General features: G+C 32.4%; 18 protein-coding genes and 2 non-coding genes across 33 annotated transcripts; 10 read left to right on the top strand and 10 right to left on the bottom strand.

The window, feature by feature from the left end:
* Positions 1-250: 250 nt before the first annotated feature.
* Positions 251-6,709, bottom strand: PHR17 (MYB-CC domain-containing transcription factor PHR17). 11 transcript variants are annotated; one of them, XM_014762950.3, is made up of 10 exons: positions 6,424-6,699; positions 5,519-5,559; positions 5,374-5,425; positions 4,621-5,266; positions 4,312-4,522; positions 4,137-4,213; positions 4,016-4,055; positions 2,774-2,831; positions 2,215-2,284; positions 251-995 (listed from the first exon to the last, which is right to left on the bottom strand). In XM_014762950.3, exons 4-10 carry the CDS (start codon positions 5,257-5,259, stop codon positions 645-647), a joined length of 1,446 nt encoding a protein of 481 aa, XP_014618436.1. In that variant the 5' UTR covers positions 5,260-5,266; positions 5,374-5,425; positions 5,519-5,559; positions 6,424-6,699; the 3' UTR covers positions 251-644. The 11 variants fall into 11 exon arrangements, with proteins under 11 accessions (XP_014618436.1, XP_040862243.1, XP_006588696.1 ...); XM_041006309.1 differs by having other exon boundaries at positions 4,312-4,489; positions 5,355-5,425; XM_006588633.4 differs by having other exon boundaries at positions 5,355-5,425.
* Positions 6,710-14,138: 7,429 nt separating this feature from the next.
* Positions 14,139-14,827, bottom strand: LOC100305902 (uncharacterized). Its single transcript, NM_001251550.3, has one exon. It carries the CDS (start codon positions 14,742-14,744, stop codon positions 14,451-14,453), a length of 294 nt encoding a protein of 97 aa, NP_001238479.1. The 5' UTR covers positions 14,745-14,827; the 3' UTR covers positions 14,139-14,450.
* Positions 14,828-19,045: 4,218 nt separating this feature from the next.
* LOC100306699 (uncharacterized) lies at positions 19,046-20,390 on the bottom strand. The gene is made up of 3 exons (NM_001248196.2): positions 20,075-20,390; positions 19,502-19,543; positions 19,046-19,297 (listed from the first exon to the last, which is right to left on the bottom strand). Exons 1-3 carry the CDS (start codon positions 20,370-20,372, stop codon positions 19,215-19,217), a joined length of 423 nt encoding a protein of 140 aa, NP_001235125.1. The 5' UTR covers positions 20,373-20,390; the 3' UTR covers positions 19,046-19,214.
* Positions 19,837-19,984, bottom strand: LOC112998256 (small nucleolar RNA snoR137). The gene has a single exon (XR_003263292.1). It is a non-coding gene; the product is annotated as a small nucleolar RNA snoR137 (small nucleolar RNA).
* A 2,705-nt stretch (positions 20,391-23,095) lies between the features above and the next one.
* On the top strand, positions 23,096-24,829 carry LOC100812499 (glutathionyl-hydroquinone reductase YqjG). The gene is made up of 3 exons (XM_003537051.5): positions 23,096-23,940; positions 24,110-24,359; positions 24,460-24,829. The coding sequence occupies exons 1-3, from the start codon at positions 23,168-23,170 to the stop codon at positions 24,640-24,642; spliced, it is 1,206 nt and encodes a 401-aa protein (XP_003537099.2). The 5' UTR covers positions 23,096-23,167; the 3' UTR covers positions 24,643-24,829.
* Positions 24,830-25,229: 400 nt separating this feature from the next.
* Positions 25,230-32,586, bottom strand: LOC100787369 (probable inactive histone-lysine N-methyltransferase SUVR2). Of its 3 annotated transcripts, XM_006588638.3 has the most exons (10): positions 32,407-32,586; positions 32,276-32,312; positions 31,295-31,560; positions 30,623-31,184; positions 27,658-28,856; positions 27,274-27,536; positions 26,578-26,644; positions 26,437-26,487; positions 26,026-26,122; positions 25,230-25,677 (listed from the first exon to the last, which is right to left on the bottom strand). In XM_006588638.3, the coding sequence occupies exons 3-10, from the start codon at positions 31,487-31,489 to the stop codon at positions 25,646-25,648; spliced, it is 2,466 nt and encodes an 821-aa protein (XP_006588701.1). In that variant the 5' UTR covers positions 31,490-31,560; positions 32,276-32,312; positions 32,407-32,586; the 3' UTR covers positions 25,230-25,645. The 3 variants fall into 3 exon arrangements, with proteins under 3 accessions (XP_006588701.1, XP_006588700.1, XP_006588703.1); XM_006588637.3 differs by having other exon boundaries at positions 32,276-32,586; XM_006588640.4 differs by lacking the exons at positions 25,230-25,677; positions 26,026-26,122; positions 26,437-26,487; positions 26,578-26,644 and having other exon boundaries at positions 27,344-27,520; positions 32,276-32,586.
* A 5,396-nt stretch (positions 32,587-37,982) lies between these two features.
* LOC100817833 (mitochondrial import receptor subunit TOM9-2) lies at positions 37,983-38,663 on the bottom strand. Its single transcript, XM_003537057.5, has one exon. It carries the CDS (start codon positions 38,569-38,571, stop codon positions 38,278-38,280), a length of 294 nt encoding a protein of 97 aa, XP_003537105.1. The 5' UTR covers positions 38,572-38,663; the 3' UTR covers positions 37,983-38,277.
* A 722-nt stretch (positions 38,664-39,385) lies between these two features.
* LOC102667717 (uncharacterized) lies at positions 39,386-41,254 on the top strand. Of its 2 annotated transcripts, none has more exons than XM_006588642.4 (5): positions 39,386-39,683; positions 40,027-40,140; positions 40,268-40,366; positions 40,459-40,554; positions 40,805-41,254. In XM_006588642.4, coding segments are annotated over exons 1-5 (516 nt in total). In that variant the 5' UTR covers positions 39,386-39,682; the 3' UTR covers positions 41,011-41,254. The 2 variants fall into 2 exon arrangements, with proteins under 2 accessions (XP_006588705.1, XP_006588704.1); XM_006588641.4 differs by having other exon boundaries at positions 39,394-39,683; positions 40,265-40,366.
* A 6,728-nt stretch (positions 41,255-47,982) lies between these two features.
* On the top strand, positions 47,983-51,946 carry LOC100527033 (auxin-responsive protein IAA11). Its single transcript, XM_003536900.4, has 5 exons — positions 47,983-48,530; positions 49,863-50,188; positions 50,938-51,073; positions 51,442-51,503; positions 51,577-51,946. Exons 1-5 carry the CDS (start codon positions 48,238-48,240, stop codon positions 51,621-51,623), a joined length of 864 nt encoding a protein of 287 aa, XP_003536948.2. The 5' UTR covers positions 47,983-48,237; the 3' UTR covers positions 51,624-51,946.
* Positions 51,947-52,412: 466 nt separating this feature from the next.
* LOC100788430 (MDIS1-interacting receptor like kinase 1) lies at positions 52,413-56,274 on the bottom strand. The gene is made up of 2 exons (XM_006588643.4): positions 53,294-56,274; positions 52,413-53,050 (listed from the first exon to the last, which is right to left on the bottom strand). Exons 1-2 carry the CDS (start codon positions 55,935-55,937, stop codon positions 52,647-52,649), a joined length of 3,048 nt encoding a protein of 1,015 aa, XP_006588706.1. The 5' UTR covers positions 55,938-56,274; the 3' UTR covers positions 52,413-52,646.
* A 3,102-nt stretch (positions 56,275-59,376) lies between these two features.
* On the top strand, positions 59,377-61,903 carry LOC100780777 (photosystem II reaction center PSB28 protein, chloroplastic). The gene is made up of 2 exons (XM_003537062.4): positions 59,377-59,544; positions 60,531-61,903. The coding sequence occupies exons 1-2, from the start codon at positions 59,472-59,474 to the stop codon at positions 60,995-60,997; spliced, it is 540 nt and encodes a 179-aa protein (XP_003537110.1). The 5' UTR covers positions 59,377-59,471; the 3' UTR covers positions 60,998-61,903.
* A 1,997-nt stretch (positions 61,904-63,900) lies between these two features.
* Positions 63,901-66,413, bottom strand: LOC100788959 (xyloglucan galactosyltransferase MUR3). Its single transcript, XM_003536902.5, has one exon. The coding sequence runs from the start codon at positions 65,990-65,992 to the stop codon at positions 64,244-64,246; it is 1,749 nt and encodes a 582-aa protein (XP_003536950.2). The 5' UTR covers positions 65,993-66,413; the 3' UTR covers positions 63,901-64,243.
* Positions 66,414-71,187: 4,774 nt separating this feature from the next.
* On the bottom strand, positions 71,188-72,273 carry LOC102669126 (uncharacterized). Its single transcript, XM_006589756.1, has 3 exons — positions 72,109-72,273; positions 71,523-71,990; positions 71,188-71,427 (listed from the first exon to the last, which is right to left on the bottom strand). Exons 1-3 carry the CDS (start codon positions 72,271-72,273, stop codon positions 71,188-71,190), a joined length of 873 nt encoding a protein of 290 aa, XP_006589819.1.
* A 4,386-nt stretch (positions 72,274-76,659) lies between these two features.
* On the top strand, positions 76,660-80,163 carry LOC548018 (proline-rich protein precursor). The gene is made up of 7 exons (NM_001250560.2): positions 76,660-76,837; positions 76,942-77,019; positions 77,691-77,729; positions 77,813-78,370; positions 78,457-78,540; positions 79,462-79,647; positions 79,726-80,163. The coding sequence occupies exons 1-7, from the start codon at positions 76,745-76,747 to the stop codon at positions 79,849-79,851; spliced, it is 1,164 nt and encodes a 387-aa protein (NP_001237489.2). The 5' UTR covers positions 76,660-76,744; the 3' UTR covers positions 79,852-80,163.
* Positions 80,164-81,051: 888 nt separating this feature from the next.
* On the top strand, positions 81,052-81,155 carry MIR9765 (microRNA MIR9765). The gene has a single exon (NR_126819.1). It is a non-coding gene; the product is annotated as a microRNA MIR9765 (primary transcript).
* A 793-nt stretch (positions 81,156-81,948) lies between these two features.
* Positions 81,949-86,812, top strand: LOC100788789 (tetratricopeptide repeat protein 4 homolog). Its single transcript, XM_003537070.5, has 8 exons — positions 81,949-82,195; positions 82,283-82,495; positions 82,581-82,772; positions 82,875-83,075; positions 83,172-83,249; positions 83,933-84,062; positions 86,203-86,289; positions 86,365-86,812. The coding sequence occupies exons 1-8, from the start codon at positions 82,091-82,093 to the stop codon at positions 86,439-86,441; spliced, it is 1,083 nt and encodes a 360-aa protein (XP_003537118.1). The 5' UTR covers positions 81,949-82,090; the 3' UTR covers positions 86,442-86,812.
* Positions 86,813-88,193: 1,381 nt separating this feature from the next.
* On the bottom strand, positions 88,194-92,057 carry LOC100793008 (alcohol dehydrogenase class-3). Its single transcript, XM_003537075.5, has 9 exons — positions 91,881-92,057; positions 91,632-91,768; positions 91,352-91,398; positions 90,754-91,079; positions 89,976-90,058; positions 89,807-89,882; positions 89,039-89,196; positions 88,607-88,768; positions 88,194-88,504 (listed from the first exon to the last, which is right to left on the bottom strand). Exons 1-9 carry the CDS (start codon positions 91,915-91,917, stop codon positions 88,388-88,390), a joined length of 1,143 nt encoding a protein of 380 aa, XP_003537123.1. The 5' UTR covers positions 91,918-92,057; the 3' UTR covers positions 88,194-88,387.
* A 658-nt stretch (positions 92,058-92,715) lies between these two features.
* On the top strand, positions 92,716-97,671 carry LOC100790019 (3-oxoacyl-[acyl-carrier-protein] synthase, mitochondrial). Its single transcript, XM_041006312.1, has 14 exons — positions 92,716-92,988; positions 93,128-93,357; positions 93,887-93,994; positions 94,079-94,150; positions 94,309-94,395; positions 94,898-95,049; positions 95,119-95,199; positions 95,325-95,358; positions 95,473-95,539; positions 95,627-95,703; positions 96,393-96,453; positions 96,577-96,659; positions 96,825-96,896; positions 97,049-97,671. Exons 1-14 carry the CDS (start codon positions 92,880-92,882, stop codon positions 97,217-97,219), a joined length of 1,404 nt encoding a protein of 467 aa, XP_040862246.1. The 5' UTR covers positions 92,716-92,879; the 3' UTR covers positions 97,220-97,671.
* A 7,061-nt stretch (positions 97,672-104,732) lies between these two features.
* LOC100795642 (uncharacterized) lies at positions 104,733-105,715 on the top strand. Its single transcript, XM_003537076.5, has 2 exons — positions 104,733-105,001; positions 105,166-105,715. The coding sequence occupies exons 1-2, from the start codon at positions 104,904-104,906 to the stop codon at positions 105,398-105,400; spliced, it is 333 nt and encodes a 110-aa protein (XP_003537124.1). The 5' UTR covers positions 104,733-104,903; the 3' UTR covers positions 105,401-105,715.
* A 7,031-nt stretch (positions 105,716-112,746) lies between these two features.
* Positions 112,747-119,894, top strand: LOC100790546 (receptor-like serine/threonine-protein kinase ALE2). Its single transcript, XM_014762952.3, has 8 exons — positions 112,747-113,088; positions 115,311-115,424; positions 115,503-115,601; positions 116,285-116,653; positions 116,736-117,002; positions 117,865-118,254; positions 118,357-118,597; positions 119,096-119,894. The coding sequence occupies exons 1-8, from the start codon at positions 113,004-113,006 to the stop codon at positions 119,790-119,792; spliced, it is 2,262 nt and encodes a 753-aa protein (XP_014618438.1). The 5' UTR covers positions 112,747-113,003; the 3' UTR covers positions 119,793-119,894.
* The last annotated feature ends 6,438 nt before the right edge of the window (positions 119,895-126,332 follow it).

The raw sequence follows: 126,332 nt of genomic DNA on the forward strand, positions 1-126,332 counted from the left end.
ATTTTGATGGATACTTTCTACTTATTACATGATTACCTACCAAAAAATACTAGCTTCAAATGTCTATTTCATTAATATTTTTACGAAAAAATCCTTAATTAAATGTGATAAATTAATTTGCTGATCTTTCTTTCTCTCTCATGAGGATAAAAGAAGATGAGAAGCCATAGTTATCTCTTTCACATTAAAGGTGCAAGGAAAGAGAGAGAGAGAGAGAGAGAGAAAAGTGCCCAATTGAACCTCGGATATCATCAAGTTGAGCTCGTTGACTTGAATTATTATTTTTTGCTATTTTCTTTTTCTGGGGCATAAAGTATAGAGCTCAGGAAGGGTTCCGCATTCTAAGGATAGAGTGTGCACAAGTTTAGTATGGCACTTACAGTGATACTGATATTTACAAACTCTACCAAGGTGGATTTCTAACGGCAAAACTAACATCAGCCTTTCAAGTAACCGAGGCCATATCTTTTGCTAAATGTACATTGTACTCATTCATTGACCACAATTGGACAGGAGGGACTCATAAGTTACGAGCTCGACCAATCATTCAGCCTAATCTTTCTTAAAATGAAATCTTTCATGATTCAGTATTGTCTTGTAGTATCACTATTGATACTGTAATTCAGCAGATTCATATAGCTTAATTACTCAGTTCTTTGACGCTTTGGGGCTTGAGCACTATCTTCACTAGCTATAGCATGTTGAGTTTTGGGAGAATCAGGCTTCCCACACTTTTCCAATGAGCCTTCCTCAACTCTGGTACTGCCATTAACCTGATCAGGTCCTGACCTGCAATGGTCCAGTACTAGTGATGCTTCCATTTCATTTTTGGAAAGGGAATCTTTCGTAGCATTTGAAGACATCCCAAATGGAGTCTCAATGGTGGTAAATGATGGTGCCTTGAACGTTTCAGTTCCAGGTTTACATTGCTTCTCAAACATCATCTGGAGGCATCTACCTTGTTCTTCTATTCGCAACTGTAGGTTTCTTTGAATCTGACAGAAAAAAGAAGGGAAGGAGAAGAACGGTATTAGACCTATGAAAAAGATATGATCAGTATAAGAGAAACAAGTGGGATGCCTCCGACAATTAACCTCTTGCAATTTGAAATATAAACCCCTAATATTAATAACAGTATTACATAAATTAGTTTCACACTTGATTAAAGAAACAAATGTTCTCACCAATATAGCCAAAAATAAAAACCAATTGCCTACATAACAAGCATGGTAACCAACTAATCATATTCTTTTGATCCTCTTAAGATGAAAATGACATAGCACAACATTCATGAGAAAGTGCTGTAACTCTTAGAACTAAAATTTGTATCTTCAACAAGTTGAGATATATGATTGGGAAGGACCAGTAAATAAAGCTGATAATTTATTAAAAGATACAATTAATAAGTAGGAATCAAAATGCAGAGAACAAGAGGAGTGTAAGGTGGTTTGGTGGTTGGGGAAGGGGGAGGGGGAGGGGCATAAGGGTTGGAGTGATAAGGAGGTCATGGGTTAAAATCCCTACACTAACATAACATGCTAATTACTAACATTTGCCTATAAAAAAATGCAAAGAACAAGATGAGTAATAAACAATATTAAATTCTTTCTGCAGAGAAGATTTGCATCCCTTCAGTTTCTTTCACCAACTTACAAAGACACAGACTTCATTTGTAGTTGACTTCAGTTACAAGTAAAAGTTTATTCTCACCGGTGCCACTGTGCTATAAAACATGAATTTCTATAATCATGGCAATTGCAACCATGGTTGAAAAAATTAAAAACCAAACCAGCTAGTTTGATTGAAAAACCAGTGATTGATCTGATATTTTGTCCAATCAACCTACAAAACTGAAAGCCCGAAGAACCCTTTGATTACTTGTAGTTGTCCAATTTTGAAATTTTCAACACAAACAATTAAGGTATTATATAATTATAATACAATAATTAGATAGATAAAAATCTCATTCTATATAAAGTTATTAATGGTGCACAAGTAGCATCATTGTAAGGTGAGATCCACCCCCCACCCCCTCATCCACCTATCATGTGTGTGTGTGTGTGCAAGTATATTGACCACAGTTCAATCATGACTAGTGAAATACTGATTGCAATAGAATAAAAGCTTGCAAATTGATCAAACCTTTGAACCACCCTTCTAATAGAATTCATTTTATTATGATAGAAAGAAATCCTAGAGGAATGAAGTTCAAACCTCAAGCTGTTCATGCAACCGCTTCTGAACCTCCATTTGTAATCGTAGAGCTTCAGTGATCTCAATACCACTGTCAATAATGCAATAGTAAAGTCAGCATAATAATTCCTTTGTCTAAAATATTGCCAAAATCTTTACATGGAATCATATATCGCCCTTATTGTAGTCTTAATCCTGGATCACTAAAAATTCTAAACAAATCACTTGCTGATCCTTATTCTAATAATTTTTGGTCCTTGTCATAGCCTGTGATGGTACAGTAACAAAGCCTCTTTCTCTTTTATTTTAATCCTTATATTCATTCTTGAACCTCCCCTTAATTGACAGTTTATTTGTACTTTTCTCCAGTTAAGTGGTAGAAATAAACTTAACAGGGCTAAATTCCATTGTCATACATTCCATGCAATGTAATCAAATTAAATTCTTCTGAGAATGTAACATTTATACCAGAAAAGTCACATTAAAGAATGAAATGCTGTCTATCTATTTGATGTATCAACATTTATGGTAATATTACATAACTGAAATTATTTAAAATAGCAGTGAATAGTATACTTACGTTCTCAAATCTAGAGATGACATCTCTTCAACCGAACTTGTTTTTTTGTCCATAACTCCTGCCAACAGTTGTCAACAAACTGTAGATTAGCTTACAACACAGAGGAGTATGGCTCTAGGATTCAAGGAAGTGACTCAGGGTAAACCACTTCCAGACACCAATCACAGCAATCTAGATCAATTTCTCGGGCAAATTAGAAGACAATCTTTTTAGTTTCTTGAGCAAGCACAGGTTTCTGGATACAAGGCAGGTTCATGGAAAGAGAGAGAGAGAGAGAGGGAAAGATCCAAGAGATTTAGATTAGTTAAAAATTGCTACATCCCCTTATTGTCATTTACTAAAATTAATTTTAGGCTTAAATGGGCTTTTAGTCCATATAATATATACACTTTTTCATTGGTCCTCTTAATTTTTTTTAACAGTGTCCCTGTTAATTTGTTTTTCATTTTTGTCTCTAATATTATTGTTTTAGTCCCTATAAAACTGTAAAATTTTGTTATAACAAACTGTTTCATTTATATTAGAAGATTTTCATTTTAGTCCTTGTTATTAGGAAACATAAGGCTTGTTTTTCAATCTGTGTTAGCCAAATCATCACTCAATAGTGACCCCTAACTTCAGGGACTATAATGAAACAATTTTTTTTTTTAATAAGGATGCAAATAGGAAAAAAAAATTAAGAGGACCAAAACGAAAAGAATCAATTATTATAAAGACCAAAAAGTTATTTAAGCCTTAATTTTATGTGTATATTTGGATATGTGCGAAAGTTTCTACATTCTAAAAATGTTACATTTAGGCACTTCTCAACTAAATTATAAGCGCAGTATAGGAAAAGGATCCAAGTGAACTTACATCTTACTCAAAATCTTGTATACAAAGGGTTAAACCCATTAACACCAGTTTAAGAGATTAAGCACTTTACACAATTCAATAGCTTCAGATTCAAGGTGATTTGCATTAATATAACCATTGAATGCACAAAATAAAAATATTATGCATTAATAGGTATCTAATCAATTAGTAAACATTTTCTTGGATTTCAAAATCACATTAAAGAAAAACCAGTTTCCAATCGAGAATGATCTACATGATATGACCTTTTATTCCTACAGTAAACTTTGCAGTGATGGATTGGTTTTATTTTACACCAGCATCAAATACTAACTCAAACAAAACAGGTATTTATAATTCATGCATGCTGGTAAGTACTACATATTATACGAGACATGTCTTGTGTACCTTCAGATGACTCCGGTCTATATCTAGCTGTCCTGTATTTCTTCATTTCAAGCCAAATCTGTTTCAGTAAAAATGCATGCTACTGAACAAACCAAAGGAGTTAAAAGCAAAGTGCACATACCTGCAAATGGCTTTTAACATGATATATAGTTAATCCTTCAACTTTCATGAGCTTCAGCACACCCTTTGGAGTAGCTTCTGTAGAAAGAAGACAGAAAAAGGGGGGAAAATAAGGACAGAGGCTAGCAAACTAAGGCTAAGGACTTAACAAACAGAGGAAAAAAAGATGACCGCACTTTCACTCCCCCCAAGTTGGTTGACAGCCTCCACAAACGCCTCATGAAGTTCTGGTGTCCAACGCATTCGTGACTTAGCAGGAGCAGAATTTGCTGAGGAAGAGAGGGCAGCACCAGCGCAATTTTCTCCATATGAAGCAGGAAGTTGTTGATGACCTTGGGATTGATGTCCTGGAATCTGTGAAAGTGGTTTTGAAACTTGGAATGGCCCCTAAAGCAATAAAATGAGATCCTAGCACATTTCTTAAATAAATTACTAATCAGTTTCCTCTGAAAGCTAATATTGATTTGAATTATGAAAAACTTCACCTTTGGCTCAAGATCTTGAATGTTGTCAGCAAGAAGGTCATTCCAATTAGAAGTCAATGTGCCATCATCACTGATTAGCCTCTCAGCCCACTCCTGCCAATCATTTTGCTTAGAATACTCCTCAGATGCCATTATAGGGCAGGCACTACTTTCTACCGGATTATTATCAATAGAGCCATTTTCAGGAAAATCCAGAAAGCCTGGCAGGGAATCTGTATGCCAGGAAACACTGTTTTCTTTGGAATAATGACTTGGTGTTGCTGAAGCTGGTGGTCCAATATTTGAAGAATATGATAATGGAAATTGGGTGATGTTAGTTGATGATTGTGAAATCAAATGAGCATTAGTAGAATGTTTTTCAGCAGATGAAAGAGTTGAGTGATGAAGATCAGTTGAATATCCAGGGGAAGACGAAAAAATATGCCCAATTACTCCACCGGAATTCAAATAACTTGAATGAGTAAAAGGTCTTATCATAAGCTCTTGTTCTACAAAATCCAGCTGTGATTCAGGCAGCTTGGGAAACAACTCTTCTGGGGGTATTGGAAGGATTGACAAGGATGAAGAAAGTGCTCCAGACATCCCCATGTTATTGAGTTGCTTTGAACTTTCAATGGAGAAAGTAGGATGTGCTTCCATTATTTTCCTTCATTGTTGATTAAAAGGATAAAATGTCAGTTTTCAGTCAGTTTATAAAATCTTAAACCTGTATTTTCCCTTGTGATAATGCTCACCAGCAAAATACTACTCAACTTGATTTTTGTTATTGGTACAGAACCAGACTATTTGTCATCAATCTTCAGATCTGTGAAAGGAAAAAAATACTCTAGTCTGTAATATAAAAAGTTACTCAAAAAGAAAACAACTCATTATTAAGAACTTCTGAAGATTATTAAACCTCATCATCAAAGACAGACTAGATAAAAAGCATGCCCGATCCTGAAAACAAGTAAAAACAGAAACATACTAAATGTAAATTAAATCATCATTGCACTTGATCACAAACCTGAGTTTCAATGTAAGATAGATTTTCAATAATTCAATGCTTGATAATAATTCATAGTTCATAGTGATTTAGGTCCAGAATGAAGTCACAACCACTTCCTCTCTATTTCTGTCTCTCCCCTATTCAAAACCACTTGTAATCATTAGACAACCATAGCATTGTTAACTTTCTCTCAAATTACACAATACCTACTCTACAAATGACACATGGCAGTCCAATAACCCTCAAATACAGAGTGAAATTCTCAGCCCTGATTTTTCATTTTTGCAACATACCTATGACCATGACTCAAGTTTATCATAAGCTAAACTAAAGTACAGAGCATGAGCATAGCTTCCTCATATTCATAATCATTTTTCCTTCTAACACTCAGCAATTCACCTATTTGTAAAGACAAGGATGTTATAGTTCTCTCTCACACACACACACATAAAAAAAAAGGAACGCATAAACCGATGATGAAAACACATAAAGAAAAGATGAAAGCAATTCATAGTCACAGGAATAGGCATGCAAATTGATACCACATCACAAACGATGTTGCGGGGATCAAAAATCGATTGAATAAACAACAAACTTAATTTAAAAAAAAAAAAGTGAGAAATAGTAACAGAGGTGGTAGCAAAACCAGCGTAGCAAGCATCGGAGTTAGGGAAATGCAATGCGATGCGATGGGGAGTGAAGTAACGCAACAAAAATAAAAACGTGAAAATGAAGCAAAAAAAAAAAAAAAGAGAGAGACCAGATACCCCGAAATTCCACTACAGAACTACGAAAACGTTGTATCGAATTCTTACCCCCAAGCGAATTGGAATCGAAACCAGAGAAGATGAATGGAACAGATTCTGGTGACAGACAGAGAGAGAAAGAGAAAGAGGCGGGTGTTTTTGAATTCCGTCACCGGCAGGTGAAGAACGGTGATCAACGAAACAAGTGCGCTATGTTGTCGCACTGTGCTATTGCTTTGCTATGCTATGCATAAGGCTCATCCACGCGCCACCCACTCGCGTGCTCAACAATCTCTCGATAGCGTGTCGTGGACTCTCTGAGCTTCCTGCACCTGCATGCAATTTCGAAAATTTTTATATGAATTGGATCTTGCGTTTTTTATTAATAAAGCTATAAACATTCACCAGCATGTAAATCAACTTTCTAACAAAGGATTACTCCTGTTTTAATCACAGATATTAGAACATTCTAATGCTGAATATGTATTTTTTTTGTTATTAAATATTTTAATGGATAACTGTAATACTTATATTCAACTCGAATATATTTGTAATCTAAACAAAAATAAAAAGATAAAAACAATCTTTTTTTTTCTTTTCTTCAAATTAAATGATTAGTTTTTTCCCCTTACGCGGCGTCTCTAGAATTCGAATTTTGCTTCTTTTAAAGGAATATCCACTTTCAGTTATTATATCCTTTTTTCTTAATTCGAAAATAAGCTTAAATATATTTCACTTTCAGTTTATAAAATAATGATAATGATGATATTATATGTTAACTTAATTTTAAATTAATATAAAAATATAATTTTTTGTTATAATATAACAAAAAATTGTAAAATTTTAACTGAGATAACCAACTTTAGATTGAAATTAAGTTTGAATCTCTTAATATTTAGAATTTGAGCGTTATGATAAAAAAAATCTGATTGAAGAAAAAATTATTAAAATTAATTAGCCAAGTTTTCTATAAAAATTAATATTAGTAAAAAAAATTATATTTGATAAATACTCCATACTTATAATATGATAATAAAAAATAACATAAATTTATCTGTCAATATGAATTATTTTATATTATCAATCAATAAAATTATTATATATAATTTTTTAAGTTATTATTATAAAAATAAATAAACTTTTTATACGTGAAAGTGTATGATCAGATAAGATAGTGCATATGTCATTTATTTAAATTGCAATATCAAATTTATCTAAGATTTATGTAACAAAATGTTGATTTAATTGAGATTAAAATTTAAGATATGTAATCATATAAAAAAAAAAAGATATGCAACTTTTAAAATGGCATATTTTGTGTAGCTAGAAGAATTTCTATGTAATATACCACTGGACACTGGTGAGGTTGGTGATCAGTGCACTAAGAAAAATATACATTAATTGACTATTGGTGTGACAATTCTATGTAAAAAGATTTTTATTTCTTTCTTTTTTGTTCAAAGAAAACAGATGCACACAAGACACAACCACAATCCAACAAATTTTTTTATTCGAAGGGGCTCCAAGCTCGAATAAAATAAAAATTCCTAAACTAGTAACCATTTCTAGCCAGGTAAAAATTGAACTCCTTCAAGTAGAGGAAGCTCAGATTAATTTTCTTTCAATTTTCAAAGTTAATCATTGTTTTTTTTTAAGTCAAAGTTAATCATTGGTGATTAGAGACATAAGAATGCGACTTTGTATTTCATAAATTATTAAGTTGGTATCATGGCAATAAAATATGTAAACATCCGTTGTTTTCTATGTTGTCCTTCTTAGAATACTTCCAACCTCACTCCAATGTCTTTTTCTAATAAATAATTAATAATTAATAATTTTGTTTCAAAATTAAGAGGGCAAGGTTCCAGGATGATTGACAAATGGGCTTGTGAGAAAGAATTGGGCCTTTGTTTGTTAGTATTATAAGCAGGCTTTGAAAGAAATCTGAAGGAACTGTTTATATTTAAAGAAATTTAATAATAAAAAAAGAATATTTAATGTTTAAGAGATGTATCTTAATATCACTTGCTTTATTGAAATTTGTTGCTATTTAATTATGTGCATCAGTACGCATTATTGAAAATCATGTCAGCAACCACGTGACACTATAAAGTTGATTATATTCAATGCTTTCCCAGCATATCTTTAGCAGGGAAGAAGAATAAGGTGAAAATAAACATGTTGCAGAAAACGAACCTATCATTTTGATATTGATTCCTTTAAATAGCATTTTTTTTTCCAACATGAAAACAGTGGGATTATTATAAAAAAAAAAAAAAAAAAAGTGGGATTTGGCGTAGAAAGTAATACAATGATATATATGTTGCAAACTCATAAACCTTTGAAATGGATGAAAGGTTAGGTTTCTCATTTGATGCACTCATCCAAATGAAGGCAAAACTATTTTCATACATAATAAGTACTTAAAAATACAACAGAACGTAACTTAATTTTAAAATAGATAAAAAAAAATTATATGATATTCTAATTAAAAATTTGTATAATAATCTATTAAAAGCTTAAGAATATTAAAAAACCTAAATACAGAATTAAAGATTAATTTTATCTTTATTCTCACGTTGAGTTTGAATTTGGTAGATTTAACATAGGCATTCCCTTCTCTTTTCCATAATCGAGATATGACATCTCAGTTGGATTTAAAGAACAACGCCCAAAATGTTGCTATGAGCAATTTATCTGGTGTGTTGAATTTGCTGTCCAAATTTAAGCAATCCAACACTTTATTAACATATAGTTTATGGTAAGACCCTTCATTTAAAAGCAAGAACCCTAATTGATTTGGAATCTTCATCCTTGCAGTGCTAGAGCTCTTTTGTCGTCATTGCCTACCCCAAGACAAGAAATTTGCTTCCGCTTCCGTTATCTTTTGTTTTGAGATAGTTTGATAAAAGTGTGTTGTTCCTTTAGCAACTCATATTATTGATGTTCCATTAGATAATAAGTTTATATAAAGTTGATTGGTGCAAAGGTTATCAAATTTAAAAGTTTACTTAAATTGGGGAGAGTTTTATAGACTCGACTCGTTGATTCAATTCATAGACTCATAAAAATCTACTTCATATAAAAATAGTAACAAAATATTTATAATTAACATACTAATTAAACATTTCAACAATATAATAAAATAAAATAATAAAACATAAAATTCAGAATATTTAAATAACTAAGTCTAGTAATAATATGTCACTACTAGATAATAATTTGTAGATGTTACAATAGTTAGATAATTCTCATCAAGGGTTTGATATTATTAGAGAATAAGAGTTTGATATGATTAAAGGTGAGAATTTTATATTTGAGAATAACACGCTAAATGAAAGTATGTTGAATGTTAAATAAATAAATAAACAATAAAAAATTACTTGCATTTTGATCTAATTTTTTTAACTTGCTAACTCGTTAACTCGGTGGTAGACTGAGTCTGTCGAGCTTAGAGTTTATAGAGTTTACCCAAAGTCTACTAAAAAAAGAGTTTATGCAAGAGTCATCTCATAGAACAAGTGAACTGGACTGATATAAACTCATAAGAGTTATCGAGTTAACTCAATAGTTTGATAACCATAGATTAGTGGTTAAGAAAAAAGAGAATAAAAAAAAAAAGAAAAAAGTGATGAATTTAATTTCCACTCACAAATCTAACAAATTAATCATTATCAGGATAATAAAAAAATATATTGAAAGATTTGAAACATAGGAATGATATTCGTTATTATTTATACTCTTTCTGTTTTTATGTTAGTTCTTTATTTAATTTTTATTAGTTTATAATTCCTAATAAATAATTATATTTTTAATGACATGATATTTTTAAAGTTCAGTAAGTCTACAGATTACATTAGAGTGGGTTACAGATAACTAATTGCCTTTTCTCCTTTAAACTTAAAACATCAAGCCAAGCCACTACGAAGACCAGATGTTTACTAAAATTATTGAAACAACTTTCAGTTCAGATAGAAATAGAAGTTAGAATATAAATTACATGTACATCAATATCAATTAAAAGGCAGAGTGAACCAATGCACTAGAGTGGCAGATTCGAGACTCTCAATCAGATGGGACAACTTATTTTTTTTAAAAAAATTAATAATAATTAAATTAAATTGTAATTTTGATTTTCGTATAATTCTTGAAAAGAAAACAAAATGTAAAAAAGTAACTAGTCAATAATAGATAAAAATTGAAAACAACTGAAAAATTGAGGTCCGAAGGTTCAAATTATAAAAATAGAGACGGTAAAAAAAACAACAACATACAAAGTATACTTAATTCTTTTTAAAAATTGAGTGCATTTGGACCCTCAAATGTAAGTAGGTCCACTATTAAAAGATATAAAATTGTCTCAGTAATATGAAGAATGAAAGAAAAAAGGAGAGATTACATGTTCAAATTTTCCAGAGTCAAACTAATAAATCAATATTGTCGATAAAAAAAAAGAAGTAATTCCGCTATGGCACCGCTTAATGCCACATACAGTGAAGTTATAACTTATAAACACATTTGAAACGAAAATTATATTGGGACCTATCTTTTTTTATCATTGGATCTTAACCAGTCATGACATAAACCAGTTTTCCATCACTTGGCTTCAAGTTACATCCTATCAGCCTAAGAAACAAGTCATAAACATAATCGAAATAGTTGGCAAGATTTATTTGTCTCACAAGTGACTTCAATAATAATGTGGAAAAAAAAGGATAAAAAGGCAAACAGGACCATGTCTATAAACTTTGAGGCATAGGTAAATTAAATTATTCGAAAGACTTGATGATATATGAACGTCATTAAAATAAAAAGAATGAAAAAGTTATAGAAATTTGAAAGAAAGAAAAAATGATGTTAAAACAACACTGCTATTTAGTACAAATAACAGTAGCAAGAGAAGAGATGCTCGAACAACAAATATGGATCAATACAATTTTTAAAAATATATTAATTAAAAATATATAAAATAGGTTTTCGATGAAAATCACAGTTCATGCAAGTTTAACAAAAAATATGTATGCCAAATACTCTATACTTTCTGGAATATAAGAAAAGAAATTATGTTAATTAAAAAATTAATTAACATCATTTAACTTTATTGATCTTATTTAAAAACTATTTTTTCTAGATTATTCTTAATTAAAACTTGATATCAAGAATAAAAAAAATTATTAAAATTACCATCTTAGTTAAATGGAGAATATTTTGATAAAGATTAATATGGTGAAATTAGTTAAGATTTACTTTGAAGCATACATGATTTTCTTTTCTTCATATCTAAACCGGAGGAATTAATAATGTTAAAAAACAATTAAATGGTCATTTAACTATAGAAATGGGCACTAAAAGAAAAACTATAGAAATGGTCAATAATAATCAAAACTCTTAGTCCTTTTGAAATAATTTAGTTGGGCTTAATTAACCCTTAAGGGCAATTGCCTTGCTAATCTAAACTACACCTTCTTGCCTTAAGAAAATGAGCTATTTTCCAGAGAGAAATCATAATCCTGACTCCTGAGTGCATTGTTGCCTGTGGAGACAACTACACCCAATTATCATCTTAAAATAAATTAGTTAATGTATTAACGGTAATTAGTGCTTCAGAATTATTGATCATGAGCATAGTATATTATATACACACACAGTAACATCAAAAACTGACACACCCTTCTCCAAACCATGGGAGATGGGGTACTAATTGTTTAATGGCGTGCGATAAAGTTTTTATTTATAAAATTCAAACTCTTAGTCCTTTTGAAAAAATTTAGTTGACAGAATTACGAAACATGCAACAATAATTTTTTTCATTATGTTTTCTTTTCCATCATTTTCTTTATTTTTCTTGGCTGTGAAGTTTCCCGTTGACTTCTTTCATTACACAATTGCCAACTTAGCAATTTCGGAAACTAAATTTACATTCTAAACTCAAGTGCTTGTCCAAAACCACACTACTTTTAATGAATAGAGTGCAAAATAAGGTTCTCGTGAGAATATAAATTGAGTGAACTACAGTTTTAGTATTAGAAACTGAAGAATAAGATGATGTAATGTGTTTCTCCACAAACGGTGTTTTGAGTCTGTTTGGATACAAAGATAGAAATGTTTTTAAGAATTTTTTCAAGCTTATATATTGGGAAAAAAAATTATATTTTCACTCAAAAACGCTTATGATTATATTGAAACATGTCCTTTGTTTAGTTCAACATACATAATACATTGATCCTTCAACTATGTCTTTGTTTCAATAAATCTCAATCCGTACTCACTGAGCCAATGATGAAGCTTGAGATGATTCATGATCATGAGATAAATGCCAGAGCCATTTATATGCATTGTGTCAAGAAACTCAAATGCTGTGTGGTAGGACATATTGTAAATGAGTGTGTGAAGTAAATTCCACGATGGGCTTCGCACACTGAAATTGTAAATGCTAAATGGCATGGCATGTACTGTTTCTTTATGAAATACTAGTACTATGTAACAGATGACACCACACAAATGAGAGAAAATTTCAATCCTCGATTTATTCAATGACTCGATGAATGAAATTTATGATCTGACACCAATAGTAGTAGTATACTTGTTCATCATTTCAAGTTAGAAAAAATATTTCTTTCTTTATTGGATAAATTAAAAAAATAAAAAATTAACTTTACTTGTTGACAAAAATATCAATGGCGTGGATATACATAATGTGTTAAAATATTTATCATTAATTTTTTCTGTTAACGATTGCAGTTACTTAGTTTATCCATTAGCACTTCAGTGAATTCAAATAAAATAAACAAAAATGATACATCTATAATAATTTATATAACATTATATTTTATGTCTATTTTTTTATATTTCAAAATTTAAATTTATCTTCTTTTTTCTCTCTTTTTCACTCTCGTAATTGTATATTTATTGTACAATCTGTTATTCAAGTAAAATTTCTCTAAAATAAAATAAAAGTTCCTCTATTGCTTATTCAGTTATTCTATCTAATCAGAATTTAGGCCCGTCATCTGTGCCACTGATTGTGGTCTCCTAATTCTCTCCTTAATCCATGACAGCAGAGCAAACGAATCATTGTAAAAGTGTTAATTAATTTTGAGCAAACCCAAAAACTAAGCCGTGATTTTATCTTGGATTATATCATCTTTTCTTCCTTTTATTCTCTGCGTCTAATCAGTTATATGTATTAGTTTTATGGCAGAGAAGGGTTGGAATTGTTCTTAAATAGTGATTCACCCAAAAACACACAGAAAAAGTTGCAAATAGGATTAATTTAAGCAACTATTTATGCATAGTAAGATGCAAATATTTAAACAGGTTAGTGAATTTTTTTGTAGCCAATGACAATCTATTCTAACAATCCATATTCTGTTTGAAAACGATGTTAAGATTCATATTTCCCATCAAATGTCAAATGTATCATCCTAGCTATCTCAAATCTATGGAGCTCGTTTTCTTACTTTGTACCATTATTTTGTTGAGAAATAATTGAAGTGTTGATTTCAGATATTTTTTCTTTGCCTTACTAATTTCCACATCTCTACCCCTGTATGAAAGTGAAATTAAAAATGGATCATAACAGAAAGACACAGCATATGCCATGATAGAAAAGAGAATATGCACCACTGTAGCTCATTCAAATGATCATTTGGAAGGAGGTACCTATTATTAATTAAGAACTCTCTGTGGATACAATACAACAAGGAAACAACCCAGAAAAGCATGTCAACTTATATAATAAGCCATTGAAAATAGTTACATAACTTCATTCACAGTGCCAAGATTCAACCATGGCTAAAGAAAAGTAATTGGATTAGAAATATCATAAGAGTCAATTTACAATTATGCAATTTGCGGAGTATTTCACCATATGGCTATATATAGAATATCAACAAACTGTTACAGATCAATTTATTCATTACTCAGAAAAGAGAAAATTATAACAAAAAGAATGAGTGTGTTTGGATTGCCGTTTGAGATGCTTCAAACAGACATTCCCACTTCCCTAAGCACAAAATGTAGAAGGAAGTCTTTTGTCTCGTTGAGACAAAAGCTGGTTTCAATATACCTGGTACACAAACACACCCTATATATCATCAACAAAAGCGAGGTGGAATATGATCATTTGAAAGGCCATCATCAAAGTTGAGCGAATAGCTCCGAAAATCATAGCTATACTGCGGACTACTTCTCCTTTGCCAAACCAAAGCTTGCTTCAATCTACTCTTCAACTTGTAATACACTTGCCTGAAGATGCATGATGAAGGGTAACACCCTAGTGGTGCCCTTCTTTGGACACTACCAAGTGTCACTGAAGAAGTAACTCTTGTTTTCCTATGAAACTTCATGAATTGATCTCTTTGAAAGCTATACACCTTTGAGACTTTCATTCTTCAATGGCTTAAAGACGCGTGTTTTGTCAAGGGTGAGAATTTGTATTGTTAAAACAAATCAAGAGAGAATGGAGTGGGAGGAGGAATGAAGCATCATAGGTGAGCCTTTTAAGCATCCACAAAGCAATCAGTTATTGCCACTTTCTGATGTGTGGTGAATGAAAAAACATTATCATGAACTGTCCTCAAACTTTAACTTTGCTACCTTTCCACGGTCATAATGGTCCCAGCGTGATTAAAGGATTAAAGGGTGTCCTATAATAGTGATGTAACATCAATTGGATGTGTTCAAGGCTCCAATTAAGCACCTTTTAGAAGACAATCTTGTATATAGTTGTTAGGGTATATCATTGTGATTTTTCTTGTGTTTTACTCTAGTCTAGGATTTTGGCAAAGTTTCCTAGGATGGTTCTACGATGGAGTACTTGAATGAGGTCGGTTCTTAGACATAAAGGTACACGCAATTCCTACGCAACCAGATCAGAATTTCACTAGCTTTTTTCTTCCCTCTTCAAAAAGTATGACCACACTTCATATAAAATAAAGTCTCGAATGAATTCCAAGTCACATTTGAGGGACAGATCATATCATGCTGACATGCTTACACGCATCAAAAGGTATATAAGGAGAAATTGAAATATAATTTACATCAAAAGATGTACGTGTCTTGCCAAAGTAAAGCATAAAAAAAGATATTCCTACATCCATATCCTCACCACATCAATTTTATTCAGAAATTAAATCCTACTTTAACTTTTAGAATTCAAACCTTTTATTAAAGTGAAAGTTTGAAAGCAGAGAATATTAACATTCATGTGGATAATTCGTGAAAGCACCACATAGAGTACACAAATTAGTATGTTAGTCACAAGCATACATACGATAAGATACTCCAAATTTCTGCCTTCAAACAAAGAAAAACTGTGAGAGCTAACCAATATGGTACATCCATGTTCAAAAACTATAAAATATCACTAAAATCTTCCTTCCGGTCGTTGTGCCAAAGTTAAAACAAGTCACTATATGAGTGATGTAGAATGTTTGGAATCAAAAGCAGTTATGGCAGATATAACTTACTGATAGGAACAAAATGAATGCAGTTTGTTAGAAATGTTGGTTAAGCAATGCAATCAAATTGGCAGTTAGTTATAGGACATTGATGGACAGTGCTACAAAATACAAAATTTTACCCTGCCAGCTTGCCTCTTGTTGAAGTAAAGCACACCATGATGTTGATGTGAAATGGAACTGCAGAAAAATCTATCACATTGCATCCTATTTAATCAAACCTTACCAATAGGTACTTCCAATGAATTGAGGATAATAATTAAAACTTAGCATTCCTTCAATCAAATTCATCTTCTTGCTAACTAATATGTTGAACCAGATATAAGGTGGGTTGAATAGTTAAGGGAGAAGGGAAGGAGAAAAAGATTGTGGGTTCGATTTCCTACTAACAAAAAATAATTAACAACTAATATATACCTATAAAAAAAAACTAATATGGTGAAATTATTAAGGGGGAAAACACAACTTATCATGTAGTAACACAAGAATGGCCTAATGCTAAGAAGTGGAGGCATAAGGTGAAACAAATATACCTGTATGCCTAGTCAAGCTACTGAAGCAAGGTCCTCGTAATACCAATATACTCTTCGGTAAGTTGGAGCAATAGTAGTTTTCACATGTCACGGCTTAACAAACATTAAACAATTCTAGAGCGGCGAAATCCGAATTAAATCTGAAAATAAAAATTGTGTCAAACGCTTTTCCATTTTTGGATAAAAATATGAGGTAAATAGCATTTTGTTCTCATCTTTTTATACAATATATGAAATCCACTAGAATCAGCCTGACAGGAGTTTGGATAAGGTACTAAATTAAACTTTATAGCCTTCATTTTATACCCAAAAAAAAAAAACATACAATATCTGCAAAATGTTAGTCTCTTTTACTTTTTCAAAAGGAAACATGCTTTGTGGTCATTTTGTTTTTCTATCATGAATGATTTTGAGTCAATAGGGAATGCATTTCAAAGCAGATATTGCTATTAACACTATCACTTTTGCTATTAGCACTACTCACGTTGATGCCTTCTAGAAACATTCCAAATTTACCCCTTGGATGGAAACACATTCACAACAAAAATGTGTTTCCATTACATAAATGCAGATGAAAAAACCTAAATGCAATAGAAACACGATTTCATTGCATAAGTGTACAACGAAACTATGTTTCCATTGTTATTTGGAGATGCGAAAAAAATAAAGTAGCAAAAATATGATTTTATTGTACATTGTACAATGAAATCATATTTCTATTTTTTTTTTTTACAAAACAGAAATACAATTTGACTGTACACCCTTCCCCTACAAACACAACAACTCTCCCTCCCACAACAGCACAAACAACAAACACTCACAACATGTGTTGTGGATCTGGACAAGGTTGAGGTGGTGTGGTGCAGTTCTTGATGGGAGGTGCACACGACTGTGTTGAAGGACAATGTTGGGGTGTACACAATAGACAACGATGATGATGGGTGGTGTGCAACAGAGGCATGGCACACAAATTTGGGCTTGGTTGGGTGTAGGTGCATAGGTGTGGAAGGGTGTGCTCTAAAAAGTTTTTTTTATATGATTTTTGGTAAAATAGGAAAATATTAAGCATACACAACACATCCGAAAATATCCTCGGAAGTTTTAAGTAAATAAATGTTACTAACAGGTAGGAATAATAAGATTTCTGTTTTACCACCCCCCCCCCCATTTCATTAATTCATTAAGTATAAAAAAAAAAGAATCAAGACAAATTCATTTGCATCGGTGAGGAGGATGACGGCATGGTGGCACACAACATAGGCTTGGCGAGGCACGACGGTTCTCGATGAAAGATGGAAGTGGGGGAGTGCGGTGCTGGATGACGAGGTGGGGTTGGCACAAGGGAGAAGAAGTCTAAGGGGAAGGGGAAGCTATTGACACTACCAACTCAATGGGCAAAAGAGGAATTTCGTATGTGTTGCTAGTGCCAATATCAAAGCTGGTAGTGGCAATAACAACAATATCCTTTTAAAGCTCGAAGGAAAAGCCTAGCGGCCTACACCAAGCCCATAAGCAAGGGGCAAGTCTGTTGTACAGTTTAAACAATCAAAAGAACAAAATTCCTCAAAAACTCCATGTAAGCTTCACGCGCTACTAAAGGCAGGAAATGAAATTATGAAAGGATACATCTTTGCTTTAGGCCTTTAGTGTGTCTCTCACTAGAGAGAGAAAATGAGAGGAAAAAAATGAAAAAACATGAAATATGTGATAAATTATATGACAAAATAAGAAGAAAAAGACAGATAAAAAAATAAGGATAAAAGGTAAAAAGCACTCCATTGGTTATGAATATCATTCCTGTACTTTATGTTGGTGTAGTACACGTGTTAAATGGTAAAGCTGATCCAAAAATATAAAAGTTTATACTTTTTCCGGATAATATAAAGAAAAAGTTTTATTACAAAATAAATTTAATTAAAAAAACAGCATATTTCTAAGGAATAAAGCATCTATCTATAAGATTTATAAATTACTTTGAAAGTTATAGAATAAGAGTGTACAACACAATTAGTTTTTAAAAAGCATAAATATTTTATTTTATATTTTCATAAAAAAAAAAAGTTGTAATATAACTTGTAAGAGAGAGAAGGATATTGGATATTTAAGCAAAGCTATTAAAAAAAAGGATGGTGGATATACTTTCAAAAATGTTTATCAAATTTCTAAATTAGGCTGAATTTTTTTATAAAAGTGTATTTGGTTAAAAAGAAGACAAATTTTATATTAAGAGTTAAACAGCTATATACTCAATCATCTAATCATAAATCGTTTTGCATTGTTAGTGTATAACACTTATTCTCTTTGTTATTTAAAAAATCTTTCATTTATTATACTTTCTTAAACAACAATGAAAAATAACGGGAACCAAAATGATAATTAACAGGTGAAGAGGAAGAGAGAAATGCTAGTTGCTAAGAATAAAGAAATGATGATGTGCCCGTATCAACAACTATCACTCATGGCACTTGGCATCTACATCTATTTTTACCTCATCCTTTCTCTCAATATCTCCTCTTTTACTTACTCTTACTCCTACTCTTTTGTTTCTCAGCTCCTCCGACTCAAAAAAATAGAATGAATATCTACCATCTTTCTTTAATTAATACCTAAGTCAAAACACTGATAAATTCGGGAACAACAAAAAGCCATTGAAATTAACGTAAAGGATCGGGTAAAACATTAGAGAGGAACAAGAAACAAAAAACAAAATTCTTAATTAATAATTAATATCGTCTCTTCAAAAAGCAAGCTGATTATAAGTTACGAATGATTAAAAATCTGTATCACTTGTATTCCAATTTCAAGCTTAAACAAAATCTGAGACACACTTAAATCCTACAAGCTTAAACATAACAAGAAATTCCACTCAAACGATGGCGTTAGCTGCACTTGCAATCCTAGGCCACAAATCAGCACACTCTTTTCCAATGGGACCAGTGATAGCAGAACCTACATTGAAACATGTCACAACCAAGATTACTACCAGTAAATGCATAAAAGAAAGGTGAAACGGCAAAAGATGAAAGAAACGTCATATCTTTTGGTTTCTTTATGAAAGAAAGAAAAGTAACAGTGGCTAGATGCTCACAACATGTAATACATTCTGTTACCATGCAAATAAAATTATACAAGAGACATGAAGAAAAGAAATACCTTTCATTTCTCCCTTGGGATTGACAATAACACCAGCATTATCTGCAGAAAGCATACCAAGATGAAGAAAACATAAGCACAGATTATCCAGGTTAAACGGGATCAAAAAGAAAACTAGAGCTAAAATTGTCCAATAAATCCTAAAAAGCTAAGGAGTGTCATTGAATGAGCAAAAATTGTCCAATTAATCCTAAAACACTAAGAAGTATCATTGAATGGGTAATCCCTATAAGTCTAAAGGGCACAAATTACACAATAAATCTATATTAGGGATTTAGCAATGCAGGAATCAAACCAATGACAATTTTGGGAGTTTAAGTTGATCGAATAATAAGGGATTTACCAGCAGACAGGTAACACAATGCAAAGAGATAATAAACATCATGCTGTTTAAAACTGGCAATTTCACAACTATATGCTTCCCAGAGTGAATGCCCCAATCACAAAACGGGGCACTCACAATAATAGAACTATAGAAGCAACACATAACAGAATAGTGATATAGTTAAATCTAAACAAAACGAGATCAAGTTAAATCAATTAGCGAAAGGGGTAGGGTTTGTATGTATGTACCTTCGAAGTACATGTAGACGCCGTCCTTTCGGCGCCATGGCTTGCGCTGGCGAACGATGACAGCTGGCAAGACCTTCTTCCTCAGATCGGGTTTTCCCTTCTTCACGGTGGCCATCACCATGTCGCCAACGCAGGCCGAGGGAAGACGGTTCAAACGGCCTTTGATCCCTTTCACCGAAATGATGTAGAGGTTCTTCGCCCCCGTGTTGTCGGCGCAGTTCACCGTCGCCGCCACTGGAAGACCCAGCGACATGCGGAACTTGTTCCCCGCCGAACCACCACGACCACGCTTCGACATCTTTCTCTCTCTTTCTCTACCTTCCTACCCTAATGTTTCTCTCTTTATATACCCTAAACGAATAGGGTTTTAGGGTTTCCATGGGCTGGGCTTATTTTATTGGTGGGTTCAATCACACAAACACAAGTCACGTTTTTTCAGTTTTGTTTCGACAACTTTTATACCATATACTCTTTTTTTACTAATGCATTTATTTAAAAAGACCTTTAACTAAATTCCATATTTTATTTGCATAATTATATTTCTAAACATTAATTTTCATAACTATTAAATTTTTAAGAAAAAATATGAAACATTATCTTTTAAACAAAGGTGTTTGTGAGACTAATTAAGCCCAATTTTCCTACCTTTTTACTCAACCTGAAAATTTGATGGGATTGATTTTATGAACATGAATTTGAATCACTTAAGGTACTATAATATTTGAGACAAGAAGGAGTCAATTTCACTTGTTGACACAATATATTAACTTCATATTGTATGATGAACTCATAAAATTAAAGAATTATATACTATAAAATTGTTTAAACATGTCAAAAAGTCTCATCAATGAGAGTTTATGAACATCTTTGTCCATACATAATTAAGAGACAAGGATGTTTATAAATTCTTCATTGTTCTCGTATGAGATAATCATGATAATGTTAAAGAATTTAAGATCAAAACAAATATAATTAAGATATATATATCATTATAATATATCATGATACATAAAACATATTTATTAAGTCAAGAAGTTGTATTAATAATGTTTAATTGTTTGGATAAGTATACTTTTACCATAACAAATCAGATTAAATTGAGTTGGAATGACTTGAAATATAACTCTAGTTTGTCCTAAAATGCAATATGTTTAGTTTTCTTGTGCTCAAACTTGTCAAAAAAAAAAAACCTTTAGATATAAGCATTAGATCCCTCTTGATTATAATAATAATAATAATAATAAGGTAAAAAAAATATATGCAAGTTCATAATGTAAATGAATAATTAAAGCAATATTATTCAAAAGAATTTTATAACTAGTATATGTTTAAAAAATGCAAAAAAAACATTTTTATTAATAAAAAAGGTTTTAAACGGAATTATCTTAACTTTTTTTTTATAGTAAATAGTCATTTTTGTCTCTTAAATTGTGTGATGTTGACAAATTCATCCCTGAAAATTGAAAAAATAAAATTTAATTCCCAAAAGTATAAGAAGTGAAATTTGTATCACTGTTAACTTTCGTCCATTAACATTGGAAAAACTCATTTACGTGACACTTAGAATTGAAAATGTCACAAAATTGATGCTCACATGGACATATAGACTAAAATTACTAACAAACATGTCCCTAAATTTAACAATTTATTGACGTTTTCGTCATTTGATTATACAACTTGCTGACAAATATATTCACATAATATATAAATTGTACTGACCAGGGTCCACAAAATACACGTGGTACGATACCTGACACTCAAATGACACATGTCAATCCTCCATGTTAGCCTTCACATAGGAGCATGAACATCCGACCCTTAGCAACCAGACTCTCAACTAGCAGGTTATTTCTAACCTATTATTATTCGAATATACTGTCATCGTTTTATCTCTTTGGCCGGTATTCAATTATCTACAAAGCTACAACTCATCTCTAAGTAATAATTATCTACTAGCTTTTATCTTCAATCTATATATTATCTACAATATTATTTGTAAGTCATCTTTATCTACAAGTCGATAATTATTTTCAAGCGCTGCTACGTCACCGTAACAGCTCGTATCAACAAGGACCCGCAACTCCCTCTCCACACTATAAGTACAAAGTTTCCTTGTATTCTTTGATACACACCTACTCACATACGAATACATATACTCATTCATACTCTCCTAACTCAGGTACTTATTTGGATGTCGGAGTCTTTTGTTTTACAAGTTTTCCCTCTTGTCCTCCTAACAAAGGTCACTCTTAGTCTGATGTGTGAAATCCAGGAGCGCACCTTAGCCATGTCTCTATTCTGATGTGTACTAGTTATGGATTTTGATAAGTACATAAACTTAATTAGTTGACATCAGTAACAAAATACATGCACTAACAATACATTAAACTTAAAAGTTTCTAATATTGTTATTGCATAACTTGAAAGGATGATCTGCCACTTTTTTCTTTGACGTCTATTATAATTATATAGGTGGTCACCAACTGAGTAGAGAAAATATAAAGCATTGTAGTTCTAGTTGTTATACCTCTCATGTTTGTATACTTGTGAATGATCTATTTAAGATTTGACAAACTAATTTTTTTATTTGAGAACCTACCTCTGTCTTGCCTCCTCTTGAATCTTGATTCCTCTATGACAAGTTAACATTATAAATACAATTATAATTATAATACATTATAGTAAATATTTACAATAACAAAACCATAAACTTATAAATCTAATTTGTTGTTGGTACATATATCTTGTTATTGATGTCAACTACTTTTGAAGAATAAAAATATTAATAAGTTGTTAAATTATAAATATATTTTTCAGTAATTTTATTCTCTATGTTCACCTAAACATCAATTTCGTAACATTTTTTTTCATGCATACCACGTAAGTGAGTTCCCCAATGTTACTTGACAAAATTTAATCCTAGGAGAGATTGATCTCACTATTTACACTTTAGAGATTAAATTTCATTGTTTGATATTTCAAAGATAAATTTATTAGGGCCTTACACTTTCAAAATGAAAATAATTATTTATCTTTTTATTATTATTATTATTATTATTATACACAAGAAGCAAAAGAGCTTATTCGAAAACGATGGCGTCGTGCACTTGTTCTTCTTCCCTTCTCCTTGTGAATCCTCCGCCGAGCACTTCCCGCCACCACGCGATCCGCCGAAACCTGAGAATGTCCCTTAACAACAACGATTCAAAGCTGAACCCTTCTTCTCTGCTGAATTCCGTCACCAAATTACTATGGGGCCAATCGCTCCCGCCGGGGCTCCTCGTCGCCACCGTCCGCACCGCCTGGAACTCCACGTGGCACCTCATGATGTCGCAGCTCGCCCCCTCCGACTCCTCAGGCGGCTACTCCCGCCCCGCCTCCAAATTCCGCTTCTCCTCAACCACCCCTTCCCAGGGCAGCAGCCTCCACCTCTACGTGGGCCTGGCATGCCCATGGGCCCACCGCACCCTCATAGTGCGCGCGCTGAAGGGCCTGGAAGACGCCGTGCCCGTCTCGGTGGCGTCGCCGGGCCTCGACGGCTCCTGGGAGTTCAAACGGGCCGGTGGGCCCGACACAAATACAATTGCTCCGAGTTTGGATAGAGCGAATGGATGCAACACGTTGAAGGAAGTTTATAGGCTTCGGAGAGGTGGGTACGATGGAAGATCCACAGTTCCAATGCTATGGGATAAGGGTTCTAAAGACGTTGTCTGCAACGAGAGCTACGATATAATTCACTTGTTCAATTCCGAATTAAACAGCGTAGCTCAAAACCCAGGGTTGGATCTCTCACCCCCTCAATTGAAGAAACAGACTGAGGAATGGTATCAAATCATATATCCAAATGTTAACAACGGAGTTTATAGGTTAGTCAGTAGTCAACAATTAACAACAACTGAGAATTGAGAAATTCTGGCAAGACTCGCAAAACTAGTTGAAAAGTTAATCTTGAAAGCTTGAAAATGGGTGTTGAAGTAGCTGAGAATGTAAAATGATAAAAGTTGGATTTTTTTTTTTTTTTTTTTGTAATTGCAGGTGTGGATTTGCGCAGAGTCAAGAAGCTTATGATAGAGCGGTGAATGACTTGTTTTCTACATTGGACAAGTTGGAGGATCACTTGGCTAATTCCCGTTACTTATGTGGAGACACATTGACTCTTGTGGATATTTGCTTATTTACTACTCTGATTAGGTTTGATCTTGCGTATAACGTTCTTTTTAAATGCACTAAGAAGAAGCTGTGTGAGTATACCAATCTACATGCCTACATGCGTGACATTTATCAGGTAGATGAAGATTTTCAAATTATCTACCCATCAATTTTTGTGTTGTTGATTATAATTTCGTGCTGAATACTGTGTGGTACGTGGTGATGGCATTTGACAGATTCCGAAGGTGGCAGCTACTTGCAATTTTACTGAGATTATGGATGGTTACTACAAAATCCTTTTTCCTCTGAATCCAGGGAGCATTAGACCCGCTATGCCTTCTACTTCTGAGCATGAAAGCCTTTGCAGGCCTCATGGAAGGGAATCACTGTCATCAGCTACACTAGCATTTGTAAAATAGTCATAAGTGAACCACCTCACAGAACTAAAGTAAAATCCCTCGTCTGTTTGTGATAGTGAAATAATGTTTAACATGCGGTTTCTTTCAATTGTTGCAACTTGCAAATATAGCACTTCTACTTAAATGTTATCATGTACTTTATGTAACGCCTAAATTAGTTCCTAAATCAACCTACCTTTCAGTTTCATCTTGAGTTCTCCCAAGCAAGGCCTAATTCCCCTTCTATTCCTACTGTGGCTGATTACAATATGAATATCTCATACATGATACATATTACATACACCTGATACAAATGACATTGTCTAAAAATTTTAAAGAGTAAATATTAAAAAGCAGCATGATAAAAATTAATAAATTTAATTAAAACACATACTGTTTATCTTAAATTAAACTCATGGTTAATTTTTGTACCAAGAAGAAAAACTCATGGTCAATTTATTTATAAAAGTCATCAACTCATCTCTCACGTACACGTAACATTTTGCTCACTGATGCAACAAAAAATGCTAGTTCTCCATTACTGTGATATAATGTGATACAGTTATAAAAAAATAGAGTAACAATAATAACTTCAAAACAAAGGCATATGCTTCTAACAGATATTTCATAACATAATATTCCAACTCAGTGGGACGATATTAACAAAATATTTCCAAGCCCTACAAACGCTGCAGTTAAAAACTAAAATATTCACCTTCACTAGTAACAAGTATCAAAATAAATTAACCTCTATCCGTCTTTTTCTTTTTCGCAAACATCCATTTTGATCTTGTCTGAGTTAGAACCTCTAATAATAAGAATACCAAAATAAATCCCACAATGAACGCTAACTCTTTACTTTCGTAGGCCAGTCTGCCTATAATAGTTTTCAAAGATCTGTACAAAATAACGAGTCTCCCAACCTTTAACTAAAAAAAAAACACCACTTGTAGTAAACTCGGCCTCATTACATCTCATCCAGCGCACAGTGAGACAACAAAATTGGTTTCACGGAGAAAGGCTATCATCCTGCAATTGACGAAGATCTAAAAGATCCTGCGTCAATAAAGGGCAAAATTTTAACTTTATTACTGAAATTACAACTCACAATGAAAGTTATTAATAGGGTTCCATGTTACATGACATCAACCAGACACAGATGTGATGAAAATATGAATAGCATCTATCAATAAAAGCCCAGCCCAATACTGAAGTGGAGCATTATATTTCTTAATTATCATTGTGGGCTTGTGGTGTTGAAACATGAAATAAACCATACAAATCAAAGTAGTGAACAAAGCATATGAATTGACAGTGTCCAAAGAAAAGTTGAAAGAGCACATTCTTAATGATGAAAAGCAAAAAGAATTTGCAAATGACCCAACAGCTGTAGATTGAACTTACTGCTTGATCTCTTCATGTTCCTGCAGAATTTACTGCCACATCTGCACTGGAACAGCTTGACAGGATGATCATGGTCATCAAAGTCAATGCCATAATCCTGCAGAAACAAATTAGCTTTTCTAAAGAAAAATTGATTCCAAGATTAATTAAATTGAATTACAGAAAATGAGAAGACACAAGTCTGTATAACCATACTTGATTCATAAAAAAAAAAAAAAAACTCAATGGTCTGCCAACTACTCAATATTTGTTAATTCAATAGCCATAAAAAAACTACAAAATAATTTCTACCATGAATAAATCAAATTATCTTGACCTTGATAGTCGTTGCTAATTTGCTCGCTACTCAAAGAAAAAGAACAATTAATAAGCATCACAAAGAATTGAAGATATTTACATAACCAAACTTACCCATGTTAGCTCCTCCTGCGCTGCTATTTTTCTTGAAGTGAAAAAGGCAAACTGCACATGTTAACACGTTAAAAGCATCAGAAAGCAAAATATGCTAGTTTATGACCAGGATGGACCTTCAAAGATTTAATAGCTTCTCACGTGATAGTAATAATGACCAGGATCCTCAACTTCAACAGGGATCTCAATCAAGTTTGCATCAGAACATCTGGAAAAATGAAATAGAATCATTATAAATCATCTAAATATTCAATTTCCAGATAATGTGCCAAATGTCTGCCAAACCACTCTTTAATAAAAGTTCATATTAAGGAGAACACAGTGAGAACTGAGAAGTATCAAACCTTTACCATACACAATCAACCATCAGAATCTTGTTCATATAAATCATAATTCATAAATTATACCAAATTTAATGACATTTTCCCAATAATGATCTTTTTTGCTTCATAGGTTGTAAAGTTAAATACCAAATACCCATATGAAGCATCAGATTTCAAAAATGAATGCAAATATCTTTGTCCATAGAAATTATAAATCAAATAACTATTTAAATGAATATTTGTCTTCAGTTTTTCTCAGTATCAATAATCAGCACAATTAAGTAATGCATGTCAATAGAACTGTAGTAGCAAGAGGTTTTACTGAAACAAAACTGACATTTATTCAAGGATAAATTGCCAAGAAGTTATTTGTTTAAAACATGGCAACCAAAGTTAGAGCTGTAGGGTTTCAACATTTTGAGGCTCATAATTGACTCAATAAATTTGTTGTCTGCTTGCCTATTCCTGAACCTTAGAGAGCCAAATTTATAACAATAGGTGAGAAATTCATTACCTGTGATTGATAAACCTAGCAGTGTTTCCAAAAGAAGCTGCATCCAAGCATAAAGCTTCTTCGTCCTTCACATATCCTGAATCCCAATTTGCATCCAGTAGAACTGGGTATGTATATTTCCCATTTTCAGTGCATTTCATGCTCCTCTCATGCAACTCTTTAATGGATAATATTTCTCCAACAAACTCGCACACAAATGCACCTTTTGGCAGGTCCTCTAAGGTACGAAGACCCCATCCTTTTCCTTCTGAAGTAAAAAATGCCTAAGTTCCAGACATTTATTAGAGAAAACATTTTAATAACGCCCAAGATATAACTTAGGAATATAAACCGTTAATCAACATTGAAATTTGTTTACAAGTGACAGATTACTTAAACACCAACCTGCAAATTGTAAGTTATTCCTCGCTGGATAACCCGATTTCCACACTGTTTCCCACAACCACATTTGCTCCAACATTCTTTAATAAACTTCCTCTTTAAGTGTCCTTTACACGGTTCTAAACAACCATCATTCTTGGATCTTTCAAGTGGACAATTTTTGCAATAGTAGAAATGTTGTTGAGGGTTGCGACTGATTGCAATGCACTCTTCCAAGAATTCTTCCTTCAGTAGGCCCTCAGTATTGTATGCAAATTTACCACCAGTTTTATTTGCACAAGCACAGGTAGTAGACAAGACACAATTGCCCATACAAGTTGAACAACAATCCTCACCACCAATACGTGATAGAGAAATATTAACATAAGCATCTTGGAACACAAGGTTTTGGGGTATGTAGTTAAAAGATGGTGCGAAATCACTAGTAGTTTCGTTCACCCATGGAATTTCAACATTTTCTTCTCCTTTTGTAAGGTCATTAGCATCATGAAAAGACCTTATATCACCAACTGTAAGCTGATGCTGTGGAACAAACACTAAACTTTGTGAATTTGGAGACATAGGATCTTCCAGATCCTTTCTGACATTACTTTGCAAAAAATCATTTGTTCCGTCCATCTTGGAAACCAGTACAGCATCACTCAGACCATTCGGGTGGGCTAGAGGAAGGATACTTCGGGGAGAAACCAAAGCATCAGAAGACTTAACATTGATGGATCCGTTTGAAAAGTGAGAAGATCTGTCCAAATCTTTATTTCCTACCACACTCAGTGTGTCAGGTGCATGTGGTTCCTTCAACACATCAACACTGGACCTTATCGTAGAACCCTCTTGTGACTTATCATTTCTGAATTCCAACATGCAATCACATATATCTCTCAACAGATTCTTCACAGAGAAATTTGGGTCAGTGATTTTATATGATTGCAGACATTTATCCTCCATCATTTCTATAAGTTGATCTTGACTAGGCATATGAAAATCTGATCCCCAAAGAGCTGGGCTGCAGCTCAAAGAAAGTTTTACCTCTCCAAGAGTTGATGAGGCTATCTCTACATCACAAGTCCTTTCTCCATTTGAGGTACGAATAACATCTTCATCTACAACTCCATCTCTGCTTTGTGATGATGCCACAGTAGCACGACCACTGTGTTTTCCAGCTACACCATTCTTAATTGACCAGTTCCTTACACTTGATGATTCTGAGAGGAAGAGAAATCATTAAGCAACCTCTTTACAGAATGAATGTTAATTGGCAACATAATAGCTAAAAAACTGGCAACACAATAGTTAAAAGAATAACTGAGACAAAAGTAACATGTTATCTGCATTTAGACGGAGTCAGAAGAGAGAACCCTGGCTATATTTACATTAAAAAAAACAACGGAGATCATAAATCATCTTTTGAGTTATGACAGTTTCTAGAAACACATAAATTGGTAAATACTTGGATATTGTATATGCTAATTAGAGCATATAAAGTGGTCAGTGCCTGACTTCTATGAGTAGAAAACTGGGGGGTGTATTGGATTAGGATTATAAAAGACTATTTTGACATAAAAAAATCATGTGGATTTTAAAAGACTTTGTAAAAATGTAATGACTTTTAAGATTTTTTTTAAAAACTTTTATGATTAGGATTTTGTAGTTCAGATTTTTATGGATTTACAAAATATGAATTCATAAGATTTGAAAGAATATTATGAATTTTTAAGATTTTAAAGGACTCCATGAATTTTTAAAAAATTCAAAAGTATTGATAAATTTTGCCCACCTAACACTTTAAATAAAACACATCTTATACAAACAATCCTAAAGCTGTTACATTACATAACAAATTAATTTTCCTAGCATATTTACAAGCACAATAGATTCATTCCCCTTCAATCATCATGTTAATTGTATAAAAGTTATATACCACAATGTCTGCCAATAGTATGGATACTTGTGTTATTCCCACAATAACAATCTCACTGAACAAAAAACATGTCTAACAATTGTTTCAAACCTCATTCATATATTTATCCACTTGCACATGAGTTAGCTTCTCACGTTCATTAAAACTATATATTTCTCATGTTCATATATATTCACATTCATTTATATGTATAAGCACATAGTCAAGATACCCCACAAATTCAAAGAATTGGAAAAATCTCTCATATGGTCGAAAGAGTAAAAAAATTATGAATGTTTAACAAAGAGACAGGGGATTATGTGTGATGGAAAAGAAAAACATGTCAATTTGCAAGAAAAGAAAGAAAGAAAGTCCCATTAAAGCTCAAGGGTTTGGGTGAGATTTTTTAGTATATATTTTCTCATAAAAAGTCTCATGAAATCCATTAAAATGCATCATAAGAAAGAATCCATCGAAATTTGTATACTTTTGAATACCAGAAGACTTTTTTTAAGTTGTAAAAAATCTTAATTGAATACCAACGGACTTTATTGAATTTCTTAAAAAATCCTAATGGTCTTGATGGAATACCACAAGACTTATTTCTATTATTTAAAAATCTTGATTGAATACCACAAGACTTATTTCTATTATTTAAAATCCTAATTGAATACACTCCCCATAATGTGAAGCAATAATGCAAACACCATACCAAATTTGTACATTGTCTTCAATATTCTTGTGATGGATGGTAGCATTAAATATTTTCCTGTACTTTCATACAAAAGCAATTTCTCTCGAATACACAATGCTACTAAGCAAATACTGGACCATGTTTGGTTGCAGTTTGGACATCCCAAACCTCAAGGTTTGGAGAGTTTCAACCACAACTAACATGTTTCAACCACAACCACAACATCCATGGTTTGAATGAAACTGGGAAAATATTGCTTGTCTGATGGGTAAAGCAATGGGTTGAAAACTATAATCCAAACATGCCAGTTGCAAATAATATGCCATGCCGCTAAAAACAAAAGGAAAAATTCAATGAGGGAATAGTCCATTGAATACCAGGAGGAATCACTGCAATGGGCATCTCGTAATCAGGCATTTCATCAATAGGCTCGTCCTTGGGTATGATTGGTGTCTGAGTATGGGGCATTTGGTTGTTTGGCAATAGAAATCTCCCAGGTTCAACTGTTGGCTCTCTAGACGGTATAGATTGGGATACTCTTTCAGATGTAAGTCTTCTTCCTCTATGATAAACTTCGGGTGATGCAGGTTGCTTTCCCTTATCAACAATGCAATCTTGTGGTGGAAGTGAACATGCTTCAATCCTTGGATTCCCATCAGAAGACACTGGTTTGTTTTGAAGCTTCTTCCTAGAAGATGCATTATCATCTAATTTAAGTCTTTTTGATGGAGGGCTGGGGGCACTGTTAGCCAGAGGATGCAAAGGCTGACTCTCTTGGCCTTGTAATCGCAACCTTTTCAAAGGTCGGGCTGTTTCAATATGCATCTGAGCCTCTTCACACTCTGTCTCTGCTTCCTGGTTGTTTTGAAGGGAAGAAGACAAAGAATGACGAGCGTTATGTACATTGGCTGCCTGGCTTTTCTTTTTCAGTTCGGGCACCTGATAGATAAAATCCATCCATGGAAGTAAGGATGCAGAAGAAACGGAGCATGCACGCACGTGTGTGTGTGGGTATCAGAGAGAGAGAGCACATAAAGTGGGAAACACACCATTTTATCGTCATCCTCAAATATAGCATCTGCTAGAACTCTATAGTTCTCTGCCTCAATAAGTTCCCAATTTTTTTCATACACTTTGAGGAGTTTCTTTAACACTGATTTCACTCTCAAATCATCAATTCCAAGACTTGACATAGCACGACATGCCGCAAGTGCTCTTTCTTTTTGACTCGGCGTTGGCACCATTTTATAATCAGCCAACAGTTACTTTCACCACAGGTTCCCAAATGTAAAACACCCTTAAATTTCAAAGATTTCTGAGAAGAGAAATACAATATAAAATATATGAGAAATTAAGCCAGAAGACCTAAACATTCTTTAGGCAGTAACTTAGAAAGAAGAAGCTTGGAGAACACTGAAATATCAGCTATCCAGTTTTTCAAAAATCAGAAAAATTAGGTACATAAACCAAAACCCAGACAATAACTAAGAAATTCAATGATAAGAAAACTCTGTATCTTGGACATATAAATACAATATCTCATACGATCAATATTCTTTCTAATACGAAAGCCTGCCGTAAGTAGTGGAATATGACCCTTTCTATTTCTAGGTTTCTTTGTTTACAATAAAATACCCAAAAGGAATCAATGAGACAAGTGAACTTTTCAACATCCCTATCATCATAATCTTTCAATCCTAGACTTGAAATTCAAAGAGGTAAAAATAGATAAAACTACATACATTTACATATAACTTAATAAGGCAACCACTGTTCACATGATCGTAACATTTAAAGAGTTGAAAGACAATGCAGGTGCTTTGTGCTCCTCACGCAATATGTGGGGAGGAAAAGGGACAATGCTGACAAACGTAAGTGCAATAAGTCGAATGAAGTGAGTGAAATGAAAGAACACAGAAACGCACTGAAATTTTTTGAGCTAAATTTTGAAAAGGCATTTTATCACAGTCTCTGTAGTAAAAAAAAAAACATGCAATGGGAAATTGGCACACAACAAACAATGATCTTACCAGTCGAAACTTGAATACTTACTCCAACAATCAAAACCTGGAATCAACACAAAAAGAAAACATTTTTCACTGTAAAAAACGAGAAAACCAGAAGGATCGTGGAACAAGGAAAAAATGGAAGGAAGAGTAACTGAGAGAGAGAGAGAAGAGAGTGTAGTCGCTGGCGAGCAAAAGCTCTTCTTGGAAAGTGGTGAAGTCGAAGCGAAAGAGGGAAAAACAAAACAAAACAAATTAGAGAACCGAAGACGAAAAGTTTCTGAATGCTGACCAACATTTTTTGATTGTTGCGAGGAAATGGAGGGACCGAAATAAGGCTCAGTCACTGAGTTAACACTCTAGCTTTAAATTTAATTATTTCTCAGCAATTCCGTTAGCAGGAATCTTTAAACAAACTTAGTATCTAAATTCAGTAAATTGGGTTTTTTTTTTAATAAATATTTCGTATTGTTAATTTAATCATTTAAAAATATTAATAGGACTCTAATAATTGGCAAAATAAATCGGATAAGCCAGAAACCAGACTGAGCTGGAATGAACAGAATCTTTAATCAAACTTCAAAATATAAAATATAAACTAACTTGTTCCGGTCCATTTTTTACACTCTTTTTGTATGTAAGAAGGGAGAAAAAATTGGACAAGAGAGAAATGAAAAAAAAAATCTTTTTTTGGTTATTTGGTTTGAAGAAAATAAAACTGAAATTAGGAAGAAATAATATTACTAGCTTTTTTTGTGAGTTTTTTCTGTTTACCAGAAGAAAAGAAAGATGAGAGAAAAAAATTGTATATAAAATATTAGGTTTAATTATATTTGTGTCCTTATATTTTTATTAATTTTCGATTTTAATCCTTTATAACAAAATTTAGTAATATCAGTTCATAATTTTTTTCATTTTATTTTTAGGAATAAATGACTATTTTGATCTCTGTGTAAATTAATGACAATTTAATTCATAAATATGTATAAAGTGCAATAATTACATATGTTATATTACATGTCCTAAATATAAATAATATAATACAAAGAATTGATGATCACATTTAATATTATCATGAATTTAAAATTTATTCCAAAAGTGTCATTAATTTTAAATGTTGTAAGTGATGGTCTCATGTTAATACTCATAGTCCAATGAGTGAATGTCTAATAGATATAGTTAGCAATAAATTAAGGATAAAAAGACATTTAACTCTAAATAAGTTTGAAAACTAATCATTGTTGTTTATGATTAAGATCAAAGAAAAATATCATTTATTACTTATATATAGGATGGAGGTAGTATAATTTAATGATAAATTAGTTCCCTAAATTTTATAACTTAATATCAAGTTGGTTTTTGATGGTTACTTCCTTTGTTCACTCAAGTTTGAAATGATGTTTAATCCTTTTTATAAGACTCAATTTATAATGTTTCTTGCATTAATTATTGACAACGATAATTTTTTGATAAAGTTATAAATTTAAGACAAATATATTTCTATCAACTTAATTAATCTCGATGAATTAGTTACTTGAATCTTATATATAGAAACAGAGGAAGCATAATTTGATAACAAAATAGTTTCACCAATGACTTGTTATATCATTGATGAGTTTGGAAAAACAATCACATGTGTTTTCTTTAGTAATTTATGTTTTTAATCCTTAAACAACTAATTTGATGTCATCAATTAATTTAGACATATAAGAGATTGAAAACATGATTTACCGAACAAAATTATATGATTGTCTTGTCAAACTCGTGGTGATGTGACAAAATATTAGACTATTAGCATTATTGTTATGTCATTAGTTAATGTTATTACTTGGGTTATGTATGACAAAATTAACTAAAGAGTTAATTTAAAGCAAAAAAAGTTATTGATAGCTAAAAGATATTAAACTAACTTATTAAATCATAAGTGTTCCATAAGAAGTAGCTAAATAATATAAAGTGATGAAAATATAAATATTTTTATGATATTTTTATATAATTTTTAATTTTATTTTATGGACAAAAAAATATTTTGAGGACTTATAATTTTAATATTTTTTTATTAATTTTTATTTATAAACAAAATTTATAGTTTCAATTATTACATTTTTATTCATATTGTATTCCATTATTAATCTTGTATTGTATCTTAAAATATTTGTAATTAAACATAAAATAAACAAAAGCAAGCATACAAAGTAGGTATTATATTTTTATTATGTTAATCAACATGATACTTAAAATAAATTATTTAGTATAACATTATTAAAAATACTAAAACATTAACATTTATCTTGCCAATTTCGTTAAGTATAATGCTAAAACTATAAGTTTAATATTATAAATAGTACTACAATAGTAAAAACAAATGGTGGAATATAGAAAATATAAAACATAATAACAAAAATAAAATAAACTTTTCATATATCATTATTAATATCTTGACGTATAATGTTGAAATAATAAATAATTAGTGTAATTGTTAAATTAAAAAAATTTAATAAATCCTAGGAGTACTAAAAATTTGTTTTATTTAAAAAGTATAATAAGAAATTTTAATAAATATTTTAAGGAAAAATATAAAAATTTAATAGTTAAAAGTTAGAGTTTTAAAAAATATTACTTGAAATAATATTTTAAAAAACCATAAAAGCTACTAAAAAATTATTTACCAAATAAGCAAATTTTTTTCGGCTAATAAACAACTATTTCCTAAAATGATTTACCGAACAATACATTTTGTGTGCTTGGTTTACCATTGCAAAGTCAAACGGGATTTCACACATTCATAGGCACCTAATACATGAATCAGATGAAGCTTTAAAAGAATGTTGGTTAGGTTGGGTTGAAGCTAACCAAACATGCTTATAGTCTTGATAGCAAAGGTTAAAATTATTAACAATGGAAAAGTATGAGAAGAAAAATGCTAAAAATTTTGGTTGGGAATTAAAAAACAAAAATCCAAAAAAGTTTAAGAACAAAAAATATTAAACCCATTCATATTTTATATGTTTTATGAATAATGAAACCTTTTAAAAAAATTTATTACCATTGTATTTGAAGGGTTATATACAATAGTTTAAGTTTCTAGCAACTAATTAATATATCATTAATGATTTCATGGTAAAATTATATTAATTTAACAGATATATATATATATATATATATATATATATATATGCTTAATTATAGTTTTTACAATTTATCAAAAAATATATGCAATTGATAAAATAATGAAACGTCAAATAAAAATCGTAACAATTAGAAAAATGTAAATAGATAGACTTAATTGCACGTTTAATTCTTTAAGTGTCCTAATTTTATGATTTTGGTCTTTTGCCATTCTAATTGTGATAAATAGATGACTACCTTCCTCCATAAAAATACTATGAGCACTCCTCCTTCTTCCTCCTTTTCTACTCATCGTTGACTATGAGCATTGTCAGCACTCAACTGATCAACAATCATGAACATTCCAAACCTCGAAGATTCCAAAAGTTCAACCTTGCAAGCCCAAAATCGTTGATTCTTAACAATAAATCACAATCGACCAATTATGGGTTTTATTTTTTAAAGGGTCAAACCTGAAAACAAAAATTAGGGGTTTTATTATTTTGGGTCAAATAAGGAGAAACATAAATGTTTAAGCCTAAGAAAAGTCTCAAGTCTCATATAATATATATTATGGGGGAAACTGCACCATTGCCTCCCTAGCTTCTTCTCCGTTTTCTATTTTGTTTTTGCTAGTTCAAGTTTCAGATTGAATATTAAATTAATAATTGCATTTCAAACCAACTCGGGAAATCTAGAATGGAGTTCTTAAAATTGATGTTATAAAGATTGTTGCTCTCTACTGAATCTGACGCTTTGGGTGCACCTTCCAAACTATTGGAACAAAACTGGCTGGAACGAGCGAAGTACTTGGTTCAAGATTGATGAGTCAACGTTAATATTTAACACTCAATCTCTCAATTAGGATTATGGGACTAAAATTACTAACTTTTCAAAGTTAAAAAACTAAATATCTTAATTTTAAAATAAAAGGACAAAATTTACCAATTACAAAAATAGACGAACAAAAATTATATTTTAACCTTATTATTTAGAAAAACTGTTTATTTTTTTTACTGAATTTAGAAAAACTGTCAAATAATAAAGCTCATCATTCACCAATTTTTTTTATAGTGAAACTTATTAAAATAGAAAACAATCCGTATAGTTTCATAATTTTCATTAAATTCAAACAAATAACATGCATGTTTGTTTCATTGATGCATTACCTTCCACCAACTTTTTTGTGAAGGAACCCAAGTGTTAGCTATGTGGTGAGATGCATCGGAATTGATGCTGCCATAAATTGAACGGGAAAACAAACATAGCTACTAATGTTTGGAAAAATACGTTCGAGAATATAATAGCTCTCAACAAACAAACAATTTAAGAAACCAAGAGCAACAAACCCCAATTTATCAACATCGGATCGCTGATGTGTGAAAATAGACCAATGGAATGGATTATTGAAATGCAACCTCGTGAATTGAAAAACAAACAAATTTTGTTGTGGAACATCAAGCTGACCCATGTATAATTTTCATCTCTTAAATTTCCAAATTCATGATTTTGATTTCCTTAATTTTTAATTACAACATTTGATTCTTCTATTTTATAAATTGATGATTTTGATTCCCAAGTAGATTATTAACTAATAATTATAATTATTAGAAATATTAAATTAATTATAAATTAAATAAAAATTATTACTCATTAAAAAAATTAATAAAAGACTATTAACTTTAATGTAATGTTGATATCTGAGAAATCATGTGTGACAAAAGAGGTATAAGAGATGTTTGTGGAAAAGAGAAGGAACACAATGTAGTGAAAAATTAAAATTAATAATTTTTTTAATAATTAATGGTTTTAATTAATTTATAATTAATTTAATAGGACCAAAATCATGAATTTGAGAAATCAAGAGGACCCGAAATAGTAATCTAGCCTTCATTATACCATTCTGTCAAATGCTCCTCCGTAAGTTATTTTCCATACTCCAGGAATGGTTGTTTAGTGTTTTCCCCAATTGGAACAATCAGCCAATCCTAAAACTACTTCCTCTCCATTTTTTCTCTAATTCCAAAACCCATGTGAATTGACACAAGAATCAGAAACCACCAGACCCCAACGCAGCATCAGTAGCAACTGGCACTTTGATAGTGCTGGTCATAACCAACCACATAAACCACAGATCTAGTGGACAATAATATCCTCCAAGTAACAAAAATCGGTTTTGGTGGCAGTGAGCCTATATAGAGCAATGAAGTGACAGTACAGTGGAAGATAGAAGATTCTTATTAAATCAGCCAAGCAGAGGAAACGGTTTGAACTTCAACAGGAAAGGAAATCACAAGAGATGATGGATAAAATTGAAATGATACTTGAATTTGGATCATGTGACAAAAACATATCCCCACAAGAGATTATGTTTATTTGTAATAAAGTGAAAGAATTTAACAGCGCCCCACCATCAATAAAAGAATTCAAGCTCCCCATGTCTCCCCCACCTTCCCTTTCCAAATCAATCTCCAATGCCAAGCACCGTATTTGTAGCCAAAACTACTCTTGACAGTTACCAAATCATAAACTATAGAAGTGTGTCTCAAAAACAATCCCCAAAAGAAAAAAGGAACAGTTAAGCTTGATCTTCAGTATGTAACTAGTCTAAACATATGGAATATGATCATAATTGTAGCTAAATATCATTCAATTTAGGATATGAAGCCCATTTTCAAGTAACAAGTTCATCACAAAATAGAAATAACGCATACTGAAATAGAATCATTCTACTAAGCAGCAGGTAAATTACACTCAGCAACCCGCGTTTTAACAACTAATGACATATGGTAAATCGTAGGAATACACAAAACTCCTCAAAGTAAGGTTTTAATCAAAATCCAGAACAGTTAAAAAAAATTATTGCAACCGTAAACCCTAAAAGCAAGAAATCTGATCTGAGAGAAAACCTCAAATTTTCATTTGGGGGCGGGGGTGCCGAGGAGGCTGGCCTGCTGGAGCTCGAGGTCGTTGAGCTGCTGCTCGCGGTCCATCTCGACGATCAGAGGGACGACGAGGACGAGGAAGGTGGTGCCGGCGATCCACGCGGCCTTGCCGGTGCTGCGGAGGAGCTTCTTGGCGACGAATGCGGCGTCGACGGCGGCTTCCTTGCCGCGGGTGACGATGGAGGAGCGCGAGATCTTCGCCAGGACGGAGCCTGAGTTGTTGCTTGGTCTTTCTGGGAGTGAGACTCCACCTCTTCGGGACGCCATGGGAATCAATCAATCAATCAATCAATTAGGGTTCTTCGCAATTTTGTTCTCACCCTAATTCTACAGGACTCACCACTCTCTCTTCTCCTTATACCCTTCTTATACCCTATAGTGTGACGTGGATACTACTGTTACCGTGCGATTTCACGCCAATTATAATTATATTTTTTATTTTTTTTATAAAATGTATCATTGCATTATTATTATTATTATTTAAATTTATTTTTAGTATTATTTATTGATTTTTTAAAGGTGATTTTATATATTATGGAATAATTTTAAATTATTAGAATGACAGTAATTTTTTATATTGTAATTAAGAAAAAATTGTGAATAAAAAACATTACAAAAAAAGAAAATATATTCAGAATAAAAAATAAACTGATTTTTTTATTTGTAATAATTAGGATTATCTCCTCTCTTTTTTATGAGTCTTAATAATTTTAAGAGTGATTTGGAAAAATAATATGAATTATCAAATAAATTCAATTATACTAATTAAATAATTTTTTTGTGAAAGAATTAAAGGAATTTAGGATATTTTTATATATATTTGAATCATAAATTTGAAAATGTTTCATCTAGTATATGTTTTTTTTAATTATATGATTATTATTAAATTATTGCGTAATTTCTCATTTATTATTATTAACATAAAAAAATAGAATTCAAAAGTTTCAACATACAATAAATCTTAAAATAATATTTTTTCAATTAGCTAACAGTATCATGGAGTGCTCCACCTTACCTAATCGCTAATGGAACCACCAGAATCCACTTTACCTATATGTAACCGCCATTAGGTTTTTCATACATTAAGATTCTGCTTTTATAAGTAAAATGCCATAGTTCTTAGTACCAGTGTACCACTCATGTGATCTGAATTCTGAACAATTGGACCGACTTGGTGTTCAAGTAAAGAAATATAATTGCCACTTTTCAGTTTTTCTTGTTTTTTTTTTTACTTCTTCTTTACTCATTTAACAGCAACGGCTTGGTTGTTGTGCATAGAGGCTGCCCTATATAAACCACAACAAGTTTCAACTTTTGAAGGGTTCCATTTTTTCAACACCAAATCTATTCCAAACTCTGATTTTAAACAGCACATATAAGTGAGTTTCCTTCACACATCTTCTCTATTGCAATGCTTAACAGAATCGTGTCAAAGTTCCCTTGTTCTATGTTCTTTCACTTTGCTTTTAACCAATCAAACTACAAATGATATTTGACACCATGTTCATATAGTTGCAATTGGGAAACCATCCTTTGGAATTTTCAATTACAAAAATGGCAGAAGATCCCTTTTCGTTTCATCCATTTTTCAATTCTTGTTAACAACGTACAATATTTTATTTGGTTGTCATTCTGTGTATAGTTCTTGTCACTAGTATATATCATACAGTGTTAATCATTTCCCCCCACCTTTTATTTATGAACTTGTGTTGTTTTTTGAAGTGAATCCAAAGGTGAAAGTGAGAGTCCCAGAGCAAGAAGAAGAACTTGTTCATCCGGAAAACAATAGTGGAACTTGGATGTTTTCAAAGTTAATTGAGTTACTATACTTTAAAGGTAATTCCTTTGAATGTAGTTGGATTTGGTTTGTTTTAGCCACAATGTCTATCTCTTACCCTTGCAAATTTCTTTTCTTGAATTGTCTTCTAACATAACACTAAGTTCTTATCTTTGAGATCAGAAGAGAAGAATCAGAATCAGAATGAATGTCCACCCTCAATTTCCGAAAGCACAAAGGCTTGTACTCAACATGTAATAATGAGATCCACCCCTTCAACTAAAGGTTGAGATCTCCCTCACATATCTCTTTAACATTGCTTCTTTTGGTAAAGGTAGAAACTGGAGTAGATTTTGATGATGTTTCAACTTCCACAGGATTATTCAAGAGTATCAACCGAGTTGGTGAGAGTCCAAAAGTAAATGCAAGAGCTTGTTCTGTTATACGCCCACGTGCAGTCTTATCTAGTCCCGGTAATTGTTATTAGTGGGAAGAGAAAAATGCTAGTAATACACTCTCTAACACTATTTTGAACACATTATCTATCATTAGATGCGTTAGAGAATCTGTTGTTAGTACTTCTCTTGGTGGAAATTTCATGTTATGTGAAGATAGCACAAAAAGTTGGAAACATAAACTTTTATCTTTTTTTCTCCTAAGATACATGTTTTCACATCCAGCCAATATTCTAATAAATGGTACGAACTATCATTTTGCTTTCAGAAAATGATGGATTAATTGGAAGCATAAATGACTTGAACCACAGTGTATCTTCAGCTCACAGAAAGAACAATGCAAAAGTGAAGATAGAAGGCCAAGCTAAAGTTTTGTCTATTCAGGTGAAGGAAGGAAAATATTCGGACAAGGAGGAATGTGAGGCATTCAACAAAGGCAGAACTCCTTCCAAAGTGCATGTTAGAAACTTTTAATATTTAAGAGGCCATGCTTGAAAGAAGAGACATCAAAGAAGGTTCATTGAGTTGGGCTTTTATGATTACAATTTGAAATAGGAAATTCTTATGAGAGTGAAGTTTTGGCCGATCATACATGCCAGTGCTTCTTTAGAGTGTTCTGTATTTTTTAAAAATCTGACCATTTGTAATTTTGTGTGAATTGACAATATCTTAACGAGTTTAATTATTTTCAACAGGAAACACTAGTTGTTTCTCTTTCTATTACGAGCTCAGATATCCATCTTTTGTTTTTTTATTTTATATTTAGTATTATTTTTTTTGTCTCTATGTTTCACTTTTCATGGTCAAGTAACACTATTATGGAAGGGAAAGTTAAAAAATTATAACTAAAATCTACTTCAGCTGGCGGATAAATTTGTTTATGATATCCAGAAGAAATTGTTTTCTTAGGTAGTCTGGTAAAGTAAACACTGGAATCTTAACATTTTCTTAAGTTATATACAGTAGACATAGCACATGATGCAGAAAGATCCAGAAAACCCCAGCACTAGATGCCTGCTAGCATAGTTGAATCATATTAGCTGCCTCTTCAATCATATTGAAATGTGTTGTCTATCCTTTCTATCTATTCACAACTTTCTTGAGCGCCCCTTAAAATTTACTTCATTATTTGTGTGCATGGACAAAAAATAAGTTGATAAAACAAAGAAAAATCTTCCTTTTGTAATTAATGTCATGACTCTGTTATTATATTCTAAGGATATGAGAAAAACGAGAAAAAACTAAAAAGGTTAATTAAAAAAGAGTAATTCACAATTAATTGAAGCAGGTGCTCCCACTGAAATTGTAGGATTGCACCCAACATCCTCCGTGCAGAAAGTTTGCGATTTGAATTTTGAAGTCTCAGAACTTCAGTGCTATCAAGCAAATAATGGGAAAAAAATCAATATAACATAATCACAAACCTTGAGTAACTTTGATATTTTTAATTTGGTTGCTGTGTGACAAGGTAAATATACAGTACCTACAAAAGGTCACAGCCAATATGGATCATAAAGTTGGAAAATAGAAATAAATGCCACAGATAGGGTACAACACACACACAAACAGAAATCAACTTGTGGCATTACAACGTAGAACTTTCTGAAGTAGAGGAGATATTACAAGCAGGTTCTAGTGTAGGGGAAATGGTGTTTCCATTTCTGGTTAATTAAAAAAAAAAATCTGTGTATATACTTTCTGCACTTAAAGAGGTTCCAATGTCCTAAAGACCAGCCATTGTTTCCAATCACAAACACCATGAACCATGAGAAAAACAACTACTCAAACTCCCTAATTGTAGCAATTTTAGGCTTCAAATTTCAAATTTGAATACGGTTCACAGCAGATGTACCTTACAGAATTCCAACTACCCAATTTGACTTAGTAAAATGTGAATCTTAGAAAAATATAGATCATCCTTTAAGTGCTTGAGGTCATCAGCTTCGATTTTTACCAAGCACGGTATGCTAATTTTCAATATTCTAATTCCAGCAATATGCCTTTCAACCTTCAAAATTCAAATCTACAGAAAAATCATATTCAATTATCTTGGACAGTTGTGGCCAATAATTAAATAATTAAAACGATCCCACACACTATTTTTGCCAGCCATTCTTCCAACTTCGTCCTGTTTTCTCCTTCCATTCCAGATACTATCCACTATGAATTGCTCCTAGCAGCTAGGATGCCTATATTTAGAGTTTAGGGTGAATAAATTATATTGTTATATCAAATCAAATATGTACAGAGAAGGTAAAAATATTTATTTACATCAGACCTTCCAACTTTTTTATATAGGGTTTGGTGTGAATAATAATTATACGAACGTAAAAGATAAAGTGATTTAAATTTAAAAGAGATATATGAATCACAATATGATTATCATTTTGCTAATGTATACACTCTTAGCATGTAATTAAAACTTTTTCAAATAAATTATCCACACCCACAAACGAGGATCGTGAGAATACACACAAATATTATACCGTACAAACATAATAATAAATATAAAAATTTAACATGAGTTAACACCTTTTGTTTACGTCCATCAAATCGTCTTTTAAAAAGTATTTCACTACAAGTGTATCATTTTATAAACCTGAGTACTTCACTCACAAGAAATGATAATACTCTCACACAAAGATATTTTTCTCTCAACAAAGTGATTTTGTTTCACAATTTTTCTTCTCATACACTCTTTCTTCATGTGTTATGTTTCTCCATTAATTCTCTTCTTTATTTATATAGTGAAAATTGTTATCAACTATAATAAGAAATTGAAATAAAAATAACTCCATTCAACTAAGGTTCATCTAGTAAAATACAATCTTTTACTTTACATTTAAACTATCTAAATTTTAATGATAAAAATTCAATTCACAGTATACATACACCTTATTTTTTAACTTAAAACTCTACCTAATAAGCTACATCTCTTGATATATTTTGTTAAGATAATTTTCAGTCATAATCAGAGTTGGGTATGCTGGTAACCTGACTCCGCAAAGCCGCAACTTGCAAAGTCCCACTGAATTCAAAAAATGAAAAATTAACTTGTGTTTGCCTGGGAGAGAAAAATGAGAATTGGTAAAAATAAAAAGACTTAATTGTATTTTTTTCTCTATCACAATTGCGTAATTTTTATCTTTTATATCTCAATTTGGTCTCTGAGTTACCAAAGTTGTAACATTTTTAGTTTCTTAAATTTCATAATATTGCGATTGAAACTAATTTTTTTGGGACAAATGATGCAACTGAACTTTGGAAACTGAAATTTTACCATTACAAAACTTAAGGGATCAAAAGTACAACTAAATAAAAGAAAAAAATTTAAAAAAAAAACTATTATTTGTTATTATCTTAAAAAAAATAGAGCAGAAATCTATTACGAAAAGAATTTGTTATTGTTGTTACCATTTATTTGTCAATAAAGATTTTTCTTATTTTATTAGGAAGAAATAATCACCTTTCTTTGTTTTGGTTTATAAAGCAGTAAATTGTTTGGAAGCTAAAAGCAAAAATCAAAAGCAGCAAGCACGAACCAAAAGTTGTTATCAAAGAAAGAAACAGAGGTAAGGTCGCACTCATACATTTACGTGTGATAACACAACTAACAAGATTGGGCAAATTTATCGTGGAAACAGAAGAAATACATATAAATTGGTTTACAATTAAGTGCATGTTTTGACTTATAGTTAGAAATGTTACAATGTTCATTTTAATATAAAATAAAATAAAAAACACAAAAGTAAAATTTTTGATCCGACCATAAAATAATTTTTGCCTCAAACTTAGTTCTACAAAAACATGTTCATGTCAGCATTGGTAAAATTAATTTTAAATATAATTGATTTTATAAAATTAATTTTAAAATGATGTAATTTATATTTAAATATTTTTTATTATAAAATCAAGTATTTTTTTAAATGAGAAAAGAAATGATATTAACCCAACTCCAAGCAATTACAGAAGCACAAGATGTGCCAAAATAATAGAAATTAAGAGTTAACAGTAATATTGAATATAAAATTTTAGATCCCAACATAAAATTTATTCAAAATTACTTGAATTTACAATCAATTTAAAATTATTCATCAATGAAATCAAACAACCTCAAAATCAAATTTTTAACTTGAAACCTAATTCTCAAAATCCCTGTGTCCACACATAGGCACTGAACCGAAAGGGTTGTAAGGATGAGTGGGTCACGGTCTTGTGTGGTGGTCTTCAATTTTACTTTTCCCGAGTCGTGTGATGTCTGGTCCCACCTTTGTCCCCTTGTCGTTTGGAATGCATACCACACTCCCCCATTCTTTCAGTTTTATATATTTTTATTTCTAACGCCCCGTTTTTGCAAATATCGATCTCTTCTCTTCTCACGTCTTCGCTCGCGCTGCTTGTAAAATCTAAAAAATAATACCATTAAATTACTTGCTCAGAAACATATTATATTACTACCAAAAACTTAATTCTTATCGTACCAAATAGACTTTGACCATTTGTTAATTGTTATCTCCTCGTGAGTCATTGCCTTTGATTTTTAATGGGGAAGACTAATGATGACACACCCCAACTCATTTCTTCACCAGTATATAATAATTTTATGAATTTTGCTTCAAATCATTGGCTTTTTAGATGGTTAAGATAAATTAAGAAAATAAAACAGGAAGTTTTATTATATCCATTTTAATTTATTATTTAGTAAATTATGGATGAAAAATTATTTTTTATCCTATCCTATTTATTAATTAGTTCAAAAGTTAAGAATAATAATATTAACGATGAGATTGACAATAATGATGACATTAATAATAATAGCCATGATTAATAATATGAGGTGATGATTAATAATATGAGGTGATGGAGATGATAATTGTAATAAATTTGATGATAATAATCAAGTAGTCTCATAAAAAATATTTATAATTAAATTTTAATTTAATCATCTATTATGTTTTAATTTTTATTTAATTGTCATTGTTAGTTGTTGTTGCTGCATGTTTCTGTATAATCACACAAGCAATTCTCTCTCTCTATATATACAACTTTGAGTAAATCTTATGTTTCACATTTTTTAAGTAACTCAAACTGATTTTTTTTTATCAAACAAAAGAGATTTGGTTGATTTGTGAGTTTTTAAAACTTATTTGGTCAAAGAAACTACCTAAACTGTGTCTAATTCCAGTTCGTGTAGTTGTTTATTCGAAAATCATTATAATTTTAAAGGTACAGCTAATCAGGTATTTTCCTGGAAAAAAAAAGCTAACCATGTATTTTCCTAAAAAAAAAAGCGAGCTAATCATGTAGTATTGAATTTGAGATTCAAATTTCTTACTAGAAGCATTTAAATTTATTTTATAAATATTAAAAAGAGACAGCAGAAAATTGTATTTTTTTTTCTTGTTCTTTGAATTGTTTACTTTAAAATTTGTGTACATAGAACAAAATAAAAAAAAAAAGTAGATATAATTATATATGTGTAGGTGTGACATTGTGACTAATTAGTCATGAAATATGATTAATTATCAACGGGTTAATTCTTTTTAGAACGACTGATTCAAGAAAGAAATTGTGTTATTGATCCACTCCAAAAAAACATTTTAGCAATCATTGAACCAAAAATTTTATGCAACATTACTCCTACAAAATTGAGGTAAAGGAAAATAACAAGACAATCTATAAATAAATATAAATAAAAGAAAAATGTCTTGAAAAGATAAATTTCGTTGTTTTGGCAGAGAACCTAGTTTACACCATATTTTATGATATTTATAATGTTCTTTGAAGTGTTACAAACATCTGCCATTTTCGATAACTACATGAGCCGTTATCAAAGAATCTGAACATTTTTCCACATTTTTCATGAGTCGTTAACTTTCACTACTTATTTCTCTCTCTCTCTCTTTTTTAGCAAACCATGATTTCATATACATTTATCCTTTGAAAAACTAACTGCAACTCTTTTTCACAGTTAAGGTTTGATTATGACACTTCTCGGTCTAATTTAATTGTGTTAGCCGTCATAATGTCAAAAATGATAATTTTAATTATTAGACATCAGAAACAATTATTTTAATAGTTAAAAGATGATTATTTTAATAATCATCTTTAGTACTAAGTCAAGTTAAAATTCATTTAGATTGAGACCGAACCAATCAATGACCATTAACCGAATTAACCGACTCAATTAGAATTAGGCAATTAGCTGTTAGCTGATCATAAATAACTGTTCTCTATTGCAAATATTTTTAGACAACAAGATCATGTGAATTTACAAAATTGAAAACCGCTCTAACATGCATAAATATCAGACAAATAAAAGTAAATTTGTTTTAGTACATAATGTTTATAAATGACAAAAAAAAAATGTACAATGTAGCCTTTGGTTTGCGTTGCAACCTTTCCTTTCCTCCTAATAATCCCACAGTACAGGACCGAGTCATTTACAGTTGCCTTAGCCCCCAAATTATTTAAGGCTTAAAATTTTGTATATTTTTTTTAAAAAATATATATTAATTATTAATTTGAATTATTATATGTGAAAAAAACATTATATTTAAATTTTACGTAATTATTTAATCACAATTTATCATGTATGATAAATTTATTAATTTTTAAAATAATTATCCTAAAGTAATTTAAACGGTAATATATGATTGAATGATAGTGTAAAATTATTTTACATTCTCAATACATATGCATTAAATTTATTACATGTTATTATTTTTATTAGTAAGACTACAATTTTAAAATTACATTAATTGAACAATTGAAAGCTTCGAACCAATATGAATTATGAAGAATGTTGTATTATTTATGAAAATATTTTAAGTTGTACCAAATATTATAATATCAAAGATTTAGATTTATTTTTAAAAATAAAAATATTGCATGAAGTATAGAGAAAATAAATTTGTATTTCACTAAAAAAATATTAGTTATTTTAAAAAAATGATTATTTTTCAAATGTGTAAATTGTTTTTACAATGTTATTTGGTAATACCTATAATTATTGTTATTGTTGAAAGTTGTTTTTCAAAATTAAAACTATTAAAAATTTCTTTATATTAACTATGTTAAAAGATAAATTAAATGTTTTGTATGGTTTTATAAATTGATAGTAAAAATTTAGAAACACTTCATTATATAATTTTGAATAGTAATTTTGTAATTGATAAAAAAAATGAGATTGAACAAATTATATTCAATTAATCTTTAAATATATCATGCCACGGTATGTGTGTAATAGTGCATCTCACGATAGGAGGACGATAAATTGGGGACTGATGATGAATGTATTGTGTAGTGTCCAATTGCAATTCAGCAATTGTGCTTGACTCGAGCGAGCCAGAGTGTAGACAAAGAAAAGGACGAGAGAGAATCTAGGAGCAGAAGAAAATATAGTAATAATAAAAGTACAATCAAGTTAAAGTGAAAACATCAATGAAGGAACCGCACGAACCAGACCAGACATGTGGACCCACACTGCCTAATGCCCTTTCCCCTTCTCTCTCACACTTCCATCAGCATTCCCACCTAACCGTCCCGCTTATCATACTCTTCTTCTTTTTCTGCCCTCAAAACTATTCAATTCAATTCAATTCCCTTCTAATTCTTCCACTACCCCTTTTCGTTATTCTTCTTCAATTCTCCCAAAAATCATATTTTTACACTCTGAGTGGTTTTTCAGCTTGTGGGTCGATGTCAACTGTGTCAAAAGATGACAACTTGGCGCTTTCTTCGGAGGACTCTTCATGCCCAGAAGAGTCTGAGCTTGAATTGGGTCTTGGGTTGAGCCTCTCCTCTGGCTCTTCATCAAAATCTCATCACCACCATCATGCTAGAATTTACACTGCTAAGGATTTTCCTTCTTCTGCAGCAGCAGCAGCAGCAGCAGCATCATCACCTTCCTCTTCTTCTTCCTCTCCCAACAACATCACTGCTGGCACCAAGAGAGCTGCTGCCGATTCTCTTGTTGCCAATAACCGTCCCAGGTATCTATCATCTTTTTCTTATCTTAATTTACTCTTTTTTTTTTACCTATGTGGTTATGTTGTCTTGCTTTGAAATTGAATAGGTTACCTTAGTTCTTTGTTAGTACAATAGTTTTATGATTTGATCTTGTTGAATTTTTTATCTGATGTGGAATTATGCATTTTGGGTTTTGTGCTGCTGTCTAAAATTCGTTCCTTTTAATTTGTGAGTTTGTGAATCACATGGTGGTACTTACCCGATGGAATTCAATTTGCTTGACTGAGTTTGGAAAGCTCAATGACTAAACGAGTTAATAGAATATAACCTAACTAGATGTTGTATTTTTCTAATATTAGTATCTTATTATGAGGTTACCTTTTAAAACAATTTTGCCCTTTGAGAATTCGATTTGTATTGCTACAATCCGTAGGGGGGGGTTGGTAATAGTTACGGTGAAGAGGAATGGTTGTGGTATTTAAAAGTGAGTATTTGTGTGTTTATGATGATCTAGATTCACTTGGTTTCATACATGTTGGAGAATTTTATATCATAATTCTCAACGTTGGAGTCTTTCATTCTTGTGACTCTGAAGAGAAAGATTGCTATGATCTTCCTTGAACGTAACTGAAACTAAACATATTGACTTTTATATTGAATTCCATTGATGAATGTACAATCTAAAAAATGTAATCTAATGCATGCTTAAGAGATTCCTGAGTTTCCTTATAGTTAGCAACTTTAAAAGAATAAGGCAATTTATATAGTCAGGATCAGAATTAGAATCAGCAGTGGAAGATGAAAGAGGGCTAAACTTCTATTTTCTTAGAGAATGTTTTTAACATCATGAAAATTGAATGTGTGATTTTGAAGAGGATTTGGTATGATCCCTGCCCCGAACTGCAGTACATAGTTCAGCTTGTGTAAAAAACTATGCCCTAACTGCAATACATAATTCAGCTTGTGTAAAAACCTATGGTATGTTTTGTCTGTTCTGTGGGTCATGTCAATATCCTAATAGATTTGTTGGACAAAAATAAAGCAGCTGGCTGGATCTTATTATGGAGTTGGAATTACCCGTAGATGTGAAAGTATACAGAACTATCATCAATTGGCACCAGTAGATTGAGTTGCAGAATGATTTTCTTGCTTTTAATTTGTCACCTTCTTTTACTATTTCCAAAAGAATTGGTTTCCATTTAACTATTTCTCAACAAGTGGTTTGCCATCCAACCAGTAGTCTATGGTGTTGCTTTACCTTTCTTGAAACAAAGCAAATCAAATAATTACCATTTTTTTCTCGTTTCTTCACTGATGGGGTTGTCATTTCTGTTGTGATTGAATTTACCAAACAGTCAAGTAGTTGGATGGCCTCCACTTCGAACATATAGAGTGAATAGCTTCAATAGCCATGCAAAATCAACTGAAGTATTCAACTCTGTGGCTGAGAAAAGTAAGACCGATAATACTGTGGCCAGGAAGACTAATGACAATGGCAATGATAATAACATAAATGCCAAAGAGAAAAGACACCTCAGGAGTTCCCTGTTTGTCAAGGTAAATATGGATGGGATACCAATTGGAAGGAAGGTTGATTTGAGTGCTCATAGTTCCTATGAAACCTTAGCGCAAACATTAGAGGATATGTTTAATGAATCAACTACAGTCACCACTTGCAAAGGTGAGTTTCCTTGTTGGTCTTTATACTCATAATAAAGAGAATGCATCTCCTTCAGGGAATTCTGATATATTTCATGATCACTGAGATTTTACCGCTTGATGAATATTTTGTTGACTTTGTATCATTTCTTTTGTGTCTGCTTTAAATATGGCTTAACAGTAACTTAATGCTTCCTCTCTTCTCAACTTTGTAAATTCTAGCCATATCATGTGAATAACTCAAAATTGTTTATTCTTAAGTTTGGTGAAAACTTAAAAACTGAGAAGCATACGTGGAATACTTTATGCAGGTTGTATTTAATGATAGGGGTTTAAACTTCTATTCTCCCTTTCTCATCTTCCCCTTGCCATGTTAAGAATAGATTTTTCTTTGTACTCTTTTTCTTCAGGCATATCTATTATGGTTCTTTGACCTATGAGCTTTCAAAATATAACAAAACTTTAAAGATAAGAAACCACCAAGCAACAACCTACTTAAGATTCTCTTCAACTGCAGTTTGCAAGAGTGTTTTTAGGAGTTTTTTTTTATGAAGCTACTATTTTTTACTTTCCAAACGCAGTGACAATGGACAAAATGTAAACAAACATACCACACCTTGATGCTATGTTTTCATCATTAAAATAATTATTGCATGTCATTTTTTCTACTTCTCTCTTTAGGATTTTGTTTTGAGATGGATTATTCCATTTAATTGTGTTTTCATTGTGTTCTATTCTTTCCCCCAATGGTATTGACATCATTGTTTATAGGATCAAATGGTGAGGATTATGGCTTTATTATCGGAGGAGAAAGGCATTCAAAATTATTAGATGGATCTTCCAAGTTTGTGCTCACTTATGAAGACAAGGAAGGAGATTGGATGCTTGTTGGGGATGTTCCCTGGGGGTAAGTAATTGGTCCACAAACATCAATTTTATTTTAGCATCAAATATGCGATGTTAAAACTGATACTGCAGTACAAAAATGTGTTGCCAATTAATTGTCAAATAGTACATGTAATGTTTTCATCAGGCAATAAAGAGATTGGTAAAAATATTTGGTGCTATACTCTAAAAGCTACATGTCAAATATTGGTGCTATACTCTATCCTATTAAGAGATTGATAGGGTCATGTCTTTTTTCTTGGACAAGGAAAAAGATTTCATATTTGTAGTTTCATTTAGCTTGTCTTTTTATGATTTAACACTGGTTATGAGGATCTTTGTTCCTCTGCTTTGATATTCATCTATCTTGCTCTTTCAAATTGCTATCAGGATGTTCTTTAGCTCAGTGAGGAGGCTAAGAATCATGAGGACATCTGAGGCTAATGGACTTGGTAAGCAAATGCTTTATTTTTCCAAACACAACTTACCCATGTTTTTCTTTTGCTAATGCATACTTGTTTGCAGCACCGAGATTGGAAGAAAACATAAAAAAGAGATGCAAGCCCATATAGATTCCGTTTTCATGGCTAAGGACATGAAAAACCTGTCAAATAGATGAAGAGGAAAAACCGAAACAGAAAAGTATAGGAATACTGCAAATGTATGAAGTTTTGAGATTTGAATGATAAAATCTCACACTTTTGCTTAATTAATTCAGTTTGTTTGTTTAATTTGGTATCTTTGTTGCGGCCTCTCTATTCATCTCACTTGGAGGGTGCAGGCATCATAGATTTTCATGCAATACAACTAATCATACAAGTCAGACTGCTTGTTAGTGTTGTAAATGTGGAATGTTTGCTAACTATTTCAGCTATAAAGTTTTGTTTGAACTTTAGTTCCCTGCTACGGTAATTCAAATTTCCCTTGAATGAATACCTATTTTAAAAAATGACCAGTCTGATCATATTGATTGTTGGTACCATAATTTTAAAATAGCACTCATTGAAAATTGTGAGAAAAATGCTTTTAGTGCAAGCCCTCACCCATGTGATCCATGGTTGTAGCTTTTAGACAAAGCTAAAATGTGTGCAAGATCTGTTTTGTCATCAATCTTGTGGTCAAGAACTTGAATCACAAGCAATCTCTTGGGTTTGAAAAGAATAATTGCTGGAACTTTGATCTAAAGTCATCACTTTCGGGTATTTGTGGCCCTCATTTTGATGCAGATAGCGTTTGATTTCGACAAAGCACAAACGATTCGTAAATAAGAATTCCATTGACTTGAGGAATGAAAAAGTACTTTATGTACATACATAAACCATGCACATGCTAAAAAATTATATAAAAAAATATATCAGTGCTATTCAAATGAAAGTAGGTACAATTGCTTTATTTGGTTCTGACTGAAATATATGCTTCATCACCAAAACCACAGTACATAGAAAATTCCTTGCAAAAGTTAATTCATCTTGATGTACATATTTTAACAACAAATGTGAACCACTGAATTGATTAAAAAATTACAAGAAATTAACAAAACTACTGTTCTAAGTACAATGAAAATTTCTGGCCTGGGAAAACTTCAATTTTGATTCCTACAGAAGGCCATTAACTGGTGATGAGCTAATAGCTGGCATCTCCTTGTTTGCTGAAAATGTCTCACTGCTCCTACCACTCTTTCTCCGAGGCTTTGCCTCTCCGAGCATCATCATAACATCCCTCATGGAGGGTCTATCCTTGGGGAACTTGGCAGTGCAAAGAAGTGCAATTCTGAGAACTAATAGCATCTCTTCTTGAACATGCTTGCAGTTTCCTACACTGGGGTCTAATGCTTCTTCTGGAGATTTGTTGTCTATCTTCCTTCTAATCCACCCTACTAGGTCTATAGATTCTCCAAACTCCGAATTTAAAGGCCGCTTTCCAGTGAGAAGCTCCAACAAAACCACTCCATAACTGTAAATGTCAATCTTTTCATCCACTTTCAAGGAGTATCCATATTCTGCCAAGTAATAAAGTACTGAAATGGTTAGAAATTTAAATCTTGCACATTAAGCAGGAAGAAACATCTCTTCACAGATATGAATATAGACAGTCTCTCTTGTATCTTAATCTGCTGATAGAAAATTATGATTTTTGAGCCTCTAAGTTTAACTAACAAACTCAGTCTTAAGTATTCTGAAAAGTGAAAAGCATAATAGTAATGTGATTAACCTGCAAAAGTATGTATGAACTAGTAACTCACCAGGGGCAATGTATCCATAGGATCCAGCAATCATGGAAACTGTTTCATTCTTTTGGAACATCATCTTGGCCAATCCGAAATCCGCTATCCTTGCCTCGAGATTTGCATCTAGGAGTATATTATTAGACTTGATGTCTCTATGGATAACAGGTGGATGACAGTCATGGTGAAGATAAGCAAGTCCTTGTGCTATTCCTAGAGCTATGTTATATCGGGAAACCCAGTCTACAAGCAATCTCCCTGCTTGTTTACCATGCAGGGCCTCTCCAAGGTTTCCATTGTGCATAAATTCATAAACTATCATAACATCGGCGTCATTGTAAAGAAATCCTAGTAGTCTAACAATGTTCCTATGCCTTAGCCTCCCTAAAAGATTCACCTCTCCAACAAGGTCATCGCTGCTTCCTACTTCAATATCAGATCCTGATCTCCACAACTTTTTTACTGCCACAATTGTACTTGATTGTGGTATCTCAGCCTTGTAAACAACCCCAGTTGCTCCCATCCCAATCATATTTGTATCCTTAATGCAAGATAAAATGTCGCTACTCGTAAAATCTAGCCTCTGAAAGGCCATCAATCTCCAAGGCCACCCCTTCCTACCCTTATAAAATCTTTCTCGAAAGCACAATCCATCGGTGTACCACTTCATGTATAAAGATCTTGCTACCAAAGTTGCAACCCCTATTGCTAGTATTGATGATACTCCAATGATCCATCCTACAAGAATGTGCTTTGCACGTGAGCTCCCATGACTTAATGGATATGCTGAGGTTTGGCCACATGGAGGGAGAACGCCACCACATAAGCCAGCATTTCCCACAAGATCATTCGGGTTTATTGTTCTTAGCACGCCATTTTCTGGGACAGGACCTTCTAGCTTGTTGTGTGAGACATTGAATGTTTCTAGAGCTGGAGACATACCAAAGCTTTCAGGTATATGACCACTCAGAGTGTTGTTGGCAAGATCAAGAATGGCCAATGTAGGCATGCTTGCTAATGATTTTGGGATTCCACCAGTCAATTGGTTATTCTGTAGGTTCAAGTTTACCAATTTCTGACATGATGCAATGCTAGATGGAATGCTTCCAGAGAATCGATTTGATGAGAGATCAAGGACACCAAGTGAGGGACAATCCTGGAATTGGTCAGGGATTTCACCTCCCAAGTTGTTGTTGGAGACAATTAAAGTTTGCAGATTTGGAATGGAAATAATGGTTGAAGGAAGAGAAGAGTGGAGGTTGTTTCTGGAAAAATCAATGAAAGAAAGGGATGTAGAAGAACCAATGTCATCAGGAATTCCACCAGTGAGACTATTGTTAGCCCATTCTAACCTCTGAAGCTTCCCAAGCTTACCCAGACCCACAGGAATTGTCCCATTAAGAAAATTGTTCTGAATTCGAACACGAACAAGTGAAGGACATGTTGATAGGCTTGCGGGAATTGGACCCAAGAAGGCATTATTGAAAAGTATGAGCTTGGTGAGATAGCCCTTGGTGCAAAGAGTTTCTGGAATCTCACCAGAGAGTGAATTGGATGATACATCCAACCACTGCAATGGTGAATTCTTGCCAAGGTTTCTAGGCAATGTCCCTGACAAGGAATTGTTCCATAGCTCAAGCACCTCAAGTTGAGGTAAATCACCAAGGCCAGAAGGCACAGGACCCGATAGCCAGTTCCGCATGAAGTTCAGAAGCTGCAAATTCTTCAGCTTACTTATTTCACCTGGAATATTTCCTGATAACATGTTGTCTGAGAGATCCAGCTGCACCAATGAAGTCATGTTGCCAATTGCTGGTGGAATCTTGCCTTCAAATTTGTTTTTATACAAGAAAACTGTATTCAACAATTTGAGCCTTCCCAACTCAGCTGGAATTTCACCACCAAGATTACCTTCTGCTAAATCAAGATACTTCAGCTTGGTGAGATTTCCAAACTCGGGTGGAATCCCTCCTTCAAATTCATTGTATCCAATGATCATGCATTCCAGTGATGAAAGCTGTCCCAGCCCTCCCGGGATTTCCCCGGTGAGATTATTCCCAGATAAACCAAGGAACTTCAATTTGTGCAAGTTACTGAAGGATTTTGGAATTGACCCTTCAAAGAAGCTGCCTCTGAGATCCAAAGTCTCCAAAGAAGAGACATTTCCAAAATCCTCAGGAAGAAAGCCAGAGAAATTGTTGCTGGATGCATTTAAAGTTATTAGTCCTGATGCCTTTCCAAGACCTAATGGAAAGTCACCAGTGAAGAAATTCTGGCTCACATCAAGACTCTTCAGTGTGGTGAGATTGGCTATGGATGACAATGATGAGGCAAATTCATTGCAACACAAGTTTAGAGAAGTGAGACTCTTTAGCCTTTGTATCTCATTGGACACAATGCCACTCAGATTCATGCGGGAGAGATCGAGCTTCTCCACGGCTCCAATGGAGTTGCACCGGACACCAGTCCAGTTACAATGAGCTGCATTCTTCCCTTCTGCTTTGTCCACCAATTTCCAATCATGCAGGCTATTCAGTGGATCAGTGAGTCCTTCTTTTATAGAAAGTAAAGCAGCTACTTCATCATTTGCTGCAGCTGCATAGCCATAAGAGAAACAGCAAATGCAACAGAAGTAGAAGAAAAACTGAGTTTTCATCTGCATCTTTCTTATTGTTGTTCTTCTTTTGCTTGATCAGTGTCTCAGTTGTTGTGCACCATTTGCATGCACTCTCTACTGGAGTAGAAGGGTGATCATGTGGGGGGTGGACAGAACACTGACAGAGAGTGACATCTCAGGTTTGTGTGGAAAGGACAAAGGAGGATGGTTAAGTAGTTGATTCGATATATAATACTGTAGGCTAATAATAAACCATTGATTAGATGTGTTCAATTTTTAAGGGCTTTTCAGGTTAGTGGATTGGTATTTCAAAGCAGATAGTAATGTTCATGCAAGGACAGTGAAGCTTTGGAATTATTTGAAGCTCCTCCGACATAAAACATGGGAGAGAATGTGGCCCTTCTTACTAGTTTAGTTTCTAATTCTTCCCTTTATCTGTAATCATCTGATCATTGTCAACTTGAAGGAGGAATAATGATGCAGTTATTGTATTTTTTTATACATAAAAAAACAACTATTGTTTCTCTCTTATTTGTTTATTATGAATCCCTTTTACGGCAATTACATTCTTGCTTAAAAGATTGTGAAATGTGAATAAAGGAATGAAAGAATTTAGATCTTCTGCATTTAATGGACAGATCGAGGTGAAGTATGTATTTAGTTTCTCTCTTAAGTGTTTTGTCTAGCTTCTCTAGGTAGGTAATAAATAAATGTACATGCAACAAATATTTCACTCCATCTGAGTTTCATTTCCAATCAGTCCACAAAAATGATATGAATTTAGCAATTTATGATTGAGATTCAATCAGCAACCAGAAATGAGAAAAAAGATAATTAAGAAGTTAAAAAAAAAAAATAGAACTCCCACAGTACATAGTGAAGGTAAACTTTATAACCTCGTTTCATCTTTTACGATAGCAGCTTTCAGAACCTTGGGGTTGTTAATAAACAGTATCTAGCAGAAAGCATCTTGCCTTGCCAGTACATTTAATAAATAAATTCATTAAGCTACTTTAAGTTTGTTCCATGATTGTAAAAGTTGAATTTCAAGAGGATTTAAGGGGTAACTTCTAACCATGACAAAGATTCAGAAATGATGCATAAATGGCCCTACTAACATACGGCTAAAGTTAGGATCCACCAGAACATTGGTGTACTCATTAATTTTTTTCTTCAAAATTCAAACCTAAATCTGAAAACCATGTGATAATGGGAGTCTTTTAAGAAAAAAGAGTGAAGAAACTGTGTACCCCTCTCCCCCACTTATTTTGTAATCCAATAGGAAGAGGAAGGGAGGAAGAAAAGAAGAGACATTAGAGAGAAAAAGGGAAAATATAATAAAGGAAATGTGAGAACCATTATCCATTGCCCATTTCATGGTTTTAGCCTTAGATGTTAATTATTGGTTATGATTTAGAGAAGGGAATCTTTCCATGTAACAGGGAGAAGGAAACATGAAAATAAGACAAATTCTACCCTCCATAAAAATAAAAAGGGCTACAAAAATGATAATGAGGTATTCTTAAAACTAGAGCATCAGTTATTTTAAGAACTAGAGTGACATTCACTTAATTGATCATTTGTGACATACTAGAAGCAAAGAAGCAAATGCAAATAAACCAGCCAAGAGAGGAACCCAAGTAATGTATCAAAAAATTTCATTGTTTTACTACAATTTGATAGTACAAAACCAAAAGTCCTCAAATGAATCTGGGAGTTATTTTTGTTAATGCTGAAGGAAATTTTCTTTTCAGAAGCATGCGAAACTATTGTAGATGATATTAATTTGATGGCCTTGAGAAAAGAAAATAAAGTATTAGAGAAGTTAGAAAGCAGAAGGAAATGGGAGCAAGGTGCTAGCTGCGCTAAATCAATCATGGTCTGAGCCCACCAACTGTGACACTTCTTTCAGATCAATTTTTTTTTATTATTTTTTTTTGTTTTTGCACTTTTATCTTTTCCAATATTCACATGCATGCATGTGGAGTGTTGGGTTTAAGAAAGTAATCATTATATATCACTGCCCTTTTAATTGTTCGGAAATTGGAACACATTTGGCACCTGTTGATGTACCAAAACAGATGGATGCCACGTGAATATAGCAGCATCCTGGTGAAGTACATTTTTTTCCTTATTATTGGAGAGAGACTAACAGAGAGTGAGGATTTCAAATAATCAATTAGTCATATTTTGAATTATTTGATTTGATTTCTTTCTTATACCCTTTAGTTTTTTAATCGTGGGAAATGGGAATCCAAGGGGGGGTGCTAGTGCTACAATGGAGAGGATGTTAAATTGAGAACATTGCTTACATGTGTCCACGTGCCTTTATGCCAAGGAAAACCAGAACCAGCCTTTTCACCATTTTAAAAATGAAAAGAAAAAGAAAAGTCCATATTTACACACAGCAAAGAGATGCTAAAACGGGATCATAGTGCTCCTAATTGCACATGTACATGCTAGTTGATGGAACAAACAAACATTTTCGATTTTTTTTAATCTTTTCTGTGTGTGTTTGCTCTATTATTTTCCTTTCCTCCTTTTTTTCCCCTTTACACAGAAATGCCACAAGAATTTTGGGCGCTCTTTAATTGAAACTTTGACTGTTTGACATGCAAGTCAGGTAACACATACCATGAATTTTAGGCCCAACACATATTGGGCTTCAGTTTTGTTTACAACGTGGTTTTGTAAAGGCAATTGTTTCATTCTGTACTTCTCATATTGCTTCCGGAATGACAACATGGGAAGTGCATATGAAGCAATTTCGAAAGTGAAGAAAAAAATACCCTTTTGTAAAATAATATACTTCAATCAAAACATTAAAAAAAAAAACACAGATGAAGATGAATTATCCTCATGGTATTGAATACGCTAATTTGTAATCAAGGTATGCTATATGGCTTACGGCTTACCCTTAGGAATTTTGAAAAGGGTGCTTGTGGATACGGAAAAGAGAGAGAAAAAAAAAGAAAACATAAGATGCAGTCTTATGGTTCTCTATATAGCCTTTCATCTCAATCCTTAATGTCACTTTTGGGAGGATTTTCATTAATTATCACCTCACTATCATGCTTACGATAGTATCTGCCCCCCCAAAAAAAAATTCATTGTCATCTTTTTCCACGAGAACAAAACTGTGTCATAATAGATCAAGAAAGCTAAACAAGCCCATATGGGGTGGCCATTTTTGAGTTGGTGAAACACTATACGGGCTAGAGTTTTATTTTTTTTTCAGATACCAACCATGTGCGACACATGTGAGTGGTGCATAGATTTACCCACACACACAAAAAAAAACACAACACTTAGTTTAGCCGAAACAACGAAAAAATAACAAATATCATAATTGGTGTAACGTGTATCATTAGTGAGATGCCATGTCAGCATCCTCAATCGATTATGACAAATCAGATCACTGTCTCTCACACAATCCTTTGCAAAATGCAAAAGTATTATCATAAGTGAATGGCTAAGTTTGTTACACACCAAGCACTTTTTTTGGACCACAATTTTGCACTCCTTTATGCTACAGAGAGAGAGGTGCTGTGAACTTCATTTCTTTCTCTCCTTCTGGAAATGGCAACCCTCCACTCTCTTGCATTGTCCTCTCCACTCTCCAACTCACTTCAGAAGCCGCACTCATATGCAGGTAACATAACACTCTTCAAAATTATCTTCTCTAACATTATTTTTTTTTTCTATTTTTCTATGAAATGTGCAAAGACTTAGTCTGAGATGATTTTACTAGTTTACAAGGGTGATGAGATTAAGTTGGACAATGTATGTTCTCCTATTGAATTTGATCATATTTGCGTTAAGTTAGGAAAAAAAATGTTCATTTTTCTTCTCTTAGGCATTCTTGGGGACTCAACTTAAATGGTTCATCTAAAGTTCTACACCTGAAATTCCATAATTGCATTCGAATTAATTTTTTTTGTGTTGTTAAGGTCCTTGAATCATTTTCAATTCAATATGGTTTGCCTCTGTTACGAGACACTTTGCATTCAAGGAGGCCAAATAAGAAAATAGGATAAACTAAATGAGGTGGCATTGTTTTCTTTTCCTTTGTTTTTGCCCTCTTTTTTTTTCTTGACAACATAAAATTATTGATATGGTGCTTCATTTTTCATTATATGCCATACTCATTACATTAAAGTTTAGATTTTAAGTGTTCAAACTTCCATCAATTTGATACAATTTCCAACTTGAACATAAAAACATTGATGGACCAAAAATGTGTCATGTTCTTGAAGACATGCAAAGAGGTGATATGTTGCTTTGATGGTATGTTTTGATTGATGACATCCCATGTTGTAGAGAAAAGTGACTGGACAACCGAGAATCTACAATTTTCTTAAAAGAATATACAATTTTCTAATGTTGTCAAGTATATGAAGTAATCTTAGAAGCCCCTTTAGTTCCAAGCTACATTGCGCCATTCTATATGTGTAGAGCAGTTTGTTGTATCATCTTCTTTGACCCTTACCCTTGATCCAAAAGTGTAGAAGTTCTTTGAACTTTGGATATATATGCATATTTTGTTTCTTTGATGATATTTATCACTAGCAAAATATGAAATAATGCTTATGAGTTATGATGTTCATGGTGAACATAACAGCCTCTTTGTTTATGCAGTCCCATCTTCAATTGTTCATCAAAGTACAAACTCTTCATTCAATGGTCAAACTTTACGCATGCCATGTTTGAGGTTACCTGTGCTAAGACAAAGTACTCCCATGCACATGCCAGTTATCATGATGGCCAAACCAAAAATACAGTTCATCCAGGGAACTGATGAACAAACAATACCCGATGTGAGGCTGACCAAATCAAGGGATGGAACAAATGGCATGGCTATCTTCACATTTGATCAACCCTCGGTATTCGATTCTTCCGGTGAAATAGGTGATATCACCGGGTTTTACATGATTGATGAGGAAGGAGTCCTTCAGTCGGTTGATGTAAGTGCTAAATTTGTCAATGGGAAGCCCTCAATAATTGAAGCCAAGTATGTAATGCGGAGTCCAAGGGAGTGGGATAGATTCATGAGATTCATGGAGCGATACTCAAATGCAAATGGTTTGCAATTTGTCAAAAAATGAGTCAATGTGCTAACTCTGCCCTTCTATTCTTTTGCCCTTTTTCAGGAAGTTTGTGTTCTACAATATAGTCATATAAAACCCGAGTGAAATGATATATTGGCGTGCATGTAACTTCAATTCACATACTAATGTCTTTTCTGACACCCCCAAAATTTTATGAAATTTTGCTTGTCCTGCAGCTGTTTGGCTATCATGTATCTGTTTTCTATAGACAAGTTGGATGGAAAGCTCATCACTCAATGACTTCCTTCTATTATGTTTTGAATAAGCAAAAAACTGTCAGGAAATATAGTACCCCCAACATGCTGCATATTAATATCTTAGTATGTTTTGTTTCCTTTTGGATTGTTTCGAGAGAGATATTCATCAGTTTTGATTCTTCTTCGATCAAGATGTATGGATTCATGGGTCTATGTGTCTAACTGTCTATATAGAACCTGTTCATGGATTAAACATAGAAGGATCATCAAGGATTGTTAAACCACCTTTTTTAAACAAATATCTTAAGTGAGTTATATTCTCAAGGTTTAGGAGTGCAAATTTTAGATCATATATGTTATGAACAGAGAAGCTTCAATCAGGGACAACAGAGACATAGCAGCAAACACGGAAGGTGAACTTACAGAAAATGGGGTGCAGAAGGAACCAATAGTCAAAAGAAAGGTCAAAAAGCCCACCTATTTGAAAGATTTCATCTGAAGGTATCCAATGGAAATTGCCAGCTCACAAGATCCTCCACAATCCTCCTGCGGATGCTGCGTACCTGAGAGAAAAAGCATCCATAACAGAAATTAGTTAGATTCCTAGGATTATACCAATTCTAGAAGAAACTATTCCTTCCTAGGATCTATAAATATTATGTAAATAACAGAAGGATGAATAAGAAAAAGCTGGAATTTCTCCTTATCTCTGAAACCTCTAGAATTTCCTTCTATTCTCTGGAGGAGCTGAACCTCTAAATCAGCCACGTTCATAACATTATAGAAGTGTAACATGAGTTTCGATTAAGGAATAAGTACAAGGAAAAAACTTACAGTTCAATAGGTGTTGTACTGCATGTGTTGTTCTTCAATTAAAATTGGAGTTTCACTGAAAAAAAGTTTTCATTAAAGAATTATACATGTTACCAATGTGAAACTCTAACTCTAATCGGACACCAGCTCCTATAGAACTATATGCAAGTTTTGTCCATAATAAGTCATCATAACCCTACCACTACTAATGCTGGACTAACAGTAACAAAGAGAAACTGGCGTCAGTCACTCATGGAATGCCATGTTCTGTTGCCATGATTCTGATACATAGCAGTAACAAAGAGAAACTGGCGTCAGTCACTCATGGAATGCCATGTTCTGTTGCCATGATTCTGATACATAGCTGAGGTCCAACATAAAAAGATTTTATAAAAAATAATATAACATTTAAATATTATTAATATACTCTTATAAATTGTAATTTCTCATAGCAATCTTAAACTTATTTCTTAATTAATGTACTTAAATACTCTAACGTTACATGTGCACTGGCCTTGGTCTAGTTCAGCAATGAAAGCTGTGTGGGCTCTGGCTCTCCCAGAGACAGTATTGGGTCCCGGTATGTCAACAATGTGAGCACTTCAAAATTCTGAAGAGGTTACAGATTGAAAAAAGGTGTCATCTATTATGATTTACAACAAAATTGTAAAAAATAAAATATACGAGTATAAATTTGTAGAAGTATCATCAATCATTGACAAAACAAAACGCCAAGTTTTATTTGTTTCCCACTGGTTTTCTAAGAAGAATTGTTTTGTTCATATAATATCTGTTTACAACTCTTTTTTTTTTGTCTCTAATATATTAAACATGTTATTTCACATGTCTCATTCTTCTCTTCCCATCCCTCCTAGTAGTAGAAGAAATTGAAAAAAATTAAAACATGAAAAAGAGTCAAACTTGTACTGGATTTTCCTTTTCATTGATCATTTTCCGCGTGACATAAGACAGACAAATCAAAACCTTGTGCAAATTGTTGGTCTGGGCCTGGTCCAATCTGAATTGGTTTTCTTCGCATCAGGATTATGGTGCCAAATGCCAATGGTTTCAATTATAAACAGCTGTATTTTTTTAATTAATTATAGTTATGTGTTGCATCACACTATTGGGGAACAGTACTTTAACGAGAAAATTGCTCTATAAAATAATCATGGTGGACAGATGGAAGATGACAAAAACAGGAGAAAATTACACGCAGATGGGGAAAACAGAATGCTAAAAACAATGACAATTGCTCAGCACTTCCATCTAACCATTTTCATTAAGGACAAAAATACCATTTACCACACTGTCTTTGCTAAAAACAATGTTAAAAAAACTGTATGGAAAGAAACTTCTGGTATTTTTCTCAAAATATGATGAATTATTTCATCAAAGCGAATCTACACGTCAATACTCAATAGAGTTTAATTTCATTCATATCAAAGAAATAAATGAATCGTTACGTACTTCGAGAATTTTACAGTGACTTCTTTACTACCACCGACTGTTTAAAGGTCTTTTAACAAAATAAATTGATATCAATTGGACACAGTATTGTGCAATACCATAGAATTTCATATTTTAATTGCGCCTACAATTTTTTTAACCCAGAATGTAGAAACGTGAATTATATAAACCAGAAAGCAGCTGGCGTGGAAAGAAAACAGCTCATACATTTTCTCTAGTTGCTTCCATTACAGGTAGTTAAACAAGACAAGCCATTCACACAGGTGCATTCAGCAAAATGAAATAACCCAATATACTAAAATGAAAACAGCTCATACATTTTCTCAACGCATTTTCGTGTATGGCAGGCTGATGTATCGGAGAAATGAAACTTCAACTGATCTATCCATGACTTCAATGGTTAAACTTGTTCTGGTGCCATTAACTGTAATAATTTTGTTTATATTTCCTATATGAATCAAATGAATAAAACTATTACATGAAAGGAATTATTAAACCTCCCAAATCATTCTTGGAACCACTAAGTAGTGAGGAGAAATACATGAAGCAGAAATCAGAAAAACCTATAACACAAAAATGTGTATAGCAAACAATATGTCTCCATGTCGAGGGTTTCCATGAGGGAAGCTCGCTCAATATAAGCAAGACATGTTAGTGCACTGCAAGACCCAACAATAATTTGTAATTCTTCTCCAATTCAAGCAAAGCATTGTTAAGTCAGGATTAAGCCTTAAGCGCCCTGTAGATTTTCCCCCCCTTCCTTTCATGATTGATTTCTTCGCTCATTCTTCCAAGAGTTTTTTGCAACTTCAGCAGATGAATCATTGGAATCTCCATTACCATCCTTTGGTTTGGAGAAGAAAGGATCCCATTCATGAGGTCCTACCTCGTGCTCTCCCTCAGGCAGCAAAGCATATTTCCAACTGTTCTCCTCAATGAAGTTGTCATCTGTACGGCCTTCAATAATATCCTTCCTCAAATTTGTAACCTTGTCAATTACTGCTTGCACCGCAACATCAAATGCATCTTTAAGAGTTTCTAATTTGGAGCGAGGATCAGCATACACTAGTCTTGGAATGAGACTAATGACCTCTTCTCTCATGATCTTCACTTGCTCAGGGGGTATCTGACTAAGCCTTTCCTCTATACTGATATTCCTCTTACGAATATCATCCTCGGGAATGAAGACAGAATACTTTGTGAAATTCTTGGGAAGATGCCAAGTATACTGTGTATATGCTGAGCCTGGATGGAAGAAGACAGGTATACAACCAGCCAGCATTGAATCAAAAGCAGATCTTCGCGTGTATGAATCACCCTGGGGTTGCAAGCAGAAAAGCGAGCTTTGAAACATCTGCATTATGCTGCTGGGAGAATGACATTTGCTTTCGCCAAAGTCACATTCCAACAGTTTACAAACATTTGACCGTCTGCATTGATCAATTAACTGACCCCTGATTGATTTGGGGTTGCCAGGACGGGGAGCACCGGCAAAGGAGAAAAGCCACTTCCTCTCTAGTTGCCTCATTCGATCTTGCCACATGAACACATCAGCATCCTTTGCAGGGTGGAAGTATGTAGGATATGGAATTCCAAAATCATTTGCATTCCAAGGGCTGGATTCAACCACAAGCATGGACATATTCTTCGCCGCTGGTAAAAACAAAAGCTTATTGCCCCAATCTGATTCTTCCTCAGACAGTCTCCTGAAATCCCAGGTTATCCTTCCTGCAACAAGAAAATGGTCTCTTCCATTCATTGTGCTCCACTCCGGCCTCTTCATGAGCCAGTCAACCAGAGCAAGTGAAGCTGCATCCCTCGTTGAAATATTATAACCCCAAAGGTAACGCGCTATGTCAAATCCAGCATAAAAGGGCACGAAAACCGCAGCAGCAATGGAGGAATCATTTGTCAAGCACTCATACTGCTTCATCCGGTTGCCAAATATCACATCAACCGCAAACTGATTGGTAGCATACCAGCCAGTATTCGAGAACACCCCTTCAGCATTCTCAAGGGGTGGACCAAGACCGGCATTGGTTGTGAACTTACACATATTAGTCCAAAGACTCAAACTCCGGCACTCCTTCAACATATCCTCATTAAACCTGGAGGGAAGGTCATGCACATAAATGTACCTCCCCCCACAGGGATCACTCTTGTTCTCAGAAGCTCTCATTGCTCTCATGAAAGGGAAACTCTTCTTGGTGGCGTGTAGGGTGTCAGTGTCGGTGTCAGGGAAGCCAATCTTTCTAGGAGGGGCTTGCACTTGATGGGTTGGGGGAGGTTCATAACTAACAGAAACAGGTGTTGTTGATAGGGTTGAGTGATCAAGATCAACTTGATTATTATAACTAATCTTTCTATTGCTATTATCTCCTGCAAGGACCACAAAATGGAAGTAAAGGAGCAAAAACCAGAAGAAGGCAGAAAGGGATGCCAAAAAGCAAATGCGGGAATTCTGGTTCTTTGCTGCTGCCCCTTTTTCCATTTGGTCGGGGCGCTTCCTCATTGCATTTCAATTTAAACAAACAAACAAACACCGATTCATAGGTCACAGAGCCAAATCAGAAAAAACCTAAAGCTAACAACAAAGATTTTGATTACTGAGTAGTGAGTAATCTGAGAGCTCAAACCAAAGGGGGAGACATAAGAACCTTCTGCAGGTATGCTAAATACTAGAGAATGATCACAAGACAAGGCAATATGAAATTGGCGTTGTTGGAAATGAAATCAAAAACGAGTGATGGCACTTAGCAGAGCAAAAAGAAAACATGAATGAATGATTGAATGGGAATTGAGGAGTAACCGTGTTTGTTTGAATTCGATGCTCAGATTTGACAAAACGAAATCATATGATGAGCAGAATAAAGAACAGAGAGAGAGAGAGAGAGAGAGAGAGAGAGAGAGAGAGAGAGAGGAATCGAGCATATGAAGGAGTGAACTTTGCAGAGAGATTGATATATGAAGGAGAGAGAGGGAGGGCAGCGCATGTTAGCAACGTGCGCGGGGGTTGTGTTACATGTCGGTGTCGTGTGAGATTGCAACGCGTGTAACATTTTTTGTTCCCATTAAATAAATATTTTTATTTGGTTTTTCATCTATCTTCTCTTCTCCTTTAAAAATAATCATCTTCACGATATTAAATATAAACATTTTTCTCAACCTTTTTCATCAACGATTTGCATGAAATATAAATTTTGTAATAACTCAGCGTCAATAACACTTGAGGCTGCCAGAACCAACAAATCAAGGACCGGAAGGGAAATCCCCACGTTTTATGTCCTCCACTCATCATTTTTTATATTTTATTTTTAAAACTTTCAATAATTTCTTATTCTTTTAAAGTACTAAGCAATATTAGGTGTATATAAAGTGCAGTCTATTACGGACATTGTCAATGTGTAATCCCCTTTTTGGGTTTCCTTTGAATAGAAAAGGTAAAACAAATCGTTTTTCTCAACAAATCATCATTAGGGGGTTTAGCAAAGCGCAACCTTTTCCACTTTAAAAACCCTACTTTTGCTCAAGACTGCTTTCTTCCCCTTTTAATATTTATTGGTATAAAATATTTTTTAATCATATTAATTTTATCAATGATTAATTGATTGATTATTTTAGGGGATTTTTTCCTTTGAATTATACTTTTTTTATTCATAAGTTTAAATTTAAGATTTTATTTTAAAAAATCAAGTTTAATATTAATCGAACAAGAAATTTTTTGGTTATTAATATGAATTTATTATTTTTTGGATTTATATAGTAAAAAGTTCTTTCCATTTTCAAAGTTGTTGAACTACGTTAAAAAAGATTAATTCTAAAGTTTATAAAAAATATTATTTTAATGTTATAAAAACGCATAATGTTCCGTAAAAAAAAACGCATAATGAAATGAAATAATTTATCCAGTAATAAAAAATGAATAGAATAAATTAGATTGGTAGGCGGCTACGGTCCACGAGAAGGGGCTAGAGATCCAAAAAGAAAAGGCGTCACGCCACTATTCATGCCCGCAGAACAGGTCCCTAACATACGGGTCAAAGTCCAGCCGACACCTAAAATTGTTAGGATAGAATGGGGAAAAAAAGTGACAACACTAACACTTATTTTAAAAACTTTTGTTATATTATTTTCTCTTCTAATAAAAAATCTCTAAGTGTTCTTAAATATTTTTTTTAAGGTCTAATTTAGTTATTTAAGCAGAATGTATAAATATTATAAATTTTTTATACCATATTTAATTTTTATAGATAAAAAAAACATTCTTTTATTTTATCTAAAAATACTTTTATAATGTAATTAGGTTAAAAAAGAAAAAAAATTGACGGATAAGAAGAAAGGAAAAGATTGAGTCCCTCATTTAATTTGATTTGAGAGTGAAGGGAGAAAGAAAAGGTCTTCCTAATTTGATTTGCAAAAAAAAAAAATTATCATATTATTATAATCTTCTAAAATTAATGAAAATATAGATAAAATAAAATATTAAGGCATTTTAGTTTTTATAATTTAAAAAACATAAAAAATTTCATTCGTCTACCCTTCAACATATCAATCAAAAATAAATTTTTATAATGTATGTTAAAACACTCACTTACTCTTAGAGATAGAGAAAAAGATAGAAAAAGGAAATTTATTATTCCCACTTTGACTACACACCGCTTCTTAAAACCTCTCTTGTATATGAAAGTCTCTATCGGTAACTAATAATATAACAAACTAACTAACCAACTTACAATTAGCACACCCATATCCAGATTAACTAGAGAAAACATTCCTAATTTATCTCTCAACTCATGAAACTTGACCAACTTCAAAGGCTTGGTTAAACTATCAGCAACTTACTCCTTTAATTTGCAATCTCTAATTCAAGCTTCTCTTTAGTCACTTGATCACTCAGGAAGTGGAATTGTGTCTCAATGTGCTTGCTCCTACCATGTGCAATAGGATGCTTAACCAAGTCAATTGCTGACTTGTTGTCAACCAACAGCCTCATTGGTTTAACGTCTTTTTAGATTTAACTCCTCTAATAAGGTTTCCAGCCATACAACTTGACAAGCTGCCATAGATGTAGCAATATATCCTACATAACATGAAGACAAATGCTACCACACCTTGCTTCTTTGAACACCAAGAGATTAGTGCTTTACCAAACATAAAAACATACCATGTTGTGCTCTTTTGATCATATTTATCACCACACCAATCAGAGTCTGAGTAGCCAAACATTTCTGCTTCTACACTCATTTTATCGTTAGGAAACAATATGCCAGAATCTAATGTTCCTTTGGCATACCTCCGAATTCTTTTGGTTGCCAAGAGTTGAGGTGTTCTCGGCTCCTTCATAAATCTTCTTATCAGATCGACACTGTAGGCCAAGTCAGGTTTAGAGTTGCATAGGCATTTCAATAATCTTACAATCTGTTTATACAATATAGCATCAACCAGTTGCTCACTTCCTTCCTTTTCAAGTTTGAGATCTGTTTCAGTTGGAGTAGTGGTTGAATTACAATTAGTCATGTTGAATCTCTTCAAGATATCAGTCGCATACTTCTTTTGATCTATGAAAATTCCCTTCTTGGTGGCCGCAAACTTTATCCCATGGAAGTAGGATAACACCCTCAAATATGTCATTTCAAATTCTTCCATTATCCTCTTCTTGAACTCAACTATTTCTACTTTATTACTACCAGTCACTAACAGATCATCCACATAGAGACACAAAATCAATGGATGCAAAGCAGTTGAGTTTCTAATATAAACACCATGTTTAGTAGTGCATTTCCCATAATTTTGTTGCATAAGAAAGCTATATATTCTCTAGTTCCAGGCTCAACGGGTTTGTTTCAAGCCATATAGAGCCTTCCTGAGCTTGTACACTTTGTCCTCTTGTCCTTTCACTTCAAATCCAGGTGGCTGACTTACATAGACTTCTTCTAGGGGGCCATTTAAAAAGGTTGACTTCACCTCTAATTGATACAACAACCACAGAAGAGAGAGACAATTGCAACCACAAGTCTAATTGTTTCAATCCTTGCAACTAGAGCAAAAACTTCATGGTAATCCAAGCCAGGTTTTTGCAAAAACCTTTGGCCACAAATCTAACCTTGTATTTAGCAATTTCTCCAGTTGGCTTCACTTTAGCCTTGTAGACCCACCTTACAGCTATAGGTCTCTTCTTGATGAGGCAAAGAGACCAATTCCCAACTCTAATTTTTCTCGATTGACTTCAATTCTTCTTGCATTGCAACCAACAAATTAGAGTCTTGTAGAGCTTGCTCAAAACTCACAAGTTTTGTCTTAGCACACAAAGCAAACTACACTAAGTCTCCTTCTGTAGTAATTGTTGTATCAGGAAACATTTCATAATTATTCAATGTTTGTGGTGTATGTCTCTCCCTTTGAGATCTTCTAGGCTGATTTCTAGCTACTACACTGCTCTTTTTATGTTGATCATCTTCAAGGTTCATAACCAGTCTTTTCAATGCTTCTGTAGAATTTGTTTCCCAATTCCAACACCTTGTTTCATCCACTACAACATCTCTATTGATGACAACCTTTCTCATTTTTGGATCATACAACTTGTACGCATAGCGAAGAGCCTCTGGGCAATGGGGTACGAAGTTTTTTTTACAACTTGTAAGCACTTGTTGGATAATATCCAAGAAGCACCATTTGTATAGCACGATCATCTAATTTCCTTCTAGTTGGTTCAGCTACATGCTCGAAGCATAGAGCCAAATATTCAAAAATTACTAACATCAAGCATGTTCCCTGACCAAGCTTCTTCAGGTGTAATTCCTTTCAGTCTCTTAGTTGGACTTCTGTTCAAGATATAGGTAGTAGTAGATACTGCCTCCCCCCAGAAGTGATGAGACATCTTTTTCCCGTTCATTATACTTATGACCATGTCCAGAATTGTCTTATTTCTTCTCTTAGCAACACCATTATGCTGAGGTGTGTAAGGAGATGTCACCTCATGAATTATACCATCTTTATCACAAAATTTCTGAAATTCATGTGAGTTGTATTCACCCCCTCCATTTGTTCTAAGTACCTTGATTACTTTCTCACTTTGTTATTCAGCAAGTAATTTAAACTTTTTGAATATATCAAACACTTCACTCTTTCTCTTTGAGATAAATCCATATTTTTCTAGTAAATTCATAAATAAAAGACACAAAGTAGTTGTTACCTCCCAATGTTTTAACTTCAAAGGGGTCACACGTATATGAAAATATCACCTTAAGCTTCTCTTTGGATCTTATTTGTAATTCTGACTTGAAGGAGTTTCTTGGTTGCTTGGACTCACAACATTCAGCAATCAGCACACAATTGCTTTTGCATTCCAATTGAAGGAAGACCCTACACTACACTCGTTTCTTAATAGATTTAAGCTCCTGAAATTCAGATGCCCAAACCTATGATGGACACCCAACTCCCATCATTGATTGTTGTGGCTAAGCATTGGTGCTCCATAATTTGAATCTCAATCTTGAAGGTTCTATTATTTGAAAGAGGAGACTTCAAGATCAGTCTTCCTATGTTGTCAAACACCTATAATTGGTTATGCTCCATGTTCATTGAGTAGCCTTTCTCCAATAGTTGTCCAAGGCTGAGAAGATTATTCTTCATGTTGGGAACATACAACACATCACTAATGAAGGATCGTTGTTCATCTCTTCTCTAGATCATCACCTTGCCAATACCTTATGCAATCAGAGTACTATTGTCAGCAAATTTGGTCTTGCTCTTCACCTTTTCATCAAGATTCACAAACCACTCTCTATAGCCAATCATGTGATTGGAACATCCTGTGTCTAAATACCAGAGATTAGAATTATCATCTTCTGAATTGGTAGTCACCATTAGCAATACATTATCATCAGAATCAGAACCCTCATCATATGCCAATTGAGCTTCATCTTCCTTTCTTGGCACTTTCTTGCCCTAACATTCATCAGCAAAATGATCCCATTTTTTACAATTATAGCACTGGATCCCTTTCTTGTTGAATTTCTTCTTGCCACCCTTATTTTTTCCACCATTCTTCTTGTTGTTTTCTTCATTATGACTCTGGTTCCAATTGCTTGGATCTTCACCAGAGTTCTTCCCTTTGTTCTTCCATTTTCCTTTCCTTTCTTGTTCTTGCCACCATTGTTAGAATTTCCTTTATATGTCTGAGCTTGAAGGGCTTGATCAGAGGATCTCATTGAGTTTCTTTCATTGAGCCTCAACTCTTGTGCCTCAAGTATCCCTGTCGGCTCTTCCACCTTCATCCCTTCAAGATCTGTGCCTTGTTCTATTGCAACCACTATATAATCAAACCTTGGAGTTAAGGTTCTCATGATCTTGCCAATGACCATCACATCTTCGAGCTTCTCGCCGTAATTCTTCATTTGATTTCTAAGGGTCAGAATCTGAGTGAAATACTCAACCACACTCTCTTGATCATTCATCTGCAGAAGCTCATTTAATTTGCCAACACCCCCGTAGGACTTAACAAGAATGTCCTATGCCTCATTTGCAGTATTAGCAAACATTATTTTCTCAAAGATATCTACATCTACACTTTGATGAATGATGAACAACGCCTTACCATCTTTCTTGTTTTGCATCATGATAAGCTGCCATTTGCGCCTCATTGAGATTTGTCCCAAGTTCTTGAAGACCTTGTACAATTTTTGTGACATCTTGAAAGCAAAAGATTGCTCTCATTTGGACACACCACCTATCATAATTCTTGTTGTTGAGAATGGGTAGAGAAGCGGGGAGATTTCCATTAGAGGATGCCATCTTTGTGCATGAAAGCATGTGATTCCAGGAAAACAAACACAGCTCTGAATACCAATTTGTTGAAACACACACTCACAAAGATAGAGAAAGAGATAGGAAGAGGAATTTTATCATTCACACCTTGACTACATGCACCACTTCTTAATGACTCTCTTATATATGAAAGTCTTTAACCGTAACTAGCAATATAATAAACAAACTAACTAACTAAATTACAACAAATAATATATATATGATGTGGTTTCATTCTAGTGGCTACAACCTATCAATTTATTTTGGTTCCCTTAAAATGTATAAGTTGGTTTTTTCTTAAGTTATCGAAGACGGTTAAGGGAGGTTGATTGGAAGTTCGAAAAAGAAGAAAAAAACACATCATTAGAAATATGACCTTTTTTTATACCATATAGAAATGACTTTTTGATCCAAAAGAGTTTACGTTCGGAAATCAAAGTATCTGGATTTTATTATCATCATCAACCATGATCACATATTCTATAGACTATGAAAGGAAGATACAAAAGCATTTCAGATCTTTTTTAAATAGTGAAATGAAATGGTGGTAGTACAAGCAAGACAGAAAAATGATTCAGGATCAAACATCCAAAGAATCTTACGGCCGAGAATCTGGAGTGAGCCTTTCACTGATTGTAGAACCAAATTGTCCCAATAGTTAGAATCAGAACCACAAGATCATGGGCTTATGTTTCAGTTTTAAAATAGATAAATCAGAACCACAAGAATAATTAGGTCCTTGTTTTAGTTGTTTTGTTTGTAATTGATACACATCTTTCATATTTGATTATTATCATATGTTGTACATTGTATTGACCGTGCTACTGCATATCTCATGCATGAATAACATGCCTATAATTTGGTTAAATATCATAATTGATTGATTAATCTCATACTTCCTTACAAGAGGTATGTAATAATAGCATTTTGCCACCAAGAAAATTTGCTTCAACATCAACAAATTATGAATGCACGATTATATGTTTTAACAATATATTTTTAGGTACATGAAAATTAAGAGACCAGGGAGATGATACCCTAGTCTAAGGCAGGGAGTCTCTAAACACAAAACACATACAAAAGTACTTACATTTACCTCACCTTATAGAGATGAGTGTTTAACTCTATAACAAAAAATGCAAAATATCCTTGGATGTGTGCTACGACTGTCATTTGGTTTACGAATAATGTTATTTAAGTAAAAGTCAAGAAAATTGTTACTGATTTCAAAACTATAATTGTTAATGCTAATTAAAAGGATTGAAGAAGTGGATCGTGCAAATTGAGTCTGTTAGCTTTGAATTTAACTCAAATTGCTGGAACATGGAGTAGTAGATGAAAATGATATGGTTTTGCAATTAAGACTTATGAAAGACATTGTTGTGGCACTGACAACTTTCAAGGTATACTTATATACTATTTTGATAAATGTAAGTAATGAATTATGAGTTTCTCATTCTTTTCTCTGTTGAGCTACTAGTTTCTTAATTAAGAACACATGATGTTGATTAAAATGTGCCCCAACAGTCCATGGAGATGCTGTTAAAATACCCACCTTAGAATACCATTGACTCCATATAAGGGAAGAACATGGGCACTGAAAGAGTAAGTGGCTAATGGATAGTGCAGGTCCAAGTTTTGCCCAAAGTCTTATGCAACTCATTACCACTGATAGAATAATAAAATGGCATAAAAAACTATTAAGAGTAAGTGGCTAATATTGTGATGAAATTGTGTGATTTACTGATGGAAATAATGCAGATCATGGTTAAGACTAGAGGATCAGGCCGTACCTTAAGTAGTGTTGTTGGCAGAGGTCTGGGGAGAGGGGATGGTCATGATTCTGACGGTGCTCCCCAACGTCGAAGGCCGACCGCATCGGCGCGCAGGCAACGGGTACCTGTTACTATTGCCAATGATGTGCCTGCGGTACTTGCAGACTCGCCTACGATACCTGCAGACTCGCCTGCGGTACCTGCGGCTGAGCCTCCTGTTGTTGGTGATGAGGTGATGATTGATGCTGACGCACAAGACACCGGTGCAGAGGATGACGCACACGATACCGATGCAGACGATGCTACGGATGATGATGAGGGGTTTCCTGGTGGACCTAAGGACCCATCTGTGCTTACGGGCTATGCTGACCATGTTGCAGCGAGCGTATGGTTCGGAGAGGTATTTATAGTATTCAATTTAAGTTAGCTAAGTATTCTTTTTTATTGAGTTTTTTTGGTTGCTTTAAACAAATTGTTTGTTCCTGTATACTTCAATTCAGGAACGTCATGAGTTAAGGTTGTCCTCCCATGGGAGAAAGGTGCGTAAATTAGGCAAGCCTATTCCTGCAATTGAGGAGCTCGTTGCTGGGACAGGATTAAGTCCCTTGATCGCGTGTTCAGTAGACACCGGCGATCAGGGACTTATATCCTCGTTTGTTGAGAGGTGGCACCGGGAGACTTCTAGTTTCCATCTTCTTGTGGGGGAGGTTTCGATCACGTTGGACGACACCGCCTGTCTTCTTCATCTTTCGATCATTGGCAACCTCCATGCCTTCTAGCCTCTACACATCGACGAGGTGGTGTTGATGCTGGTTGAGTTACTGATGGTTTCACTAGAGGTAGCCGTCGCCGAGATAGGACAGTGTTGTGGACCATTCTTAGACGCCCTGCGTGACCTCACTCAGACTAGGAGGTATGCATGGGGAGCTGTTGGCCTCGTCCATATGTACGATCATCTTAATGATGCCAGTATCAGCACTAGCCGACAGGTTGTTGGTTACATCACGTTGTTACAGGTAATTAACATGTTTTTCATAAGTTAATTACAATAATGGTTTAATGAGTGTATTTTATTTTAGACGTTCATTTGAAATTTGTATGATGTTCTTGTAAACTCTGTAGTGTTGGATATACGAGCACTTTCCGTCAGTTGCAGAGTGCAACGTTGATCCTGACTACGGCGAGGTGTCACCATGTGTTTGTCGTTGAATTGCCACAAAGAAGACCGTCAAGAAGATATCTACAACGACGTACATGCAGCGTCTGGATCGTCTGAGGATTCCAGATGTCTGTTGGATGCCATATGCCGAGCATCGACCGGTCCAGGCGTTTCAGCTGATTTCATGATATTCCGATCAACTCTGTTGGGGGCATGTTGCTGTCAGGTACCGACCAGAGAGGGGTCATGTGACAGTTTGGATACGTGCAGGCCATTCCTGCTCCGCCTGTCGATTCATGGGTGTCACTTGATGACATAGACGATAGGTGGATGCATTACCCTGACCATCTTGCGCCAACATGTGAGATGTGCGTTGTGCCAGGTCAGTGTGCGCTGGACTACATTGACTGTTTCTTCTGCATTTCTCATCCACTCATGATCGCGACACAACCATCAAATCCTCTGCCAAATGCACATGCTGCGCAGCCCAGACATGTCCCTCAGGTCCCAGATGATCTTGCCAGGTCTAATGTCGACGAGCCCATACATGTAGTGGTAAGTGTTACTATATGGTTAGATGTATGAAATGTCATTTACTTCAAATTTTTAATACTAATTTGTCTAATTTGTTTATTTTCTATTTAATAGGAGGCTTGCGATGTGATCGCCAAGAGGTTGGAGCGTCATCTCAGCCTAGGGGTAGTCACGCCAGACACATCAACACATGAGGTAATCGAAGAATGCCTCAGGATTGTCAGGAGTGTCACGGAAGACCGCATTGTGTACGTGAGGTCACGATGTAGGCGCCGCATGGATCAATCGTAGTTTCTTTACACATTTCATATTGATATTCGATGTATATACATTTCTTGTACTTGACAACATTTTTGTTTTTTACTGAACATTTTGTATATTTAAAGTTATTTTTGTTTTTAATATTAGTGAAAACGTTTAAGTGTTATTTTTAAATTACTTGATTCCAAATTCATTTCAATTTCGTTGAAATAGTATGAATGTTACGTTTAACTAAACATTCATTAGACTTAATTTTATAATGGTAACACATAACAAAAAAGATAACCATTAGGATAATATTTTATTTACATAAACAAATGAGACATAAAATAAATTTAATTATTTTAATCTATTTACATTATTAAAATAATATAAAAATAACAATTAGCTTTTAAGTGTTTAATTTTTTTCAAATGGATTTTAATTTGTAAATATTTTTTTGATTGGTCATGACCCAAATAAATAAAGCTTCAAATTTTAAAAAAATAGCCTTCAATTTTTAAAAAATTATCTTCTGCACACATACGGATCAACTTGATCCGCAGAAGCTGTAAGTCATTTACGAGGAACAGGGGCATTTTTGGCTTTTTCTTGGAATGCTGGGTGCACCAGCAATACTGCTAGGTGCACCTAGCAACTCCCAATGAATAATCAATAAGCACAAAGTGAGCAAACTATTTCCCATTCAATCTTCTTTGGCCCGGTGGTTGGTGGCATTGTGGGCGGAGCAATGGCCGGAAAACAGGTCGGCGGCGAGGGCCTATCGGTTAACCTGGCTGGAATGTCGAAGAACCAGCTCTACGATATCATGTCTCAGATGAAGGTACACACATTTCTTCTTCTTCTTCTTCTTCTTCTTCTTCTTATTTTTCACTCTTCAATCTCACGAAGAACAACATGCTAACCATTTCGTTTGTTGTCCCTCAGAGTTTGATCGAACAGAACCAGCAACAGGCCAAGCAGATCCTAATCCAAAACCCCATGTTAACCAAAGCGCTTTTCCAGGTTCTTAGGGTTTTCAATTCTTTTTTCTCTTTTTGTCGCTTCACTCAATGCTTCCAATTTCGCTCATGCAACTTCTAAATTTCACTTAAATATTACATTTACAGTCATTTAGTTATTTTCTGGTGATTACATTTAAAGGAGCTATTTTCCCTAATGCTTTGTCATAAGATAAAACCCTAAACCTTATTGAGTTATTGTCTTGTTTGAGGAAACAGTTCTCACTCTTCACTCGTGGTTAGTGGGCCCCTTGGCAAACTACTAGTGTTTCAATTGTTGATGCCCTTTACAATATTAGTTTCAGATTTTGAGTTTGAGGTGATGGGGATTTATTTGCTTCTTTGAATACTTTAAGATTCATGTGTATGAGTGTATGCATTTCTTGAACTTCCTTTGAATTATATTCAGAACAATGGGATTCATGTTTGTTTGTCTTAGCACTATTCTAGTAGTAGTCTTACTAAAGCATTAATATCTTCAAGTGTATGAGAATAAACTTATTTATTTTTGGTGCAGTCCAGAATTTTTTTTAATGAATACAGTAGTGTGTGTGTGTGTGTGTGTGTGCGTGCTTTGATTTGGTTTTATTGTTCAGAAACTGAAGTATTCATTTGAGGGTCTTCAGCCTCATCACGCTCTTTGACATTTTTGTCAATTTTGTGTTGTTTAATCAGGCACAAATTATGCTTGGAATGGTGCAAGCACCTCAAACGGTATGCATTTGACTTTCTTTTGATGTCTTCTTCACTACCATCCCGTGGTAGAAATTTGGATGATAAAAATTGTTTGCTTCTAGGTTCCAAAAGTTCAGCCAATGGTTCCGCAGAACAATCTGCAGTCAGTACAACCAACACAAAAACCAAATATTCAGCCTGCTCCATTATTGCCTGGGCTTGGTGGTGCACAGGATCAAGCAGGTGTATCTCAAACCCAGATTCCTCTGAGGAAACACCAGAACCAACCTTCAGTGCCAGTTTCATCTGCTGTTCCTGCATTGAGTCATCAATCTCAGCCCATGGCTGCACAATCTTTGACAATGCCACAACAGCCTAAAGGACATCTGGCTCCCCAAGTGGCTCTAGCGTCTCTTCCACAATCATCACAACTTCCAAACATACCTTCGCCTTCTCTTCATTCATTGTCACAACCTCTTCATCCAACTCAAATGTCAACTGCTTCCAGTCACTTACAGCATCCATTGCTGACACCTGGATTTCCACATATGCCTCTGCCACCACAGATTAGACAACCTGCAATGCCAACCTTCCATCCTCAATATCCCCCTCAAATGGGTGCAAACTTAGGTTTTCAACATGCTGGTGCTTCTCACAATCTTTCGCAGTCCATGTTTCATGTAAGATGGATTTTTCAGTTTGCAATTCATAATCTAATGGCATGTTTCATGTAAGTTGAATATTGTGTTATTGATGAAATTTTCAGCCAGGCACAAAACCTCCTGCTAGTGTTGGATCCACATTCCCACAGGGGCTTCCAAGTCAAAAATCATCTCAGCCACCTTATCAGGTACGTTGAGCAGTAACTGATGGTTAAGACTTAAAGACTGTGTGTTGGTACCATGAATTCTGAGAGAGCAATTAGGCTCTATGGCACCTGCATTATTGGTTTTTACAAGGCCTTATTGTTACCATTATGAATTTATGATTGTCTGCATTAAAGCTCAGTCTTTTGTTTTAAATATAGGGCTTACCCCCTAAGTTATGAGTCACTAAGCTATCTGCGATTGGTAATTGCACTGTTATTGATGATGCTGGCTTATAAAGCTTTTACAACAAAAGAATTATATTTGTTTAGGAGTATATTTTGGAGTTGGGTTATTGAAGGGAAGTGGGAGGGGGAATTTTTCATTTCTAATAAATATTCTTTAAGTTAATAATATTTTGAAATAAAAGAAATAAAATAATATATTAGAATAAACTTAGTTTCCTATTTTTTTTTTGTTTATTTTTTAACTCTTTTAATTTAAAAATAAAAAATTTGTCATCCCTTTCTTTTCTCTTCAAAATTCAACTTCTAAACATACCCTTAAAAAGAACATATTTGACATGATCAAATTATGGAAAGCCGATTAATAATAGTAATGGCATAACAGGAAAACAGTATGTTTTCTATCCTAGTTTTGCCAGATTTTTTTTTAAAATTATTTTTACATTTATAGTTAGCAGTTTTTCCCACACTTGAAACATGAATTTTTCAGATATCATTTAATTTTCCTGCCACTTATGTGAATCTTCTCTGTACCTAACTGAATTTATTCCTAACAAATTTATCATTGCTCCGTTTGAATTTTGAAATTGGGGTACGCAAGTTGATTTTGCTGATTAAGAAAGTAAATCTAAATAGCAGGACTTAAAGAGCAGTATCCATCGTGATAACGTGCTTTGTAGTAATGGGTTATTCAGGTGCTAAGTGATGCTTGCTTGTTAGGTTGGAAATGTTCCTTCAGGGCCCGAGTTTGGCAATCAAGCTGGAAATGCTATGCAAGTGGACAGAGGGGCTTCTTTGATGCCCGGTCCCTCAGATAACCTAGCACATCTTTCTGGTCCTCCTGGACCTCCATATGTAGTTTCTGGTCAGATGGGTGCTGCTAATCAGCCTCTTCGGCCTCCTGCGGTAGTTATTTTGAATTACCATTTAGTTTTTGTAAATAGTTCTGCAGTTTATTGATATTCTTTTCTTGCATACATGCAGTTGACACCAGATATGGAGAAGGCACTGCTTCAACAGGTCATGAGCCTCACACCGGAGCAGATAAATCTCCTTCCTCCAGAACAACGAAATCAAGTGCTGCAGCTACAACAGATGTTGCGTCAATGATGCAATACGCATACACACCATGGAAGTTAGGCAATCTTTAATCCTTCCAGTTTGGCAGAGATTGTTGTGCATATATATCCAAATTATTGGCCTGCCAAGTTCTGGAGAAATTAATACAAGTTCGTGTAACAAATTGTAGACAATAGCATTATTTTCTTCTGGAATTTGGCTCCAATTAAATATCAGCCTTTAGTTGTTGGAGCTATTTGCAAAACTTCTCACCATATTCCATATTTTATTGTTAATTGGTTATCCATATCTACAATGCTTGTCTATCTTTATATACTATGGCATGATGGAAGGATTCTTATTTTTCCTGGTGGCCCTTGCTTAAGTCATATTTAGAGAATATTTCCCGTCGCTTAAGTAAAAAATAGTAGGCAACCATGAATCAATTTTAACCAACGAAACCAATTAAAAATGGAATAGCTTAATTTGATTACAAGACTTAGGAAAGTTATTTTTTTTTACCATTTCTAGTGTTCTTAAGAGACTAATTTGATTTCTCTCAAAAAGAGACTAATTTGATCACGAAACTCTCTTTTTTATAAGCCAATAACTTCTATTAATGCAGAACATGTCTAGCACAAGTTGTGCTAATGTGAACAACAAAAGCTCATTCACTACAGCCACCATATGTACTGCCCCACGCTAACAGCATGCTTACCATTGTCCTGTAGATACAAACAAAACGTTCTACAGTCACAATTGATCCCTCCCCACCTCTTTATACACAAGCCTTATTAAAAATTATAAGGACAATAAATATAAAACAAAAGAACTCCTTTGACAGGCGATTTTCATCAACAAATTTATAGTAGCGTCCCCTGCAGACCACATACCATGCTTGGTTGCCTTCTTTTCGTCCATTTTTTCTCTGGCATTCTTCTTCAATCATGTGTTCATCTTCATTCTTCTTTAAGGCAAGTTCAACATCTCTTGACTTATTTAAGCCTTTATCTTTCATCCTTTTGGGCTTCTTCATCTACCACTTTCCCAGTGAAATCGATAAATGCCAAAACAGCAGGTGTGCACTCCATAAATATCAAGCACCATCTCTCAAGTGGGGCACATCATTGTCATGCAATTGATAAAACTGAGTTGTGGAAAATTCAGAGAAAAAAATTTCAAGCTGGGCTAGAGTTCCCCATTACCAGCTTCAACTAATTTTGGTACTTCACTCAGACCAGGACATCTCCTTCCAGGTGTTATTAACTTGTCTTCAAATTCTGTATTACCTTGCAGCGGATTGAGATGCTGGATTCGGTAATACAGAATTCGGAGACAACTTAATAACAACTGGATGAAGTACCAAGAAATTGCAATGGGTCATATGATGTTTACTCACAGCCGAGCTCTCAACTGGGCAGCAAAAGTTGTATCACCAATCTGTTTGGTTGCAGTTAGAATTGTTACGGCACACATTCTAATGCAAATTCAACATATAAAAGTAAAAGGAAAGGAAAATAATGATTCTGATCCTTTGACAAAATTACTTATATCTCAAAAGTACTTTTGCACTGCAAATTCAAACATGCTCTTAGCCAATACTCTGGCTTCTTCTGAAACATTAGTCCCTAGTTTTGGGTTGATTTAACATCTTGTTTTGTTTCCCAATTTTGTTTTTTTAGAATTCTAATACATAATTGTGCATTTTTCAGCAATTATATATTGTTATTGTTGAAGTTTTCTTCAATTATATAATATCTTTAGATACAGTGGAGTAATTAAGAATATTTCTCAATATAATATTAATAATTTTTTTTAGACAATACTTATAATTGAGAACATTAATGCTATTTTTTTAGTAGAATTTGCTTTGAAAAAATATAGTCATCTCTTCAAAGAGCTGCATAAAATGATCATTTGTCAAAAGTTGTAAAATAATAAATGAGGATATTTAAATATAAATTTATATAGATTAATAAATATTTTTCAATATATGTGTAAAAATATTAAGAATGGAGGGAGTAGTCAAACAAAAACTTACTAGATTACAAAGGTTTCTCCATCACCTCTCTCTCTCTCTCTCTCTCTCTCTCTCTCTCTCTCTCTCTCTATATATATATATATATATATATATATATATATATATATGATATTTTGACTACATACTACATAGTCCATGGTAACATAGTAACACATAGTTTCAGGTGGGTTCTAAAACAAAAGAAAAACCGAGAAAGAGTTCTAAGCTTTGTCTGTGACTGGTGAGAGCCAGTAGCGAAAGAAAGTGAAGATGGCGCTATGGATGGAAAAGGGTTCAGAGCCATTAACCGAAAGCGAAAAAGCAGACCTTGAAGCCATTGCTGCACTCAAAGAGTCTGCTGCTTTTGAATTCAAGGTATATTAATGCTCTGTGAATACTAAAAAAAACAATCTTTTTCTCTCTTTGGCTTTTGATTTCACTTCACCCACCCTTCAAATTCAGGAAAAGGGTAACCAATATGTGAAGATGGGTAAGAAGCATTACTCTGATGCCATTGATTGCTACACAAGGGCAATTGATCAGAAAGCCTTGAGTGACTCTGAGACCTCTATTCTTTTTGCAAATAGAGCACATGTGAATTTGCTTCTAGGGAATCTTAGACGTGCTCTCACAGATTCTAATGAGGCCCTCAAGTTGTGCCCTTCAAATATTAAGGTATTTGTGTTTGAGGTTTTTTGGTTGTTTATTGTAATTATAATTGCTTGGTTTGATGTTTAAAAGTGATGCCAACTGTGATTAGGCAATTTATAGAGCTTCCAAGGCTTCTCTTTCGCTAGATATGTTGGCTGAAGCTAGAGAGTATTGCTTGAAGGGTCTTCAGTTTGATCCCAATAATGAGGACTTGAAGAAGCTTGACCGGCTGATAGGTCTCAAGATATCAGAGAAGGAGAAGCACGAGGCTGAATTCTCCAAGGCCGTTGCGGAGACAAAGGTATGGAGTTTTGTTTGAACTGTTTTGTTATGTGTTTGATTTGATATCTGTTTTGGTTGTATGGTGGTTGATGTCCTTGTTTATTAAACGAAAACTATGCAGGAACTTGCGTCTGTGATAGAACATAGAGGCTTGAAGATTGGAAAGGCAATGTATCGGGAACTTATTGGATTACGGAAACCTGTGTTGGATAAAAGTAATATCCTTCACTGGCCCGTTGTTCTTCTGTATGCAGAGGTTATGTCCAGCGACTTCATTGAGGATTTCTGTGAGACTGACATGTTTTCGGTTCACCTTGATATGATATCCTTTTCTGTGAAGTGGTTTATGGTATATGGGTTGTATGTAAGTTAGTTTTTATGAATATGAATGTGTTATGTACAGCCTTAGCTATCAAACGTATTTGCAGAAGATCAGCCGTTGTCATGGGATGTTGAAACCAACTACAAACGTGAATTTGTTGAATTATACTATGAGGTAAGCTATCTTTGAAATACCTTTGTAGTTTGACACTTTGACTTTGCTTGCTTTCCTGAAATGTAATGTGATCACATTTTGTTATTGAAAGACATGTAAATGGTAATGTTGAGTTTCACACGGGGCAAGGCAATATCAGTTGTATACTTCAACTGTGTACAGTTCATCTTTAGTTTCTCTTACTTGAGGATGTGGTACTGTCCAGCTGAGCATGCCAAGAGTTATGGTGTCAGCAATTGGGGATTTTTGGCAGACAAAAGAAATTGTGATTATTTACGTAAATGCTCAAAGTTTGTGTGCTGGATCTAAAATCATATCAAATGTTGCTTCAGTTTGCACATATTGATCTCAAAATTATCTACTGGTTTGATTGGTGATCAAAATTGAATGGGAAAATTGTAAATGAAAGCAAAAATCGGCTTCAGATACCACTTAAGTAGATAATTGGAGTTGTCATAATCCTAATCTTTTAATTCATTTTGACTCTTTGCTGAGTAGTTATCACCACATTCCACTTTTTCTTTTATAAACATTTTATGTATTACTAACTTGGACTGCTTAGATGATATTTACAACATCAATTTTTGGCAGCATAGTTCTTATTGACGTATTTTGTATCAAATGTATGGCTATTTATTCTTTAAAAGCATTTTTTTTCTCACCCTTGGTCTTTGTTTTATCAGGCTGGTTCTGGAGTTAGTCTATCAAAGGAAAAACTTATTCATTGTCTATTAGAGGGAACTGCAGCTGCTCACAGGGAAGGTGTTGGTGATGAAGAGAAAGACACAATTGAGGATTATAAGCAACACACGGGTTAGTTACTTCTGAAGTTTAAGTATTATAACCTGAGCAATCAGGAGGATATAAACAATGGGGAAAGCATGTGTTGCTCTAATTTATGGTGAACCATTTTTTATGACGTAAGATAAAACTTTTCGAACTTGTCTAATCCTTACAATTAAACCTCATAAGGTGTTAGTTTTGGATAATAAAGAAATATTTCATAGTTGTTTTGAGTTCAAACTGGTTTTTAGATTATTTGAATTTGATACTTGGCTTGTCTTAAATTTGATTTTGTGTAGTTTAATATCTTTGGTAAATTGCAGTAAATCCCTTTTAAAGTTCAGATAAATTACAGAAAAGAAAAGGCAACAATGAAGAAACTTCCATTTCAAATAAAACTAGTTAGTTTAAGACCAATGTTTTAATGGATTTTTTTTAAAAATTGTTTCTATTAAGATATTGATCAAATAAGAACTTGTTCAATTTTAAGTGATTATAAAACTCATAACATTTTAAAAAATAGCCCCATCATACTTGCAAGGCAAATGCCTCCATAATGTACTTCATAAACTTCTTTTGTTTTGCCAAATTTATGTCTTGTATTTGACTTATCTAGAGTAAGGATTCATTTTTCCGAGTAAAGCGAGGTGTTCTAACTATTGATTAAAAAATCAACTATTTAAATTATGATTAAATATATGCACATGTATAATGAATTATGTACATGTTTAAATCTTAACCATTGATTTTTCAATCAACGACTATAATTCCTCACTTTACTCTCTAAAGTGAATCTCTCATTAGCTAAATCCTTTGGTCTTGTAGCCAACCATGTAACTTGGGTAGGAGCTGTATTCTTGGATTGATTAAATAATTCTTGAATGATATTGTCATGATACAACCATCCTAAAAGCATGAAGATGCGTGAATGATTTTTATATTACTTTGGTCACACTCCCTCACATAAGGGTCCTTTAGGATTGAAGTGTGGATAATGCACAGACCCATCTACCTTGTGCTGAAATTCAACCTTCTGTTAGAAGAATGAGGATATCAAGGATAAACAAACTCTAAATTGCTAGTGCTTGGTCATAAATGCTTAGATATCATGCTACAAACCAACTATTCCAAAAACTTAAGCTGTTAGGTGAAGTCAATGGTTTTATATGACTTCTCTAATAGATATCTCAAACCATGTTGATGTTAAGTAATTAGTTCTATTTTCCAGTAATAGCAGTTTTTTCTGAAAAATGATGCAGTGCTTCTGTGCTTGTATGAAGTCATTTATGTTGAAATGATGAATCTTAGTGCTTAAAGAAAGTTATATTAGTTTTGAATTAATATCATGTCTTACATGTATTCATACTACATATTCATGGTTTTTGTTTACACTTTACACGTACTCCCTTTCTTTGCTATTGGTTTATATGAAAATATGTCAGTGCAGATACATTCCTGATTTATGCTTGTCTCCCTCATGTGAATTCAGCCATTTAGTTTCTCCTTTCTAGTTATGGGATCAAGTAAAAGAGAATCTATACATTGTCATTCTGATTTTTCTAACAAAATAGAATAAGGGATTGATAATGCTTGGATTTGAGTTTGAAATTTTTAGTGAAAAGCTGTGAACATAATTATGCTCTTTCCCTCTAATATAGGCCATACTCAAAGTTTTATGTTGATCCAAAATTATTTATTATACTCCATTGGCACATGAGTTTAACAGAATATATAATCAATTATAAGAAAATATAAACTATTTGATTACATCGTTTTTGTTGTTTGGTTTTTTCAAAATTTAACATGCAAGATCAACATGATAAATAGCTGCAAAGCTGTAATTTAATAGTTGGATCGATAAAATTACAATTTATAAAATGTTAATGGATGGTTACTGTCAAGTATGTGAAGTCTTAAACCAGTATGTCTGGCTTTTGCGTGTACTTTGTCTAAGGAATAGAGACTTCTAATCTGAAGGTTTCTTCTCTAGTCTATATCCTTTGATCATGTGTGGGTTTTGCTGTAGCTAGGATGTTCTTACACTGGTAGTGCACCCTTTGAACTTGCATTTGTTTGGAGGTTTTTGACAAGTTCAAGTGATGCTGCTATGTCTTGGTCTCTCTGTGCCTTAACACAAAAACTTATATGATGTGGTTGTCTATGTTCACAGGTCCCCCTAAATGGATCAAAGTGAACGAAAGGAGAACACTCCACGATGTTCTCAAAGAGCCTAATTTCATCATTCCTGGGATCCCAGGTAAAATATAGTCCTGAAAATATACTGGCTTTTTTGGTTTGTTTAGAATTTCCTTTGATTATGATGTCTTTGCAGTCTTCTATGTTGTTTCAAAGCAATCCAGCTTTTATGGCAAGTTCAAAGCTGGGAAGTGGGCACCTCCAAGTATATGAGGGAAGCAACATGTAGCTGATGTCCAAACAGACATGTTTTGCAATAACTAGATTCAAGAGTTAATGTCTCAACCTGGAAGTCTTGAAGATTGCCCTGAGTTCTTCCAACTTTTTGCACTTCCTTTTAAATTAGAGTTACCTGCTAATTGCAGTTGTTTGGTGAGTGAAAGATTTCAGGCAGCTCCTAGTGTGTGCCAATGATAGTGTTAGAATACGAGGAACCTCCTTTCAATGGGTCTAATTCTTTTGCTCTCTTGTAACCTAGTGAACAAAGTCTAATTTGATTTAGCTTGTGATTTTTTGGTACATGTATAATTTGATAGGTTTTGTTCTAGACTTTTATCAAGCTCTAGGTGCATAATGTTTTTCAATCTTCAATACGTAGAATGTCCTATTTACTTTTTCACGTAGACACACCCTTGGCAAGGGATAATTGGTGCATTCTAGTTTCCAAACGTTTTCTTTATAAATATACCTTGTTACAATCATTTGCACGCTACCTCTTTTCAGTCTTATGATTTTTTGTACAGGGAATAAATTAAAAATGAAAAAAAACAATAATAGGGGTTAATTTAGCAGCAAGAGATGGATTATATGTAGGAGTTATTCAGGTCAGAATAATTAATTAAAAAATGATAACAGCTATAAATGATTAAATCTTATTTGAATAATTGAAAATAAAAAAACAAATGTAAGGATCTTTTTAAGCAATCGTGTGATTACTAAGTTTTAATTGTTATATTTCGAACTGTAAAAAAAAATGGTATATTTCGGAATCAAACTTTTAGAAGTCTAATTACATATTGTAAAATTAAACTTCCGGAAGTGTATTTGTATGTATTCTGGAATTAAACTTTCAAAATTTTAATTTATGAATATACAAATAAATTTAGTTCCAAAAATATGGGCGATGGATTGCTGTTGGAAGGACTTCAGTGACCACAATTCTTGCTGGTTGCTTTGCTGCTCTGACACCACACTTTGGGAGATGTTTTGGTGCTAACACTGCAGTAAGGTGGACCCTAAGGGGTGTGCAAAACACCTGCTTTGAACTGAACCTGAATCGAACCAGTTTGGAGTTGAACTGGTCACATTGAAACAAACTGAATTGGTTTTCAAAACAAGTTCGGTTTGAACCAATTTTTTTTCTAAACGAATTCGATTAACCAAGCTGATTTTCTTCTAACTCAGTTTTTCTCTCTAAAAGAAGTAGTTTGAAAACCAATTCAGAATTGGTTCGGTTCTTAGGCTTATTTGAAATCAGTTCAGAACTAGTTCAACTCATTTGATTATGAACTAATTCTTTAAAATTAGTTTGGTTTCGAATCGGCTTTTGCACATCCTTAGTGCCTTGGGCTGCAATTGTATAGTGTGTGGATTTTGTGTTCTTTGGGGGCTCATTGGATGTAATATGCTAGTTGAGATTCCAGAAGTTCAACAATGATGATCCTTAGGACTTTGGAGGCTGCACAACTTAACGTGCTCAATTGCTCATGTTATTCATATTTTAGTGATTATCACAAATCATCGCGTTAGTATGATTTTTGAGGTAGTTCTATAATTATTATAAAAATTAATGAAGTTATCATATATATAATAGTTTAGAATTAGTTAATAGTGTAAAATTATTTTAAAGTGTGAAATACATAATATATTTTCTCTTATTATACTGTTAATCAAGACAGCTGGAGTGGTGCGCAATTGATGGAGAGCAAATGGTTATTCAGTATTGACATTTGACAAGTAAAAGGATAACAAAAGTCAAAACTCAAATCGATTGCAAAAGGCATTCTCATCACTTGTTTCATGCTAAAGTAACTTAGGAATACAACGTTCATATTATTATAAAGGCATGACGTGATGAATTATAGACACTAACGATTTATTTTACTTCAACCACTACCATAAGAGGGAAAAGCAAAGGCTAAACTAACTAGACTACCACCTCATACATTCATTGCAAGCACACAACGGAGACATCCTCCTTCATGCATGAGGTCAAATGCCTTATTGATCTCCGCAAGACTCAAACTGTGGGTAATGTACTCATCAACCTTGATTTCCTGCAAAATCAGTGAACCATATATATTCATATAATGCTCATAACTATTCATAACCATGCATTTCCACTTTCCAACTACAACATTCAAGTTCAAAACTTTTACCTTCTTCAAGTACTTGTCTACAAGCCAAGGCACCTGAGAGCGGCTCTTGAAGCCACCAAAGGCTGTTCCTTTCCATACACGCCCGGTCACCAATTGGAAAGGTCGAGTACATATTTCCTGCCCTGATGCTGCAACACCCACAATAACTGATGTCCCCCAGCCCTGCAATTTTTTGAAACAAAAAAATATATTATTTATTTTGTTTTTGTCTAGACGGTTGGAATCGGATAGGATCACTATGGATTGCAAAACTCTTCCTGTGAGTATTTAAAGCAGTTGCAAACTTAGGACTCCAACTCAAGACCTCTAGTTATACTAAAACAAACCCATATTAGTTGATCTACGGGCTCAGTGATACCATGGTATAGTGTATGATATGAGAAGTTGAGCCAACAATGAGGTAGGCATTAGCAGGCAAGCAGCAACACTCACCTTATGGCAGCACTCCAAGGCAGACCTCATCACCAAGACATTTCCAATGCACTCAAAACTATAATCAACCCCACCATCTGTGAGTTCAACTATGACCTGCTGAACTGGTTTCTCATGTTCATTTGGATTAATGAACTCGGTGACTCCAAAGTTCTTTGCTGAAAAGTAAAGTAAGACCAGTAAATAAAAGAAATGTACTAATTACATGAAGGCTTTAGCATTTTATGTCCATCCCTAAATCAAAAAAACTGAATAAAACCAAAGCTGAAAGCAAACAGCAACAAAAAGTAGCACATAATATAAATAGACCGAGTTCTTAGGCCTATAGCAGTTAAAACTAACGAACCCTAGGCTATCTGAAGGTATGGAGGAGGGTCATTTTACACAGCCTTATCCTTGCATATGCAAAGGGGCCATTTTCGGATTTGAACCCATGACCAACTGGTCACCAAGGCACGATTTTACTGCTGTGTCAGGACCGAAACAACAAATCGATAAAATACAAATACAAACCGAAAGAGCAAAGATATTGGGATCATATTATAGCTATATTATTCCACTTGTGAATGAAATTATTCAAAAATGGAATCATCTTTATCAGATAGCATAGTAAAAATTTTGGTTATTGTATGGTGCACTGTAGCTGATAGTCAATACACTGAATTTGGAAAAGCATTCGTCAAAACATAGTACAGATACATGACAGCAGATCACTACACAGCATTAAAGGCATACTGTCAAAGTTCTGTCAACAAGCTTATGGTGTACCTCTTTCAAACCTATTGCTATCAATATCTATGCCAATAATCCGTGATGCACCAACAGCTTTTGCACCCTCTGCAACCTGTAAGTGTAAATTTTGAGTCATAACTCATATTGGAAGCCACAAGACCAGGCAAAAATGCAAAAGTTTACTACTGTCATTTTAGAAACTCACAGCAAGCCCAACAGTTCCAAGGCCAAAAATAGCAACAATTGACCCGGGTTCCACTTTTGCTGTGTTCCAGACAGCTCCAAGGCCTAAAAAGACAGTTAAAACAGTAATTGAATTGGGCATAAGATATTAACAAAATAACTGCCATAAAAATACACCATCCAATTCTTGTACACCATATTGCTTAGATAGAAGAAAGAAAAAAGAGTAAGAAATAAAAATGAAAACCACATTGTCTTCAATTTGTTTCATTCATTAACAAACTGAAAATAGGGGGATAGAGAATAAGGATAGAAACATTGTTTTGAGAACTCAAACAAAATGGATGCATCATACATGGTTAACCGAAACTTATATATTCATCCCATAATCTCTCTCCTCAAAATTTTTATTCAACAATACAACAAATACCCTCCATTACCTAGCTAAACCACTTAAATACATCCAAAGTTCATATTTAGAAAATTAAGCGAGAAGAAGTATTTCATAGCACGGTTTCGTCAAAAGGTATATAAGGGGCTATTCTATTTCTAGCCAGCAAGTTGAGTTAAATTTGTCACCCTGGTAAGAAAAAAATATTTAATCAGCAGCATTTAAGAAGTTTCTCATGACCACACTATGCTTTCCCACAGGCAAATGGAACACCATTGTCCACTGGCATTTCATGACTTGCTTACAGGCTATGAACAGTGACAAAATGATGCAAAGAAGGGATAAGCACTTTATACTTAACATGCAATGTCTCAATACAATTTTCATATTACAAAAGGACATAACTTACCAGTTGGAACACCACATCCAAGGAGACAAACTTTGTCCAAAGGAGCTTTGGGATCGATCTTAGCTACACTAACATCATGAACGACAGTGTATTGACTAAATGTGGAGGTTCCCATAAAATGATAGAGGGGTTTTCCATTAACAGAGAAACGACTCTTGCGGTCACTCAGCATGACCCCTACTCCAGTGGCGGCTCGAACTTTGCCACACAGATTGGTTTTGCCTGATTTGCAAAACTTGCACTCTCCACACTCAGCCTGGTAACAAGGGATGACATGATCACCTGGCTGAACTGCAGTAACTCCTTCTCCTACACTTTCCACAATCCTGTTCCAAAAACATAAACTCACATCAACAATCAAGTGTGCCAAAGTAAATGCTTTTATCATATACTTCAAAACTCATTCTATTTTTTTAATGTCAAATGTTGGTGGTTGGTTTGTTAGTGGAAGATTTAGTCTAACAAAAGTAATTAGTCTCTCATAATGTGACAAATCTCCTTCCACGTTTAATATCTGGAACAAGTTTAACTTCCAAGGAGAATACACGTGGAAAACAAAAAAAAAACGTATTTTTTTTAATCCATATATTATACGCACCCCGCAGCCTCATGACCAAGTATACATGGGAAAAGACCTTCTGGATCCTGCAAAAGCAATTCAAGATAAATTCATATTAGAAAAGCCTCCATGCATGAATCAAACATATCTTGCAGTGCATAAACCAACGTAGATACCCAAAAGAAAAAAGATCATTTTTTTATCCTAAATTGTCGACCTAGTATTATACCCAGAAACAGAAAACACTAATCAAATCAAAAGAGAAAAAACTCTGATATGAAATCAAAAGATGGGTAGGTATGAATGTAATGTAATGTACCTTGCCGCTCCAAGTGTAAGCATCGGTGTGACAGAGAGCAGTGTAGAGAATTTGGATACGGACCTCTCCATTCTGCGGCGGCGCCACCTGAACGTCCTCGATGGACAATGGCTTGTTGGGTTCCCAGGCCACCGCGGCTTCACCATGAAAACGGTACGTTTCAGTGATTCACGTGTAAATGATAATAACAAAGAGAGAGAGAGAGAAGATAGGCTTTGATAGTGAATAGAGAGAAGAGAGAAAGAGAACCTTTGCATGTAATGACTTGTCCTTGAGTAGTAGCCATCGAGAAGGAATGAAATGGAATAATGGTTACAGCAGTGAAACCAGAATACCAACAAAATGGAATTCAGATTCAATGAAACACACAAGCCATCGTGACTATCGCCGTCTTTGGTACGAGGTATCAGATTGTGTGGTCATATTATACGAGGTATATATCAGAATTTTGCTTAAGATTTTTGTTTTTTTGCTGAATTAGAATTTTGCTTTTAGATTATCATAAAAAAAGAATTTTGCTTATAAGATACACTTTTTTGTTGACTTTTATATATATATATATTTTAAAATCATATAATCATAATTTGTAATTAAATTATAATTATATTAAGTACGTTAAACTCTTATTATTTTTTAGTTGTCGAATATTTTCAATTTTTTATTCACTAAACTTTTTATATTGATCAACGTTCCTATTTTTTTGTTCTTACTTTTTGACCGTCAACTTCCTTAATTTTTTCTTAACTATTTTTTTTTCTAGTATTAAAATATAATATATACTAATCGGTGTATTAAGAATACTAGTTAAAGAAAAAAAATATTAAAATACATACAAATACGTTTTTCTATGATTTTTAAATGTAGTTCCCATGATTTTCAATAAAAGAATTTTCTTTTAATTTTTTAACCAGTAACCTAAACTCTTAAAATATTTATTTTATATAATTAAAAAAATTAAAAATTAAATATAACTTTGGTGACTTTATTTTGTCAAATACGTAATTTTGAAATTCGCAAAAAGTTTAAGAAAAAAAACACAATTAATAAAAAAAGAGAGAGAAGTTAGCCACTGCAGGGGTCGTAGGTTAAAGATACTGAACATCACCAACCAAACCGGAAGAAAACAAAGGGACCCTTAATACGCACCGTTTTGTTCATATTCCTCTCAGCCCCATTGAAAGTAGAAAGGAATCAAGGATTGGGGAATTCTACTTTCAGATTCTTCTTCTTACTTCTTAGTATATATCTATGCCAACAATGCGCGCCAGAAAACTCTTCAATTCCTTTTACCGAACCATTTCCTCTTCAACTTTCCCACCTCCTCCCGTTGTTTCTTCCCGAAGAGTAGTTGTCACTGGTAACTGCTTACTCCTAACTAATTCTCTTTCTCTTACTTCACTGCACATATATCTATTATTCATTTTGAAAATATAAGGTGGGTTGGATGGGTAAGCGAAAAGGAAATGTATTATTCATTTCATTTGATGGTCTTTTAGGGTTAGGCATGGTGACGCCACTTGGTTGTGGAGTGGACACAACCTGGAAGCGCCTCGTCGATGGGGAATGTGGGGTGAGGGCTTTGTCTCTGGAAGACCTCAAGATGAATTCTTTTGACAAGGAAACTCAGTTGAGTACGTTTGATCAGTTGACATCCAAGGTTGCTGCTCTTGTTCCTACAGGAACCCATCTCGGCGAATTCGACGACCAAATCTGGCTTAATTCTAAGGTATTTTAACTACTATTGTTGTTGTTGTTGTTTGCTACATTGGCACATGACATTTACATTTTTATATTCTTGCAACGCAGCAGCAATTGGTGTTATGTTAAATAAGTTAAGTGAAATAGAATTATAAATTGTCAAGAGCTCATGAAGGCTGTCGTGCATCACTGTCAAAAAAATTCAAGGGCTAATATCAACTATTATATATTCTAGATAACTTGAAGCAACTGTAATGTTAGTGCTGGAGTTTTAATATAAATTTGTGTGTTGAAGATACAACTGTATATATGTACACAGTCAAAGAAAACTTGCTAACATGAAAAGTAACCCATGGTTGCTTGCTCTCTTTAAATGAGAAGGAGAAAACTTGCTAACATGAAATCAGTAACCCACTAACCTTTAGCTAAGTGTTGTGTAGTTTCTTCTGCTTTTTAATGTTGTCTTCTGGCATTGCTTTGCTTTTACTTGCATATGTTGGATCTGGATTTCTATTATGCTTATTGATGTCATTGTAGTTTTGTGACATTTCCCTTAGGACCATCGATCAATAGCAAGGTTTATAGCATATGCACTATGTGCTGTTGATGAAGCTCTCAAGGATTCTAATTGGTTTCCCATTGAACAAGAAGATAAGGAAAGAACGGTATGCATTTTTTTTAATGGGTAATAAGTCATTTTTTGACAACTATTCCCTTGTGACTTGTATTATAACTTCAAAAACTATCAGGGGGTGTCTATTGGTGGGGGAACTGGAAGCGTTAGTGACATCTTAGATTCTGCACAACTGATCTGTGAGAAGGTCAGTTTGTTGAAACTCACTGGTATTGAAGAACTTTGATGATCTTTCCCTGTTTAAGATTTTTTCCCAAGTGCTTTTAGTTATGACAGAAAAATGATTTGGTAATTTAAATAAACTATACTGTATTTGATGTTTAATTTTTTCTTCCCTGAATACAGCGCCTTCGTCGCCTTAGTCCATTTTTTATCCCGCGGATATTGATCAACATGGCATCAGGTCATGTGAGCATAAAATATGGGTTCCAGGTGAAGACACGACTTTCAACTGGCTGATATTTTATACTACAAATATGAATGAGCTCCTAGCGTCCTTCAGCTGCTGTAGTGCTAGACAGGCAACTGCATTTTCATTTACTAATATATAAATATATATATAAACATGGATTTCAAGATGAAAATTATTTTTTTATTGCAGAATGAATTGGCCTCCCATAGAACAGATGTAGGGAATATATCTTCTTGCTTCCTTGTTTCTTTAACTTATAATAATTTCCAACATCATAATCCAATGAGAAATAACAACCTTCTGAAACAGAGCTTTCCTTCATGTTAATTTGGATACGAGTAATTATATGTCCTGGTAGAAAAATTATAAGTTTATAACATATATCAACAAAATTATCAGAAAAATAATATAGTATAGCTATTGTTGTTGCAGAGCTATTAGAATATCACTTTATGCTATGATCTTTGTAATCATTAATAATCCTGAGCATGTCAAGCACGTGTTTCCTATTCTGGAATATAGGGACCAAATCATGCTGCAGTCACTGCCTGTGCCACTGGTTCACATTCTATTGGTGATGCAATGAGAATGATTCAATTTGGGGATGCAGATGTTATGGTAGCTGGAGGCACAGAGTCCAGCATTGATGCATTATCAATTGCAGGATTCTGCAGGTAAATTATGACCAATGCCTTGCATCCTTTTTCCCTCTGATATTTATATCTGATACTGGAGACTTGCAGGTCTCGAGCTTTGACAACAAAATATAATTCAAGCCCACAGGAAGCATCACGGCCATTTGATAGTGGTCGAGATGGGTTTGTGTGAGTATAATAACATTGTAGATTTGTCTCTCATTATAATAATGTGTTTGTTGTCTGACCACAAATTATTGGTTTTCATGGTTTGTTTGTCTTGCTGCTTACATCAAAGTTATACTTTTACTCAGGATAGGTGAAGGTTCTGGAGTCTTGGTCTTGGAGGTTGGTTGTTAAGAAATTTATTGTGCATCTATCATCTATCCCTACAATTCCTCTTGACCTACTTTATTTATAATATTTGATCTTTGTTATTTATTTGTTTCTCCTATCTTTTAGGAATTTGAGCATGCAAAAAACCGAGGAGCCAAAATCTATGCAGAGGTCCGTGGCTATGGGATGTCAGGTAGTTTGTCTAATTGCAGGATATGTAGGATTTTCTTCTAGCCTTAGTTTATATTTGGTTGACTTATTTCATGTGGATTTTGACTAGGTGATGCATATCATATTACTCAACCTCCTAGTGATGGGAGAGGAGCCATTTTGGCCATGACTCGTGCTTTAAGACAGGTGTCCTATATCTTCCTGTAATGATTTGTATTTTTCATGCATCATTAACGGTTTTCTGTTGGCTGAGCTGCCTACTTTTGGTTTGAGCATGACCTGATGGTGTGACCTGCCATTCTTTGTCTATTTTTTTTCTCTCTCCAATGTTTTTTTTACATATTATATCATATAAATGTACAGACATATGTATGAGTAATTACCCACAGTTTAGGTCAAGTATGAGTAATTACCCGTAAAAAATTGCAGGTATGGGTACATGTATGGGTCTTAAGAACGAGTAATTTTTTTAAATGAAGTTTGGGGATGGATACTATAGTAGTACCCTTACCTTGCCCAAATCCAAACCCAAACTCTACCAATTGCCCTCCCTAAATGAGATCTATCAAGTTCGGGGAATGGAAGCTTCTGCTATGTTACAGTGATAAGATGGCCAAGCCATTATTAGTATCAGTGTTGATTAGATGTTAGCTAAGCTTGAAAGTGAAATGAGATTATCCTGTTAAAGGGTAGATACTTCAGTGCTTTTAGCATTTATTATTTGAGACTGTTCTAGATGCTTATTTAGCAGAAATTAAGTCTTAATAATTATAAGTTAAATTCTTGTGCCATATTGTATTTTTTTTTACTCTTGCATTAGGCTTTGCCATAGTCTAGATGATCATTTTAAATGATTGCTTTTTCATGACATGCAGTCAGGTTTTCATCCTTCTGAAGTGGATTACATAAATGCACATGCTACATCTACACCTTTGGGCAAGTGAAGTGGACCTTTACTGATTCCAGCAATTTAAGCTTGAATATTATTATTTTTGAATATTTCATCTCTGCGAGTTTGTGCTATTGTCATAAATTGTCTCACCCGTATCCTTTATATAGGCGATGCAATAGAAGCTAATGCTATCAAAACCATGTTCTCTGACCGTGCAAGCTCGTCTGCTTTAGCCCTCTCCTCCACAAAGGTAAAGCAAGCTTTATGACCAACAAATTATATACTTATCTGATTGAGCATATAATCCAAGTGTTGGTTGCTTCTTAGATGTTAGCTCTCACCTATGTTAGATGCCATTTAGTTTTGATTTTATTTGGATGGGGAGAACAGTGATTAACTGTAGCAATTTTTTCAGGGTGCTATTGGTCATCTCCTAGGCGCTGCTGGAGCTGTTGAAGCAATTTTTGCAGTTTTGGCAATACGGCATGTAAGCAGTTTTTATTTATATATTTTGCCCACTTGCTTCAACTTGTAGGGAAGCATTTTTGCACATAATACTGTAGCTTTTGTGCTTAATCTAAGAGCCAGGCCTGTATGCTTAATATAATAAAATGGTTTCTGTGATGCTTGTTGTAACAGGGTATTGCTCCATTAACTCTTAATTTAACTAAGCCAGATCCTGTGTTCGGTGATGGTTTCATGCCATTGTCTGCTTCAGAAGAAATGCCAATTAGAGTTGCCATGTCAAACTCTTTTGGTTTCGGAGGCACAAATGCGTCCCTACTTTTTGCTCAAACAGGTTCGGACTGAATTGACTGTTGCATCTCATTCTATTGGCATTATTTAACAAGAGCTGATTGTGCCATGGTGAGGAGAGTTTATTTCATGCCATTGTCTGCTTCAGAAGAAATGCCAATTAGAGTTGCCATGTCAAACTCTTTTGGTTTCGGAGGCACAAATGCGTCCCTACTTTTTTGCTCAAACAGGTTCGGACTGAATTGACTGTTGCATCTCATTCTATTGGCATTATTTAACAAGAGCTGATTGTGCCATGGTGAGGAGAGTTTAATTGCCTGAAGTTCTTGGCAGCGTACATGTGCTTGAAGTTTATGCTTTGCCATGTACATTTTGATGCTGCTGTTACTTTTGCTCATTAGTTTTTGAATGCTATTAGCTCTTAACTATTTGGAACACAACGTTGTTAAAAACTTTGAATGCCATTCATAAAACGTTGAATCCAACTTCAAACTTATGTTTAAAAACTTTTATCTTGAAAACAAAATTTATAGTAAAACTTGGAATGCAATTTTTAATCCAATATAAGTAATTATTAGATTATTTTCATTTTTATGTTTTTAATATGATATTTGATACTCTTGGTGGATCACTAGTGAATTTGGTTTGCGGTGGACCAGTTTTTTTAATTGTTTTAATAATAACTTTTGCTGTTTTTTATTTTTAATTTTACACGTAAGCACAATTAAAATTTAAAAATATGAAATGATGTCATTGTCCTCCCTAAAAGATAAAAAATAATCGAAACTCCCTAAAAGCAAATTACGTTTCTTGTGTCATTGGAAAACAAAACCACCAAAAATCCCTAAATAGGAAATCGTGATTCTCGCATGATTTGATTTTTGTGATGGCCATTGCGATTAACGTGTTTTTCAAGGGAGGAACGTTTTAGATGCTGTGGATTTGTTCTACAAAATAGAGGGGCTTGATGTTTCGTATGTGATTTATTGGTTATTGGAAAAGTCTAGGTTTGGTTTAGCTTTAAAAATTGTTTAAGAGTTATTGGTGGTGTTGGCGGCGACGATCTTTGCCTTCTTTGATTTGTACTTGTTAACTATGTTGTTATGGTTTTTGCACTGAATATTAGTCTTAGATGATCTTCGCCTTCGTGTAATCCTTTTTTTGCTCACCACCTCCTTCCTTCCAATGCTTCTGCTTCAAATATCCCCTGCTCAGCTCTAAATACATTGCCCCCCATGCGTTAATCAACACCACCGTTGCAGAGAAAGAGAGAGAGAATCGTAAAAAAGTTGACAAAGTGCTTACATTTAGGGAAAGAAGTACAAAAAGTAAAATTCACATGATTTAGAAAGTTGTTTGATTTCATTGAGAGAAAGAAAAAATAATTTTTTTTTTTCATCTATGCGAATCAATGACAAATATTAGGAGGTTTATAACAATTCATATGTTTTATTCAATTAATTGAATTAGATTCTTCGGTAATTTTTTTAATATAATAGAAAAATTAAAGGAAAGGAAGAAATAAAATAGTTATACCACTCACCTAATATGATATTCTAAAATAGAAAAACAAAAATGTATAATCCTCATCTAATAAAACGGACAAGGAAAATAAAATAAAAAATAATTTCTAGTTTACTTTCAATCCTTCCAAAGGGAAGAATAGAGTAATGTGAAGAAGAAAAAAAAAACTCTTCCTTTCCACTCATAAGTTCATACCCGTAAAAGGGAAGGATAATTTCTTTTCTTTGTGGAGAAATTACCAGTCAAATAAAAGCTGATGGGAGTTGTAAAATAATGTTCCCAAAATATTCTTCCTTGTATAATAAAAAATATGTTTTTATTGAGTGAGAGGAGTGTGAAAAAATACACAACAAAAACCGTTGAGTACTCTATACAACACAAATGAATTTTCATTGTATATTTTTTGCACCCTCTCTTACTCAATGAAAATATGTTTTGATTTTGTTATTTTTTTTCTAAAAAAGATGTTATTAATTGTAAAAAGGTTAACTTTTTTTATTATTCTTGAATTAATTATGATATAAATCATGTTAATAACGACACTCATTATCTCATTATCTTTTTTAGCAGTAATAAAATTAATTACAATATAATAACTTTTTAATTTAAATATAAATTAATAATGACATAGATTACTCTTTTTAATTATAATTGAATTAATTATGATACAAATTAGTATAAAAAATTATTTGGATATAAAATTAATAAGAGTAATTCATATGATAATTACTTCGATTACTTTTGAAATGGTTACTTTTATCTAATTAATTAAAAAATATAATCTATACGATACCAACTCCTATTAAAAAATAATAATTTATATCATAATTAATTTAATTACTTAAAAATAACATATTTAATTAATTAAAAAAATTATAAAAAATTAGCACAAAAAATGATTTTTCATTGAGCAAGTTATCTAATGGAATCACATTTCCATTATATATTTAACCATGAAATCATATTATCGTTATACAAGAGATGTAACAAAATTATACAACAAAAGGTAATTCCATTATGAACAAAATCACATTCTAGTTGTATATTATAAGAGAGGTAAAAAAATTACACAACAAAAATATATTTTCCTTAATAATGGAATAACGTTCTTTCACCCCTCCTGCACAACATCTTTGTACCTTTTCTCACTCAGGTTGATTGGGAGTGACTCATTTATGCTCTGAATGGTGGGAACACCCTGCATGAATGGTTTTAATTTCGTTATGTTTTTATCCTCTGAATATGTCTTTGGTTCCGGAATTGTACGCAAATTTAAGGGAAACTGAGTAATTTCTAAACTGCTCCAGAAACGTATTCTCAGTAGTTTGAAGTGTGTTCTGAAAGTAAAAAATTTAGTTCCAGAAATGAAATTCTTTAAAAATATTTTTTTATAAAATTCTAAAAGTCTGAAATTTAATTTTAGAAATTAAATACGTATAAAAAATATTATTAGAATATAGAAGTTACCACCAACATTTAGTTGGCCCTACTAGAATTAGGTTTGTTCATATAGTCATCCAGATTCTCTGCATCAATATATTGGCGGCAAAACAGAAAATATAAAAGTTGCCAAACAAAAAATAAAGAGATACGGAGAAGAAAAAGAAAGGGAGAATGCAAATAGAATTACGCAAGAAGAAAAGTAAGGCCCATAAAGAAAAAACTCATCCCACTTATTCAAAGAAAACAAAAATCTATATTAAAATGTTATATTTCTCCCGCTTACAAAAACTAGCAAGGCCTATATAGAAAACGCTAAAAAAAAAAAAATGCCAGTTTTATTCTCACACGGTATAACTTTTTCAAGATTAAGAATAAATTATCATTATTTTATACAAGAAAAGAAATTTTTATATTAAAATGTAATATTTTTCACTTTTTTTATATAACAAATAGAACAATCATCCTTTGTCCTGACTTTTTCTCCATTTAAATAATTTATTTATTTTTATTTCATTTTCTTCTCTCTCATTCTTTCTCATCATTTTTTTTATTTTAGCTATAATGTAATTTTCATTCCCTATTTCTTTAAATCCTCAATTTTAGTTCTTTTATTTTTTATTTGAGGCACTTTGTCCATTACTTTTTAAAATCCGTAATTTTAATCATCCTATATTTTAATTGAGATATTCCGGTCCGTTAATTTTAAAAAATTATAATTTTAATCCTTTTTTTTAATTTCAGACTTGACAATGTATTTTTTTTTACAAGTTTGTTAGCAATTAAATAATTTTAAAAAAACATTTATCATATAAATAATAAATAGACATATATCAGTAAATATTTATAGAGTATAGAATACATAGATCATTATTTAAAATTTCTCATAAGAATTAAAATTATGGATTTTTTAAAAGTGAAAGACGAAATATCTTGATTATAAGAAACTAAAATCGTAAATTTTTTAAAGGTAAAAAATGAAATATCTCAATTAAAAATTAAAAATATTAAAATTACACATTTAAAAAAATAAGAAGAGCTTTTGTTTTTCAAATACAACAGTAGAAAGGGAAGAATGGAAGATGATGTCATAGAAAGGGAGAGTTGGCATTTGTGGTCTATTACTTAAACACATAAAACCAGAGTTCACTGTTGACATATGGTGAGAAAAAAAGGCAACAAATTAACGGTGGATTATCACCGAACAACTAACGATAAATAAGGAAGATTCCCACAAAACAAATTATTTTTACATTTAAGTGTCGATTTATTAGAAGGAAGGATAGATACATTTTTTTTATTAATAGGACAGGTTCATTTAATGGACAGCTAGTACGTGATTTCGTATTATTAATGTCAAATTTTTTTATCATTATTATTAATGTCAAATTAAGAGCTTAATTAATGAACGATATAAGAATAATTTAATGTAAGATTCTTCTATTAAATTTATTCTTATACTTGTGTGGTCCTGGTTGGATTCTATCTCTTCCATCTTTTTGCTGAGAAAGTGGGAAGAGTTTTATAGAAATAGATTAGGTCTTCCTAATTATAAGTTTCTTTAATGTTTTTTTTAACTCTGATTCCTTCGATTTTGTATTTCTCTTTTGATTATTCATAATCTGGTGTGTTGTTCATGACGGTTAGGAATGAAGGTGCCAATATAGCTGAGATTTCCATTCCTTTAGCCTCTGCATGCCTTATTCAAAAAATAAGATGAAGATGTTTGAGAATATTAATTTAAAATAAAAGTATTGAGAAATAAAATTGTATAATAGAAATTTTGGATAGAAAACTTAAAAAGAATGTATGAAAGCTTTGAGTGAATTTCTAACAATTTAATATAAGTAATTACAACACTGTATATAAAATTAAGACTTTGTCTAAGATAAATGACGATCTACCTACTTATACTAAAAGAAAGACATTACAACTACAACACTTTATTGAATAAAATATTAAATCATATCTACCACACTTATAAAATATTACATTGATATACGAAATAATTATACAGTACTATTATATTCGAAGCTTTAAGATAATAGTCTTGGTCATGAGATTCCTTTATGTGATATCCTTTATATAAACTCTTGTTGAATGAGAAGTCTTGTCTCTTTTTATCATGTGACATGATAACGAGCTTTGGTTGAATCAAAGCATGAGATTCCTTCATGTAATGTTATCTTTGACTAGAAATATCAACTTTAGTGTCTATTGCTTTTGATTACTTGAAAAATATTCCCTAGCAATCATATCCATTGTCTTGTAGATAATTGTTAGTACTTGATGAAACTTTGTGTTCAATCTACTGAAATCGTATTGAACTGAAAACTTTGAATATTTCTTGTCATTCTTCTTCTGAAGTGGCAAGCACTATATAAGGTTGCCAATTATCTCTTTTTTTTCCTACTAAGAAGCATGATTCTTTATTGTTTGAGTTTTTAGCTCTTGATCATTTTTGTTGAGACATTTCTACTCAAAGAGACATTAAATTTTACTCACCATTTAACACGTATTGATTTAGTGATCAAATAACGAAGATCTATTTTATTGGTTAGTCTCACAACATCAATCTCAGGACATAATTCAAGATATTCCTTAATTAGCCACAAAGGATATAAATTAGTATCCTTGAGTAAAAGTAGATTTTTCTTTAAAATATAAATAAATGTTGTTAAAACACTTACTTAATTATTTGGGAAACTTTAGGAAAATCTCCCTTTTTATCTAAAAAAACCAACAATGTTGGTAAATGAATGTATACAGGTGTCTTTATAAGTAAGTATAATTTTGAAAGAAAAATTGTCTTAAAGTTGTGGATTGATAAAGGCCTTGATCCCAAAGTGGACTAAAAGGATATTTTAAGAAAAATCTTTGAAAATAGTATTCATTGACCATTTATTATTAGAATATGTGTCTACTAATATGAACTAGTAAAATTTTCTAATTTTACAGGATTCATGTGGAATATAATGAAATTGAGTTGTAAGGATTTTATGAGCTATTTCTCTTGGGAGAAATTTTATCCATTCTTTCTTTGTTATCATTATCAGAATAAGCTTATGGTTTTTATTTTTATATGCTTGATTAGGTGGTGATCAAAAAGCTTGGGTTCTAGTGATATTAGAGGTGTTTTTTTTATATCAAAGTATGATGATATTGTAGAGGGGTAAACTTATTGTAATGAAAGAGATTTTGATTTTTGAGTGATTATATACTTTTGTTATGTTTTAATTGGAGAGTTTTGAATAACTCAGGCCAAATTGGTTGACATTAGTGGAACAAGTGTTGAAACTGATGTAGCTCATGAGCTTGGTGTTTAGAGAACTAGTATTGGTGTTTAGAGTCTTTTATGACTTAGTGGGGGTGATATCATCAATCTTTCGACATGGTCTTACTAGTTGTTCATGCTCGTATAGAGTCATGTAAAGATTCTCTTGCAAGAAATCAAGCATCTCTCTAATATGAACAATGTCGAAATCAAAACATAAAAATAAAGCTTGTCATCTAGTAAAATTAATTTTAAAAACGTTTTTTGTTTTACATCAAATAGTATCCAACTAATTGTTTTAAGGAATATTTTTTTAGACTTGCTTAAGAACGTCGAATTCTTTTATTTTAATAATTTTTAAAATAGACTAAAATATGATTTTCATTCTCATAAATATAGAAATATTCAAAGTTTTTTGTGTAAAATTTTTAATATTTCTTTTGTACTCACAAAATTAAAATGTGTCATATTTTGACTTGGATGTATGTTTGGATAAATCTAAATTTACTGATGATTTTTTAAAATCACTCATGCAACAATTGATATAAATGTGTCATTTTTTTTCTTCTATGCATATAATCGATGTAATATAACAATACACATAGGTTGGAATATCTCCAAAGCTTGTTTTGGGCCTAAAAACAACACATTGACAAAAAACTTATTGAAAAATTTGCAAGAACACATTTTAAATATTTTTATATTTATAACAACGAAAAATATATTTTCTTTTAAAATATATGTATTCAACAAATATTTGTATCATGTTTTATTCTTTAAATATTTTTTTAATAAATCAAAGGTTATGTTTTACAAGATATTTTAATTAGTTTTTAAATTTTTTGTTACTAACTTAAAAACTTTTTTGACTCTTGGATAAACAAATTTTTTTAATACCTTCTATCATCTTTTGAAATACTACTTGAAATAAAGTTTTTTTTTAAACATGCTTGAAGTAACTTTTTTTAAAATACTAACTTCTAGCTTTTTATATTTTCTTTCATTTTTATCCTCAATATATTTATTCAATTTCCAAGTTACTTTTTTAAAATAAATTATTATTTTATTATTTTTCTATCATTTTTACACTTTTCAATTACTTTAAAAATTAATTTTACCAAAAAATTATAATTTAATAAGTTTATTTTTCAATTTTTAACTACTAACTTTTAACTTTCAGCTAATGAATAATTTTCAACTAACTTTTTAGCTAATTTTAGCCACCATAATCAAAATCTTCCCCGGTTGAAAAACAATTGTGATGCATAGCGGGCATGATGTGAAAGGTAGGTTGTTAAATAAGGGTACCCAACATCCTCAAAATAGTTCAAGGTCTCTCTTATCCTAAAGATTCCTCTATATATTTTTCTCTATATAAAATCCCACATTCATCCAACCAAACAAAAACACAACAAAAAGCATAGTTTTTCCCACAGTGCCTTTCTGTGGTCAACTTTGTTCACTAAATAATATTTATTCTCTTCTCCAACCCCTCCTTCCATGGCTTCAGATTCCAATTCATCAAACCTTAGAATCACCATTGAAAGCAATCCTCCCGAGTCACGCCTAGCCGAATTGAACATCAAGTATTGGCCAAAGTATGCTCCTTTTCTCTATTTTTATCTCTCTTTATTATGCTCTTCCTTTCATTATTATTTTTCTCTATTTAGATTAATAACATGCATATATAAATTTTGTATTTATGGTCTTTATTTGATTTCTTTTGATGGGGGTTGTATTGTATTGTTAAAAAAAATGGAAGATGGGGTTGTTCTCCAGGGAAGTACCAATTGAAGTTTGATGCTGAAGAAACATGCTATTTGCTGAAAGGGAAGGTGAAGGCATATCCAAAAGGGTCATCAGAGTTTGTAGAGTTTGGTGCTGGAGACCTTGTGACCATACCAAGGGGACTCAATTGCACTTGGGATGTGTCAGTTGCTGTGGACAAGTGCTACAAATTCGAGTCATCAAATTCTTCTTCATCATCTTCTTCCTAGTGTTTTGGATCACTCATCATTCATCAATCATCATTGAATAATGTTATTAAGTTAGTTTTAGAACTCATTGTTTCGTTCATCATATTATTATTCGTTCTAGTAATTAATTCTTTCACAGTTTCATTATCTAGTAGTATTTTGTTGAAGACTGGTGGTAGGGTTGGTTTTTTCTCTTTGGTTGGTTTTGCTGGGAATTGGTAGTTTTAGTCAAAGGAGGAACCAATCAGTCAAAGGCTTGTCCCGTTCAAACCAAGCATCTTTATAGAGTCGGATATTTAGATACAATTTTTAATGTTTCTTTGACTCATCAATTAATCCAGGAGATTTTTTCAAAATTAAATTCATTTTTTTAGCAAATTTTAATTATATTCATGAATCCGAAGGAATTCGGTTTGGAATTTGTTGGGTTGGGAAAATGATTACATTTATGAAATGCATGCATTCGCTTTTTATAGTATTAACTATGCTTACTTCTTCATAATTAATGATTATTTCATAAAATATTAAAAAAATGTTGAAAAATTATAATAAAGATATAATATTATTCCTCGTTTATTTAGTGACGACAAAAAAATCTCATTTATTTAGTGGTTTCGAGGCACTATTTCATGTGCAGGAACTTTCGTGAGTTTTACTGGTAAATAAACAGTTTGAGATATCTAATAGAAAAAATTTGTTTGAAAGTTCATCATAAGAATTAATAATAATAAATTCGATTAATGTATTTTAGAACAGAGAAATGCAAAATTAAAATAAATATAAAATAAAAGTGGACTTAGTTGTTATTATTATTGTATAGACATGGGCGTAACATGTCATCATTAATTAAGGGTTAAGCAGGGTCAATAAAAAAACACTTGTACGAAAAAAGAATATGTAAATTTAAAAAGAAAAAAATGTAATAGGAAAATAAGATACATGATTTTTAATTATTTAAATAAAATGTTCTCTTACTACTTGAGTAGAGTAGGATCACTATATAAAATCTTTTCTTACTAATGGAGTAGGGTAGATAAATTAAAAGAGATAAGAATAATTTAATAAAAATATATATGTAAAATATTTTTTTAATTAATTGATCGTATAAATTAAATCTTTCCACTTATAATAAAAAAAACAGAATTTATCCTTACATAGTTTAAAGTAAAATTCATTCAAACCATTTTATAAAAGTCACATTAAGACCAAAATATACACATCTATTAATCAATCTCTCCACTACCATGACCAATCAATCACCCTTTTTTCATTTCTTCTTAATTTGTCTCTTTGTTTTCAAAGGATTCGAGTCAAAGTTCAAGCATAAATTAAGATTTCGTAGTGATAGTCTAAACCTGCTAATATATTAACCCTTACTTTCTTCTTATGTTTTCTACATTTCAAGTTCGACATACCACATGCCAAAAGTGCACGACTTCTACAGATTTGGTAAGAGGAGTAAAGAACCTGCATAAGATCCTTTTTTACCTTTATAGTGGTGGTTATACTTGTTATTTTCTCGTGTTTTCTACCTATTGTTTCAACAGGTTACCAAAGATAATAAGAGATTATAACTCATGCTCGAGAAAATGAAAAGTGATATAACAACCTCCTACTTAAGTGGCAATCACTAAGGCAAACCCTGCACCTACTTAAGTGGTTATCATCAATGATAAATGAAAGAAAATTCAATGAGATGAAATGCAATAAAATAAATAGAGCAAATTATTAACACTCACTGAGTTTTTATCAAATTACACATAATCTCATCTTTTTTTATTTTCCTATAAAAATCTTTCTTTAAGTTTGAAAACATTACATTAATACTTATTTATATGTTTGAAAATATTACAGTATCATTCTCTCAATTTTTTCATTAACACCCCAACAAAGAAGGTGAATGTAATGGTTAAACAAACTTGAGACACTTGTGTATTTACACAAAACCTTAAGGACTGCTAGTATAATTTGCTCAGATTAATGAATATTATTTGGATTTTGTTTATAATGAAATTTAAAACAATATAGAAATGCTGACTATCTCATATCCCTCAAATAAAAAATAATAATGCAAAACTGAATGAGAAGTTGGACTTCCATAATGCAAAACTATCTATTATTATGTTATAACAACTTATATATATTGTTGATCCAACTAAGTTAAACTTTCTTAATGCATGATAAAGTTTATGTATAATCAATGACATGGGTGTAATTTGGTTACACTTAAAGAATTGATTGTACTCAACGAACTCTGGTTTTGAATGATAATCATGTTACATATTTGGATTCTCACTCTAGTTGTATAATATCTAGAGGTAACAATACCACCTACGTATTATTATGGGTGATTAACGTGTCCTGCATGGTACAAATTCAATTTGAGATGAGATGTGACTTATTTATTGCTATAAGTATATATTACCATAAGTACTACAATATCTATGTTCTAGATTATGTTTTATGTTGGGAATTGCCACTCAAGGCAAATGACATTTCCTGGTTCGATCATGTTTTGTATGTTACATGTGTTGGGAATTTTACATGTTGAGGGATTGTGGCTGTGTTTGATCCCAAACAGTTGATAGATGAGTAGTTTAACAAGAACACTCATAATCTAGAAGGCAATTGCCTTAAAAAATGAATAGAATTGTTATTCTTTTCCTGTTTCATCTTTTTTTCTCTTTTCTAATAAATATTTTGTTACAGTTAAATCAATTTAATGAAAAATACTGTTATGTTTGTTTTTCCTTTGATTCTATAATTCATTTGCTTCTCACTAATTGGATTTTTTTTATTGATGAGTGCACTATAGAGGTAGAGGTATGGGAATAAAAAATTCATATTCTTATCTGTACAATTCTTTAATAATAATATTTTTATTTTTTTTAAAAATACATTCTAGGTCAATTCTTTCAAAAATTGTCTTAGATATATTATAAGACCATTGTTAAAAATTATTTTAGAGTTATATCTTTTTAAAACGATTATTAACTTAGAACCGTTTTAAAATTGTGTTATTGTAAGACAAATTTTATCTAAAAATCTTTTTAGAATGATACCCTTTTAAAATAGTTTTTAGCTAAAAGGTATTTTAAAAAGGTATTTTTTCCTGATGATATTTTATGAAATCTTCATAGAAAATAAAGACTTTTTATGATGATGCATAGGACGACGGTGAATACCTAATATAAAACAGCCTTACCTTTTTGGGGTTGTGCAAAAGCTCAAAACGAAATATCTCACCTGAAATTTTTTTTCCGTAAAAAAGATTAGGTATATAACTTAATTAAGTGTTCCTTTTAATAATATTCTATTTAATGTGAACCTATACATAAGTTTGGATGTGATTTTTTATACAAGTATGAAAAAAATATTTTAATAAAATTATTTTCTATATATAAATAAAAAAAATTCTTCTAAAAAATTTGATTTGAAACTGTAATATAACAAATGTTTAATGTAAACAGAATTTAGAGATTCTTTAAAAAAATAATTTGTGTTGGCAAGCAATTCGAAAACCTTATCTTTTTTAAAATAACTTAGTCTAATGTTAATAATTTAAATACTTTATATTATTTTTGAAGCTCAGCAACTCAATCTTTTCTATCATTGCAATAAAAGGAAGAAAAAGAGATATTCAATTTTAAGTGAGAAAACAAAATTCAATATTCAGTATCACGAGAATGTAACCATATTGCATTGTCAAAACTTATATGGTAAGTTTGAAAAAGGTTGGCATCCTTGCTTCGATTAGGTTACAATCTTCTCTCTAAAATGTTTGTTTGACATCTTCATCTAAAAGGAACACAACACTCATTGAGTTAAAATCAATCACTTATGTAAAAATAAGATAAAATTAGCAATCATAACATCTAACTTAATTGATTGAACAAGATGTATAAATATTATAAATCCTTGATATTCAATTTCTATAGATTAAAAAATAGATAAAATTAACAAGCTTATAAAAATATCATAAGCCTTTTGGATAGTATATATTTAAAACAATTTCTTTCCAACATATCCTTGGTATGAGTTGGCTCAATATGAGAGATTGGTCAAACAATTCTATTAAAAAACTGTGTTTAATTTTACTAATAAACTTTAGTTGATATATTATTTATTATTTCTATAAATATTTCAAACTTTAAATAAGTTAATCTATGTCGTTTAAAACTTGTTAGTAGAAAAATGTATAAATATCATAAAAAAAATAATAAAATAGTTCACTTATACATAAAAATACAACGTTGACAACTTATTAAAAATTATATATTTTTTACCATCATTTTCTCACACAATGAGAGAAAAAAATGATAAGATACAATAAAAATAATAATAGAACTAAAAGCTAAATTTTAATATTCTCACAACAAAATAATACACTAGCCAATGAAGGTCAAGCAAAACATTAAAATATCACTTTTATGATAACTAACACCCAACAATTTTATTCTATTAAACTTGTACCAAATATAAAAATTTCAATTTTCTTAAGACTAATTTTAGAAATAGAAAAAATTGAAAAGAGTGAGAAAATTTTGTCAAATAACAAATTTATAGATCTGTCTTTTTAACATGGAAATGAAAAAAACAAAGGAACCAGAAAACCAAAAAACAAACGCCTAAAATGCGTGAATTAAATCAAAACCAGGGAAGCCAAAATATATGAGGTGGCTCATTCCACTCTTTTTTTCTTTTCTTGTGAGAAAATAAGGTATCTCTATAATCCAAAATCATGAAACTATTTCTTCAAAAAGAAAATAGAGTATGACTATATGTTAAGGGATAACTTCTCTTCCCATAAATTAGTGTTATTTTATTCACATAATAAGAAATTAAACTCCTGTTATATACTTAAAAGGAAAAAAGTCATTAACAACCTGTATCACACCTCATAGGTCCACTCTCTAATTAGTTTTTTGTCATTGTATTAAAAGATATAAAATTTATGTAAAAAAATAATGTTATTTATATCATTTTTCCTTTCAACAAAGTTAGAGCAAAAATATTTATCTATCACTTACCTTTTTATCTGAATAATATAATAAATAAAATAAGTTATTTTTTATTTTTAGTTTGCAACTAAATATATTTTCTATTTAAAATCTTGAAATCAGACCAATTCTTTTAGAGACGACACGTTAATGATTAATTTCTCTTTCTACAGGTATTGTTGTATTCATATAACAAAAAATCAAACCTTTGTCATATATTTAAAAGACATAGACTATTAGTCACTTGTCTCATACCTTATGGGACCATCCTCTATTTATTTATTTGTCACTTGTATTAAAAAGATATAAAATTCATGTAAAAAAATAATGTTGTTTATATCATATTTTTTTTTAACACAAGTCACAACAAAAATATTTATCTATCACACTACTAAAAAAACTCATTTTTACGATGTAATCTCAACAATGATTGTCAAAAAGTCATCATCATTTGTATAATAATGATAATTTTGTAAATATCACTAATATTTCAAAGATGATTTTTGCAAAATCATCTTTGAATAATGTAAAATGAAGACGATTTCCACCAAACCATATTTGAAAAGTAATCAAACAATTAAATATTCAATTAAAATTATTTCAAATCAATTATATGTGATTAAGATTATTCATCTTTTCTGTTGGATTATTTATTAATTATTTGAATTAAATTTAGTTTTCATTTTAAATTCAAAATGTATTATTTATTCATCCATTTATATGCTTTGTTTCACTTCCTCTTTCTAGTGTCTAACTTTTATTATCTCTTCTTTTTGTTTCATCTTTTTTATTTTGTTTTACTTTCTAAAGTTTGTTTTCTAGTTCTCAGGTGTGACAAATGGTGTTGTCCTAAGGTAACCATTTCTCTCCCTTTCCATTTGTCACATGTTACTTCAAAGAAAAATATTTTATGCATCATCTTCCTCTACAATAATGTTAAAATTGATCTATTATGTTGTTATTGTTTTGAAGATGATGGACATCATGTGATAGGTGTGCATGTATGAATAAATATATATATATTTGTTATATAATATAAAATATTATTTTGTTTGTTAATCATTAACTTTTGTTTGATTCATCTTTTAATTTAGATCATAAGTAAAATAAATCAATTTTTACTCTATGTACTTATTAACGGGATATGAGTAGACAATAATTTAAACTTATACATGTAATTTGAAATTACTTAAATAATTTAAATTATATATAAGTTAAGTTGCTCTAATATAATTTTATTATAAATATAAAAATTAAAAATTATTTATTTTTAATATTAATATATGTTTTAAAAGTATTTATTTTAGTATATAACCATATGCTTCAAATTTATTTATTTTTAATTAAATTTATTTTTGTTTTGATTTTTTTAGTGAATACCTATGAATGTAGTTAGAAGGATATGCACACACATATATTTAAAATAAAAAAGATATTAAAAATATATTAAAAATTATAATAATATAAAAATTTATAAATTGTAAGCATAAGACTGGTGCAAGACACGAATTGTTACACTAATATGTAGTACTAGATGAACACCATGCAAAAATAATCATAAATAAGACAAGTCAAATACAATTAATAGAAAACATTTAAAATTTACTTTTTTTTTCTATAAAAAAGAACATAATTAATGAGTGTCTTAAAGATAATATTAAAAAATAATAAATAAAATTATTTATCAAAAATGTAATGAGTGAATTAAAAATGTGGCAGAAGTGCATTAATTAATTACAAATGTTATTTTTAATTCATTAACCAGTACATTTAAGACATTAAAAATATTGAAATATACAGCCTTGGTGATTTTTTATTGGGTATAGTAATGAAAATAAAAGCCATCGTGATATGCACATGTAAAACAAATTTTGCTGCATAAAAAATGACCATTTTTATATTATTATAAATTCATAATTTATATAATAAAAAAATTATTCATTTTTACAATAATAAATTTAAAAATTAAATTTATTTATGATACTAATTTGTAATTATTTGCACTATAATTTTTGTTCTCTTAATGTTTTGCATGTAATAAAAAATCCTAAAAACCTCAATAATAAATAAATGGCCAATTTCAATTATAAATGATGAAGTTTGATAATAACCTGATAAAGAAAACATCTTTGATTTGATAAATTTGATTTGATTCCGCGTTCACATGGGATCAGTTGCCAGTTTCCTCTAGGGAATTGCGCCAATGAAAGAAGAAAAGAAGAAGATATATATAACGGTTACGAATGACTGCATGAAACTGCTTCTGATTTTGTCGTTTTGGAAACCCATTTTATTTCAGGCACTCACTCCCTCTCCCAAAACACTATATATTACTCCATCAAAAACTCATTCACTCACTGTTTCAATAAATTCTTTCATCATCATCCACCATTTTCCTCTCTCTCTCTCTCTTTTTCTCGCTTTGTTATACTTCCTGTTCTTCTTCTTCTGCATATATATACATATCGGTGTGTGTTTTTTCTCTCGCATGTTTTCTCTTCTCCGCATTTCTGGGATCTAGAAGCTTCCGCGTCATCACCGTGCTCTCTGCAATGCCGCTGCGCAGACGATAAGTACTCCCGGAGTTTTTTCCGCCTCCTCAACGCTGCGTTTTACTACTGACGATGCTTTTTTTGCCTTTGCGCACACTTGCTATGTCAATGTCGACTTCGCGTATCTTCCTCCTCGCTCTCCTTTTCTCTTTCTCAGGTATCATCATCATATATTCGCTTCTCTTAATTTCTTCCTTCGTTTTCGCACTGTTCATCTTAATTAGTAATTCGCATGCTGATGCTATTTTCTCTCACAAATTATTATAGCATCAATTTGACGAGAGCCTACATTGTTGTCTGCCACGTATTCTGTTTAGAGTTTAATGCTTCTTAATTAATTGCTTAGTTTAATTTGGAGAAAGTTTGGTTTTCAATGAATGGTGCGTGGTCTTTGTATGGTTACGCGAGAAAGTGTACAACAGTGGAAGGAAATAATCTATGAAGATTGTGGAATTAGTTGGTAGAGACCGTAGAATGAATGTTTATACCATACTCATCAAATAAATATGGTGTAAACAGATTGCAGAAAAAAAAAAATAGGTAAATTGTAATTTCAAGTCAATAAGTTCAACTGTTCAAGGTGCATTTCGACTAGGGCGCAGGCCATTGGATTCTAGTTGTGTGGGTAGATGTTGACAGCATATCAATTATAGAAAGTTATGATTATTGATTATGCTTGGAGTTCATATGTGTTTAATAATTAGTGTTGTTTTCTTCCAATTTTGGTCTAATTTTTTTCTGCTTGATTGTTTATTTGTTTAAATTACATATCAAAAACAGTTGTTTTAATGTTTCTTACTTTGTAGTTCTTGTTAGACTAAATGTGTGGCTATATCATTTTGAAATACACATTGTTTTATACACTTAAATATGTCCTATACCAGAATAGTCTATTTTGGAAAACTTAATATGTTCTAACTTTTAAATATTGATCATATAAATTTATTTTTAAAGCTGCTTCATTTCTAGTGGCCAAGTAATATATCAAAATATTTGTTATCATCAAACTTTGCTACTAAGTTTCTATTTATTACATCTAAATATATCACAGACTTATATAGTCCTAGTTAGAGAGTCAAGAGAAGGAATAAATGGTAAGTTAGATGTGGAGACAAGCTTGGGAAGCAGATGGCTTAAGTAGCAGTAGGATGGATTATATGGAATGTAATTTTAGCAAGTGCATCAATCATAGCTTAGAGCAGAGGTGAAAAATAGAAACCACACCTTACCACAGGTCACATGGTTTAAGTATTTTGGGTCAATCATACAAAACACGATGAAGAAATACAAGGGGATGTAAACCATGGGATTCAAGCAGAGTGGAGGAAATAGAGGGGTGTCTTGAATGCTATTTGTGAGTAAGTGTTTGATCTGTGCGGATGTGTTACAATCTGTAGTAAAGTAGAACATGAGATAGTGTCAGCTACAGTTTTTAAAGAAGCCTAACACATTGTATTTTGGGTCATTTCTCTTTGTCAATATATACTTGCCTCCTTCTCCAATGATATGCATGTACTGACCTTTGTTTGGCAAAGAAGTATTAGTTGAACATGGTATGATGACAGAATAGACCATGCATTGTGGAACATCTGCCCTGCAGTGTTTTATGCAAAACTAATGACTTAGCATTTGAATCCTTGAAAATCTGAGTGGGAAAGGATATGTATTGTTTTATTTCTTAGTATTGAATAACAATAGTCCTCGCAAATGTAGAGTCCATTATCAGTTAATCTTTTGACAATAGTTTCATGATGTTTTAAATGCTTCATTTTTTGGAGTATTTAATGATTGAAGACCTCGCTGTAAACAGATATTTTTCTCAGTGCCATAAAACAGGATAATTAAATTTATTGCATTTGCCTATGAACAGACTTTCTCATATTCTTGTTGTATTCTTATTCTTTCTTAAGTTTCTTAAAATTGGTTGGCAATTAAGTCTCATGATTTCTTCATCAATTTTCTTTGAGAATGCCAGCTTAACCTTCCAGTTATTTATCCAATTTCCTTGCATTGGTACGTTTTGTGATCATTTACCATCTTGCTGGGTTGTACCAGACATTTTATAATAGTTTACATTTCCACTAGAATATTGGAAAGGGTTTTGGAGGATGTGCTATAATGTAATAGGCTCTTGATCATCAAACAATATTGGAAGCTGGAGTAAATTAAATAAGATTGTAGTATAGTACCCTTCCGTTATTTGATAGTTTTTAATAGCAGTGAAAGCCTTTTCCTTCTTAGGTGGAGTTGGCTACATGAAAAGGATTATGACTGATTCATTTATTTTTAAATAATTTTAGTAATTCATTTTGAGGTCTTCTCTGCATATTAGAACTATGCCATTATGTATGAGTATGACAGGAGGTTCTTTTCCTGCAGTGAACTCGGTTTCTACGAATGTGCCATTTGCTTCAGCTGAACGAGCTAAAATGTGGTTAGTTAAACCTTCTTCTGGGCCATCTTTTGCTCCTGTGCAATCTCCATCTTATCAAGGTATATCATCAAAATTTTCAATAACTCGTTATACTTCATGTTTGCTCTGAGACTAAGAATTAATGTTCTCTAATTTAGTTCCTATTGCGACTCCAAGACCACAACTTCCTCATTATCACCATCGTCACAACTGTGGGAAACCTTATGCTGCCGCTCCATCCCTTTCTAAAGACCAAGGTAACTCCTGGATGTTATACACTCTTCTGCTACTACTTTTACCAGGAGCAGGACTATTTATAAAATCTCAATGGCTTTTTTGGTCATACAATATTGTAGTTACAATCCTTTTTTTACCAAGGGAATCAATAATTGATTCTTTGAAACTAAATATGCCAAACTTTATCATTTATTTATCTTCTTAGTTGATTCTTTTAATTTATGGTACTATGTTAAATGTGGTAAGATAGCATAAATAAGCATAATGTCAAAAATTGGATTATTTGGAAGAATCTTTTGTATATAATTAGTTTGATGCTTCAGATTAAAAAAGTCTCTTTTGAAAATTAATATATTAATATATTTACTATATTTAATGTGGTATGAAAATTATTTGGACCATATTTGTTTCTCGACGTTATTTCAAGATGCCTTTGAGCTCTTATTTCTTAAATACTTCTCTTCATCCTTAAGATATGATAGGGCCTAATGGGTTTAGTTAATATTTAATACACTGGACTACTGGAGTGGGACTAAATAAATATTCATCATAATAGAAAATTCGAAGTTTCAGTTGGCATGAGTTCAATTCTTCTCCTGATCAAATTACACGGAATTCTGTGAAATAGCATTTCCCCCTCCTTGTTATCTAATACAAATATACTATAATACCATACTCTCATTACGTAAAAAATTTCTGGCAGCTTGTAGCCAAATCTGTACAGATCCATTAACTGCAACTCCTTTTGGTTCACCTTGTGGTTGTGTATTTCCCATGAAAGTCAGACTAGTACTGGATGCGGCTCCTTTGGCTGTTTTTCCAGTAATTGATGAGTTAGAGATTGAACTCAGTTCTGGAACATATTTGAAGCAGAGCCAGGTGAGGATAATGGGTGTCACTGCTGACAGTCAAAATCAGGGAAAAACCACAATTGATATTTACTTGGTTCCACTTGGGGAAAAATTTGACAATACCACTGCAGTTCTGTTGTCTAAACGGTTTTGGCACAACGAAGTTCCTCTTAATAGGAGCCTTTTTGGTGATTATGCCATCTTGTGTATTACTTATCCAGGTAGTTGTTTCATTTCTCCTAATGACATTTTAGTTTATTCTTGTCATATGTTACTGCTTGAGACTAAAGCAGTTGGTATCAGGTATACCATCGCCTCGGCCACCTGAAACCTTAACTGGGAGAGGTCACATGCCCAGGGAGAGTATTAATGTTCTTCCAATTACTGCAGACATGAACAGCGAGAATGAGAAAATGAATCTTAGAACAATAATCGTCATTGCTCTATCTTCTGTTGTACTCTTGTTGGTTTTGGTTGGAGCATTTTACATCATTTTGAAATGGAGGAAAATTAGGAGACCATCAAGTGCTGTTGGCCCTGCATTCACATCATGTCTAAACAAGAGATCTGGTATAGCTTTGAACTTTACTGTGTGTGTGTGTGTGTTTTTTTTTTCAAAATAATTTTCAGATGCTTATATAGAATTGGTAGAATTTGTCATTTGATTGCTAAGCATTTTATTGTAAATTATACTCAACTAAATTGTTGCCTAAAATATTATTTCTTTGGTTGAGTACAGTTCCCTTTGCAATTTCATCTATGCTTTCCTTATCATGTGCCAAAGATTATATTGTTTAGTCATATCTGTTTCTTGGAAAAGTAAATATATATTTTTGTTTTACACTATACAAATTTGCAGTATGTTGATCTCTAGGTCTTGAAGATTGACTCCTCATTAAATTGTTTTGTGTCACAGTTAAATTAGGTTTCTGTGATTTACATGAGTGCTTTTTGTGCTTGACTTTTATATGATAATTGTAAAACAGATTTTTTTCCCATCAATATATACTAGCAAGGGGATACGCCTATTGTCCAGAGGTTAGTTGAGTTACCTTTCTTACATGGGAAAAAAATGCTTTCAAGGCAATCCTTTGGTGGGCCTTTGCCTGCTCCTCTGGGATACTATGCCTGTCATTGATACTTTGACTTGTAGTCTAGGACCAGGAGTAACATATCCTTATATCATATTTTCAACTAAAAAGACACTAGTATTGCTATATATAGGATCAATAAGATTAGTGAAATGTCCTTCACATTTGGTGGTTATTGAAATATACCTGAAATCAAATAGAGTAGTGAAATCAACATTTTTCTCATTTAAGATGACAAATTTTATTCCACTTTATGTTCTCTTGGACTCTTGGTTATTTACTTCCTGTAAACTGTATCATAATTGAAGTGAAATATAAATAAATGTATTCTTATTATGCAGGCATGGAATTTATGTTGTCAAGAAGAATTATGAGCTCAAGATCTATGTCTCTTGCGTCCGCTCTCGCTCATTCTATTCTCTCGGTTAAAACATTTTCCTTTTCTGAGCTTGAGAAAGCAACAACTAAGTTCAGTTCTCAGAGAGTATTAGGAGAAGGAGGATTTGGACGTGTTTATTGTGGGACATTGGATGATGGAAATGAAGTTGCAGTTAAGCTGCTAACAAGGGATGGTCAGAATGGAGACCGTGAATTTGTTGCAGAAGTTGAGATGCTAAGCCGCTTGCATCATCGTAATCTTGTGAAACTCATTGGTATATGCATAGAAGGGCCAAGGCGTTGCTTGGTTTATGAGCTTTTTCGCAATGGTAGTGTTGAGTCTCATTTGCATGGTAATTGGTTACATATTTTCTTTGGTTTTGGGTGTGTGCCGCTTGTTCAATTTATAATGCCTTGCCATGTGTTAAATTGAATTCTTGTTAATGATCCTGCAGGTGATGACAAGAAAAGGAGCCCTCTAAATTGGGAAGCACGGACAAAAATTGCCCTTGGATCTGCAAGAGGATTGGCTTATCTACACGAAGATTCTACTCCTCCTGTAATTCACCGAGATTTTAAAGCTAGCAATGTGTTGTTAGAAGATGACTTTACCCCCAAGGTTTCTGATTTTGGATTAGCAAGAGAAGCGACCGAAGGAAATAGTCATATTTCTACAAGGGTCATGGGTACTTTTGGGTAAGTTTTAAGACTTCGTCTGCAACATTTTGATTTAGTAATTTTTTGAGAGTTCCACTACACGCTGGGTTTGAATCTGACAGATACATGTGAGGGTGGGTCCTGTGCGTAACTAACGGTGTCCTCTCACATGCTGTGTGGCTTTTCCATTTCTTTAACATTAGATTTTGTCATCAATCATCACCATAAAATTCTTCAATATCTGAAGTTTTTTTTTTTTTTCTTGGACATTGTTCAACTCTGGTATATTTTACATCAATTAACTAATGAGATAATCTGATAGCTAAACACAAATTCTGAGCACAGTGCTTATTAACCCATCCCGAGAATTATTCAGATTGTCTTTTCTTTCCTGCTGAAGTCCATGGGCACCAATCTATTGCATAATTTGTGTAATGCCCGTGGCTTATAAATCATGTGTGATTAAAATCATTTTTTGATGCCATTGTAAATTCCTAGCCTTCAACTTATGCCATTTCTACCTATTCAATTTTGCAGGTATGTTGCCCCAGAATATGCAATGACAGGCCATTTACTCGTTAAAAGTGATGTTTATAGTTTTGGTGTTGTGCTGCTTGAGCTTCTGACAGGCAGAAAACCAGTGGACATGTCTCAACCTCAGGGGCAGGAGAATCTTGTAACGTGGGCTCGCCCACTATTGAGAAGTAGAGAAGGTTTAGAACAGCTGGTGGATCCATCTTTGGCTGGAAGCTATGACTTTGATGACATGGCAAAGATGGCTGGTATTGCTTTCATGTGCGTACACCCGGAGGTCAATCAGAGACCTTTTATGGGTGAAGTTGTGCAGGCTCTTAAGTTGATCCACAACGACACCAATGAGAGTAACAAGGAGTCTTCTGCTTGGGCCTCGGATTTTGGAGGTGAACTTGTCTTTTCTGATAGCAGTTGGTTGGATGCTGAAGAGTTAGCCCCAAGATTAGCTTATGGACAAGCATCAACCTTAATCACAATGGATTTCAATTCTGATCATCTTGAAATGATGGAAAACAGACCGTTTTCAGCTTCAAGCTTGAATGGAGATGAGATTTCTTTGCCGATCAGGCACCGGGTTAGATCAGGCCCCTTGAGAATAGCCAAGAGTAAGCTACCATTTACTAAGCTTACTCGAAGTCAGAGTGAACGTGTGGTACATCCTTCCAAGCGTGTTTGGAATGATGATGGTTACTGGGTTTAAGGTTTGATGATTCTTGTCAATGGTTACTGAGTTTTAAAGGTTTGACAATTATTGCGTTTTTAAAATGTGCAGTTTCAAAATGGCCCGAAGGGCTTATTTAGAGTTGCTGACTTGTGTAGGATATGTTCCTCAAATTTCTACATTTTTCGTGTTCGGATTGGGGAAAGACGAATTTGACATACAAGGTGGAAATTTGAAGTGTAGTGTAGGTTAGTGTTCAAACCGTAGTTACGTCCGGAGAAAACTTCAATTTCAAATGGTTAAACTTATTTCTGAAAAAAAAAAGTTTGAATTATTTACAATTAAAACTTCAATCAGTCTTGTTATACCGCAAAGACCAACAAAAAAATATGGCTAAATAGTCACTTTTGTTTCTCAATATGTAATTTGCTGACAAATGCGTCCTGAAAGATGAAAATACAAAATTTAGTCTCTGAACGTATAAAAAGTATATAAATATCTTATGTCGTTAACTTTCATTTGTTAGCGTTAATAAATCTACGTAGCACGAAGGAACAAATTTGTCATTGAAATGATTACCAACGTGAATTGTCAGCATAAGGACATATTTGTCATAATATTTTTTTTTACTTTTCGTCTTCTCACTCTGTGACAAATGCGTCCTCGAAAATGAAAATGTAAAATTTAGTCCCCGAGAGTATAAGAAGTGTGATAAATATATCTGAACATTAATAATGAATTATATAGGAGAGAAGTTATGGAAAAAGGAATCAAAAACAGTAAAATATAGTATAAGATTTGAATTTTTATACTTTGATTATCTATCTATTTATCCATCTATCAAATTGTTAATTAGTTTTTTTAATTAATCCATATAACTACTTATTTTCCAAAATAAAATAAAATTCTTTATTTCTTGAATTTTTTTGTTTCTTCAATTAATTATTAATCTTTATTATGTACTCTATCATAGTATGTCAAATGAAATGTAAGATCGTTATAACTCCTAAATCAGCCAGAGATACAACTCTATGTTCCAAAGACAAAAAAATAAACCTTGTATTAATTTTTTGTTTTAAAGTTAACTTTTGTATTAGTTTGAGTATTATTGTATTTTTTTAAAAAAAATTATTTGGATTCTTTATTTGTCTTTTCATTTAATTCATATTATGTATAATAAGTGTTCTCTTGAATGGAAACACATAAGGTTTATTCAAGGGATTCTTTCATATTTGAGGTATATATATATATATATATATATATATTATTGATTAAGGAAAAAGATTTATAATTTCACTTTAGTTTTATCTAGTTTAAATTTTGTGAGATTTTTTAAAAAAAATAGTTGATTAAATTCTCTTTTTAAAACAAATAAATTTGGACCTGTGGCCGATTGTGTTTTTCTACTCAAAACTCTAGACATCTAAATATGAGGGTACTTAAGTTGAAATTGTGATATGGAATACTTTTAAAGATTAAAAGTGAAAAATTTATTAGAAATTTAATAAAATTATAAAATATAAAATAAAGTTTTTTTTAATAGCAAAAATTAAGGTTTAATAATGAAATCAAAATAATAAAAATATATATTAAAAAGAAATTTAAAAAATATATTGCATAAGTATTAAACGAATAAAAACAGTAAATTATAAACACATAATAATAATAATAATAAGTCGCAATCTGTTATTAATGTCTAAATATATTTATCGCACTTTTTATATTTTCAGGTATTAAATTTTATATTTTTCTTAATTCAAAGACAAAAGTAACTATTTACTTTAAAAATATATATATTCATGTTCCTCGTAACATTATAAGAACACATTTTTTTCAAAACAAATCAATGATCCGGAAGTCTTGAACATCTTATATTATTTAGAAATTCAGTGGATAACCAATCTAGTTGAATACCTATCTCATCGTTAGTTTTCAATATTGAATCAGAATTGAAATCCACTTCCTCTTCAGTTAGAAACAACGACATCACTAATTCATCAATCCAGTTTACTATTTCCATTATATAAACCGATATTGTTCCATCCTTAAAGTAGTCCGATATCAACTTCGCCATTGTTATTACTTTCTAATTTTCTATCACCCACAACAGAATCCAATCAACAAATCTTTCACTTCCTAATCTCATGTTTAAAAAATGCTTTTATTCTCTTTTATAATGGAAAAATTTTATTTCTAAGTCTTCGACTTAATGTTAAAATTGTTTAATTTCTACATCAATATTTATCTTAATTCACAAAAAAAAATGATAAAACAATACTCATACATAAAAAGTAATGTTTGCAGCTTATTATAAATTAAAATATATTATTTTTTACAATAGTTTTCGCATAACGTAAGAGAAAAAAATGATAACATAAATAAATAAATAGGAAAAAAGAAGAAGTGAATAACTGAATTATAATAATTGTGAGTTTAAAACCTTTTATTTTCTGAGTTTGTGAGTTTAAAACCTCCTATTAAAAAAACTAGCAATTTAATCACTAACATTTATCAATAAAAAAAACTAAATTACAATATAATTTTCAAAATTCTTTCAAGAAATTATTACAATAATCAAAGTAAATAAAACAAAACACAATATATTAATTTTACAAGAATTAATAACACCCAATTTTTTTTATTAATCTTGTACCAAACATAAAAATATCTCATTGTTAAGAATAATTTTAGAAAAAAATAGAAAAGAAATAATTTTTTGTCAAATAATAAATTTATATACCAACATGTCATTTCATATCATGGAGCATATTGAAGACTAACTTAGTACTAACATGATTATTTATCATAAAATTTATCCAATAGAATAAGATTTTATTTTTATCATTTTTCCTTTCAATCAAGTTAGAGAAAAACGTTTTATTTGTTTATTTAGGCTAAATTACTAATTTGAACTCTCTATTTATTTAATTAGTTCAATTTAGTCCCTCTGTTATTACATAGTTCAATTTTATCTTACAAAAATTAATTTGGTCCCTTAATTTAAAAAATATTTTATTTTTCAGTTTTAGTGCATTAAATATAATTTCTAATTAACAACTTAATATTAAATTTTGAAAATATAAAAAAATCATTGAATTAATAAGTTTTCATTCTCTAAAGAAATTACTCCATACATCCTAAAATAATTATAGTATCACATTGAGTTTTTAATGTAACATTAATTAATTGGTGTTTTCCACTAACATTTCTTATAAATGTTACTTTAGTTTTTATATCCAAGCTAAAATTTAATTTTTATCTCTTTATTTTCTTAAATCTATAATTTTAGTTCCCGTATTTTTTAATTGAGACATTTTATTCTTTATTTTTAAAAAGTTTACGATTTTAGTTATCTATTCTTTAATTGAGACATTTTTCCTCTCTTATTTCTAAATATTTTACAATTTTAATCCCTGTGAACGATTTTAAATATTCATCTATATACTCAATTAACTGTCATGTGTCTATTAATAATCAACATGAAAATTATTTTCTTAATTATTTAATTACAAACAAGCTTAATTCATTAAAAAAAATAATCAAGTATGAAATTGAAAAAGGGGACTACAATAACAAATTTTCTAAAAAGTGGAAGGTAAAATGTCTTAATAAAAAAATAAGAGAATTAAAACTGTGAATTTTTTAAAAGTGGGAGACAAAAATGTCTCAATTAAAAAATAAAGAGACTAAAATTACAGATTTAAAAAAATAGGAGGAGAAAAATTATATTTTAACCTTAAATCTAATATTAATATTACTCTCTTTTATCTATTTATAAGATTAATTTTATAAAATTATTATTTTATTTTATTATTAACTTTTCTTGATCTGTGTGAAATAAACTAGAATGACACTTATTTTAAAAGAGAAAAAGTATTTTTTATACAGGAAAAAATCAAAACATGAAAACATACTAAATTTTTTTACCATCTACCAACTAAGTAAAGATATGTTGGTTTAAATGAAAAATTAATTTTTATCATTAAATATTACAACAAAAAATTGGCTTTTAATAATGTTTGACTTTTCAAAAATCATTTATTATTCTTATCTTTACATTGATTGCTGTCTTAAAAAAACTTTATATTGATTACTATGATCATTAAATTATTGTTTAAAACAAATTTAATTACACGGAAGAAAAGTCAAATATAGGATTAGTGATTAACATTAGTCAATTGTAATTAATATACTTTGAAGTAAATGTTACATTTCAAAAGTCTATATTTTTGTCACTTTCTTGGTTCCACGGTAGCTATCGTGTAAAAAAATTTTAAAATAATTATTATTTTAGATTTTAAAGATAATATTAATTATTTTTTCACTTATATCCCTTGTAATATTAATGATAGTCTTTTTAATTTATTTATTGATTTTCTTGGTTCGTGTAAAATAACCTTATGGGATGGGATTGAGATAGAGGGAGTAATAAAAAAATAACCTTATTAATGAGTGTCTTAAATATAATAATAAAATTATTAATAATTGTATTAATGAGTGTATTTATTTTCACATATATTAATGAATGTATTAAAATTATGATTAAGACATTCTAAAAAACGCTAGTTACCCATTCGCCCTAACTTATTTCTCTACAAAGAGTTAAACCATGGTCTAACCCCTTCTAAATCATTTTCCAAAACCAAGGTCTCACCCTTTTTCTTTCCTTTATATGACTTTGAAAATCAAAACTTTCTATACTGAGGAGTTGCAAATTTCATTGAGTTTGGAGCCTTTTCACCAAAATTGAAATTTCAATCCCTTTTTTTTTCTTGAAGTTTACTTGCAAAAACACTTTCCCTAGTAAGAAAACTTACTTTTTGCTCTTTTTCTTTTCATTTGTTGTCAATTTAGTGTTAATATGAATTTGTTGCTATGTTGTGTTGATGACTAATCACATTTTTTATGGTTGTTATGTAATGCGTGATGTTTTGTTCATGATAAAATGAAATATGGATGTTAAGTATGTTCGCTATATGGTGTTTTTTCTTTGAAGATGAATTATTTTTTTTCTTTAATATCAGAAGTTACACATAACATTTTTAATGTCATTTTTTTCAAATGAAACTAAACCTAAATGGATACAAAATGGTCCAAAAAAAATTGAAATGAAAAGGTTAAGCTATTTCAAAGTTGACCTTCTTGTAATGAAAACATGGACAATTGAAAACTGAAAACCTTTAGCTTTCATTTTATATATCATTTGTTATTTCATGACTTCATTTCAAAGATGTCCATACACCAATTTGTTCTATTTTTTAGTTTTCAAACTATTTTGGGCAAAAAAAAATTAAAAAACGTACAAAATATATTAGGTTATGCTCTTTGTCAATTTAGGAAATAGACTTAAAGATCTACAATGTGATATAAATTTTTACTCTTAGGAATTTTATAATTACTAATTAATTAATATGAGCTACATATTATATTATAATATTTTTTACATTAGTTATTTAGATTTAGATGATCTCAATATAAGTGATCTAATTCAGTGAGTTCATTAGACTTTAACAGAAAATTGATATCAGCTTAATGAAAAGAAATCAATTTGACTTATTTGGGGATAATGAGAACTCTAATAAGTTAAAACCTTATGCACGATTATGATTTCCAAAACACCAAATCAAAAAACAATTTTTCCTCTTCCCATATGAAGAGAAAATGAAGGTCCCGTAATGAATAAGATAATTTGGTTGAGGAAGGTCATAAAACCAATTATTTGTAATCATTCTTATTCCATTGCATTTGTTTGATCAAACTCTAAGGATTCAGATATTCCTTAAATCACATGGATCCAATTTTTATATCATTTGATTAAACGCAACGAAACAAGAACGATTACAAACAATTAGTTTTATGAGCTTTCTCAACCAAATCACCTTATTCCTTATCGGACTTTCATTTTCAATTCAAATGGAGATAAAAGAAATTGTTTCTTGATTTGATGTCTCGAGGACCATAACCATGTCTTAAGTTTTAACCTATTATGGATCTCATTATTTCCTAATGAATCAAACCGATTTTCATTTATTAAGCTCATATCAATTTTCTATTGGCAGTCCAATGAGCTCACTAAATTAGATTCACTTATATTGAGTTCATCTAAATATAAATAACTAATGTAAATGTTATAATATAGTATATTGTTCATGTTAATTAATTAGGAATTATAAAATTCTCAATAATTTTCCCACTTAAACTTCATATTAACCTTAGACATTTATACCACTAAGTTCTTTATTTATATCATTATATTCATATATTATACCTTAATGGCCATTTTTTTTAAGAATTAACATGGTCCAATATTTGGTTTGAATTTAATGTTTTAGAAAGTTTTTTTTTGTTGTTGTTGTAACATGAAAATACATTAACTATCTATACTCTATAGTTTCTGATCGGACAATGCTATTGTGGTTTTGAAAAGTTTTTTTAAAAAAAAAATTACGTTGAATACCTGTAGGAACTTATAGTCTTACATATAATTTCTCTTTGTGATTTATGAATTAATGGATTATATTACCATGTCATTATGTATGTGGCATTATATCATATCACATGTATATGTTAATTATTTAT

This window comes from Glycine max, chromosome 10 (genome assembly GCF_000004515.6).
Source record: "Glycine max cultivar Williams 82 chromosome 10, Glycine_max_v4.0, whole genome shotgun sequence".
NCBI lineage: Eukaryota > Viridiplantae > Streptophyta > Magnoliopsida > Fabales > Fabaceae > Glycine > Glycine max.

Excerpts from the sequence above, each read along its gene's own strand:
- PHR17 (XM_006588635.4), bottom strand. The coding sequence starts at position 5,259 with ATGGAAGCACATCCTACTTTCTCCATTGAAAGTTCAAAGCAACTCAAT. Across the intron at positions 4,523-4,620 it reads TTCAAGATCTTGAGCCAAAG|GGGCCATTCCAAGTTTCAAA; the intron begins GTGAAGTTTTTC and ends TTATTGCTTTAG. Across the intron at positions 4,214-4,311 it reads CCAACTTGGGGGGAGTGAAA|AAGCTACTCCAAAGGGTGTG; the intron begins GTGCGGTCATCT and ends TTCTTTCTACAG.
- LOC100305902 (NM_001251550.3), bottom strand. The coding sequence starts at position 14,744 with ATGAAAGTCTCAAAGGTGTATAGCTTTCAAAGAGATCAATTCATGAAG.
- LOC100306699 (NM_001248196.2), bottom strand. The coding sequence starts at position 20,372 with ATGTCGAAGCGTGGTCGTGGTGGTTCGGCGGGGAACAAGTTCCGCATG. Across the intron at positions 19,544-20,074 it reads CGTCTACATGTACTTCGAAG|ATAATGCTGGTGTTATTGTC; the intron begins GTACATACATAC and ends TGCTTTCTGCAG. Across the intron at positions 19,298-19,501 it reads TCCCAAGGGAGAAATGAAAG|GTTCTGCTATCACTGGTCCC; the intron begins GTATTTCTTTTC and ends GTTTCAATGTAG.
- LOC100812499 (XM_003537051.5), top strand. The coding sequence starts at position 23,168 with ATGGCGTCGTGCACTTGTTCTTCTTCCCTTCTCCTTGTGAATCCTCCG. Across the intron at positions 23,941-24,109 it reads GTTAACAACGGAGTTTATAG|GTGTGGATTTGCGCAGAGTC; the intron begins GTTAGTCAGTAG and ends TTGTAATTGCAG. Across the intron at positions 24,360-24,459 it reads ACATGCGTGACATTTATCAG|ATTCCGAAGGTGGCAGCTAC; the intron begins GTAGATGAAGAT and ends GGCATTTGACAG.
- LOC100787369 (XM_006588638.3), bottom strand. The coding sequence starts at position 31,489 with ATGGTGCCAACGCCGAGTCAAAAAGAAAGAGCACTTGCGGCATGTCGT. Across the intron at positions 26,645-27,273 it reads GCTAGGTTTATCAATCACAG|ATGTTCTGATGCAAACTTGA; the intron begins GTAATGAATTTC and ends TCATTTTTCCAG. Across the intron at positions 26,123-26,436 it reads CGCAGGAGGAGCTAACATGG|GATTATGGCATTGACTTTGA; the intron begins GTAAGTTTGGTT and ends TTGTTTCTGCAG.
- LOC100817833 (XM_003537057.5), bottom strand. The coding sequence starts at position 38,571 with ATGGCGTCCCGAAGAGGTGGAGTCTCACTCCCAGAAAGACCAAGCAAC.
- LOC102667717 (XM_006588641.4), top strand. Across the intron at positions 40,141-40,264 it reads TGAGTTACTATACTTTAAAG|AAGAGAAGAATCAGAATCAG; the intron begins GTAATTCCTTTG and ends CTTTGAGATCAG. Across the intron at positions 40,367-40,458 it reads ATCCACCCCTTCAACTAAAG|GATTATTCAAGAGTATCAAC; the intron begins GTTGAGATCTCC and ends CAACTTCCACAG.
- LOC100527033 (XM_003536900.4), top strand. The coding sequence starts at position 48,238 with ATGTCAACTGTGTCAAAAGATGACAACTTGGCGCTTTCTTCGGAGGAC. Across the intron at positions 50,189-50,937 it reads TACAGTCACCACTTGCAAAG|GATCAAATGGTGAGGATTAT; the intron begins GTGAGTTTCCTT and ends CATTGTTTATAG. Across the intron at positions 51,074-51,441 it reads GTTGGGGATGTTCCCTGGGG|GATGTTCTTTAGCTCAGTGA; the intron begins GTAAGTAATTGG and ends AATTGCTATCAG.
- LOC100788430 (XM_006588643.4), bottom strand. The coding sequence starts at position 55,937 with ATGCAGATGAAAACTCAGTTTTTCTTCTACTTCTGTTGCATTTGCTGT. Across the intron at positions 53,051-53,293 it reads CTATGGATACATTGCCCCTG|AATATGGATACTCCTTGAAA; the intron begins GTGAGTTACTAG and ends ATTACTTGGCAG.
- LOC100780777 (XM_003537062.4), top strand. The coding sequence starts at position 59,472 with ATGGCAACCCTCCACTCTCTTGCATTGTCCTCTCCACTCTCCAACTCA. Across the intron at positions 59,545-60,530 it reads GAAGCCGCACTCATATGCAG|TCCCATCTTCAATTGTTCAT; the intron begins GTAACATAACAC and ends TTGTTTATGCAG.
- LOC100788959 (XM_003536902.5), bottom strand. The coding sequence starts at position 65,992 with ATGAGGAAGCGCCCCGACCAAATGGAAAAAGGGGCAGCAGCAAAGAAC.
- LOC102669126 (XM_006589756.1), bottom strand. The coding sequence starts at position 72,273 with ATGGCATCCTCTAATGGAAATCTCCCCGCTTCTCTACCCATTCTCAAC. Across the intron at positions 71,991-72,108 it reads ATCTCAATGAGGCGCAAATG|GACATTCTTGTTAAGTCCTA; the intron begins GCAGCTTATCAT and ends AATGAGGCATAG. Across the intron at positions 71,428-71,522 it reads AGAAAACAACAAGAAGAATG|GGCAAGAAAGTGCCAAGAAA; the intron begins GTGGAAAAAATA and ends GATGAATGTTAG.
- LOC548018 (NM_001250560.2), top strand. The coding sequence starts at position 76,745 with ATGGCCGGAAAACAGGTCGGCGGCGAGGGCCTATCGGTTAACCTGGCT. Across the intron at positions 77,020-77,690 it reads TAACCAAAGCGCTTTTCCAG|GCACAAATTATGCTTGGAAT; the intron begins GTTCTTAGGGTT and ends TTGTTTAATCAG. Across the intron at positions 78,371-78,456 it reads TTTCGCAGTCCATGTTTCAT|CCAGGCACAAAACCTCCTGC; the intron begins GTAAGATGGATT and ends TGAAATTTTCAG.
- LOC100788789 (XM_003537070.5), top strand. The coding sequence starts at position 82,091 with ATGGCGCTATGGATGGAAAAGGGTTCAGAGCCATTAACCGAAAGCGAA. Across the intron at positions 83,076-83,171 it reads TTTCGGTTCACCTTGATATG|GTATTTGCAGAAGATCAGCC; the intron begins ATATCCTTTTCT and ends TAGCTATCAAAC. Across the intron at positions 83,250-83,932 it reads TTGTTGAATTATACTATGAG|GCTGGTTCTGGAGTTAGTCT; the intron begins GTAAGCTATCTT and ends TTGTTTTATCAG.
- LOC100793008 (XM_003537075.5), bottom strand. The coding sequence starts at position 91,917 with ATGGCTACTACTCAAGGACAAGTCATTACATGCAAAG. Across the intron at positions 91,080-91,351 it reads CTTGGTCATGAGGCTGCGGG|GATTGTGGAAAGTGTAGGAG; the intron begins GTGCGTATAATA and ends TTTTTGGAACAG. Across the intron at positions 88,505-88,606 it reads TAGACAAGTACTTGAAGAAG|GAAATCAAGGTTGATGAGTA; the intron begins GTAAAAGTTTTG and ends CTGATTTTGCAG.
- LOC100790019 (XM_041006312.1), top strand. The coding sequence starts at position 92,880 with ATGCCAACAATGCGCGCCAGAAAACTCTTCAATTCCTTTTACCGAACC. Across the intron at positions 96,660-96,824 it reads TAGCCCTCTCCTCCACAAAG|GGTGCTATTGGTCATCTCCT; the intron begins GTAAAGCAAGCT and ends CAATTTTTTCAG. Across the intron at positions 96,897-97,048 it reads CAGTTTTGGCAATACGGCAT|GGTATTGCTCCATTAACTCT; the intron begins GTAAGCAGTTTT and ends TTGTTGTAACAG.
- LOC100795642 (XM_003537076.5), top strand. The coding sequence starts at position 104,904 with ATGGCTTCAGATTCCAATTCATCAAACCTTAGAATCACCATTGAAAGC. Across the intron at positions 105,002-105,165 it reads AACATCAAGTATTGGCCAAA|ATGGGGTTGTTCTCCAGGGA; the intron begins GTATGCTCCTTT and ends AAAAAATGGAAG.
- LOC100790546 (XM_014762952.3), top strand. The coding sequence starts at position 113,004 with ATGCTTTTTTTGCCTTTGCGCACACTTGCTATGTCAATGTCGACTTCG. Across the intron at positions 115,425-115,502 it reads GCAATCTCCATCTTATCAAG|TTCCTATTGCGACTCCAAGA; the intron begins GTATATCATCAA and ends TCTCTAATTTAG. Across the intron at positions 118,255-118,356 it reads TGTTGAGTCTCATTTGCATG|GTGATGACAAGAAAAGGAGC; the intron begins GTAATTGGTTAC and ends ATGATCCTGCAG.